Here is a 106,643-nt window from a genome sequence, read left to right as displayed (position 1 = left end):
ATTTCCAGAATTCCAGCGTGTGTAAACGTGGTCAAAAGAAAAAGCTACTGAAAGGTTTTGATGTTTGTTGACTAATCCAGTAAGTGTTTCTAAATATTGCAAACAAATCAGATCGATGGATCGACTTCAAACACGACGTGTCTTGTTTTCTTTGGTGTAATTTCTAATCCTTTGATGTACTTTTACTGTTTTAATTTTCTACTCTTTCAACCAACGAGAACAACAAACGCAATTCCGACACTTGTTGAAATAAAACCTTTTTAACATGACCTCTGTCTGGCCGCCGTCGACTCTCTTTTTACACGCACGCACGCACACACACACACACACACACACACACAATGTGTTGTTTCATGAGGTTCTGAGCTTCTTTCCCAACAAATTTGCATTATGAACACACACACACACACACACAGCACATAGAGCAGCATTCAGGTGGTATAGTGGCGCTCACAGCACATAGAGCAGTGTGTAGTGTATAGTGGCGCTCACATGCCCACTTACATTCACATGTGCACAAAGCATCTGGCAACGTCACACACTCCTTTCAAAACATTCAATGACACACACACAAGCACACAGACACACATTAGTAGTCAGTCTACATCACACCACGCTTAATACATTGGCGTGTACACATGTGCACACATTCAAGGCCGACATTCTTTGTGCATGGTCTCTTGTGCACGCCTGGGAAATGAAAGCGTTAAAACACGCTATTGTCACCACTGCTTCCCAGGGTGCTGCTAGTGGGGGTTGAAGGGAGCTAGCTGGCGGCCAGCTTTGGGGGGGCTGGTGACTGGCGGGCGAGGTGCCCTTGTGTCCCCTCAAATAAATAAAGAAGGCGATGGGGGGGGGGGGGGGGGGGGGGGTGCGTAAGGAACACTTTAGTCTGAAGACCAAGAAAAGACTTTTGTAACGTGTAGAAAACAAACACCACCATTATTCACACACACACACAGTAGAGGATGTGAGTTGAAAGAAGTGAAGCAAAGTAGTCGTGCTGCCATGGCAACAATTGGGCATCACATGACCAACAGAGCACAAACAGCCAGGGTGGGGGGCAGTCTGCACGCACGCACACACTACAATGTACTAATTATTATTTTGGATCCGTATGATGGATGGATGTTTGAGAACCCAACAGCGCTTCCTGCTGACTCTACATCACATTACACAAGGATGACATTTTGCTCTCCTTTATCATGTCTGTCATCTGAAATCTTACATAATTACGAAGAAAAAAAAGGCTAAATAATAAATAATGTCGGTTTCCAAACACTTCAAAGATCCTCTCTGAATACAGACGCGACGCAAAAGCTTGTATGTTTAATTGTGTGATTTTATGTAAGTAGCAAGAGTGAGCCATCCTCCTTTTGGGAATCTATCTTTGGTCACACCCTGCTACCCGGGTTAGCGCTAACGTTAGCATCGTGACGCTTCTGCTAATGAAATCCATGATAATGTCGACTCTTTCTATTAATGAATGAATCCAAATGAAGCCTGACGCTTAATAGTATTGAGCATTGTGCCAGCGTGAGGTTTAAGCAAGCATTTGGCTAGTTTTTGTGTTTATGACACGTAGCTAGTGATGACTAGTTAGTTGCTAGTTTGGCTAACGATGTTTGCAGAGCTCAACAGCATCTTGAACGTCAGCCCGGAGCACTTCAGCAGAGTAAGAGGCTAAAGTGGAAGTAAGTCACATATATTTCTGAGAGATATTTAAAACTTTTTTTTTTTTTTTTGTCAGGGAGAGTTTGTGCTGCTGTCTGACAGGCAGAGTGATGCCTCTTTCCTTATTCATCACTTCCTTGGATTCTACCTCAGAGGTCAACAGAAACACGTGATGATGCAACATGACAGCACCGAGTACAAACACGAATAAGAAGCCTTGCAACATTGCTAAGTTACTTAAGTGTCATGTTTTATTTCAGCGGGCTGTCAAGTGTGCTTCGTGGCCCTGGCGCAGTCGTTGAGTCACTACAGTGCGGTTAGCCAAAGACTGGTAATTCACACACCACTTGTTTTGTGTTAAATAACATTTACTGAAAACATGATCTATACATCACTCCAAGGAGTATTGACTTACTAATTATATTCATCAATATGTTAATTACTGTGCTACATTTCGTAAACTGGCCAAAATATAAAGAGCGTGTGATGCAGAAGGGATGCTAATATTTTGTATTTTGTCTGTTGAGGGTGTGAGTCTGTCTCAGGCAAAGGAGAAAGGTCAGCTGGTGTTCCTTGAAGGCCTCAATGAATCCTTGTCCATCCTCAATCCGCATGATGCTAGAAAAGGAAGTGAGGCCATGGATTTCTTAAGGTGAAACCTCCTTCTCTGTCTTTAAAAATCAGGTTTGAATCACAGTCACGATGTAGGTGTAGATGCAAGAGGGGTCTGGAAAGTTGTCAACACTATTATTTTTAATTCAATTTTCTCTGCTCAAAAATGTCCTGAGCAATAAACTGCCTTCTATTCTGTCTCACCTCTTCTTCAGGAATCCCAGTGCAGGCTTGCAAAGTCTCGTCCAGTTTGTTTCCTCCAGTTTCAGTCATGCCAGGAGCGCAGTGGAGGGAGCGAACGATGGGCACGGCCCCCCCGTGCTGCTAGTGGACGACGTGAGCTTGCTGCTAAGTCTCGGTGCCACCGTGGACGCCGTGCTGGACTTCAGCCATTACTGCCGCGCCGCCGTCTGCTCACGACTGAAGGTGGGTCCGTTTCCGAGATGAAGCTTCCAAATGGGACCGTGACTCGTCTTTGGCGGCAGGGCAACGTGGTGATGCTGCTGCGCTGCGACGGAGAAGACGACGTAGAAAGTGATGACGGCTCGGAGAGGCTGCTGAGGGGTTTGACTCACCAGTGTAGCCTCGCGCTTCATGTACGAAGTCTTCCGACGGGATATTGCAGGGACATTCACGGTCAGGTGAGTTATCAAAGCAACACATGGCTTCATATGCAAAAGAGCTACTCCACTATCTCGTCAATGAAAGTGCTTTATTGGACAATGTGTTAAGGTGGAGGTGTTCGACAGGAGGAGACAAGCTGGCAGTCAACAGAAGAAAAAGACTTTTCAGTATAAAGTCCACGACAGAGGAGCCTCATTCTTCGCTCCGGGGACATCCAGCGCTGTTCTCTAGCCACCTCTGCTAATTTATACATTCAAAATCATACTTCTTATTTTCTTAGATGATGATAAATTTGAGCTTTTTGTTTACTGTAAGGTACAATTATGTGTGTACTGAAAAATTGTATTAAAATTTAAATACAACTGAACTCTTTTCAGGCAGTAACAACTCACTAGTTGTTTTAGTACCACACATATCAAAAACACTGTTTTAAAAATGTCTTTTACAATTGTAGTGACACCGGTTCGCCACAGCACGGCGCTGTGGGCGTCAACGGTCTGAGGTTGATTCAGGGAAGAAATGTGCAGAGCTTTAACAAGCTTGCATCAAGCTTTTGTGGACTGGACTCTCAGGTTGTGCAGGTCAGCCTTGTGGACCACGCCAACAAAAAAAAAAAAAGGAAAAAAAACATGCCAGGCAACACTTAGCTGCTTTTATCGACCACCCGACACTATTCCAGGCATTGGCTGTGGTGAAACCGTGACATTTGTCCAGGCAAGTGTTGACGCTTCAAGCCGTTCGCTGCTTGGTGACGAGTGTGTTGTTCTTAAGAGGAAGCAAAAATAATTCATTTAAATTGACGCTTTAGTCGCGCATGTCCACAAAGTATCGCTCCAATGTTTTCATTTAAGATTTTTGCAGCTAGTGGTGCCAATACCGACATGTATTTAACGAGAAATATTTTCCACGTACTTGTCTATTTAGTTGTTTTTTTAAATAAATGTGCAAACATATAGAGCAAATTTACGGGCGCCTCAAAATTATAGTAAGATGTAATGTGAATCAGTCAAATATGAGCTTTTTATTGACTATTTTATTTCATCATAATTATTGACTTTTTCTGTGAAAGGTGGTAGTAAATATACTCAACGTATTCTATGTGATGAGTTGATGCTAAGGATGCTAACAGCTTACTAGCCTAAACATGCTAACAAAGCTGGCAGGTAGACAGACAGACAACCCTGCAATCATTGTGGATTGAATTGACCTGTCAGGTAACGCTACTTAATGTCACTTCGAAGGATATTATAGTGTAACCTGAGAGGAGCTAACAGACTAATGCTAACCCACTTGACAAACTTTCCCACCTGAGACGCAGTCTTTCCTACATGTTTACTTTCCTTCTGATATTTATTTTTATCGTTTTAGCACGAAAAGTGACATCGTATCATGACCGCATTTCACGAGTTACGACTTGGGATAGGTTGTAAAGTAAACATTATTCGGTCGTAACGTTAGCATTAGCGTAAATTGCACGCTGGCAGCCTCCTGCGTTTGGTGTGCGTATTCTTCATCCATCGGTTCCTTTCGAGCTTCTTGTAACTCAAGAATTCAGCTACTTTCTGCTTAAGATACGGCCAGATCATTTGAATACATGATGTCACAGTAATAACCTGGTTGACATTCATTGTGCACGGTTTAAAATGGGGTTAGCTTTACGGTGCCCATTTAAAACGCTCATTAAAAAAGTATTCATGCATATATTTAGAAATACAAATTGTGTGTGTGTGTGTGTGTGTGTGTGTGTGTGTGTGTGTGTGTGTGTGTGTGTGTGTGTGTGTGTGTGTGTGTGTGTGTGTGTGTGTGCACGTGCACGCGCGTGCATTTGTTAGTATATAGATGAATACATAATGTTACACGTGAAGTTGGAGTGCTTAATGATTGATAGATGGATGGAAGGAAGGAAGCATGTCACTATGACAGTCGCACTCGCATGCACAACGCCCTTGAATGACTTGAATGACTCAATGAATTGTCATGCTGCTGAGACCTGGCAATTCCTCCAGGGCTGCGGTTTTAGGCAACGTTTTTGAAAAGAGGTGAGAGGGTTTTTCCGTGCACATCTTTATTGTTCATATGTTGTCAGTCATGCTTGCTGATTGATTGATTTGGATAGGTTATTAAGGTAGAAGGATTGTGTAAAAATAATATTAGTATTTGTTTTTATCAATATTTCGATTGGGATTAAATGTGAGATTTTTTTTAAGGTCCTCTTCCCAAGCATTTGAAAAGAGAAACAAATGGAGAAATTCAAATCGTTTTTGTTGATAGAACTTTACCCATGAGTATTGTTATGGTGTTTGTGCGACATTGTTGGTTGTGTTTATTATTCTTGCTGTCTTGTGCTAAAAAGATTTCAACACAATGGCTGCTCACTCACTTAGAAGGGGGTCACGGGATGCAAACTGGACTCCGTTGGAGGGGCTCTACAAACGTTTGTTCTGCCAGCATTAATTGGCAACAACATCTCCAAAAATAATAATTAAAAAATATCCAAATGTAAGCAAAATATGGAAGCGGGGATGCAATTTGAACTATGATAAAGTCCAGCAGGCTAGTAAAAACAATGGCTAAAGTGCGTTCTCATGGTCTTTTGTTTAATCAGGAATGCGGACACGAGCACGCCGGCTTGCACGTGCGCGCCAAGCAAACACACCTTTAAAGTAGCAACACAGTGTGTTCAAGCCAGCCAGGCAAGTTTATAACACCAGTTTTAATTTTCACGTCTCACTCTACGGTCGTTTGACGTGCCACTGGCACAACATAAATAGCAAGTGACAATTAAGCAAATGTTGCCGGCTCACATTTTTGCTTCATAAATCACAACAACACAACACGCACGGCTCGAGCTAGCTGAGTACTCGACCTTGGCGATAAATCGATTTGTGGAATAGTTGAACGGACCCATGTAAGTGTGTGTGTGAGAGAGACGAATATTATTTGTGGTTTTATATGTATATTCACACAAATGTTATTATTCTGCTCAGCAGGAACCTGAATGTCTCGCGGCGTCTGCTGTTTGGGCGCCCCGCTCTCCTCCATGGCTGGGAGTTGACGCCGACCGTCGCGATGATGCTGCGCGAGCAGCTGAGGGAGAAGATCGCGGCGGCCTTCTACCGCCACGGGCTGTTGTGCGCCACCTACCCGGTGCTCATCATCCTCTTCACCTCAGTCAGCATCCTCGCCTGCTGGTGTGTACACCGCCATCTTGGAGATTTTGCAATGTGCGACACTACTTTGTCTCTTTCTGGCCAGCTATCCATTACTGAGGCTCCCCATCCCCGGCACGGGCCCTGTGGAGTTCAGCACGAGCGTGCGGGACTACAGCGTTCCTTCCCACGAGCCTCAAGGAGACCTCGGTGAACAACCTGACTGGGTATCCACGCTTTTTACATCTAAGTCGATATTTGACGTCAATGGGAGCGAACGGCACAGCTGATGGCTTTTGACATTTTTTTGGACAAAGAAGACGCGTTTGGCTTCTCACGGCGGCTATGTTGATGTTGACACAGTACCAGGGACCTCCGGTGGCCTACATCCAGCAAGTGTTGCTGAAGGCGGCGGTGTCGCCATGGGACAACAGCCTGGTGCCGGTGGACGTCTTTCGCTCGCCGCTGGGGCGAGTCTTCGGCCTGTTGGACGAGATCCGCAACCACGTGCACGTCGACAGGTTGGCGATCCTTTTGGAACACTTGAACTTCCTGTCTTAACAAAACGTGTGTTGTTTTGCTTCCGGTCATCAGCTCGGGCGTTCGCAGCCTGGAGTCGCTTTGCCTACAGGTGAGCGACCTGCTGCCGGGTTTGCGGCGGATGCGCCCGGTGCTGCCGGAGCACGGCTGCCTGCTGGTCTCGCCCGCCAATTACTGGCAGAACCAACGCGAACTCTTCGACGCCGACCCCGACCCCTTGAAGACCATCCAGAAGCACGAGCCCAAAGGCCTGCACACCTCGGCCACGCTCAGAGGTGGCCGTCGCAAAACCGGAGGCTCGCGGCGCGTGTTTGGGTGCGCTTGATTTTCACGTACGAACGTGCGTTCCAGACCTTCTGTTCGGCGTTCCCGGGAAGCTCACAGGTGTCGGTCAATACAACAAGAAGCGAGTGGTGACGTACACCATCAGCATGGTGCTGGCCACCTATGACGCAAGGTGATGTTTGTCACACTACATCCACCAAAATGCTCCTTAGGTGGCTTCTGCGTTAGCGACAAATTTCCCGTAGGTTGCCTCTGTAAACTCAAGACTCCTATTTTGCGTGTTTAGGTTCCTGAGCAGCCTTCGCGCTCATTTGAAGCAGCTGCACCCGTCCACCAACTGCAGCCTGAAGAACGAGCGCATGGTCCACGTGCATTTCAAGGAGGAGATCGGCGTGGCCGAGCTCATCCCGCTGGTCACCACCTACATCATCCTCTTCGCCTACATCTACTTCTCCACCCGTCAGTTTTCTCTCTTCTTTGTCGCTTTTGGTGCACTGTTGTTGTTTGGAGAGCAACGTGAGGAACACAAAGGAGACTTATTATTATGTCGATTAAAGTCTTGGACCCGCTGGTCCTCTTCCTCCTTGCAGGTAAGATCGACATGGTCAAGTCCAAGTGGGGTCTGGCTCTGGCAGCTGTGGTTACCGTGCTGAGCTCGCTGCTCATGTCGGTTGGCCTGTGTACGCTCTTTGGCCTCACGCCCACTCTCAACGGAGGGTACGACGCACGCACGCACGCACACACACGCTCAAAGGCTTATCAGTGGCCTACTTCCAGTGATTTGTGTCAATGTTTACAATCTATCCTGACATGGACGGTGCGCAATCCGTCCAATGGTGAGAATGCCTGAAAAGCAGATGACGTGGCGTGACGAGCGTCGTCCACCAATCCAAGCAAACGGCCTCACTTGGCGCAAATGCACGCACGCGCCACTGCGGACTGTTGTTTTTCCCGCTAAATCGTAGGCATCATGACAGAACAGATCATGTGATCTGAGCCTTGTTGCTTTATATTTATGGCCCAAACCAGGAACTGAATTGTAATCAATTTGTTTTTTGAATTTTCTGCTCTGACAATTTGGCATGGTGTCATGTTTTTGAATCAAGGGATGGAAAATATTATGGATAAATTTAAATAAAATTTTTATTTTATATTATAAAAATATAATCATTTAATAATATAATAAATAACATAATATAAGAATATAATATAAAAATAAAATAAAAAATAATTGATGGATTATTAAAAAGATGTCTAGTTGCAGCCCTTGTCTAAATGTGCCTAGCTTTTAAACGGATGTGCCCTTTTAGAGAGATCTTTCCATACCTGGTGGTGGTGATTGGTGTGGAGAACGTCTTGGTCCTCACCCAATCTGTGGTGTCCACACCGGTTGATCTGGAGGTCAAGCTGCGCATCGCTCAGGGTACGTAGGGCCCGGCAATGTTGCCGCCGTAGCTACGCTTGGACTTTTGAAACTTGTCTCTTTAGGCCTGAGTAACGAGAGCTGGTCCATCATGAAGAACATGGCTACCGAGCTGTGCATCATCCTTATTGGATACTTCACGCTGGTGCCAGCCATCCAGGTTTGCAAGCCGTTACGGAATTGAACACCTCAAATATGGCGGAAGCGTGTTGAGTGACCTCACACGGATGCTCGTAGGAGTTCTGCCTGTTTGCCGTGGTGGGTCTTGTGTCCGACTTCTTCCTGCAGATGTTCTTCTTCACCACCGTGTTGTCCATAGACATCCGCCGCATGGAGGTACGCACACCGCCGACGTAAGAAGCTTGCGGGAATCGATAATCCATAAAAGTATCTTTGCAGCTGGCGGACCTGCATGGGCACATGCGGACCATGGAGAGCCTGCCGGCGCCCAAGCCCTCCCCTCTGCGATCACGGTCGGCGCCGTCTCCGCCGAGGCCGCCTCCTCACACCGTCACCCTGCAGACCTCCGCCAAGAACCTGCGTGCTCCCAAGAGGCTGCGACTGGTCTACTTCCTGGCACGTACGCACCTGGCTCATCGCATCATTATGGTAAGTTGGTCACATCCAACTGGTCCTGGGACAAACTCTCAACTCCAGCGTCCCTTCTGCAGGTCAGCACGGTGATCTGGATCGGCATCCTGGTCTATACCGACCCGGCCGGAGTGCGCACCTACCTGGCCGCGCAAGTGTCGGAGCAAAGTCCCCTGGGAGACGACGACGGCGGCGGCGGTCTGAACCCCTACCTGGAGGTGGCGCCCATTTTCCGCGGAGGAATCCCGACCGGCACCCTCACTGACCGCCTGACGCCGGACCCGACGCCCTTGCCTGACAGTCAAGTGCAGGACCTGGCGGGCTCCAAGGCGGAACCCGTCCCACAGTCTGCTGCGGCCGCACCCCAGATCACCTGGGGGACTGAAGACGAGGAAGGATGGAGGAGACTCTCCTTCAGGCACTGGCCTTCACTCTTCAGCTACTACAACATCACTTTAGCCAAGAGGTGAGTTCACCACCAGCGCTGATTGCAAAGCCTGAGGGGAGTCTTAACTTGTGGCCACCTTTCAGGTATATCAGCATCTTGCCTGTCATCCCCGTTGCCATTCACCTGAGCCCTCAGGAAGCCATCGAGGGGCGCCACCCTCAGGACACGCAACACCCTATGCCGCCCATTCCCAAGGTGGCGGCCGACCTCCAGACGGACCTGACGCTCTACAAGTCAGTCCGAAGACTCCCGCATGCACACACTGAACAGTTTTTTTTTGTTGAAGTTTTTGAATCCCTAAGCCTGTTTTTAAACCCTAGTTTGAAATTTTTTTTTTTTTCTTTCGTCACATAGCACTTTGTTGGCTTGTTGGAGCGCCTGTAAAATTCTGTTCTTCCATGCAGGGTGGCGGCGCTGGGCCTGGCGGCCGGCGTCCTACTGGTTCTTCTCCTTCTCTGTCTCTACCGGCTTCTCTGCCCGCGAAACTACGGCCAGAACGGCGGGCGCCGGCGCCGAGGGGACCGGCCTTGCGACGGCTATGGATACTGGCCGCCCGTCAGCGAGATCTCGCCGCTCCTGTTGCGGGGTCACAGCATGGTGCGAAACAAGAGAATTTCTATGCTGGCGAATTTGGATCATTCAGCTTTGACATCTTGCAGGACATTGAGTGTCTGGCCAGTGACGGGATGCTGCTGGCCAGCTGCTGCTTGGCTGGACAGATTCGTGTTTGGGATGCTCAGACAGGAGACTGCCTGACCGTCATCCCCAAGCACGGGTAAGTCTTTTGTTTGTTAGACGGAAACTTGCAGATGCCACTGCCATGTTAGCTGGCTGCCTTTTTTTTGCCACCGTCGATGCCACTTGAGTGACCATACACGATGCCATCTTAGCTTTAACGATATTTGATGCCAACTTTGACTTTGCCAGCTAAACACGCGGTTTGCGTACCATCCAGGTTGAGGCGGAACAGCAGTCGGGAGTGCATCCTAAACTTTAGCTCCGAAGAACCCGACCCCTCCCTGAGCGGCGACAGCATGTCTGAGGACGAGGGCTACCAAGTGAGGCACCGCATCACGCCAAGCCGGCCGCCACTCTTCAAAGACCAGCCGGACCTGACACCGCTCATCGAAACCAACTTCACCTCCACGCCGGCTTGCCCCCCCACGTCGTGGCCCCTCAGGGACGGTTTTGACTACGGTGACCTTGTGGCGGACGCCTACACGGCGCACAAGCCGCCCTCGCCGTCTAGCTTCTTCTGCCCCTCCTCATCCTCGCCGTCCTCCTCCAGCGCGCCTCCTCGCAGCCGCACAAAGCCGAGCTTCGGGGACGCCTACGACATGACGGCCCCGGACTTGGGCGGTGGCGGCGGCGGCTCCGTGTGGGCGCTGGAGCTTAGGGGGAATCTCATCGCCGCTGGGCGGAGCAATGGAAAACTGGAGGTGTGTACAAGATGGTGCGCATGTGTGAGACCTGAGAGTTGTGTAACGCTGTCACGTTTGTAGCTGTGGGACACTGCTGATGGCCGCCTGCGGTGCACCAGTGAGGGCACCTCCGGCATTACGGCGCTGGCCTTCCTCAACAACAGGTACGCTGCACTGCACCACCATTTTTCACTTGAAAACACCAAGTGACGCACGCGTTTGTCGCTCTGATCAGAATTGTGGCGGCGCGTCTGAACGGCTCTCTGGACTTCTTCAGCCTGGACGTCAACAAACCTCTCGCTCTGCTTCAGTATCGAGGTGAGACCACTTTGAAGAATGCGTGCGTGTCACACTCGAAATGCTGACCTTTTTGTTTTAGGCCCTCCCTGCCTGGCCGGCGTCCCCACGTCGCCCTGCTACAGCAGCGAGGACGCCATAAGCTGTCAGCTGACGCGCTCGGTGCAGTGCGCCCACCAGAAGCCCATCACGGTGCTGAGGGCCGCCGCCGGCAGGGTGGTCACCGGCAGCCACGACCATACTGTGCGAGTAAGGATTTGTTTTTTTGTGGAGGGGGTTGGGTTATATGCGAATGTGCTGAATGTTTGTATGTGCTCAGGTTTATCGTCTGGACGACTCATGCTGCCTCTTCACACTGCAGGGCCACTCGGCAGGCATCACCTCTGTCTACATCGATGAGGTCACTTCCCGCTTGCGTGATTTCATAGCCGTGTGTGCCCGCACACGCACGTCTGACCAGTGCAAATCCTTAGCGGTTGTCGTCCATGTTTGTTGTTCTGGTATTTCCTCAGACAATGGTCTTGGCGAGCGGAGGCCAGGACGGCGCCATCTGCCTGTGGGACGTCCTGACGGGAAACCGCGTCAGCCATGTTTACGGTCATCGTGGCGACGTCACCTCCCTGGTGTGCGCGCCGTTTTGCATTATCAGCTCGGGTTTGGATGACCTGATCTGTGTATGGGATCGGAGTACTGGCAGCAAACTGTACTGTATACAGCAGGTGTGTGTTTGTGTGCGCACGCACGCACGCACGCACGCACGCTGTCCTTTGTTTAGTTCCTTTGACCAGTGCACGTGTTGTCCTTCGCAGGAGGCCGGCTGCGGTTCCAGCCTGGGTCTGATCTCGGACTCTCTCCTGGTGACTGGCGGTCTGGGCTGTGTCTCCTTCTGGGACTTGAACTACGGAGACTTGATCCAGACAGTCTACTTAGGTCCCAGTAGTGACGGTCAGGGCGTGAGGCAGCTACTTGTCCTCAACAACGCTGCCATCGTTTGCGACTTTGGCAGCGAGCTCAGTCTGGTCTTCGTACCGTCGGTTTTGGAGAAACTGGACTGAGATCTGATCTTTGACGCCCTGTATGCTGCTTGACCTGGGAAAAATCAGCCCATCCTCACAGAAAGACAGAACTGTTTTTTGAGAAACCTCGCTGCCTCGTTCACGTCATGTGCAAACATGTGACCTGCTGCCAACTATGTTCACCTCCAAGGGGTGCTGTTTGTTATGTATAACAACTATTTATTAGCGGTACTTGAGCTCTTATGGAACTTGGGAGACAACCTGACTCATCATTTTTCATTTAGCGTTGTGTTTACAAGCTATAACAGACTTGTTTGTGCGATGCATACGTTACACGCACAACTTGGTAAGCTGCATGAGATGCGCAAAAGGACCTTTCACACTGGATTTGGCAATGCACTGTCAGCAGCGGGAAAAACTTCCAGAGTTGAACGCGGCGCAGGTTTGGTTTACATTTCTAACATCTAACTTACTAAGTTGCGCATGTGAGATAAGAAAGTAACGTACTGAGTTGTGTGTGAGAGATACAAATACTGCTTCTTCGTCCTTTTAGCGCAGGAGTGGGCAAAGTATGGCTCGCTCGCTTTTATTGGGTCCACCCAGCACTCAAGTATGCATTTGATGCATGTACTGTTCGTTCTAAAAAAATATATATTCATGTGCGAGCCATCCTCTGTGCTTTTTAAAAATGAAATGCCTACCCCTGCGTTAAAGTTTTGCTACTGAACTCTCTGGACCAAAGCAAATGTAGAATAAGAATGTATTTTCACACACTAATCTATGGCTCTTTAGGCACTTTTATGTTAGTGTTTTGATTTCCTCCATGTGACGTCAGACAACTTCCGGGTGTTCACCCCAAGAGGAAACTATTCCGTCGAGGCAGAAAACCTTGTACCCGTGTCCCTCATTGGGTGGCTGTGTGTGCTAAAGTAGTGGCATAACTTATTGATATGTTTTGTAACACAGGACTTTGTACTAATTTTCCAAAATAAAGACACTGATTAGTGTTGGCTAGTGAGTGAACGATTAGTTCAAAGGAACGAATCTTATCAGTGAACGGGAATGAACGAATCACTTGCTAAAGGGATTCGTGTTTTTGGTGCCACCTCGCCGAAAAACAAAACTAAGAAGAAAAGGACGTCACTTCCCGTTCACCAACTAAACGGCTCTGTGAGTGAACGAGTGAGTGATTTGCATTTCCAGTTCATCGCGAGAACGGATGAGTGAGTGATTTGCATTTCCAGTTCATCGCGAGAACGGATCAGTGAGGGAACGAATCCTGACTTCCCCGTTCGCGAACGAGTCAATGGGTCAACTGCCTTCCTTCCTTCCTTCCTTCCCGTGCGTGCATCAACGGATCAGTCAGTGAACGTGTTGCGTCTCCCTCCTGGCGTGGACTCTGTAAGCCAGAATGTCGATTTACGATGGAAAGAAAGAACCACTCACTGAAACACCACTTCTTTTATGCTCGTTTTCTCTAAGATAACGGCTAACTTTATTGCATGAAGAGATGCGCCTTTATGCAACAATGGGGAGATTATGCTTCTCTTTGGCTAATCTTTATTTTAACACTTATAGTAGTTTTTAAACAACGTGTATGCATATATACGCCTAAATATTCTTATCCAATATATCTACTGCAATTTCACATTAGATTGCTGTTTGGAAATGTACTTTTACTATTATTTTATTATTATTTTAATAAACATTTATGTTAAAACTTGTCTGGTGTTTTATTCCTTGTTTTTATATTCGCCAATTAAAACATAAAAATCGGACATTTGGTTGTTATATGAGTGGGTGTCCCCCAAAATAACAAATGTCGGCATAAAGGATTTTTTTTCCAACCTTTTATTCAAACACAAACACTTTCGGTATAATAACACCATCAACTACAATCCAACAAATACAAAATTAAAACATCAATGTCGGCATAACGTGTGTATGCTGGCATAGCAGCAACGCTGTCTGTCACTCACTCGTGAATCTTCGCGAGCGAACCTGATGTGCCTAATGGAGTGTCCGAATGACGTCACAGATCAAACAGCCAATCAGAAAGTGGGGGTGAGGGCGGGTGTGGCACTTTTCACTTTCATTTAAGCTTTGACCATGATTTTTCCCTAATGAAGTGGCCTGTTATTAGGTACACTTGAAAATGGCGGTGTACCTAATGGAGTGTCTGAGTGACATCACAGATTAAACAGCCAATCAGAAAGTGGGGGTGAGGGCGGGTGTGGCACTTTTCACTTTAAGTTAAGCTTTGGCCATGAATTTTCCCTAATGAACTGGCCTGTTATTAGGTACACTTGAAAGTGGCGGTGTGCCTAATGGAGTGTCCGAGTGATGTCACAGATCAACCAGCCAATCAGAAAGTTACCCTCGTTAAGCGCACCTGCGGGAAAAGTTTTAGCCACTTTCACGTTCTGCAGGAGCTAAAACTTTTCACGCAGGTGCACTTAACGAGGGAATCACACGGACACTCCATTAGGTACACCGCCATTTTCAAGTGTACCTAATAACAGGCCACTTTATTAGGGAAATATCATGGTCAAAGGTCACAGGTGTCAAGCTCTAGTCCTCAGGGCCGCGTTCCAATATGTTTTCCAAGTTACCCTCGTTAAGCGCACCTGCGTGAAAAGTTTTAGCCACTTTCACGTTCTGCAGGAGCTAAAACTTTTCACGCAGGTGCACTTAACGAGGGAATCACACGGACACTCCATTAGGTACACTGACATTTTAGACTAGAGCTTGACACCTGTGACCTTTGACCATGATATTTCCCTAATAAAGTAGCCTGTTATTAGGTACACTTGAAAATGGCGGTGTACCTAATGGAGTGTCCGTGTGATTCCCTCGTTAAGTGCACCTGCGTGAAAAGTTTTAGCTCCTACAGAACGTGAAAGTGGCTAAAACTTTTCCCGCAGGTGCGCTTAACGAGAGTAACTTGGAAAACATATTGGAACGCGGCCCTGAGGACTAGCGCTTGACACCTGTGACCTTTGACCATGATATTTCCCTAATAAAGTGGCCTGTTATTAGGTACACTTGAAAATGGCGGTGTACCTAATGGAGTGTCCGTGTGATTCCCTCGTTAAGTGCACCTGCGTGAAAAGTTTTAGCTCCTACAGAACGTGAAAGTGGCTAAAACTTTTCCCGCAGGTGCGCTTAACGAGAGTAACTTGGAAAACATATTGGAACGCGGCCCTGAGGACTAGCGCTTGACACCTGTGACCTTTGACCATGATATTTCCCTAATAAAGTGGCCTGTTATTAGGTACACTTGAAAATGGCGGTGTACCTAATGGAGTGTCCGTGTGATTCCCTCGTTAAGTGCACCTGCGTGAAAAGTTTTAGCTCCTACAGAACGTGAAAGTGGCTAAAACTTTTCCCGCAGGTGCGCTTAACGAGAGTAACTTGGAAAACATATTGGAACGCGGCCCTGAGGACTAGCGCTTGACACCTGTGACCTTTGACCATGATATTTCCCTAATAAAGTGGCCTGTTATTAGGTACACTTGAAAATGGCGGTGTACCTAATGGAGTGTCCGTGTGATTCCCTCGTTAAGTGCACCTGCGTGAAAAGTTTTAGCTCCTGCAGAACGTGAAAGTGGCTAAAACTTTTCCCGCAGGTGCGCTTAACGAGGGTAACTTGGAAAACATATTGGAACGCGGCCCTGAGGACTAGAGCTTGACACCTGTGACCTTTGACCATGATATTTCCCTAATAAAGTGGCCTGTTATTAGGTACACTTGAAAATGGCGGTGTACCTAATGGAGTGTCCGTGTGATTCCCTCGTTAAGTGCACCTGCGTGAAAAGTTTTAGCTCCTGCAGAACGTGAAAGTGGCTAAAACTTTTCACGCAGGTGCGCTTAACGAGGGTAACTTTCTGATTGGCTGGTTGGTCTGTGACATCACTCGGACACTCCATTAGGCACACCGCCACTTTCAAGTGTACCTAATAACAGGCCAGTTCATTAGGGAAAATTCATGGCCAAAGCTTAACTGAAAGTGAAACGTGCCACACCCGCCCTCACCCCCACTTTCTGATTGGCTGTTTGATCTGTGACGTCAGTCAGACACTCCATTAGGTACACCGCCATTTTCAAGTGTACCTAATAACAGGCCACTTCATTAGGGAAAAATCATAGTCAAAGCTTAAATGAAAGTGAAAAGTGCCACACCCGCCCTCACCCCCACTTTCTGATTGGCTGTTTGATCTGTGACGTCATTCGGACACTCCATTAGGCACATCAGGTTCGCTCGCGAAGATTCACGAGTGAGTGACAGACAGCGTTGCTGCTATGCCAGCATACACACGTTATGCCGACATTGATGTTTTAATTTTGTATTTGTTGGATTGTAGTTGATGGTGTTATTATACCGAATGTGTTTGTGTTTGAATAAAAGGTTGGAAAAAAAATCCTTTATGCCGACATTTGTTATTTTGGGGGACACCCACTCATATAACAACCAAATGTCAGATTTTTATGTTTTAATTGGCGAATATAAAAACAAGGAATAAAACACCAGACAAGTTTTAACATAAATGTTTATTAAAATAATAATAAAATAATAATAAAAGTACATTTCCAAACAGCAATCTAATGTGAAATTGCAGTAGATATATTGGATAAGAATATTTAGGCGTATATATGCATACACGTTATTTAAAAACTACTATTTAAAATAAAGATTAGCCAAAGAGAAGCATAGTCTCCCCGTTGTTGCATAACGGCGCATCTCTTCATGCAATAAAGTTAGCCGTTATCTTAGAGAAAACGAGCATAAAAGAAGTAGTGTTTCAGTGAGTGGTTCTTTCTTTCCATCGTAAATCGACATTCTGGCTTACAGAGTCCACGCCAGGAGGGAGACGCAACACGTTCACTGACTGATTCGTTGATGCACGGGAAGGAAGGAAGGCAGTTGACCCATTGACTCGTTCGCGAACGGGAAAGTCAGGATTCGTTTCCTCACTGATCCGTTCTCGCGATGAACTGGAAATGCAAATCACTCACTCATCCGTTCTCGCGATGAACTGGAAATGCAAATCACTCACTCGTTCACTCACAGAGCCGTTGAGTTGGTGAACGGGAAGTGACGTCAATTTCTTCTTCGTTTTGTTTTTCGGCGAGGTGGCACCAGCTTCAATGCGCATTACCGACACCTACTGGTTGAAGTCATATGAACTGGAAAAAAACCCGAATCCCTTTAGCAAGAGATTCGTTCACTCTCGTTCACTGAAAAGATCCGTTCCTTTGAACGAATCGTTCACTCACGAGCTAACACTAGGGAGACTGTTGCCAACGAATCAGTGTGTACTTTGTAACCCTAACCTTGATTTAAAAACCTAGTCGGAAACCCTAACCCTAGCTTGAAACCCTAATTAGCAATGGCAAAACTCCTTGGAAACCCTGGTCGGAAACCCTAACCCTAGTTTTGAAAGCCTAGTTAGAAACCCTAATCTTAGAAACCCTAAAAGTAGTTTGAAACCCTCGTTGGAAACCCTAACAGCTTTAAAACCTAGTTTGTAACCCTAAACTTGGTTTAAAACCCTAGTCGGAAACCCTACCCCTTGTTTGAAACTTTAATTAGCGATGGCAAAACTCCTTGGAAACCCTGGTCGGAAACCCTAACCCTAGTTTTGAAAGCCTAGTTAGAAACCCTGATCTTAGAAACCATAAAAGTAGTTTGAAACCCTCGTTGGAAACCCTAACCCTAGCTTTAAAACCTAGTTTGAAACCCTAACCTTGGTTTAAAACCCTAGTCGGAAACCCTGAGCCTAGTTTGAAACCCTAATTAGTGATGGCAAAACTCCTTGGAAAAACCTAGTCGGAAACCCTAACCCTAGTTTTGAAAGCCTAGTTAGAAACCCTAACCCTAACCCTAACTCTAGTTTTGAAAGCCTAGTTAGTAACCCTAACCCTAACCCTAGTTTTGAAAGCCTAGTTAGAAACCCTAACCCCAACCCTAATCCTAACCCTAACTTTGGAAACCCTAGTCGAAAACCCTGACCCTAGTTTTGAAAGCCTAGTTAGAAGCCCCAATCTTAGAAACCCTAAAAGTAGTTTGAAACCCTCGTTGGAAACCCTAACCCTAGCTTTAAAACCTAGTTTGAAACCCTAACTTTGGTTTAAAACCCTAGTCGGAAACCCTGAGCCTAGTTTGAAACCCTAATGAGCGATGGCAAAACTCCTTGGAAACCCTAGTCTGAAACCCTAACCCTAGTTTTGAAAGCCTAGTTAGAAACCCTAACCCTAACTCTAGTTTTGAAAGCCTAGTTAGTAACCCTAACCCTAACCCTAACCCTAACCCTAACCCTAACCTTAACTCTAACTCTAACCCTAACTCTAAGTCTAACCCTAACCCTAGTTTTGAAAGCCTAGTTAGAAACCCTAACCCCAACCCTAATCCTAACCCTAACCCTAATTTTGGAAACCCTAGTCGAAAACCCTAACCCTAGTTTTGAAAGCCTAGTTAGAAACCCTAATCTTAGAAACCCTAAAAGTAGTTTGAAAGCCTCGTTGGAAACCTTAAGCCTAGCTTTAAAACCTAGTTTGTAACCCTAACCTTGGTTTAAAACCCTAGTCGGAAACCCTAACCCTAGTTTGAAACCCTAATTAGCAATGGCAAAACTCCTTGGAAACCCTGGTCGGAAACCCTAACCCTAGTTTTGAAAGCCTAGTTAGAAACCCTAATCTTAGAAACCCTAAAAGTAGTTTGAAACCCTCGTTGGAAACCCTAACCCTAGCTTTAAAACCTAGTTTGAAACCCTAACCTTGGTTTAAAACCCTAGTCGGAAACCCTGAGCCTAGTTTGAAACCCTAATTAGCGATGGCAAAACTCCTTGGAAACCCTAGTCGGAAACCCTAACCCTAGTTTTGAAAGCCTAGTTAGAAACCCTAACCCTAACCCTAACTCTAGTTTTGAAAGCCTAGTTAGTAACCCTAACCCTAACTCTAACCCTAACCCTAGTTTTGAAAGCCTAGTTAGAAACCCTAACCCCAACCCTAATCCTAACCCTAATTTTGGAAACCCTAGTCGAAAACCCTAACCCTCGTTTTGAAAGCCTAGTTAGAAACCCTAATCTTAGAAACCCTAAAAGTAGTTTGAAACCCTCGTTGGAAACCCTAACCCTAGCTTTAAAACCTAGTTTGAAACCCTAACCTTGGTTTAAAACCCTAGTCGGAAACCCTGAGCCTAGTTTGAAACCCTAATTAGCGATGGCAAAACTCCTTGGAAACCCTAGTCGGAAACCCTAACCCTAGTTTTGAAAGCCTAGTTAGAAACCCTAACCCTAACTCTAGTTTTGAAAGCCTAGTTAGTAACCCTAACCCTAACCCTAACCCTAGTTTTGAAAGCCTAGTTAGAAACCCTAACCCCAACCCTAATCCTAACCCTAATTTTGGAAACCCTAGTCGAAAACCCTAACCCTAGTTTTGAAAGCCTAGTTAGAAACCCCAATCTTAGAAACCCTAAAAGTAGTTTGAAACCCTCGTTGGAAACCCTAACCCTAGCTTTAAAACCTAGTTTGAAACCCTAACTTTGGTTTAAAACCCTAGTCGGAAACCCTAACCCTAGTTTGAAACCCTAATTAGCAATGGCAAAACTCCTTGGAAACCCTGGTCGGAAACCCTAACCCTAGTTTTGAAAGCCTAGTTAGAAACCCTAATCTTAGATACCCTAAAAGTAGTTTGAAACCCTCGTTGGAAACCCTAACCCTAGCATTAAAACCTAGTTTGTAACCCTAACCTTTGTTTAAAACCCTAGTCGGAAACCCTAACCCTAGTTTGAAACCCTAAATAGCAATGGCAAAACTCCTTGGAAACCCTGGTCGGAAACCCTAACCCTCGTTTTGAAAGCCTAGTTAGAAATCCTAATCTTAGAAACCCTAAAAGTAGTTTGAAACCCTCGTTGGAAACCCTAACCCTAGCTTTAAAACCTAGTTTGAAACCCTAACCTTGGTTTAAAACCCTAGTCGGAAACCCTGAGCCTAGTTTGAAACCCTAATTAGCGATGGCAAAACTCCTTGGAAACCCTAGTCGGAAACCCTAACCCTAGTTTTGAAAGCCTAGTTAGAAACCCTAACCCTAACTCTAGTTTTGAAAGCCTAGTTAGTAACCCTAACCCTAACCCTAACTCGAACTCTAACCCTAACCCTAGTTTTGAAAGCCTAGTTAGAAACCCTAACCCCAACCCTAATCCTAACCCTAACTTTGGAAACCCTAGTCGAAAACCCTAACCCTCGTTTTGAAAGCCTAGTTAGAAACCCTAATCTTAGAAACCCTAAAAGTAGTTTGAAACCCTCGTTGGAAACCCTAACCCTAGCTTTAAAACCTAGTTTGAAACCCTAACCTTGGTTTAAAACCCTAGTCGGAAACCCTGAGCCTAGTTTGAAACCCTAATTAGCGATGGCAAAACTCCTTGGAAACCCTAGTCGGAAACCCTAACCCTAGTTTTGAAAGCCTAGTTAGAAACCCTAACCCTAACCCTAGTTTTGAAAGCCTAGTTAGTAACCCTAACCCTAACCCTAACCCTAGTTTTGAAAGCCTAGTTAGAAACCCTAACCCCAACCCTAATCCTAACCCTAATTTTGGAAACCCTAGTCGAAAACCCTAACCCTAGTTTTGAAAGCCTAGTTAGAAACCCCAATCTTAGAAACCCTAAAAGTAGTTTGAAACCCTCGTTGGAAACCCTAACCCTAGCTTTAAAACCTAGTTTGAAACCCTAACTTTGGTTTAAAACCCTAGTCGGAAACCCTGAGCCTAGTTTGAAACCCTAATTAGCGATGGCAAAACTCCTTGGAAACCCTAGTCGGAAACCCTAACCCTAGTTTTGAAAGCCTAGTTAGAAACCCTAACCCTAACTCTAGTTTTGAAAGCCTAGTTAGTAACCCTAACCCTAACTCTAACCTTAACTCTAACTCTACCCCTAACTCTAAGTCTAACCCTAACCCTAGTTTTGAAAGCCTAGTTAGAAACCCTAACCCCAACCCTAATCCTAACCCTAACCCTAATTTTGGAAACCCTAGTCGAAAACCCTAACCCTAGTTTTGAAAGCCTAGTTAGAAACCCTAATCTTAGAAACCCTAAAAGTAGTTTGAAAGCCTCGTTGGAAACCTTAAGCCTAGCTTTAAAACCTAGTTTGTAACCCTAACCTTGGTTTAAAACCCTAGTCGGAAACCCTAACCCTAGTTTGAAACCCTAATTAGCAATGGCAAAACTCCTTGGAAACCATGGTCGGAAACCCTAACCCTAGTTTTGAAAGCCTAGTTAGATACCCTATTCTTAGAAACCCTAAAAGTAGTTTGAAACTAGGGGTGTAACGATTCATCGATACACATCGATTAATCGATATAATGCTCTACGATTTGTTGGCATCGATGCTAAACGTAAACATCGATCTATATCGCCCGTTTTTGACCTCGGACATTAGCCGCGACTTTATTTTGAAATCCAGTTCATTGTTGCTTGCTTCCTCTTTCCGGGAGCAGTGCGCGGCGTGTTGTGTTGTGAGCAGAGCAGGCACGTGAAAGGGGAGCCGACAACTACGCGGCTCCTGGGCTGGTGCTATGGCTAGTGTCTGTCCAAGAAGACGAGGAAATTCGCTCCCCTTTGGGCTTCAAGTCATTCGTTTGGAAGCACTTTGTAATTTCCTAAATAAAGAGTTTGCAGTACCTTGTTGATTTTGCATATGAATTGTTATAAATCAGGATATTGTTCTATATCGATCGTAGAGCTCTATATCGTGATGTATCGTGAATGAATCACAGCAGGCTTTATGATATCGGCAAATATCGTATCGTGGCTCTTTGTATCGATATATCGTATCGTTACAAAACCCGCGATTTACACCCCTAGTGTGTAGTTGTATTGTCTCATGTATATGGGTTATTTCCACGGGATGTTGTAATATAGAGAAAAATGCGTGCGTTGCCATTGTCGACATTACCGTGTGTTTACTTGATTATTTTTTGGTCTGGTGTATTGTGAGGTGTATTGCTTAGTTGTGTGTGTTATTAGAAAAAACCCAAAAAAAAAACGGATCAGTGTGTATGTGGGGGGGGACGATTCGTTGATCGATTCGTTTGAACGAATCTTTTGAGTGAACTGATTCTAAAGATTCAGTAAACTTAAAAGAACAGGAATGCACATCACTAACACTGATAATACAATGCGATTTCTTTATTTACTTGCTCAAGTGCAACTTAAATAGCGCTAGCGAGATCCAAGAGTGCAACAAAGTCGTACTCAGATCAAAAGCACAGGTGTGTTTACTGTGTTATACTTGCAAAATACAAAAGCTATACGTGCGCCCTGCTTAGTTGTGCTCAAAAATTGCTTCAAAAAACAAGCGGCCGAAACTCCGCCCACCTCATCCCTCTGGTCTGACATAAATTATTATCTCATAAGACTTGGTACGCAATTTTTAAGTAGGTTTGATGCGGCATGATGTCTAACTCAGTTTGTTTAATTGTTGACAATTAGTGAAACATTAAAATATTTACAAACATAAATTGGATGATTGGTCACCTTAACAAAGTGCCACCAAGTGGATAGTGATGCATGCTGAGATGTTTTTAGTTATTTGCTTTCGGTTTTGTTGAGGCTCCAGAGGGGGTCTAAACCGCTGAGGGGGTCGGTGCTTTCGACGCTCCTGGTACCATGGAGCCCCTGGCCTTCCACTGGCTGCAGGAAGCTCTGCTTGGTCACACGTTTGGTCCCCCCACCGCCGCCACCCTCCATGGAGAAGGCCTCAGGGGCCAGTGAGGCCAGCAGCTCCAAAGAAGAGGTTGGCGGCGGGGTGGCCGGCGTCTCGGGTGGCGGTGATGCCGCAACCAGGCCGTTCGGCGCCGTAGGGGAGAGAGCGGCAGGGGGCGACTCTGAGCAGGCAGAGGGTGACCCCGGGAAAGTAAGTTCCAGAGAGGGGCTGGGGTCATTTGGTAAGTGGATGGGTGGCGAAAGAGAGAGGGGTGGATCATCATCATCATCATCTAGGATCAGGTCCCCTGAGACCAGGTCACCCGGGGGTGGTACACTGAGCTTGGCGATGGTGGCCTGGATGGAGCTGATAGACATGTCAGCACCCAGAACCAAGTCCTGCTGGGACTCCTGGCGGGAATACGACTGCAAACAAGACCAGGAAGTGACGGTAGCAACTATTGCAGTTGGACCAGAGCGTACCCTGACGACTAGAGTCTTCTCGCTTGACTATAACCTTCTTTTGAAAAAGAACTTCTTCATGGCAATAGTGCTTTCCCTTGAGACTGTTACAGTTCTCTTGGGACTATAGCCTTATCTAAGGACTCGTATTTTCTCCCTGGACTGAAACATTTTTTACAATAGAACGCTCCCTTGGGACTAGATCATTGTATTGGCACTTAACTCTCTCTCTCTCTCTCTCTCTCTCTTGACTGAGACCCTTCCCCAGGATTACAACTTTCCACACAGGAGTAAACCAATCTTTGGTATTTACAACCTTCCCTCTGGATTACAGCCTTCTCTTAGGATGAAAATATTCTCTCTAAATTAGCACCTAGAATAGTAGCTTCTTTCAGAACTAGGACCTTCCCTTGGGACTTGAGTACTTTCTCTCGGGTGTAGAATCTTCTCTCTGTGGTCAAGAACTACCTCAGCGCTCGAACCTTCATTTGGGACAAGATTATTCTCTTACGACTAGAACCTTCACTCGGGACAAGTACCTTCTCTTCGGACTAGAAACTTCTCTGTGGAATAGACCCAAACAAACATCTCTGTGTAAACTGCATGCGTTGGCTTGTTTGAATGTGTAAGTGCGATTACCTTGGAATTGGTCGCGGCGGCGTTCTTGCTGAAGTTGACCACGGAGACACCGTGCTGTAGCAAGATCTGCTCCGCGTGCCACGATACAGCCTCGTAGCAGAACTTGAGGTGCAGCTGCGCGGGACGACACGAATGAGTCGTGTGAAGTACACCGGCGGCGGCGGCAACCTTTTTGGGATGACGTCAAACCTTCTCCTGCAGCATGTTCTTTCTCTGCTGCCGCATCTTCATGACGAGGGTCCGCAGGTCGGCAATGCCGTTCCCCGCCTCCAGTTCCTTCAGCGCCGCATACAGCAGACAGAAGGCCCCAGTGCGACCCACGCCAGAGCTATGGCACAGAGCAAGTTCTATTTAAGATCTCCACCAAGGAGTGTTGCAATACCAGCACTACCCTACTCATCATGCATTATTACATTGTATTTTAGTAATAGTGGTTTTGTTATCTATGACAACCTTACTCACGACTCATCTGTAATGGATTTGTAGTCTTACCTACAGTGGACCACCACGGGCATGTGCATGGGTCTCTGGTGCAGGTAGTGTCCATGGACCTCCCGAACAAAGTGCAGCAGATTGCTCATGCTTTCAGGAAGCCCCCTGGTGGACACAAAAGGAACACGTCATAGGAATATAAAGATCAAACAAGGCAGGAATGGAAGCGAGCGCTCGTACAGCTCTGGCCATGAAGTAAACTGCAGGTGGACCACGGTGCGCTTCAGGCTCTGCTCATTGTACTGCAGGCTGATCATGCGCTCCACATGAGTGGCCGTGGTCTTGTGTGTGGTCAGGCTGAGCTTGATGGGACCATGAGACATCTGCTGGCCGCGCTCCGTCGGAAAGTAGCGCACCACTTTTCCCTAGCGGGGCAGAAATAACTCCATCACAAACCAAGCTGACAGTTTTTCTTGTAGTTTACAAAAGACTCTCAACTTTTCACTCAACCTTCACATCAACATAGTTTCTTGGAATCCACAAGATGGTCAATGCAATCGCCGTACCTTGTCCACTTCCTGCTCCGACACCAGCATGACCACCAAGGAGACCTTCTGCTCGTAGACCATTAACCAGAAGTCGGCGGCGGTGCCGGTGAGTGGCGCCTGTGTGGCAATGATTTGGGGGCAAAATGGCGACAAGTCTTTGATGTAGCTGGCGTTGATGTAATCGTCTTTGCCCGACTTGAGCAGCACACGGTTGAGATCGTAGGGCATGACATCCTGGTGCCGGTTCTTCATGGTGTAGCAGCGGGCGATGGCGATGGACAGCTGCCGGGCGTCCCTCTCCTGCTGCTCCTGGAGATCTTTCCAGTACACGTCCAGCACTGACATCCCCTTCTCACCGCTCGAAGGCTCCTCCAGTGACTCGGCCTGTGCTCGGAAATCGTCCAATTCAGTGTTGAGGCGGGCGACGAGCTCTGGAGATTCGTACGGATCGCCTTGGATCAGAAGAACTCCCTGGAAGTCTTTCTTGCGACGCTCCCCTTCTTGTGGGTCTGCTTTAGTGGGCTGGAGGACATTGGTGGGGGATTTTGTGCCTCCCAGTTGGCTCTCAGGACTGGAGGAAAGGAGGTCGTGGCTGCTGGAGTTCTGAAGCTGGAACAGAGCAGCAGATGGAGGAGAGAGAGCCGAGGGAGCCGGAAGAGTTGGCGGAAGTGTGCTCCCCATATTGGGGGAAACACTGGGTCTCTGCTGGGGTGTCAGAACCACAGGAGGTGTGGGGGATGTAGCTTGTGCAGGCGATTGGGAGGGAGTATGAGCTGGTTGTCCAATGGGAGGACCTCCAGGAGAGGGGTGGAGTATGTGCTGGGGGGCCATGTGAGGATGGAGACCATGTGGGCCAAGAGCAGGTGATGTCAGTGGGGCACTTGTGGGCACGTTAGCTCCTGGACCTGATGGGTACATAGAAGGCTGTGAGTGGGCCACGCCAAGAGAGGGCTGAGGCTGTTGGGGGCCGACGGACTGCATTGCCAGAGGCTGTTGAGGGATCATGGGGGCCCCTCCGGGAAAGCAAACACTCCCAGTTTGGTGGCCTTGGACATGGGTGTGATTGGGCATGGTCATGGGCGGCTGAGGCATGTTTGGAATGGGAGGATGTCCGGGGTGGGGGTGCTGCTGCTGCTGCTGCGGGGCAATAGAGACGGGGGACATGTGGCCTATGGGAGCCCTAGGATGGTGGACCTGAGCACCAGGAAGCAGATGAGGTTGTGAAGCAGAAGGCATCTGTGGGTGATGTTGGGGATGGACTGTCTGGCTGCTAGGAGGCATCGGCCCCGCGGGGCCACTTGTCATTTGTGGATGGGGTCCAAGTTGCTGGGCGCCGCCGGGATGCATTGGGAGGTGTTGGTGCGGAAGGTAAGCTTGAGAAACAGGCGGTACAGTCTGAGATGTTGGGGGGAGTTGGAGAGGAGCATTTTGCGCAGGCATGGGGCCCCGAGTTGGCATGGGGCCTGGTATCAGCTGAGGGTGCTGCTGGGGGGCGTAGTTCTGAGGGGCTTGGTAGCCTTGGGGCATCTGTGGGGGAGCCGAGTAGCCGTTTTGCTGCCTCGGACCTGGGAACACTTGTGGGTACTGTGGTGAGGCGGCAGGATGCAGAGGAGTGGCAGGCCTCAGAGGGGCGCCAAGCTGTGGAGGGGGGCCAGGCTGCGGAGGGCCGCCAAACTGTGGTGGGCGGACAAGCTGCGGACGGTGGCCAAGCTGCGAAAGAGCCACCGACTGTGGTGGGGCCCCAAACTGTGCTCCCGGCTGGGAAGGGGGGCCAAGGTGAGGAGGGGCTCCCGCCTGCATGTATCCATGGGGGTAGGCCTGCAGTTGAGGGTGAGGGGTAGGGAGTGATCTCGGTCCAGTTTGGTAGCCTGAGGGCAAGGGTTGGCCCATGGGGAGTGGGTACTGATTCGGAAACTGCTTCTGTTGTGTCATTTGAGGCCCACATTGGGGGTAGGCAGTTGCACCCATCTGTGGGGCAACTGAGGGTGGGATGGGGGAGGCCGTGTAGCCAGTAGAAACTGAAGGTGGGATAGGGGACCCCGTGTAAGCAGGAGAAACTGAGGGTGGGACAGGGTAGTGAGGCGTCGGAGCGTAGCTGGGTATGGGTGTCTGAATGGTGTCCACAGTTGTGGTTGAAGGGCGGACTGGGGCATGACCAACTTGAGGCCTGTAAGCCGCCTGTTGTGGGGGCATCTGGGGGGCCATGTGAGGAATAGGTCTGCATGCCAAAGGTCCTGGTACTGGCAAGGTGCCAGATGTTGGAAAATGCGCGATCCGAGCCAGAAGTTCCGGTGACGGGAGATGGGCCGGGAATCGAGGATGCCCGGCAGCTGAGGGACCGGGCCAAGGCAATGAGCCGCTGCTGGCACCCGGAGGGAGGAACGCTTCTGGACGCGGCTGATGAAGCGCAGAGGTGGGAAGAGAAGGAATGTCTGGTGGGAGGCTGCGAAGCTCCCCTGGCTTGTCTTCTGATAAGGCCAAGATAGCGGCGTTAATTTGGGCTAACTCTGGATCCTCCAGACTGGAGGAGTCTTCGTCTTGAGATTTTGGCTTCAAGGAAGGCTTTGCTGCTGTAGGTCTCGCTGGAGGCTTCTTGTGGCTTGTGGTGACAAGGAGAGCAGAGGTAAGGCTATGCTGACGGACGGAAGTTGAAAACTTCAAGAAAACCTACCGGTCAAGGAAGTGCTGCCTTTCCTCCATCCTGCTCTGACACAAAGTCTTTACTCTCTCCAACAGACGTGACGCTTTGGCTTCCAAGTCGTCGTAGAACTCCTTTCCCTCCTGCGACTTCTTCATCAGGTCCTCGTAGGCCTCGTAGGAGCCCACCAGGCCCTGGACCGTGCCGGTCAACTGCTGCTCCGTCTCGCTCAGGCTCTTGCGGACCGATGCGTACTGAACGTAGGTCTCGGTCAGAGCCTTCAGGATGTTCTCTTGGGCTGCCAGATTCTGCTCAATGTAGACCTTCACCGGCTCGTACTTCTTCAGCTGCTCCTCAAACACGTCCTGAAAGTACAAAGTGTGGACAGCGTTTCTGAGGTCTGGAGCTCTGGTTCGAGTTCAGACATTCCCCCTAAAACGACATACCCTAGTGTCGGCTTTCTCAGTGGTGACCAGGGTGGAAGTGATGTCATCCTGTTCAATGAGCTCCCGTAGTTGTTTCTCCAAATTGACTCTCTGGTCCTTCATTTCCTGAACCTTCCCCAAGATGCGCTTCATGCACTGCAGCCCGGCCATGTCCTCTGCTCAACACAGCACCATGTCTGTCAGACAGAATTTCAAACAGTCCCTCATGCCGATTTTTACCTTCGCTAAGTTGTGGGCGGGGCAGGGTGTCTCTCAGGGTCTCCAGTGGTCCGCCCAGCAGACGTAGGTTGCTGATGTGCAGATTCATGGCCCGGTGGAGCTCAGTGTTGGTGAAGCTGGCCTTCTCGTGGGCCTCCATGTATTTCTCCAGGTCCCTTTGGAACTCTGCCAGAACCTGAGCGTGGTCCGTCGGGTGGACCTCGCCAGGGGCAACGGATTCGGGCAGAGTCCGTTCGCCGGCCTCATCGGATTCCAGAACGTCTCGGATCTCTCGCAGGGACGATTCGACTTCGGTGAAGATGCCCGAGAGGACTGAAGCGTAGAACAGAGGTTCGGCTTTTACGGCAAAGGTTTGCAAACACTCGGGTTCCCCTGGAGCCCAGATTGAGAGCCGCGCCACGGACCTTGCATGGACTGGACAAGACTCTTGACGGTGTCAGGTCGCACACTAAGAGCTGCGCACTTCTCCATCAGGACGGGCGGAATGTGGCTGTACATGTCCAGGTTGTCTACAGACTCAGCCTCCACCCCCAAGGAGTCCATGAACTGCCTGTAGGGACGGGAGAAGAGCTGTTAACTTAGCAATTAGCGTTCTCCCCCTTTTTTACATGTGCACTCGGCTCACTCCAGTGTGTCACTCTTGCTTTCGATCTTGGCCATGATGTCTCTCAGCATTTTGGCTTTCTCCTCGCTGTAAACACAAACATTGAGTGGCAGCTAATGTGCTAACAGGCTAAGAGCACAGGTGCACACCTGTAGAGGGAGGCGGCTTCATGGGCTGCCATCGGCACCAGCTTGGCGAAGAGGTCCGGTCCGGTGACACTCGGGTCCGTGGGGTTGACAGGTAGAGCTTTGACCAGAGGGGCGCCTGCACACATCAGGGCACAATATCTTCTTAAACGACCCAGAAAAATCATTCTGATTTTAAGAAGCTTCCTTGATACCTTTGACGATTGTCAACGATTCATGAGAAGGAACGATCTCGTGATAGATGAAGTCATTGTCCTTTTTGGCAGAGTTGTATCTACAAATAGGCCATTCAATTCAAGTCAACTGTGGTGGGGGACTCGAGAAGTTTGGGGGGGGGAAAAAAAGTCTTCCTTACTTGCCACCAATGACATCCATGGTGAAATGCAAGGCCTCCTGCACACTGTCAGGCTGACCCTGGATACAAAAACATGCTTTGTAAGGTAAGACCACCACCATCACCAGTGTGATGCTGCGCGGAGAAATTCTGTACCTTGGCCAACTTGATTGCCTCAGACAGTTTGTCCAAAGCGCATTGAAGGTAGGCCAGCTGCACACAAACACAAAGGCGCACGCACTCAAACACCACGCAGTCATGGCTAGCAACCTCTTGTACGTGCATACCTGCTCGCCAAACTTTTGCTGCTCCTCCGATTGTTTGCCCATGTGGAACTGTTGAGGAGAAAGTGTGGTGCGGGTGAAGATCGGGGTGTCGCACGCACACACAGAAGTGAACGTTTCACACTCACGTGAGCGATTGAGGCAAAGTAGTAGATCTTCATCTGGACCAACTTCTTCCAGTCCTTCTGAATCTTTCCCAGCATGGAGGCCGTCTCAGAGTTCTCCAGAGCTCTGCAGGCCTCTTTATAGTAATCCACCACCTGGGTAGGCGTCGCAGCGTACGCGCTTAGTAGCGCCGTGATGTCATAACTGGAATGATTGATGGGAGAGAGAAACGCCCACCTGAGCACTGATGCGAGCCACCAGAAAGCTCTTCCTGTTGTCCAGCATGGACTTCTCCAGAAGACACTCCTGAGCCTGACCCTGAAACACACGCATACAGGTCAGTCTCTGTGACCTGCGTGCGTGTGCATGCTTGTGTCCTACCAGCATGAGATTGATGTTGAGGTTAAGGATCTGGTGGCTCATGTCTACGCTGAAGTTGTGACTGAAATGGTCACTCAGGTAGGAGAAAGCTCCTGCTGCACACTGGAAGTGTGTGCATGACACCTTCATCCCCTGGAAGCACAAAGTGTGAGAAGTTGTGTGTGTGTTGTTTGAGGTGTGTTTATTTGCATCATACCTCCTCAGACACGCGGTTGTCCATGGCCCCCAACATGGAATGCAGAGCGCCTACAAGTCAACACAGGTGAGATTTGTTTTTCTAATATTTCAATTGACTTGGCTTAATGGCTCTTGGGATTTTTGTGATGTCCTGAATGTAGTTAAAAAAAAAAAGTGACATTTTTCATCTCACCAAGATTGTAGAGAATACACGCTTGCTCATAGCTGATATCGTCATGGGTCACTGTTTTACCAGAGAAGATCTCAGTCCTGCACACACACAAATTCTTTATCAGTGACTCAACTATTGTTGTATTGACTTTGCAGACTCAGTTGTCTCAAGGGGGAAAAAAAAAAAAGACATCATGTGACACACATACCATGAAACGGCCACAGCTGCCTCCTGTCCTGTTGCCATGGGAACGCGACTCTGGAGGTAATGAAGCTGACCAAAGTACTTCCTCAACGTGCTGCATCCCTCAAAGTCTCTGGTCACGTTCACGGCGCTCTGACGAACCAACGCATGAACGCATTTCAGGTGGTCCATCCAGTTATGGTCACATCATGTGACTTGCACCCCACCTGCCGCAGCGACTCCAGTTTCTTCAGCTGCTCGTTGTAGTTGTCGGGATTCTCGTTGTAGTTCTTCAAGATGTACTGGAAGATGGCAGACAAATGCCAGCTCTTCAATACGCGATTAGCACTTTTTGAAATCTTCGCACTTTATTTTCTTATGATCCATCCCAATCTTTGCTGCAAAGCTTTGAGACAAACCTCAAACACATCACAAATCATTCTGGCACACACCATACAAGGCTGGAACATTTCAACATGTTAAAAGCAATTGAGAACAGCACGCATCATGTATGTCAGACATTTGACAACACATTATAGAACGTTTCACAAAGGGCTAAGGCATACAGTGTTTCCTAACCTTTATAGCACAAAGTCACATATTAGGTTATATTTCATATTGTGGAAGTTTTTTTATTCTTATTAAAATGCCTTTCAACAAATAGCATTGGCAATGATTGAAGAAAAAAGATGAATCATTTTCAAATGACATTCGGGAAGTTTCTTGTGCTCAGCGAATGAGCTCTGACGTCACACGAGTAGGACTCATTAGATTTATGGTTTTGTGATGATAACGTCTTTGACCTGTTTATGAAAAACGAGGAAGCAATCAAAGTTAAAGACCTATCGAGGGAGACAAAAGACATAAAAGTTTTCCTACGCTGGAGCCCATGGCGGCCCACTCGTTGTTTACGAGAGGGACTTTTTGAGCAGGTCCAATAACCGATAGACTTCATATCACAGTGACCCAAGTCGGCCAGCTCGAGACGGTCCAGCTGGGCCCGGTTCTGGTCCACTTGTGTCTTATCAGCCATCTTAGCTTTTTCGTTAGCTGCCAGCTATTTACACCAACGGCTTAGTTAGCGAGCGCTTAGCTAACACGGAGCTAACGATTGCAAACAAAAAAGGCAGGCTGAACAGTTGGGCCTTCTGGTAACTTCTCCTGGATGTTTAGCAGGACAAACTCCGCCTCGGATCCGGTCAAAGCTGTTTTGTTTACGGCCACTTTGAGGGCACTTGCTCCCCCACCCCACCCCAATCGTCGCTCCACGTCCCCGCCCAGCTCACCTGCCTGACGGCCGAGTTGAACTGGAAGTCTCCCGCTTCCTTCAGATCGAGCCATATCATTGGCATGCGGGGAACCGCCTCCATGGCGGCGGTTAGCGATGCCCTCTAGCCCGCGAGGATGTCACTCGATGTCGGCTTGTAGTGGCGGAGGCAGGAGGCTCACGAAGACGCACTCGGTTGGTTCCTTTCCCCAAACAACTGTGTCATGGAGCTGTCCACGCTTGAACGGGAAGTGCGACGACGTCACGGAGACAGCCGAAGAGCTTGGAATTGTGGGAAATGTAGTCGATATCGCCACTGGCGTTTTCTCACGTTTTGGACCTTGACCTTAGCAATGTTGACGTTTCAACAATCTTGCTTCCTGGTTCTATGAGGGAAATAAACGTTCACATTTGTGGGAGTAAAACGTTTGTAACCATTTTACAAGGAAAAAATTGATGTCACCATAAAATGTAGCCTCCCAAGAATGAAGTAGGTTTATTTTGTTGCGATATCATGGTTTAATATACCAGAATAAACTTTTATTTTTCCAAGTTGAAACATTATGATTTTTAATCTGTGACCAAAGTCATATTCTAGCAAATTTCCCCAAATACTACTTATTTTCGTAATATTGCACCTTTTGCACATTGTCTTCTTTTTCTCCCCAGCAGAGGGCGCTGTGTGCTCGTGCAAACACGAGGCCAACTCAGTGGCGAACGTCTCCAGACACGTCACCATGGCGACCACGGCTCAGGATGCTGATGCAGCCACAGGTAGGCGCGCGTAACACACACACACACACACACACACACACACACACACACACACACACACACACACACACACACACACACACACACACACACACACGAACACGAACTGAGGAGGAGGAAGAAGGCAGGATGACAGCGAACAAGATGGAGGGAGAAAGAAAAACATGACAGAGGAAAGTTAGACTCACCAAATGACTTTTCATAATGAGCCAACTTATCAGACTGAAGATGAGGAGGAGAGGAAGACAGTAGAGTCACTGCAGTGATGTTTCTGAGGGCTGTTGCCATGGTTACTTCATCTTCTTGCTGTCACGCTGACGTTTATGTATTCACCTCACAGTAACATCGCAAACAAACAGCACGTTTGTCACATCCCTCTCATACTGCAATATTTAATTTATAGTTCATTTATAATGTATTCATGTTTCATTTATATTAGTAAGGCATTTTTTCAACACACATTTTTTAAACAAAAAAAATGACCTATATATAAGGCTTATAATCTATATATATATTTTTTTAAATCACCATGTATAGTAAGGCATTTTTTATAATGATAATGTATAGTAAGGCTTTTTTAATCCAACTAGCGTTGGTGAAAAACTCATGCGGATGTTCATGTGTGGGTTTTATGAGAACAAACGATATTAGTGCAACGTGAGTGTTGCAAGGCAGCACAAGTGTGGTTGGTTGCCATGGATACACAACCATCAGAGGAACATGTTGCTCTTCTGTGGGAGGTTGAGCTTACATCATTTTTCATCTCATGATGTAAACTACCTTCTTATTTATCTTATTATATAAGCACATTTGCGTGTATGTGTGTGTTGTCAGCTGTTTGCGAAACATCTCACCATCAGCTTGGCTCCGGTCCAAGGTGACCTGCTCGTGCAGATGTGACGTCCTGATCATCGCCGTCCTTTCTCGCTTTGCCTTCCTGGTAATCAATGGCACATGTCGATTGTAACAGGAAATAGAAGACGATGTGGTCATGTGCTTCTTCCTGCCTGCGTGTGGAATCGTCTCACGGCTTGTGATGATATCGCTGACTCCTTATTCCCTAATCACTGTGCATTTTTGTTTTTCTGATATGTGGCAACAACAGTATTGGGAGTTTTTAGCGTCAAATAAGATTGTCATTAGCATATCAAAGCGCACCGAGCGTCGGCACGAGGATGGAGGCCATGACAGGTCCGTCGTCAAGCGGCTTATTTTCCCTTCTTCAAAGTTTATGTTACGTAAGAAGATGAACGCTTGTGTCAAATTCTGTGATCCGCTTCCCTGCGGTGGCACGTCGGCATGCGCACGCACGCTCACATCATGCCCGAGCGAATGTTCTTGTGATTCTGTGTGATGCTCTGCTGGACCGCAAAAAAACAGCCTATGGCCACTTTGTGTATGTGTGTGCTTATATTTGAGTATGTTTGTTTGCGTATGTGTCCATGGCTGTGTGTGCGCATGAGAATGTGTGTGTGTGTGTACGAAAATGTGTCTGGCTTCACAAAAGAAGCAATCGAGCCCTCAGCGGGTGCGCGCTGGCGGCAGCTGATAAGGTGAAATTGAAATGTTTTCAGGTCTCCCAGAAGGCCGCCGCTGCCGCCGCCGCCTCCTCCTCGGAGCCTGCCGGATGGCTCCAAGGAATCCATTTTTCATTTGGCTCTAACGAAGTACATGACGCCTCAGCTGTCTTGGTAGCCAAACAGCATCAAAGAAATGAGAGAAAAAAGGACGCAGAGTAATCTGACCTTTTAATCCCCTCCCCAAAAAAAGGCTCCTTCAGGAGCACGAAGGCTTTTTAAGGAGCGCAAAGGCTCCGATATTGACAGAAAACATGCACGGAGAGGCCAGAGACATGCACACCACCAAGCCAAAGAGAGAAGCTTGTGTGACTTCTGGTTTCAAGCAACAGCATCACGAGAACGGCACCAGAAAGGCTCAAGCGGTCCACTTCCTGTGGCAGCAGGAAGTGAGAAGAGGGAGGAGGGGGTGGGTGCAAGGGCAGTGTCTCTCTTTTAATGACATCAGCGGGAAGGAAAGTCTGTAAACAAACTACACTAGAAGGCAGAGGTGGGAGGAAGTCACATCTGTGCGGGTCTAAAGTCTTGAACGTTCAAGTTTCAAGCGAGTCTCAAGTCCAGATGAGTCATGTCAAGTCATGAATCTTGTTTAGTCACAAGGTACAGACACAGGCGGAGCTAAAGGGGGCGCCGTAGGGGCACAGATTATCCCCAATCACACTGAAGAACAATTTAGAGTCTTGAATAAAGCTGAAAACGCCACACAGCAAGGCCTGAGGCGAGATTCAAACCAGGAACCTCAGAACCAGGAGACAGACTTGCGAACCAATTTAAGAAAATTGAGATTTTCAAATGTAAACAGGCAATCATCCATTTTAGCCAAACAAGCACCAAGTCCCAAAAATGGGCGATTTTTAGTCTGACTCGAGTCAAGTCGATCAGTCAGCTAAACTGTCAGAGAACCTAGCTTACTTTTACAGCGGTCGATGAAGTAAGATGTCTTTTTGTTTTTGTCTCGTACCTTTTGCTTTTTCACAATCGCCAAATGTAAAAAATTCCAATAATAATCCAAATAATCCAAAATCCCTCAACTGAACTCAACAGTTCCAATCCAACCCAAGTCAAGTCTCATGAATGGCAAGTTTTAGCCGAGTCGTAAAACTCGACTGGAGTCAAGTCATGTGACTGGAGTCCCCCACCTCTGCTGTAAGGCGCACAGATGACGGAGAGGCCATGGCGTCATTTGGCGAAGGCTTTGGCGGGAGGACGGAGACAACCGACATTGCCGCCGTCCACCTACCAAGTGCCGGCAGTGACCCTGCTTGAGGAACACGCACGTCACGTGACGAAAACCACACGGGACAACATGTGGAGGCACACGGTACAGCACTCACTCTCAACTTTGGGTCCAACATGGCCACCGCCAATGTTCAAAGGGTTTACGTTAAAGGGAGCGCTCCAAGAAGAAGAAGAAGGCGTGAAGAAGCCTTGGAGGAGGTCGACTACTCGGGTGGGCGGAACAACACTGATTGTCTAAATCTAGCAAAGACGCTGGCATGTAAACTCTGTTTGACCCTGTTAAGACGTCCACACACAAGAAGGCGGAACGAGGTAGTCCACAAATGGAGGACGAGGGAGGAGGAAAGGGGGGGTGTCCACTCAGGGAAGCCATTTTCAAGGCGATACCAGTGGTTCTCAAACTGGGGGGGTCCAGAAGCAATAGATTTTTTGAATATGTTATTTTCAGAAGGTGAATTTGAGCCTCGCTGTGAATAGTGACGAGTAATTGACGGTCTCTCAGAGAGCTTTGTAATGACGGGAATAAAGTTTTTCTGGAATTTAGAGTATAGTCTTGTTAAAGGTGAGTTTCACAGCATAAAATACATATAGAAAAATCAATAAAATGTGTATCTTTGAAATTCACTGGCTGAAAATCATTAAACTTGGACTAATCTAATATTATAATGTTACATTGGAAAAAAATAGTTTCATTTTTGAAAGATTATTTTTTTATGCCCATAAAGTCAGACTCATTTAAAATTTTAAACTTTGAATCCTGAAGAAATAATTAGATTTAAGGATTTTTTTTTTCCTGGGCTTCAATGTAATTCGCACGTCATTTCGTAGGGCGCTAAGATTTGGAGTCAAATCTCTCTCTCGGCTGGACCCCGAAAGTTTGAGAACCCCCGGCTTAGACAATGCGATAGTCGAAGGTGTCCTTCTCAGTGTGGTCGGTCCAGTTGGACGAGGGCATGCTGCGGTAGGGGTCCAGCAGGATGCGGAAGCAGCGCACGATGAGGAGCGCCAGGAAGATGAAGAGTAGCAACACGAAGATGAAGGCCACCTTCTGCTCCAGTGACAGGTAGGACGCCGCCTGGTGGCCGCCGCCGGACGACGACAGCGTGCTACTGAATAGGCCCTCGGCCATCCTGGGCACGTCCATGCTGGAGCGTCGCGGCTCCAGCGCTGTGGCCGGCGCTCGGTAACCACGCACGGAACACGGAGAGGAGGGGAGGGGAGGGGGGGTGGGCACACACAGGGGTGGCGGCCAGACGCCTGCAAAACACACATCTTTTCGGTCAATCAATTAAAGGTCACTAACGACTGACGAGACTTTTTGACTGTCATGTAGTGTTAGCGTGAAGTGAATTCTTTGAGATGGAATCATTCTGGCAATTCCGGATGGCAGCAGCATCCTAAACGTACATGTGAACAAAACACAATAATGGAATAAACATATTAGATCATAGGAAAAAAAAGAGTTAATATCCATATATATACGGAATTTAAAAATTAATCAAAATATGATTCATACAATAATGCAATTATTAGGGTTTAAAACAATGGAACTAGAATAAACGCATGCAATTATTAGGATCAAAAATAATGGGACGAGAACAAACATTTCAGATAAAATGGAAAATATGATGAAAATAGAGCAAATATAAACATACAGAAATATAAGAAAAATCGAATACATCTTAAAATACAATTCAAGTTGAATCCAAATAATATAAATAAATAAAAAATACAGATAATGGAAATCTAATTGAATTAACACAAAAAGCATAACATGTATCTCATCAAACGGTCATAAAGCTGCTGGAGAAAATGTGCTAAAGTGGAGAAATTTTGCTCATGATCAATTAAAACAATCATAAAAAACATATATAAAGCTAAGGAAAAACAAATACCCTTCCTTGTCCTCATGTCACTCCCACATCAAGAGTCAAGTGTGCGTGTCACTGACCTTGTTTTCTTGTTTGTTGTCGTCACGTCAGCCCGCCATCATGCCGGCGCCACCACGGCTGCTGCCGGTTCGATCCCCGAGTCCGCGCGAGCTGCGCTCCGCTGTCTCCACCGTGTCTGAGTGTCTTCGCACGCGGACCTCACCCTGGCGCGCGCGTATCACTTTGCGCGCGCCCGACGCGAGTGCCGGTTGTCTGGCGGCAATGGAGCGGTACCCCGTCGCTATGGGCAACCTGTTGCCATGGCGATCCTCCAGCAAGGTGATGTGGCGCAAGTCAATGAGGGAGGGGTGCGGCCCTTGCGCAACGCACGCAAAATTATTTGTGCGTTTTTCCTTTGAATAATTTGTCTTGCATTGGCAGGATCAGTTAAATAAATGAGGTCAAAGACACGTTGTCTTCGAAATGTCACAATGTATTTGGATGTATTTGACATTTTGGGATATTGGGAGAATCAGCTCCATAACTAATGACACCCTGGCGAGACAGGACGCAATCCAGGACATGGTAGATTGTTTTTTTTTAATAATTTGTCATTGATGTGTTTGAGATGTCCTTGACATCTAAGACACCTCAAACAGTCTGCCTTTTGTTCGTCTTCAATGTGTCGTTGAAGTTTGGAATGTATAATGGACACAATACGTGTTGCGTATGTGTGTGGGGTTCCCCTGAAGTGAGTACGCCCGTGGAAGTTTGGTACTGTGTCTCCCTCTGGTGGCCTCAGGGAGGACTGCAGGGTCTTTTTCAGCCCTTCAAAATGGGACACATTTCTCACTTTTGGGGGTCATACAAAAATAAAGGCTCTTAAGACAATGGAAGTTTTCGCCAATTTAAATGCATTTATGTCAACTTTTATATTGTACCATAAATTGATATTTTTTCATTTTTTTCTCCGTTCTTTTTCCTTTTCAGTATTTGTTGGTTGTCAAATTGATTAATTATTTTTGTATTATATTTGTATTTAATAGAGGTGATCGTTATAGTTGCAAAATTTGTAAAAACAGTTTCTTTCCAAGTTGTTGACGACCCTGAAGTGGATATGGGGCGTTGAAAATGGATGGATGGGCGTGTTTGTCCAAGTAAAAAAATAAAAAGGGACCTCTTGCACTACAACCATACAACCATAAGGTGTCAGTATACACCCAACAATCAATTTGTATGGGAAAAAAAAATCATTGAAGAAAAGAATATGAATCCATTATCCTCTAATGATCCGTGCTGCCATGAGTATATAATAAGGCAGGCACGTTTGTGTCGTCAGTATGATTTTATTTACAAGCATTAGCCACAAAGTGTGTCAATAAGAAGTTCAGCTCTCCCCATTGTTGTTGTTGCAGTTTGTACGGGAATGTCGGCCTCAGGCGGTCCAAAATGTTCCCACTGGAGAAATGTCCACATGAACAACAATCAAACGTTAAAGAAGAAGAAAAAAAGGCGCCAGTGAGTCATCCGCTTCAGCAGACTGGTCTTGCTGTGGCCCTAAAAAGGTGGGCTTCCAAAAAATTGAATCTTGATGCAAAAACAGAAAAACAAAAAACTGTGGCCAAACGACAATCAAGTCAAGATTCTGTGATGCAGTGAAGTCATTTCAGGAAACATTGAGTAAAATCCCCAAATGTATTTGTTGACAGTTTTTGGCTGTGGTTTAGTTTCTTGGAGTGGGGACGGGGACGGGGGGGCTTTAGGGGTAGTTCGAGTATAATAAGGCAAAAGACAAAAGTTACTTTCTTGCTAATTTGTCATCACAACTTGACACACATTTATATATATATATATTATTTATATATACTGCAGATAGTATATACTGTATGTGGCTCTACACACACATACAGTATACACATGCTCGCTCGCACGCACGCACACGCACACGCACACACACACATGCATAATATAAACACATTCTGGTTATCAAACACAATGACATCGCAAAGAAAACGAGAACCAAGCATCGCAGCGCTTCAAGTCTTTACCGCGACTTTGTGCAACCTTTGCGTCACTGTCAATGTTGTGTTGCCGTGTATTTGCTCATGTCGACGCGGACAGTCGAGCTGTTGATATAGTTAGTAAATTGAGTCAATGTCGTCGTTGTCATTCATTTCGAGGTGGATGTCATTGTCGATGATGTAGTTGCGGCGTCACTGTCGCACACAGAGGAGGCCTTCAGCTGCTCCGCTCTGCGCTGCGTAGCGATGAAAGGTCGGTCAATGTAGCATCGAAGAGAACAATACCAATATGGTACAAAGATAATTTCCCACGTCAACTTGAGGCATCGGTCCGTGTCCCAAACAGTGTCAGTAGTTGAAGTTGGCGTGCGGGCTGACGGGCGAGGAGGCGGGAATAAAGAGCGGCTTGGGCGGGGCGTCGGGTTTTAGGGGGGCCCCCCTTCGAATGTCGCCGTTGCCGCCCCTGAGAGGGCCGTCCTGCTGGGCGGCGTTGTAGCGCGCCAAGTACCCGGGAGGCAGGAGGGGGAAGTGACCCTCGCAGCTTCCTGTGGAGTTCATGCGCGCCAGGAGGGGGTGGCGGCTGGTGGCCGGCGGCGGCGCTCATGCGCTGGCTGAAGCTGTGATGGCGCGGGAGAGCTGCCCCGCCAGCGCTCATGAAGGAATGCCTTTGGGACGAGGACTGGCGACGCTCCAGCGTAGACGTGTGCGGTGGAGGCGGCGGGTCCGGAGGGACGTCCATGCGGCGGGTCAGGCTGTCGCGGGGCAGCGTGGACGAGCTATAGTATGGCGCCGACTCCGTTTCTGGGATATGGGGCTGGACGCGGCCAGCGTAGGCCAGGTGCCCCGCCGCCGGCCCACCGATATGATGTCCCGCCGCCGGGCTGACGAGCTGCGGCGTCTTGGCGCCACCCCCATCGTGGATGTGTTTGAGCAGCTCGTCCAATGAGGTGACTTTCCATCACCTTGTGGGACGTAGCCAGGGTGTTGCGGCAGGAGTCCGCTCGGCGTTGTAGACTTTCCGCTCGTCGGGGAGACGCGACGCCGCGTAAGGGAACACGTGGGCCGAAGGCGAGCGCGAAGCGTTGTTGCAGTTGTGGTTCTTCTCCCACTGGTTCCGGAAGGCCTTCATGCTCTTGATGGGCAGCTCGGGCGTGGAGTCCGGCGTGGGCAAACCGGAGAGCTCCGAGGACGAGCGCAGGTGGTGGTGATGGTGGTGGTGGGGCGGCACCAGGTCCCCCACGGACATGCCGTGGTGGGCGCTCCTCCTGGGCGCCTCCTTGGAGAACAAAGAACTGTAGATCTTCGGGGAGGACGTGTCCAGCTTGTCCTCCTTGCCGGCGCCGCCCTCCAGGAGGCCGTTGAGCTTGGCCAGGCTGCGGAGGGACAGCGCGTGCGGGATCTGAACCTCGGGGTCCTTGGGGAGCTTCCGGGTCTTGTGCCCGGCCCGGTTGCAATAGCAGGACACCAAAAAGCCTGACAGGAAGGCGCCCAGCACGAAGGCCACCAGGACGCAGGCGTATCAGCAGCGTGTATGTGGACGCTTGTGGTTGCTCTTGTCCACTTCGGAAGGTCGGCGAACGCTCTGAAAAACAACAATTGTTGACATCAAATGATATTTTTGGGCTTCACATTGGTAACATTCGTTCAATTTCTTATGACTGGATGGCTTGATTGACACACTTGTCCCTAAATGGGTTTCAGCCTAAACTCAACACTTGAACATTCTATTCTGGTTTAGACCGCATGACATCATTAATCAATTATTGCACAAGGAAGCAATTTCATGCAATTCTCTTTTTTTTTTTACTTTAATGGTTTGCTGCGCTGCCATGGAGCAAATGGATGACTCCATTTCAATATGCTGGCTGTAAAATGCATTGTGGAAATCTCCAAACAATTCCTCTTTTCGATGACTTTGCAACCTGTACATTTGCGGCTGAATCTGGAATAAAACCAAACATGGCCCGAGAGAGAAAACCTAAGAAGGCATCCATGGACACCCAAAACATCAAGAAATATTGAAGGAGTTCAGCACAGAGAGATACAGAGTGTACATGAGCCTTAATGGTGGGGGGGTGTGAAAAAAGAGAGTGAGGGAAGAAGTACAATTGAGTCGTCAGGAGCTGTCAATCATTTTTGTTTGCCACCCGGCGCTCCAGCAGCGTACAAAATGGCCGCCACTCAAAAGGCTCAAAATGGACTTAATTGACACAGTGTGTGTATAAACGACCTTGGTCCACACTGCCGACCATCTGGGGTGTCACGCCTCCTCTACGCTGGCGCCCGCAAGACACATTGGTGTGCGTGTGCTTCCCTCATTAGCATATGCATGTGCGTATGTGCGAACATGCAGGTCGGCAACAGAATTGCGGCAGAAAATCTTTGCTGAAAAAGACCAAACGATGTTAACGAGACGATGATCGTTAAGATGATGACTCATCACGCTGACTGATCAATAATTAACTAACAATATGCAGTCGAGTAGCACTTTCATCTTTTTCAGGCTGGAATTAACCTTGACGCTCACGTGTTCCTTGTCTTTCTTATTTAGTGTCAGTTGAAGGGCAAATTCAAATCAACGAGTGACAAAATGTGAACACGCACGCTCAGCTCTGCTGATCGATACTGATCGCAGCCTTGGTGATCTATGGCTCGCTCCTAAGAGGAGACGTTGAGATGCAGATGAGTTGAGCTGTGTCCCAATATTTTTGCTCAAATAGTGAGCCGGACAAAGAAAGTAGTCGCGGAATCAAGATGATTTTCCATAAGTGCGCAGACAAAAAGTGTGAAAGTCGTGCAACGTGTGAGGAGAAAGGGGGGGTCGTCATGGCAACCGTGGCAGACAACAACGTCGACTCCCAAGAGGCTTTGCGGGCCTGAAAGTGTCAGACGTCTGCTGACAGATAAAGACGACGCAAGGAAGAGCAACATCCAAGCAAAGTCTTTTTTTTTGCTTTCTTCATCCGACTATTGTTTGAACGCACGACAACTTGGGCGAATTAATTGGTCACATGACGGCACGTTTACATTTCATCTTCCCTTCCTTAGACGGGTGTGATGCATTTATGTCCCAGTATGGATGAGCAAACTATGTCTTTATGTTGGAAGAGGAGGGGGGGGGGGGGGGGGGGGGAATAAAAAGAGCAAGATGTGATTGACAGGATGCCACTTGGGAAAACGTTTTGAAAGGCAAACATCAGCACACGTCGTCGCCGTGTCATGGGAGGACAAACACCAAGCGCTGGAATGAAAACAGACAGAGCGCCGTCTTTCTGCTTTCCCATCAACAAAGTGTCTCAGCGAGGCTTTCCTTACGCTTCAGTGACGGAAAGTCCTTGAGACGACACAACCGGTTGGCCACAAAACGGCGGGGACGACAATCGTGTTTCTGGATGCTTACGTAGGCAGTGATCCATATTCAAATGGAATTTGGAAGCATGCAAGCTTACTAAATTAAAAAAATAAAAATCAAGAAACTTAACTATTTGCTGTTTTTGTACTCTGACCAAAGCGGTGCAAGTGGGCAAGATTTTCAAACAGAAGTCCAAAAACAAATACCCAAAGTCACCGGAAATGAGCTTATGAACACGTCCAAAAAGAAAAAAAAAATCTCACGTTGAGAGGCGGGTGATGTCATGTGAAGTCCATTGGAGGAAAAAAAAAATAGAGCTGAAGTTCTAGTCAAGACTTGCTCTTTTAATAAAGTCAAAAGAGTTCAGTAATTAGTGGGAGTGAGTGTGAGCTCAAGAGGGCGTGTAATTGTTCCTTAATGACTTCTTCATCCTGACAGCGCCGCCGCCTCAGGCTTTGTTTACGAGCTCATGCAATCGCGGCGCAACACCGCCAAGCTAACAGCAAATCCAAACCTTTTCATTCCCCAACACGCACGCACGCACAATTAGCAACTGAATTCAGGTGGGAGATAATCGATGAGCTCCTTCAATATTTTTTTTACAAAAGCATTTGTTCATGTTTGATGCAAAAAAAAAAAAGAACAACAATGACGGATCGAATGTGAGCGCTGGACTCTGATTGGCCGCTGCTCGTCGTGTTAGCAGTCAGTTCCATTCGTCGGTGCTGTTAGCATGGTTGTGTTAGCCACCTGCGTACTGCGAATCAGTTTTGTTAGCGTTGATTTGTGTTTGCGGTCAGTCACGTCGGTCCTAGTCACAAATCTGAGAGATTGCGCTGCCTTCACTGCCGAGTCAGCGTCCTCCAACTGAATGCGCCGTATGTGTGTTTGACGCCTTTAGATGGAGAGCACTGACAACTCATGCACGAACTGCATGCAGAGAACTTTTTGAGCAAACTTCCCAGTGACTCGAGCGGGAATACGACGCCACGCGGGAAGTTTTCTTTGCTCCAGCATCCAAACGTAAAGACAGAGGAAGTCACTTTGGATGTTGACTGCAGCTTTGAGGTGGGGAGCTCATGGTGGGGTACATTTTGGTGGGTTAGATGCTGGGTGGGGAAGCAGGCAGGTCACGGCAGGAAAGACTACAGAGGGTGGGATGAGGGGTAGCAGGGGACGGACAGCACTGTGGGCCCAGTCGGTATCGTCAAAAAAACAAAACTCTAAGTGCACTTACTGCATGTATTTATGTAACAGGTTTGCGTATTAGCAGCTCCTTCTACTGAATCTTGGTCACATGACCCACAGGCAACCCAATCAGCCGCAGTGTTTCTTAAAGTCAAAGCTTGTGAAAAAAAATTCGTATCAGTCACCTTTTATACATTTTCCAATATTCCGTGTGGTTTTGGCAACATGACCGGTTCCGTCACTGCTGATTGGTCAGGTTTTTCATATTTTAATGAACGTCTGGTCCATACGGAGTTTGCATATTAAAGACTGGAGTCAGCGCTTTCTGTGCAGACCACGTTTGTGACCCGCGAAACTTATTAATATTTATATGAAAAAAAGATGAAATATTCTTAGGAATTCGTTTTGAGGCATCTGCTGGGCACAACCTCCTATCCTTTGGGTTGTTGTGCTGTTGTAATGGTTAGCAAGCTAACATTAGCCCGACTTTTCACTGCAGTGTTCAAGTCAGCAATCTGCACCCGGTCGGCTCCCGCTTGTCAAATGGTCAAGACGACTGCGGGTCATGGTTATGTTAAGTTATCGTCAATTGTGTTAGCAGTGATGGCAGTCGTGTTAAGTAGTCAGTCGCATTAGTTAGTAATGCGGGTCACTGGTTGTTAGTCAGCCGTAGGGGGGCCCAGCAGCGCAAACCCCTCGTGGATATAAGCCCCTCCCCTTTACCCTCCATCTCCACAATGATTGGCTCCGAGTCAGGTGACCTTGCCCCCCCTCGTAGGGAGGGCCTGTCCGGACCTGGACCTCTTCAGGGTCACCTGCCTCCCTTATGATTGGACGGGCCGGTGCTTGTGGGTGGTGCCTTCCCTGTGGGTCGCAGCGAAGGGATAGGAACAGGAGGGGGAGGGGCAACACAGTGATTGATTAGTTGACTCGTCAATCAACTTCCTGATTCGGGAGAAAAATTCGTTCAGATACACGCTCCGGTGAGTACACTAATCTGTCAATCAATCTATAACAGATTGACAGGATGTTTAGAAGTTAGCATGGCGACCACAGTTGGTGGCCAGCTCACATGTTGTGCGATGCCGCTAGCTGTTAGCTAAAGCCGTTTTAGCGCTCCTAGTTGTGTCAGACATGTGAGCTACCACTTAAATTAGCAGTCAGCCACGTTAGCCATCAGTTGCGTTCGTCCCGGGAGCAGCCAGTCACATGGGATTTCCATTTTCTGTTTGAAAGAAAGTTTCAACTATAACGGGGTGGAATCTTTGTCAAATGTCAGACATATTGTCTGCTGACACGCTGCATGCTTGATAGCTCATTAGCGCCCTCCTGTTAGCAGCGTGCTAAATGGCTCTTAAGGGGAGAAAAAAGGCCTCGGTTTGTCATCTTGCTGGTGGCGTGCCAGACGACGGCATCCCCGCCACGTCACCATCTGCGCTTCCCTTTGATTATTGTGAAGGTTTTTGTTTCTATGGCCACGACGCACACAATGGAGGATTATCTGATTGGATATGCTGGTGGGTGTTTATCTTCCGCCTTTCTCTCTGCGGGCGGCCATTGTTGAGATGACGGGAAGTGGAAGAAAGATGGCGTCAGGCGCTTCGCCGAGTGGAGGCCTCACGCCATCCATCGGCTTTGTTAGCGCGATAAATCTTTCAGGAGACAAAAGAGCGGCGAGCATCAGGGTGCATACGGCGGGTATCAAACACTGCGCCGCAGCATCAAAGCTACAGCGTAGCGCAAACTCCGCCTCCAGGAAGTGAAAGTATGGAAGTCCGCAGGCAAAGATTTCATTACAATACACGATGAAAACAGCACTACAACTTCGTAAACTCACGACAGAGGGCCCAGGTAGCGGATTATGGAAGGATTCCAAACACAGCCTTGGTTGGATTAGCGGGTAGTTGGTTAGCATGTTAATAATCCGTCTGTCGTGTTAGCCGTCCATCAGTCGTGTAGCGGTCAGTCCCATCTTGTTAGTCGTTAGCCACGCTGTGTGGCCAGTCAGTCAGCTGTGTTCTAGAGGTCAGTGGTGTTGGCGGCCATTCAGTGCTGTTGGCGGTCAGTCAAGAGAAACAAAATGGCCCTTGACCCACAATGTGGCTTTGCGTCTGCCAAGACAGGGGCTCGTGACAAACGTTAACAATTTTTTCCTTCGGGGCCTCTCGGGTCGTATCGGTGCGCCGGCCGGCCAGCTCGGCCGCGTCCCGATACTCCATTCTGAGTACGCCGCGGGCGCCGGTGAGCCAAATGAGACATGACGGGGATGGCGTTCCCCGGGGATAAAGGCCATTAAGGACAATGGCCGCCATGTTTAAGCTGTCACCGAGCAGTCCGAATGAAAGATTCCGGAAGCTTCCGGGCGGCGTTCGGAAAATGGAGGAACAAATGGCCATTTGCGGAGAGGAAGTAAGGGAACGTGTGAACTAACCGTAAGCCGAGTCCAGAGGCGTGTTATGCTTACGAGTGGTCGCCAGGACATCTGAAGATGGGGAAACAAAAAAAAACACTTACAATTAGTTTTCCCCGTCAAGAATTCCCGCTCTTCGCCGTGACTCATCTCTTTGTCGTCGCCTTTGTCGTTTTGTGTTATTGTTGTCGGCTTGACGCATAGAAGCGCTCGAAACGACACTTGAGACAAACGCGTCACCCAAGCGGGAAGATTAAAGCACTTTTGGAGATGGGATCACAGGAGGAGCTGGAAAAAGAAATGTTAAGCACGCCCACGGCACGACTGGGACATGCTAATGCTTCATGCAAATGGTTGTGGAGGGGGTAACGGCTGGGGGTCTAAACCTGACATGATTGACATTTGTTTTTCCTTTCAGCTGCCAAAAGACGCCGACGTTGTTGAACGTGTGTAATGCGTCTCTGCGCCGGACGGAAAAAACAAGCCTCTCGCCCGGAACGTTCTTCACGGCCGACTGACGACAAACTGACTCTGTCAGCTTCACGCAATTAAAAAGACAAACTCCGGGATTGGATGAGGAGGCGAGCGAGTACATGCTAACTAGCGAGCCGCGAGATGACACCTGTGACGGTGCGTTCAATAGGCCTTATGTTGATGTCTTGAGGAAACAATATGGCCGACTCACCGTGACAGGTGTTAGGATGGAGAAGAGCGGCGTTCTCTACGTCCTGTTCAAAGGCGCCTCTGAGTGGACACACAAAACACAAACGTCAGCTACCGAAAAAAAGAAAAAAAAAACCCCACCTTCTTGACATAATTAAATTGGTCATTATTCGCACAATTAAATGTATTGAATTATATATTCTAATTATAAATATTATGTATACATTTATATTTATTTATTATTCACATAATGACAAATTTAATTTTGGAATATGACCATGGGTGACGCTCCTATAATCCATGTTTAAGTGCAATATGATGACATCACATCCTGTAACATGGTCAGTCTTTTGTCTTTAACCTGACTGGTGATTTTTTTTTTTTTTTTTTTTTTTGCAGTTCGCTTCTGTACAAAAACAAAATCACCGGTGATGATGTTTTGCCGGCTGAGACAGCCAGGTGGGCAATCAAGACAAAAAGTTCCGACACCAGAACCAGCTGTCATTTTCTGTTCAGACTTCCTGCTGTGACTTGTAAAAGTTTCTGGACAAAACTTTTTTTGTTTGTTTATACACTGTGAAGGAGAGCAGCGTTTGCAGAGCACCACAAAGAGGGAGGGAAAAAAAAAAAAAAAGAAGAGTTGTCGTCACACTCAACTTGAAAAATAAAGGTTGAGCTTCCAGCATCCGTGTGACAGCTTTGTCACAGAAATAAAAGCAGAGGTGAAATAATAGTTGAAGATGTCATCAAGCTTGCGCGGCAACCACGAGCGCAACCTTTCAGGAGACTGACTCCAACTTATGTCACCTGTGTCACATGTGTTTCCATTGTCAGCGCTTGGCTTGCTCGCTCTTTTGGATCCTCACAAGTCCCAAAAAAGACGACAAGAAGATCCAAAGCAGATGTTGGGATCAAATCCACGTCTTCTTCTTTGCTGACATTCCAAAAATGTCACCTCCTTTGTTATGACTCCGTCTGGATAGTTGAACGTGCAGCGGATGTTCTGGCCCGCTTCTACCGCTCTCCAAAGTGCTCGTAAATCAAAAACCTCAGCGAGTCGCTGGTGGGACCGTCGTTTCTTTCCATCACTAAAGTGGCCTTCCGGGAAACGGCGCTCACAACGTGGAGTGGAAAAATCAGCCGGTTGCCACGCACATCCGAGCCTTGACCGTCAATCGACAGCCTGACCTTTATCCAGCTGTCTGTCGGCTATTTCTGTCTATTTGATGATGTCACTGTGATGTCATAATGCTGCCAACAGATTGGAGAGACTTACTTGGATCCGGGTGTGGCGGCGACACACTTTCCAGCCTTCAGCCACACGCAGTATGGGTCCCGAGAGGACAGGCAGCGTCTGCGGGGCACCCAAGACAGAGCAGCGGAAAAATACCTTTTAATTACAAATGTGTGTACAGTGTTGCTCCGCTATGTCCCCCCCAACACTGGCGCCTAGTCAATCAGCTGGATCCAATCTGGCAGTGAAAGTGCGCGTGCTGCTGAGACGTTAGCGTGCGATGGGACTTCAATTCCGGAAGGAGGCGAAATCAAAACGAGGGGGGGGGGCTTCGAGGGGTTGACTGAGTTAAGCATTCCTCGCCCAAAAATAGAAAGTGATGCATACAAAAACAAGCATACGTGTCATTCAAACTTTTTTCTTTCCACTTGTCTTCCATTCAATGTTGTTGTCCGCCATTTTGTTTTCACTCTATTCCGGCTTCTGATTGGCTACAGGCGGCCGGCCACTCACGTCTTGCAGTCGTAGTCGTCGCAGCGGCTGAGCGGCACGCGGATGACGCAGCCTGAGAAGGCCACGAAGAGGGCGCGGTGGTCTCGGTCAAGCTCCATCCCCAACACCTGACGCTCCTCCCCCCTCACGTTGCATCTGGGAGAGAACAAGTGGAACAAGCTTTGATGCACTGTCGTCAGAAAACAAAACGGCCGCCGGCTAAAGTAAACAAAAAATAAGTGAAGCGAATTTAGGAGACAGGCGGAATATTCCGTTCTTACTTGTTGGGGTTGTAGACCGTGATGTCCTCCAGGATTGTGGTGCTGAGCGTCTGGTTGTTTCCATCCGTGCTGGTGAGAACTTTGAGGACTCGGCCGTCCTCGGAACCCAAGAAAATCACTGTGAAGTTCCTGTTGGGGCCCGCCGATGTGTCCACTGCGATCTGAGTCAACTTGAACCTGTGACGACGCAAACATCACAATCGGGTTGCTGTCTAGATTTCATCTTGAAATGAGTTTATTCCACTTTGGAAGGTTCTTGGGAAACGCTCTTCTTGTACTTTTCTCGATATGGGTCTTTATTCCCACGCCAAGAAATCAATCATCAGATCTTCAAGCCTCACCATCTCGCTCTCATTCCCCTTCACCTGTTAATCCTCCCTTCCGAGACCCCACATCGATCCTGCTTGCTGGTCTTTTCAATAAAAGCTTCTGCACATTGGCAAGTTCTCATGGAGCGGCTAAAGTGAAAGACTGAAGGGCACCTTGAGCCTTTTCATGCGCTGCTGTTTTTCGAGAAGCTTCCACAACTCTAAACCCATCATCACATGGCAGAGACATTTAAGAACTTGTGCTCCTGGCCGTACCTGCTGGTGGTCCTGGTGAAGAGTGGCCTGTTATTGGCGGCCGGCACCGCTTCATCCATAAGCGGGTAGGACTTGATGAAGGTCAACGTGTCGTCGGGGAAGGCGGTGGACGACTTGAGGTCAGCAGCTGAGCCTTCGCCGGCACAGCAGCCGGGCCTGGGGAACAAACACCATAGCGCGGTCATGGGAAGCTAAGCTAACAGGATACTTTGCCAAAAAAGAGGCTACGGAGAATTTAAGGAGGAAATGCTAAGCTAATAAGGAGCTCAACTAAGGAGAGGCTAAGCTAAGGAAGCATCATCACCTTGGTATGGGAACCTGCTCGTCAGGGACGGGCGTCCAGGCCGCCTCGCTGTTCTTCTGCTCCTTGAACTTCCCGCTGAAGGCCTTCTCGATGTCGTCCATATAAAAGGCGCACACGGCCGAGCCGGTGATGCTGCGGGAAGATCGGTGAGAGACCAAACAAACTTGTACATTCCAGGTCACAGGTGAGCTGGAGTCAACCCAAAACCACTTTTGGCTAAAGAACCGGCGGGCACGCCTGGACCGGCTCGCCGTGATACCGACCTGTTGGCCTGCGTGGTGAAGACGCCGAGTACGGCGGGCCGGCGGTTGATCTGAAGCACGTTAGTGAGGGACTGCAGCACGTCGAAGTAGAAGAAGGAGTCGCCCGGCACGGAGCAGTTGAGGCGGGCCTTTAGAAAGGACGTCCAGTAGCGCTCCAGAACTCGAGGAGAACCGCCATTGTCGTTCTTACACACGCGCGCCACTCTGGAGAAAACCACCTAGAGGGCGCCAGAGAGCCAGGATCCAATACGGAAAGGAAAAAAATAAGAGGCCAGTGCCGAGCGACCATGTGTACGAGGGTCTCACCTTGCCCAGCGACGTGTACTCCACCGCGATCTCGCTGAAGAAGAAGTACACAAAGTTTCCGTACTCGATGGCGTGCAGGAAGTGAGGCTCTGGTGTCGAGGGGAGGACGGACATGTGTGACTTTGTATATCGGGGCGGCAACAACAGGGACAACGGCGACACCACGCGCTCACCTCGCAGCCATTTTGAATCGTACTTGACAGTCCGTAACACGGGGCGACTCTCGCCCAGGCTGCGGTAGATGACGGCATCGCTCGCCAAGAAGTCGGTCATAGTTGCCGAGTAGAAGTCGCCTCCTGTGGTGCAAAGCCAGACATTTGCACAAATACAGTGCGGCGCCGCCGCCGCCATTTTGTGATGTCCACTTACCTGCAAAAAGCCCAACGTTGGACTGATGCGACTCGAAGGGACAACGAGCCTGACCGACCATCTCCTCACCGTCCTGCTCCAAAGTCGACATCTGATGACACAACGTGACAAAAACATGACCGCCGACACTCGACAATTTGACGTCAAATGACGTGTTGGTACCTTGTAGTTACGGCATGTTGGGTTGAAGGCGTTGGTACCGCACGCAAACAACGTCTCATCGTTGCGGGGCACCAAAACTTTGATGTAATTGTAACATTCGTCCTGGCACGCAGAGGGGGAGAAAACAATCAAATCTGCCGTTAATGCATGTAAGCCAGGGTGCCAGACTGTGCATGAGATCCTTACGCTGTTTTTCCCTCGCACGGTGCACTTATCCACGTCCTTGGTCTTCCACGTCAGCTTCTGGGAAAACAGACAAAACCTGTTAGGAAATGCCAAGATGCTAAACTGAGAAGACGTCAAGCTAAGGTGAGGCTAAGCTAAAAAACAAACAAATCAGGAGATGGATTAGCTCTGCCTATTGTTAGGCATGCGCGCACATGCGACCAGGCGAACTAATCGGCGGCGGCGGCATCCATCTTGGCCGCTCATCTCAATACAAAAGAGGCGGCGGCAGCGGTGGGCCGCTCGCCGCGTTTTATTTAAGTCCAATCGTGTTTGACAAATGAGGGAGGTTTCCCGGGCGACGCATGGGGCTCTGAGCCGGCGGATTCCATGATTGGAAAACACTTGAACGCTCCCGTGGCGGAATAACGAGACGCCGACGTTTGCGCCTGATTGAGAAAACAAGCGCGGCGAGATCCGGTGACGACGCGGCGGCCAACGCTCCCACCTGCTGCGGGAGGATTTGCTCCGTGGAGGCCGCCAAATTGATGGCAAAAACGTGATCCCTGAAACAGAAGCACGTGTTAGCCTAGCATGTCGCTACGTTTTCATAAACATGAGAAAATTCACTGTTGCTGCAGTAAACACAATGAAAAAAAAAAATCACAAATTAGCAAATGGAAATAGGTTCACTGCACCAAAAGAAAACTGAAAACACATGTTCAGCTCTCGTAACCATCTATCAGGAGAAAAGTGGAATTATTAGCCAACACCCGGGAACAATTAGCTTAGCGCTGGGAATCCTAGCAGATAAAGAGACTTTGCCCATGACGAGAGTTAACCTCGCGGCCTGGACTGACCGTGCGGCGATGTAGAGCATGTGGTTGATCCTCAGCATTCTCTGGAAGTCCAGACCCAGACGCTCCGTGTCATTGTCCTCTGTCAAGCCTTGGAAACTGGGGAACAAGTAGGAAGCTGGAGGGAGAGAGAAAAAAAAAACCACTCTAAATTAATAATCTGATTTATTGTCAAATCAACATCATCATCAAATGCAGGAAATAATAATCAAGTGGAATTGAGGAACGGGAGGACAGAATCTGCACTCCTTTGTGTAAGGTGAAGGTAGATGAAGAGAAAGAAGAGGAGAACATTTGGATATTCCAAGGGCATTTATTATTATTATTATTATTTATTACAATTAAGATGAGGATAAAAGGAGAAAGACTAAAAAGCTGATGAAGACAAGTTTGCTAAGACGGCAATGAAGAAAATGATTTTTGTTTTTTATTTAAAAAAAAAAGGTCCATTCTGCAGACAAAAAAGATGAGGAAAAACAAAGAACAGGATGAAGATGAAGACTGAATTTGCAGAAGACAAAGACGATGACAAAAAAGTTAAATCTTTAAGGAAATATACATAAGAGGAAGCCAAACGAAAAAAAAAGCTTGCACGGGAAACAAAAAAATGGAGCAAGACAAAGAAGACTAAGGCAAAAGAGGACAAAAAAAAAAGGACTAACAAAGACAAGGAAGAGAAAAAAAAAAAAAGATGAAGGCGTTGAACAGGACACAAGTGACACAGGCTGTTTTGCATCCTGGAAGTTGTGCACACATTGTTCAAAGCAGGGAAGAGGAAGAGCCCAAAGTTCCGGAAGCTCCCATCGGAGCCATAAAAGGCAGCACCATTGAATGAACACAAATGATTCTCCCAGCGGGGGTTCCCTTCCCAAACTCGTCTGGAATCGACCGCCTATAAAGATTGAAGTGGTTCCAAGGCCCGGACCTTCACCTGAACCGGCCGGCGCTTTTGGATTTTAATCCATCTCGGGTTCTGAACCGGCATTGCTGCTCCGACTGATCAAAGAACAACAAGATGAGAAGCGTAACTTTACTTCTTCACTTTCATGGCAGCTTGGACCTGAATTAAAATTGGACAAACAAAAACAAAACTAACTCAAATTGCTCAATAGAATCAATTCATCAGCCATATTTGTAGTTTTTTTCTCATTCGATTCTGTAGTTCGGCTTCAATTCTTTCCCTCCCAAGTCGACAAATCTACCGAGCGGTCCAAACGTGGACTCTGCGACTCCCAAGTGACTCCGTGATTATTTTTATGGACTCCATATCGGAGGGGACCGATGTGGAGGCGTCACCTGCGGACCCTCAGCTGACAAATGGCTCTCATTACGCGGCTGCCCCTATTAGCCCGACAGCGCTACTTCCGCTAATGGTTCAGCCCGCGCCTCCACCGAGATCCATTAGAGCGCTCGCACACGACATCGCTCGCCCATCCATTAGGCCCCGTCCGTCACTTCCGAGCGCCGTGAGTCGGGTCCGAAGACCAAGGTCTTGAGGGACTGTCACACACGTTCTTCCTCCTTTTGGTTTAACCAGGACTGCACAAGCGGTCCAAATTAATCATTATTTAAATATATATAAAAAAATGTTTTAAAGTATATTTAATATATATATGTATTAAATATTATATATATTATTAAATATTTCATGGTTAAAAAAAAAAAAAACAAAGTGAGGTTCACTCAAATGGCTAGCTCAGAGCTCAGCAGGTCACGGAGGTCAGCGGCGGTTTTTGTGTACGCTTGACTGTGATGCTCTGTGGTTTTTGTGCTGTCAGTTGCCAAACGCAATACTTGCGAATTTAAAGTCTTCAGTGCAATGTGAGCTTAAATCTTACTCATTAGTCACACCGTGACGTGCGCCGCACACACACAAACAATCTGATTTTCAGTTGTTTTTTTTAAAATTATTAGTCAATGTTTATTATGACTTGAGGTTATAAAAGGTCACTCGTGTGCGTTTTTTTTCTTAGATGCAACTGACAGGATAACAAGCTATTACATATAGCTTGTTATCCTGTCCTGTCCTGCTTGTTGTGTTTGTTGCTGCAGGCTCGCTGCTGCTGTTGTGCACATCAGACAAAATCTTTAACTTTGTGTTCATGTCATGCACGTGCCTCTCAGTACACACGTGTTGTGCGCACACGTGTGCCCTTGTACATGTGTGAGGTCTTGTGAGTGTGTGTCGCATCTTGTGTGTTTCTCTACAAAGATGACGCCCCGTGGTGTACGACTCGGGCTGTCTAAGATAAAAGCAGTGATTAGGCGCCATCCTATGGTATCTCGGTGTTAAGGAAATACGGTACGTTGAAGGGGGGGAAAAGGTTCAATTGAGACGGACCAAGAGGCGTTTCCCTGGCAACTAGCGAGCGGTACTCACCGTCTCGTCCGACCACGCTGATGGGCTCCAGGTCCTGCGGGAAAGGGGCGGCGGCACCGGTGGGAGGCGGCAAGGAGGCGGCGGTCTCCAGCAGCAACAGCAGGAGCAGGAAGGGGAGGGGCGAGGGTAGCAAACTGGGTGAGTGGGGTGAGGCGGCGTCCGCCTCATGGTGACCCCAAAGTGACGACTCAGCAGGAACACATGACGCCAACCTGACAAGAGAAAAAAAACTATTTATTAGCTGCGACCAGTTGTGGGTGGCCCCGCCTCTCGCCCCAAAGGGATGAAGAATAGCTTTGCGGGTGCCATGAATGACATCAAACGCGTTGCATAATTACAATGCAGCACAGCAATGTCAGCTGGTCCACCTGCTCTCATCAATATTGAACAATTAGCATTCCACAGCGGTGCTTACAAAAAAAGAATAATAAGAAATAATCGCTATTGTCACAAATGTTCATCTCGTGTCGAGCTCGGCTCTGTAACAACTCCGTTCGCTGCCCGCGAGACACAAAACATTGCATCAGCTTCAGAGCACAAAAAGAGATTCTTCACTTGGATTTATCTTGCTTTGTCGACTTCAGGCCAAAAAACAGACATCGTAGCTCAGCCCAGGAAAAAAAAAAAAGAGTCGATGAGTAACGTCAAGACAGCACAGGCGTTGTTGTTTTGTTTTTTTGCATCGTCAAGACATAATCACTCCCACTAAACCTTCAAATTTTCCATCCCAGATTGTGAGGCAGACATGTTGACCACTACCCCACCGCGCCAAAATCCTTCATTGAATTAGTAGGCACAAATTTAATGTCTGCTTAACGAGCTCACAAACCTAATTAACGTTACGGCTACATTAGGTAGATGTTTTATTGATCTGTCTGCGAGGATATTTGGCTTTTCCAGTCAGCTCGTGTCGTCAAGTCCGGGAAGATCTCGCACGGGAGCCCAAGTCTAAGATGGAGGCTTCGGGGACCTCGGCGTAAGATCGATGACGCCGGCCGACTCGGAGACGGGACCGACTGTCAACGCGGCGGCTGGAGGTTAAGCGAGGTTCCCGCGAGAGCCGGCAGAGTGGCACTGATGATGTGCAGGGTCCCGACCCCTCCCTTGTCATCTGGCCACAGCTCCTCACTCTTTCATTAAAGCAGGATGATTTTTTTTTGTGTGCAATCCCTGAACCTAATGAATACAAGTGGCAGAAAAAAACGAATGGATGACTGGGCGTCAGTTGTCTTTGGGAACGTTAATGTAGCTTTGAGAACGGAAAGCCACTGCTGTGCTTTTTGTTTTCTTCTTTCTTCTTTTTCTTCAGGCAGGTGAGCGACTCCCTGGCGGGGCTCGGGTGCTTGAAAGGCCTGGACGCTCTCAACGTTTTCCCAGTCTGCAGGTGTGGATATGCGGCAGGCGCCTTCAAAGTCGGGTAATTGGAGCTTGACTAGAAGCGTGACACTCCGTCTGACACCCTTCGCTCCGCCGTCGTGGCCCGCGAGGGATTTGTGCTCCCAATTATTGGCCGGCGCTCCCTGATCCCCACTTCCAATTTGCTGCGAGGACCTCAGCGTGGTCAACCTCTGGAAATCTAATTAGCAAACTTTCTCCTGTCGCAGGTGCAACGGCCAAGCTAACAGATGCTAGCGGCCGGCGAGCGGCTGAGACAAATGAGCGGAGGCGCCGCGGCCGGTGCCGAACTCACAATGGAGAGTCTCTCCTGCCGCCGTCCACGTTCCTGTCACGGGTTGTTTTCCTGCTCTGGCGTTGAGCTTGCACCCCCTCAGGCAACTTTTTACTTTCTGCTCTCCAGGTCACCAGTTAGCATTTAACTTTTTGACAACTTTGTGACAGCCTCTACATGCCAAACTTAATATGTGGAGATTTGTTGTATTTCTTTACAATCTTTATTACCGTGTTTTTCCATGCATAATGCGCAAAATTTAACTAATTTATTGTCCTAAAATCTGGGGTGCGCATTATGCATGAGTACAACAATTTTTGAAGAAAATCTCCCTCGAAATAAAACTTGAAATCACACATTTCTTCTTGTTTGTTGTCAATCGCGCATCGCATTCAGCCATCCTGCCCAACACACTTAGTCAGTAAAATTCATAATTGACGACACATCGTTTGATGCGATGGTGCAATCCTTGATGGTGTGTTATTGTCAAATATTGTTTGTTTTTTAATCTCCATCGCAGACCGGATATCATACGGAGGCCGCCATGACAGTATGCGCAGAACGGATGCGCAAGACACGTCAGCTATATAAAGAGCGAGAGTTCAGTTCTCTACCTATTAGTTCCAATTCACAGTTTAATTAGCAGTTTCAATCAGCAAATAACAAAATGCGTATTACAGGTAATATTTTATTTCACAACACTTTGCCTTGTTCCTTTCTTCTCTGCTGTTCACTTCAAACACGCTCCATACGAACACAATGCTCTCGTATCAGACGCTTGCTCGATCACCTGCTCGGTTGCTGTCACAATGTACCCTACACAAATCCGAAAAAAAATTTCGCTATCGAGTTTGCTAGCGCATGCGCAGTGATACTGACCGGCAGAATAACATCCGGTTGTTCCCAAAGATGATCTTTTTTCTGAAATAATTTTACGTTTACGGACTTAAGTAAGAGTCAAAATTTGGGTGCGTATTATACATGGGTACATGCTTTTTTCCAGCATCGACATGCCATTTTTAGGGTGCGTATTATGCACGGGGGCGCATTTTGCATGGAAAAACACGGTATTATGATATTATATTATGATGAAACAGACTTGCAAACTGGTGAGTCAAGGCACCGCTGCACTTCATTTAGACAACAAGCAGTTCATAAACGCAAGGGTCTAAAATGCTCAGGGTCCAACATAATGTGCTGATGTAATGCAGCAGGAAGTAGCCACGTCCCGGGTGCACCGGTTCATTGCTGGCCGCAGCTGATCGAAGATAAAAGAGATGAAATGTGCTTCTGATCGCACTCTTAATGGCCGCGTCGTCCCGGCCAAGAGTGGAAGATAAAATTGACTGCAGACTTATTATTTTTATTGCCAAGCACACATTCATACGGCAGACCTTCAGGTCGTTATCACGCCGAGATGCTTTGTCGTGCCATCGCCTCGTTAGCACGTCTGCCTCTGTCCAAAGGTTACGCGTTTGAGTCTCGCTTCACGCCTTTCCGATGGAGTCTGGAGACTAAAACTCAAAATGACATCCTTATGCGATCGTCTCCCCTGATTGGTCGCATAATCCCGAGCATCAATAAGCAGGCGCCGCGGCTAGCATAGCGTAGCACGCGGCTCTCGGAACATGACAGATTTGCTATGGAGCGGAGGACGTCGTCCATCATTTTGGTGTACGTGTCAGGAGGGTGGGGAAAAGAAGTTCAGCGACTTGCGACGGGGGATGGATGAAGACTTTCAATCTTATTCATCCCGCCATCGCACGTTAATTATTTAGTTTCCCAAAGGGACGAGCCGTCACCGCGCTTGCCGTCACTCCTAATCCACACTGGCCCGTCGGTAACGCTCAGACTTTAAAATATTCAGGGCGCCGTCCGGTGACCATCCAGCCCCCTTTTATTAATAATTCAGATTGCGAGTGAAAAGCACCACCTGATACTTCTTGTATCTTCATCCACCACCAGAGTCTCAACAGCGTCGTTCCCGATCGATATTTTCTCATATCGGCCGAGTTTCTATTTGTGTCCGGGCCGACGGTCGAACGGAGTTCAGGGCGGCCCCGGGTGGGATCCTGTGTCGTCGTCATGAGCTAAAGCGTCTCTGTGATGTTTTGGAAAGTTGACAAAACATGTGCGTCACCAAATGGTGGCTGCATATTTTGGATCTGTGGTTTTTAAAGGGGAAAAAGGACGTCAGCCAGATCATTGGTAGGAGGGAAAATGTTGAAATTGTCGGATTGTTTTGACCACAATTTGTGTTTTTCGAGCATATCATTTTTCGACACGTGCCAAATATTGCTGCCAGATTATCGTGATGCTTTTAAGTAAGCGGTAGCAATTTGCTAAAAGTCGTTTGAATCCTAAGCCGTCTTAAAGCCATGACGTCCTTTTCACTGTTGCCACCTAGGCGCAGCTTTGTTGTCACGACAACGCCACCGATGCTTTTGGACTAAATTGCTCTTACATACAAACAATTTGAAGACGAGTACACGCTAAGAGCACTATTTGGCAGGAAAGAGGCCTCGTTAAGATAACGGCGGCGGCGTGACGAGCGCCCGCTCCCCTGCTCAGATGAAACACTTCATCATTGTCTGAGGGCCACGCCGCGACTGCCGACCCCGCCCGCCACCGCCGCCGCGACACACCGCAAAAGCTTCCAATTATGCTAGCGCATCACGCGGTGTTCCGGGAGGAAGGAGAAAGGCGTCTAACGGGGACAGATCTTCCTCGCGGGACACTCGGCAGCGGACGATGACCTTCTCGCGGCTGATGACATCATCGGGCAGCAGAGCGGATAAATGAGGACGGGAAAGAGACGCAGAGGAGGGACCGGACCGCCAATCATCAAAGGATGCAGTGAGCGAGGAGTCGGCCATTTTAATTAAGTCCGAAAATAAGATGAGACTTGATGAAGCTTTTCTACACACCCACTTTGAAGACCCGCTGCTTCCTGACGCACTAATCAAGTCACTCGTTAACACCGGCAGTTAACGAGCGTCTGTCACATGCTAACGAGATTGCGACTGCGGGAGACGGTCATTTTTGTTCGACTTTTCTTTTAAAAATGTTCTGATCGGCACTCTACATGGAAAAAGCGAGTTAATACCGATGAAAACAAACGTTAGCATGTAGCATTTGAAGCTAACTTCTTAGCCAACTACATTTTACAAACAAATGACAAACATTTAGTCATCACACACACTTATGAGGTCAAGCTAACCCTGGAAGACAGACAAAGAGCAGACTAAACAGAATCAAAGCATATTGGACTAGGCCAGGACAAAAGTAGGACGAGATTGCCGGGCCACCCCGGTTCTAGTCGCCCGAACCCTGGAGCAGATCAATTGTGATCAATACGGTGACACGAGCCACTGTTGTCTCCCGTTACCCTCAAGCCTGGCGCACAACAGTCCCGTCTCCTCACAGAACTATTTTGGACTCTTTTGTGTCCTTCGGAAGGACCTTGGAGAATCTCATTAAGAAGATGCCTCTGGTGGGAGGAGCTTGAGTGACAGCAGAGAAAACGATGGTTTCTTGCAATTCGCCGAAGAAGGTGACAAGTGATTTTGAGGAAAAGAAAGATTATTTTTCCAAAAAGCCAGTCCGAAAGCCGACTGCCTAAAGTCCGGATGTGTGTTTACTTCTGTGTCAAGTAACCCACGTAACGAGAGTGTAAAGAGCGTTTTAACCACAAGAATTGTTCATCGCGAAGAAGCCGAACGGACATCTCCAAACCTTTGGCCATGCGATGCGAGGCCGGCCGGCCGCAGATGTCTCGGCCCTCCAGCTGAGACGCGGGACGTTTAATTGGACCTCTCAATGACGAGCCGCGCTCGCTAATTAAAACGCCAGACGAGGCTGGCGGTCTTGCCAAAGTCAACACAGTCTGAAAAATATTTGGATGTGAAGACGGCGACCTGGAAGCCTTCTCAAAGGCTTGAGGTTCTGCTCACAATGTCCTCCAAAAAAACCAAACATGTCTGTCCACAACTTAATTTGAAGAAGTAAAAAGATTTGTCACCCTAAACAGGGTTGCAGCAGACTGAAATCTCTTTACACATTGACGGCATCCAAGGATGTTTTCTTGTCTTATTTACGTGATGTTTGGCAAGAAGAAGTCCCAGCTGCTGCTGCACAAAATGTCAAAGCACCCTGGGAACGTAACCCCCACACACATTCCATAGTCCAGATTCGCAGCGACTCGCGCAACTTACAATATCATGGGAAAAGAAAGAAAAAAAAAAGACAACAACTCAAACATCTGTTCATTATCCAAGTGAATATGAACATAAACAAAACAAAGTGTGCAAGGTTACTGTTCAATAAGGGCCCGTGTTTACAAGATGCAATTAAGCGGGGTGCACGCTTATTGATTTGCACCATCATGATTTTTATTTTTTTTATGCGAGTGAGTCAGGGAAATAAAATTGCGTTATTGCTCTTCTAGTGCGTTTGCTGACTTAAAAAAAAAAATCTGTCTCAAACTTTCCGTGCATTAACGCGCCTTTCCTCAGGAGGCAACAGTGCAGAGTGTCATTTTCAAAAACGTAAACAAGATTTCGGAAGGAGCTTGTTTACATTCTGAGGACGCGTCCTAACGAGCTGAGCTGTCAAAGGTTCGAGCTAGCGTAGCGTCGTGTTTGACGTGCGGACACGCTGGGTGATGTCGGCGTGAGGTTCATGCCGATGCGGGGCGGCGTGTGCGTGTCTCTGGTGTGTCGGCACGTGCCAGGAGGGGGAGGAAGAAGAATTTATGACACGTGTTGCCACCGCCGCGCAAAAACACTTTGACAAGCCGTCTCCTCGCCGTCGCCATCTGCCTCTTCGCCACCGCCAATTTGTTCGAGCAGACGCCGGCACAAGCGGCCGAGGGTGGGGATGGCGGGGTCAAAGGGGGGCAAGCGCCAAGGCGGTCAGGCAGGTTAACAAAAGTTCATCAGATGTAAAGGCATGGAAACACTAGCTCGGATGCTAAAAACAAAAACACAGCGGTGGGGAAAGTATGGCCGCCATATGTAGCCGTTAAATAACGTCATTGAATGCTGACAAACATTAGCAATGGTGAGGAAGCGACATGTCAAGTGTACATTCTTAATGAGAGCAAACAATGTCCCTGCAGGAAAAAGGCGACCTAGCGAGCCTCCTCGAGGGTTTACACTCAGGCTTGAACAAACAATAGGCGTCTTTTGGCCCACTCGTGTTCACGCTCAGCACCCGGTTTGACCCGTTTTCATTGTGCGCCCTGAACTCTGCCACGCACATGCCAAGCCTACGCTGCGCATTCCAGCCATGGCTTACACGCTTTCATTCACTTTGAGTGACACGGGGGGAGGAGGAGGAGGAGGGGGGGGCGCCACTACGGAGAAAGAGGGGAACTGTACCACAGCGTGGAGCGGGCTGGCGCCGCTGGTTTCGGTGAATAGTCCGGCGTGACAGCTAAAAAGGCGCTTTCATCCTACTTTTGCTGAAATCGACTTTTCAGCCTTCATTCCATCACACATGGGTTGTACTCGTGGCTCCTTACAACATTGCGCCTGTTGCTTAAACGGGCTTTTCTCCCTTGCTTTCATTCCATTCTTCCTTCCATTCTTCCTCACCACAATGTTGTTTTCCTCCAAGTTTTACGCTCGGAAAAACTCCGCAAACTAATCGTATTTCCTGGCATGTAAAATGCAAACGAAATCAATCACCGATTGCCATCTGTTGAGGATAATGGACATTTCTTGTGTTCTCAATCAAAAGGTGAAAAAGTGAGAATTTGTTTTCCCGGCTGCTGTGCTGCCAGGTGGAAAATTGATTATTGATTAGCGTTTGGAACGCGGCCAGGAAGGCTCAGCTCGCGTTGTTGACATTCCGCCGTCTGTCGGGCAACACTGCTGGCAGAGCTCCGCCGTCCATTGATCTATGCATCAATCAATCGACTGATGCTCAATACGGCAGTGATGGCGTTATCTTACACGCTAATCAAAGAGGTTTGACGGCAACTTATTGGCGGGATCAATGGAGTTGAACATCTGACTTTTAACGTGGTCTTGCAATCAGGTGACCATTTTTTTCTTATTGAGGACTCCATTGAACAGGTAAATGTTTCCGAGCAAAAAGTCGGGCTCAAAGAAGCTAAGCATCAAAGAGGTGCAAAAAGTGACTTACTGTCAGGTTCTGCTGGACTCAATGACGCCGACGCCGTCAATACCCCGCTTTCCCGCTGTCTTGAAAGTGCCTGAGAAGGAAGAACAACAAAGTGTGAGGATCTGAACATGACCCATTTGCAGCAATGACCCCGCCCCCAAAGACCCCCCCCCCACGGGACCTCAGCTGTCACAACATGCCCCAAAAATACAAACAAACAAAATTGTGTAAAACAAAAGCAGTGATCAAAGTACTGCACTTAAAAGGAAACATTATGCTTAGTCGGGTCTGAACTTGCGCCCACACACAATTTGGGCTCGCACAGCGCACACACCAGATGTCCGCCATCTTTTTAGCGAGCATACGCATACGCCGCCACGCTGCGCCCACGCTCGCAACAACCAACCAACTAACCCAACTTTTAGTTTTAGAGTAGAAATTTTACAGCACGCATTTTGTCTGATATCTTATGTTTGTCCCGAGATGGACATTTTATTAAACCGCAGGAAATGACACCGTTATGTTCATCGATTGACAACTGATTGATTAAGATCCGGCTGCGGGTTGATTTAACGAGGTGATGAAATGCTGCGTTAGCTGACAAGCAGATCGGCTAACGTGGCGATAAAAAATGAATCTAGTAAAACCGCAACGAGGGCACCCCCCCCCCCTTCCCGCCGCAAACACGTTTTACAGAACTTCTCGATTCGTGACCTCCGAGCCATCTACAAGATCCACACCACTTTCCCATCTGCACTCCCACCGCTGGAGATTTCCCATGAGGCCTTGCAGCGCTAGCTGATCGATGGACCCTGGCCGCCGGCATTCTGGGGGGTGGGGTGGTGGGGGGCACCGTCTCCAGGAATTGAGGTATTAATAATGCAGGGTCTGCGCCTGTCATAGCCTCCATTAGCACGGATACGGCGGGAGGTCCACGGCTGATGATTAACTGATTAGATTAATTAGAGTCTTTTAGTTGGGGGAGGTTAGCCGGTCTGAAAGAGGGGAGAAGGGTGACGGCTAGCGAGATTAACGCAACTTGTTTAAAGGCACACTTTTTTACGACGGCTGGGCTATTCATTTGACTTTATCGATCAGAGCGTTCCCCCCCGCCCTTTCCACAGCTATAAGCTGCTGACACTAACAACACCGCAAACAGATCATTTAGTTCTCAGCAAGGTTTCCGACCGATTGTTGAGGTTTTTTATGTTTTGGTTTAAATCAAGGAGTTGGAAATGGTCAATTCAGCCAAATGTTGAATAGAGTGCCATCTTGAGGAGTCAAAAAGTACAACTGTTTCATGAAGCAAATTCGAAGCTTCATTTTCTCATCACTCTGAACCCCAACCTATGCTTGAAACCCCTCATTTCAAAAATAATGCTTGAAACCTTTACCTAACTCTAATCCTGGTTTGTAATTTGACTTAGAAATTGCAAACTTTGTATTTTATACATAGTCAACACAGGACATTAAAAAAAAAAGCAAGAAATAAACATCACATTTGGGAGATTATTCACCAAATTGATTCGTATCATTTGGTGTAATCACGATAAGTGATTTTTTATTTTTTTTTGGATGGCTCCACTTAGACGAGAAATGTTTGGTGAGCTCATTTCTATTGAAATCAAAGATAAATAACTTTTATGCTCCAGACGTGACTCAGAGTGGCCCGGTGCCCCATTTGAGGATGATGATTAGCTTCTTTGGGTTTGAGAATCAATTAGCAAGCATTAGAGTCATGCTTTGTGATGAATGTCAAGCAAGAACATGAAAAGGGGTGCAAAGAAAATATTGATTGCGACCGTGGTCTCATTTGGCCCGTAACAAATCATGCAACGGCAACAAGAACTACAGAACGTTCCCGCTGTGTCCTTGATTAGGTCCAAATTGAAGATAAGTGGCGAGGCGAGCGGGCGGCCGGGCGGTCCGGGAGGTAGGTGGGCGAGGCGAGGCGTGGAAGGCGAGGCGGCGCACGCGTAAGCGCTCGCAAACGCCCACATGGGCACACAAATAGACTGGCGCTCGGAACAGGAAGCCGCTGCACTTTCGTTGTTTGCCGTCATGAAAGCGCTCTGGAACGCTCCCAAAGTGGGTCAGAACGCACAAACACACACACACAGGGACACACTCAATCTCCCACATCCGCCGCAAACACAAACAAAAAAGGAACTTGCGGATGCGTTGAAACACACTCCCAAATTTTCTTTGTGATAATATGCTCTGTGAAGCCCAAGTCGTTGAATACATTGTTATGATTACGGTTTGTTTGTGGAATATGAATTAAAGACGCCACGCACACCTGTTTTCTCGGGGGGCAGCCATTTTGCCACTTACTGTCGACGAGAAAATGTTGTCTCAAGTCACAACTAATCACAGCTCACCGGTTTTGTGAAGCTGGGCCGTGATTGGTTGTGGCCTGAGACTGGCAACTGTCATGTTATTTTTTTGTTTGAAAGCTGCTTAACTCATATTCTACAAAAAGCGATATTAATCAAATTAGTGTAAAGAAAATGTTGGGGTTAACTTCCTCTTTAAACATATTGTGGCCACTTTTGGCCAATTAAAATCCTCCATGAATTGTTTTTTTTTCTCCTCCAAATTCTGTTACGGCTTTCATTCTAGAGTATTTTTTTTTAATTGAATTTTTTAATTAATTAGCCGTTTCATATCATATTTTTGGACAAGGGAGCCGTTTCATATCATATTTGTTTCAAAGGAGGCATTCAATGACTCACTGCACTCCAATGTTGCAAATCACACCATTTGATTTCAATGGATGCTAAAACGGTAGCAAAATACACAACTTTATTATTAGTATATTATGCATACTGTGTACCAATGCAATGTTCCTCTTATACAATTCTGAGCAACACATTCTTTAGATTGTTGTTGGAATGTGAGGAAGAGGAGTCTGGACAAAGACATGGGCCGGAGCTTGGCCTTCATCTCTGTGACTCCTCCGTGCACCGGGGAGGATGAACGTTCACAAACAAATCCGGCTTTTGTTGGAGAGGCATTCCCGGGAACGCGTTGGCAAAAACAATGCGAGGTTCGGAGTTGGAGTGAAAGGCCCTGACGGGAAGGAAGCTCGGCAAATTCTTTCGAGGACGATCCAACGCAGCAAGGACAATCACAGGTCATCTTTAAAACATGGCCAATCTGCTCAGAAAATGTCAACATTGGACCTGTTTAACGCTTATAATGACAAATCCGCTTCCGCCATTACAACTGCACGCGTTCCACTCGGGCGGCTTCCAACACAAACAATTCATTTGGCCTTTTGGTGACACGTGAGGTCCAATCAAGGCTGGTGGCAAAACACGCGCACATGCACACACGCCATGTCTGTTCCCCTAATAGCGAAAGTGCAGCACTTTGGCCCACAATGTTCAGACCTGAACAAAGCTCATAAATCATTGAAAACACACACAACCTGAAACCATTATCATACTCACAGTGTGTGTGTGTCTCAAATATTGAGCTCTGTATTCTCGCTGGTCGCTTCATTAGGAACACTTGAAAAAGGCTGCAATAGTATTCATTTAGGCTACAACGACAAGCCCAGCGTTCACGGGTGGAAAATTTCTCACAGACGCATGGAAAAGGAAAAAAAAACAAAAAAAACATTGACATTGAGAAAGAACAATGGCTGCCGCAATGATACGAGACAAGAAAGTCACATGATGTCTCGGCAGGGCAGGCAGGGTGACGGGGGGGGGGGTCTCTAGAGGCACCTGCGTGACATTTGTATCCTGACAAATCAAAGTCTGCAGGCGAGACCTCGTCGTGGCACGCTTTGCCGTGCGCCGCCATCCGTGCGACAGACGCAGGAGAGCGAGGACACGCGGGTAATCCAAGATTACCGCGCCGACGTGTCATTTCCCGTTCAACCTGCCTCTGCCGGCGGCGGCATAATTGGAATCCGTTGCCGTGTCAACGCCCGACACTGTGATTGGTGCTGTGGACGTCATGACTATGTAGAAATGACTAGGTAACGCATTTATTCTGTCGTAACTCACAAATTTATTAATGGCAATTTTTTTTATTCACTCGTACTATTATTTCTTTTACTGTGAAAGTCTTTTGCTTCCGACTGCGGCGCTCACTGGAAACGGAAAAGTGTAGTGGCATTTATGTACATTAAAAGAAGTATGCTATACACTACTTTTGAATTTTTGCCGATTGTGCGTACAACGCGATTAATCGTGATTAGCCACAAAGGCCTCAAGCGATTCGTCAAAAATGTTAATCATTGCCAAGCCCTAATTTGAACAGAGCGGACAAGGAATGATTGTAAACACGATGTACTTGCGGCATTGGCGACAAGCAAGCCGGCTGAAATTTTTCATCTTTTACCCAGAGATGACAAATGTGTTTTTCTGCGTAGAGGTTATTTTTTTGACACCTATCGTGAGCAGCCGTAGAACTTTTTGACCCTGGAGCAAGGAAGATATACTTTTCAAAAATATATACGTATCCATGTACATGTGGACATGGCCCAAGGCTGCGTACACAGCGGTAGTTTGCTTTTTGATTTGCTATTCTGGGCCAGCCCCAAATCTTATTTCAAAAGAGGAGTTATGTAGGAGTGAACTTCAGGCTCTTCACAGTTGCACTGAAGTGAACAAAAACAACATCTAACTAGTCTTTGGCACAATTATTGCTTGGGATAACTTTTACATTATTATTAAACATTATTTGTATTATTTATTTGTATGATTTATTATATTATTATTTATTTATCATTGTTATTATTATCTCAAGATATCGTATATTTCCTCATTGGCCCATCTGTTTCTTAAAAAATTAAAAATAAATAAATTGGTCGATTGATTTCTTTAAAAAATATTTAATCCAGCCACTGGTCGATTGTAAACTAAATTAGCAAACAACTTGTACATTGATTAGAAATAAATTGTAAATAAAATAAAAGAGCATGTATGAGTCAGATGGCATTGAACGTCAGCCATGCGCACTCGCACGCAACGCACTTTGTTTACAATGGCGCCATCTTAAGTGAGGTGATTTGTCTCGTCGCTTTCAGACAGCCATCAGTTTTCCGAAAAGAAGGTCGACCTGCGTCACCGATACTCTCAGTACGCACACAAACTGGCCTTGTAAACAGACACGCATTCAAGGCCAGTGAGCAAACGACCAATAAATCAGTAGGACATCTTAAATGACAGCGACGCAAGCGTGCGAGGTTAACAGCCTATTAGCCGACTAATATGTGTGATCATATGTGTGCAGGTCACATTTGGCACACACCCACACACACACACACACACACAAAATGTTGACTTGGTAAGGAGGGCAACTGTGCACAAACTAATTTATTATCCTCTTTGTTCCACATAACAGCGAAAAAGCATTATGTGGGCGACTGCTGTGAGATATTTTGACTGGGATCATGATTTAAACACACATTATTGCGCCTTTTAAAATATAATTTCCGACACGATATGACAGGTAGGTGTTTGATGAGCTCATTTTTGTTTTCTACGTCTGGCTGCTCTATTTAGAAGCACAGCAGAATTGGTTTTTGTTGTTGTTTTTTTTCATAATGGAACTACAAATCTTGCATGGAGGTTCAGGCACAGAATATAGCTTTGTTTTCCCGTCCGTCTGAGTGATTCCTTACAAGAATTAGAAATACACATTCTATTGTTTATTTTTGGGTCATCGAAGAAATTGAATTTCCAGGCCAATGGGGGTTGCAGAAGAGGACACTAAAGCAGATGTTGAAGAGCAGGAAATAAAATATGGTTAGTTGTTATTGCCGATTGTTTGTTTTTAACCAGACCATGCTAACTGCTATACTTTGATTCGCTTGCCTGTTCCTATTTCCTCTTAGGATTGAATATTTTTTCTGCCATTTTCCTGCTATGTGTGGATGTGCATTTCGTCTTTGGATCAGAATTATTTATATTTTCTCTTTTTTTTTTTTCCGCAACGTGAGCATCATTCTAATGCTAATGCTAAAAGAACCCGAAAGAGCCCGATGCCAAGGGAGGGTAAGTAGGCCTGCCCAACCTGGCGTGAGTTAGCCACCTGGCAGCAAGCTTTCTTTTTGGGAAAGAAGCGGCCACTGCTAATGGTTGTGCGCGTCGTTTGTCTGCCTGATTGATGCCAGTGCCATTAGCCTCAAACTCTCTTTGTCATCCATCTTTTCAGGCAGGGTGAACTCAAATAAGACAAATGGGGGAGAAAAAAAAAAAAAAAAAAGCCACGGCACAGGACTCGCTTGCGGTCGCCGCCGCTTCGTGACGCCACATCACAATGACAGTAAACATTGCTAATCCACACGCTCCTCAACATTCAAGACTGCATCTGTTCTTGTTTCGTTTTACGGATGAAAATAAAAAGCTGAAGAGTCTGCGGTGTTGATTGCTCTACTGTTTTCTGCCGTTTGGAAAAAAAAACTTGCCTTCTTGCTAATTAGCCCCCAGACCACATACTAGACAATTAACATGATGACACTCAACTTAGCTTGAGGCTAAAACTTTTTTTTCCCAACTGAAAGAAATATAAGACCCATCGGCTGGTTGCTGCGGTCTGCTCTTTGTAATTGACATCAAAAGTTACGTATGATGATATAAATAAGGATATAAATGCGTTTTGGGATCATAGTTTGTGGTATATTTACAGTATCAGTAATTGTGTTTTCACACAACCAGTCAAACCTGAGGAAATTGGGAGAAAAAAAAAAAAAAGTCATGATGCTCGGGGGCAAAAAAAGATGTTACTCTAGTTGGTGAAGCTGTTGCAGTGTTGATGGGTTAAGTCCCGGAGGGCAAGGCCAGATGGAGAAAAGGTGAGCGCGAGGTGAGGCAGGCGGTGGGCTTGTCCAAAAGGCCTGGAGGCGAAGAAGCAGTGGATGGGTCGGCAGCTAGGAGGACCCCCACTAGCACCACCCACCAACTGCATAACTCATACAAACAACACGCGCGGTTCTTTGTTCACTTTCAACACTGACACATTGTGCGTACTATGACGTCAATGTTTTTCGAGGTGCTCCGTGGCTAATTAGAAAAGTCAAGTATGCATAAGGAAGGAAGGGAGCAGCGAAATGATGGACGCGACAGGACGGGAATAGAAATACATACATACGCTTCTAATATATGACTTTGATGATCATAATCTTTTTCAAAACTCCACCCTGGCAGTATTTCTGATTTGAGTCACACACACACTTTAAAAAGAGAGCTTAAAGTGTGTCGCAACAGAAGCGTGCGTGCGTGCGCTTGATCAGCAGAATAACAAGCACCGCCAGCAAACACGTCTTTATTTACCTCGCCTGCCCGCCCTTGGCACCGTGATGCCCCCTGGCATCATTGACATGCAAACACCGGCGGCCAAGCTCGCACCTGCACAACGGCGCCGCTGTGCCCAGCGACTTTCGGGCAAGCCAGGGCAACGCCGTCGGTCCGGCCGTGTAAATGCCAGGCGGCTGACGTGTACGGATGATTTTTTCCCCTCATATGAACCAAGACTGCGGGGATATAAAAATGTCCCGGCCCTCGATTAAAATTCCAATGTTGCTAACAGCTAAATGAAACTATTAAAAAAACTGAGCACATTTTCTGCTTCCTGTGCTGGTTTAGTCATAAGCAGCATATGCAAGCGTACCTGCAGGCTGAACAAAGACGTTTAAGGACACTCTTATCATGCTCAGTAAAGGTTGCGAAACAGAAAGTTTGCCAATTCGTTATATAATTGATAAAGATTCTTAATTAACTCGCCAGCCTGGTTCAAATGCGTCAGTCGTCTATAGCCGTCGACAGCGGCGAACGGGTTTACAGAAAACGTAGCAATGCTGTTCATTTTTGTCTGCCTGCAGGATTAAGAGCCATTTAAAGGATGAGTCATGCCTTCAAGACCTTGCCAAGACCTCTTGTGTGATGGCGAAAACATGACTCAGAAGCAGAGGCGGAGCTTGTTGAGTCCATGTCGACGGACTGTATATAGATTTCTTTCCCTCTCTCTCTTCAAAGACATTTCTTCAATCTGCTAGCTGAGATGAACAGCTCTTGAAGATGCTACACAATTTCAATGCCGCAATCATTATTTGGTCTTTTTTGCCATGATATTGTAGAGATGTCTTCCAAACGTCATGTTGCAAAATGAAACTAAATGACAGACTTGCTGTGCCTTGTCGGACATGAGTTCTGAGACGTTTTATATTTGTCTAATCATGGTACACATGCCAACAAAATTTCATGTTGCTAAAGGAAACTGGCCTTAGGGGGTATATATATATAATAAAAAAAAAAATCATATTGAAGGTCTTAGAGAGCCAAATGTCTCTTCAGAAACAAAACGGACGACTGTCCTTTCAGGCACAGCTTATCGGAAATTTTTGTGCGAGTCTAATTACGATTCACAAGCCTGCCAAATTTCATGTTGCTGAGCGAAACAGTCTTTGGGGGTGAAGGTTTCTCCGGTGCGCATCAGGAACGAGCGGGCGGCAAACCGCTGATGAAGGTGATCGCTCGGTGGCGTGGGCGTGCGGGTCAAGACGGGCGTGACATCATCATCCGCCTCAACGTCCACATGGGAGGATGAGGAAGGTTGGCGTAAGCTGAGCTGATCTCAGCTCCTCGTTAAGGAGGAAGAGGAGGAGGACGAGGAGTGATGATGAACCCTCCCTCCCGGCAGCGCAGATCAGAAAGCTCGGCAGAGAGTAAGGATTTTTTTTGGGGCTGAGGCGGGAACATCATCAGGAGCATCAAAGAGGAGCAAATGTCATCGGAATTTACCGCCGGCGGGAGGAAGGATCACCGACACTGCCATGATTCGACTTTAGATCAGAAGAATCCCCCCCAGCCCTAAACTCCCTCCGCCTTGCTGCCGCTTCATCTACTAACTCCTGGCAAAGTGCTGAGTCAGCTTTTGACAAAAAAAAACGTGAGGAGCACAGAAATCACCACGGCAGGAACAACCATCAAACCCTTAAATACGCTTCTTGCTTGGATCTGTGTCGATGTTGCTCAGACGATTTTTTGTTTTGCTTTGAATGAGCAATTCTTTTTTTAAATTGTGTCAGCAAAGTCACAACAGGCCACAAATTGTGAACAATTCTTCTTCTTCAAAAACAAAACAACAATTACTGTACTGTCACTTAGATGTGAAACTTTTCTATGTGCTATGTCTGCTATATCGTCCCCTGGTGGACAAGGCACACACACACACCACATAAAAGGGCATTGAGTAAAAATCAATGCCATCTTGACGGTTGTCATTCAACACCGATAACGTTCTTACTTGAGCGCGAGAATGAAAACCATGAGTGGGAGTAAGGGCGACGGGGGGAAATTAACTTCTTGGACCTTTCAGCACAATTACCTTGAAGTCAGATAGCAATAATAGTGCAAGAATCAATGAGAAAATATGAAAGGGCAGCCCGGGAGATGCATTGCCGTTGCCGTGTAAGTCATTTGTTTTTGGCTAGTGTTTTCTCATCTCTCCCGTGAGTTTGGCCTGTGATGAATGACTCCACTTTGTCTTTTTTATGCGTTTCAGCTGGAACACATCAAAACAAACTGCAATATGTTGGAGGGTGGTGGGGGCTGATGTAGGAAGGAGGAGAAAAGAGAGGAAAAAAGGATAGACGGCTGCTTTCTCTTTTGGGCTGTTTTGTGATGACAGAGTGGAAGTGGTGTCATTTTTAAAATGGCTGCCTGACTTACAATTTAGAATATTTCCCTTTTGTCTGTCTATACCACTGGTACTTCTGTTTACGTTTTTATTTTCTTTTGTTTTGAGCAACACGAGCCACAAATATCGAAAAATCTAATATTACTGCATCATATTTAGTCGTTTTGTGTAAATCTTTGGACATGTGTCTGTTGTACTGCCCCCTGGAGGCCAATGTGTGCATTCAAGAAGGAACCCGTGTCAATGCGGCTGCATTTCCCAAATGCATGAATTATTTTCACCATTTTTATTTCGCCATTCATTTGACGTTATTACTTTTCACACAAATTTCAGGCTTTACTTATTCAATTTATTTTGCGCAAATCTTCTGACTTTTTCGACAAAGCTGACATTTTGTGGACTTTTTAAATGTTTGCAAATTTGAAGATTTCCCAAGTGCATTTTCTCAAATTGCTACTTTTAGCAAAAATTGGACTCTTTCTAGCTTTTTACTTTTTTTATTTTCACTCTTTTTATGTGAATCGTGTAAAGGGTAAACTTTTAAAACTTTTTGCCTCAACTTTTTTGATTCATTAAATTTTCTTACTTGATATGAAGTAATGAAAATTTAATGTGCATTTTCAAAAAGATTTCCCCACAATTTCTAGGCTTTTATTCAATTTTCCCATTACCCCGAAGAGAATTGTATCTATTTTCAGGCTTTTTTTCCCTTTGAAAATGACAATAAAGAGAGATGGCGTGCAAGATTCAAGGGAAGGCAGTCAAGTGGCTTTCACGCCGCTGTAACGTTGTCGTGTTCTCCCCCGTGAAAGAGGATCCCCCCTCGCCGGTCGCTCGGCATTATTCAACGCAGCGGGGAGGCCGGCGAGACGCCTTCCAAAAGACAGAAAAAGAAGTGTCGAGAGCCGTGAAAGAAAGCAGATAAGCGACAGGAAGCGCATGCTAATCCCGCTCCGAGCGGGAGGGAAGTGTCGAGAGATTGGACACGTCAGGTTCAGGACGTAAAGCGAGAAAGAAATGGCCAGGGAGAAGCCATCTTACTGACCAGAGCGTGGGAACCGGTCGGAGAGCTAAGTCGACTTCCAGGAGAAGTAAGGTCGCCATGTTCTTAAAGACTGTTCGCTTGTGGTTGGAATATTTTTTCCGTTATTGTTCAACATTTTTTTAATATTCATTTCATTAACGACAATTCTTCTATTTACTGTAAATGGGTGTGTTTATGTTTTGTATAATGATTTAAAGCACTTTGTGAGCCTTCTCTGGGCAAATTGCTGTCTTAATAAAAAAAAAAGATGAACAGAAATATTATGGGGATCATAGTACTATTTTACTTTTTTATTTTATGTATTTATTTTACTGGGTACTTAGGGGGGTGTACCTAATTAAATGGGCTTTGCGTGTGACCCCAGTGGAGCGTCACTCAGGTTGATTGACAAGTTGAGTACGAGACGGCGTAAACGGCGATTAGAAGCCAATTAGAGTGAGCCAGGATGACGAGTCAATTAGACCTGGTGAAGGTGGTGAGGGAAGGAAAAGATGAAAAGACGGACGGACGGGGCTTGGAGATTTCCGTCGGAATTATTCACCAGCTCCGAGGCAACGTTCACGCCAGGGTCACATTGGGGGTGCACCTAAAAGCTGACAAAGCTGGAATGAGGAAATCTTGCTCGGAGCTTGAAGATGTTTGGACTGTACAAGTTCTGTCAGTTTGGGTTTGCGCATAAAACAAGTGGGAGGGGTAAATCTGTATCATAATAAAAAAAACAGGTTTTATAACGCCGATTTTCACCAATGGGTGTTGACTGTATAAGCAGATTGTGTGTGTGTGTGTGTGTGTGTGTGTCTACAAATCAACATGCACGCTGAAGTGTGCAGCTGCGCTAATCAACCCGTTGTGTCGCGTACCCTTGTCGGATGATTACTTTGCGCACTCGTCACACGCACGTGCACATTTACTAACATACACACACAGGTGCATCGTATTACATCGGAGTATCGTACAAAACGTCGAATCCGATAGTTCGATTTGAAAAGTGAACGTATAGCATACCGATTGATTCGAAACACCAACGCTAATTCCGACAGAGTGGATTATTACTGATGTCTGTGTTAAAGTGTAGCACTGGTAAATACTTAATACTCAAGATACACTCAAGTCGTAAGAAAGGTGAAATGAAAGAGCATTGCAACACATCTTTGATATCTTCATCAAGTGGTGAAACGCATCCAAAGCTATTTCCACACACACGCACACACAAATCTTGTTCGAACAGGCCTTAGCTGTTTTTTTTTCATTGGAATGTTAAAGCAAAAAATAAAAAGTAGTTCAGGTCGCCAAGACGCATCGCCGCTGCTGCCAAAAAGAAACTTTTTGTTTTCGCTAAGCGGCCGGGAGACAAAAATGGATTAGGCGGTGCGGTGCGAACGTGTGTCACACCACTTTGATGAATGTTCAAGACGGCGTGATCCAACTTGAACGCCAAATGGACCGACCGCACACGCGCGCAAATGAGCACGCTCACATTGGAAGGGAATATTTGTGGTTCTCAGACAAGAACGTACGTGTCGCCAGTTGCTGTATTTTCATCGTTATTATGATTAAGAAGACGTTTTGGACGTTGTGCACATATTGGATATTGTTCCAGCATGTGTTCCAGAAGCGAACCGCAAGGACGCGAGCGCGTCCCCGCTGTGCCAAAGCCTCCGACGCCACGTGAGCTTCCATAAATTGTCCTTGCAGAGACGAGAGTTCACCTACGGATCACAAGCTCCGACAGCAGCAGCTACCTTCTGCTGCATTAGCATTTGGAAAAGGGGAGGGAGGGAGAGAGAGAGGGGCAACTGATTTGTTCAAGTGCATTTGGCGTCAAAGCACGGAAGTTACTTTACGTTTTTCACCTTGGAGATAACACTGGGCTGCTACACACACACACAAACACAGCAGTCAATAATAAACACCTGCTGTGGCGCAAGTTTTTTTTTTTTTTTAATGGGTTCGACAGCTATTTCATTCCCAGGCTGATGTCGATTTTGATATTTAGCTGAATATATATTTCTGATAACCGATTAATTGTCAGATTATTAAAAAAAAACATTGAATAAATAAAACTTCTTACAACTAAAGATATGCAGGCCGAACATTGGACTGTTCTTGTCCTTAAGAATTTAACTTAATTTAAATTTTAATTTAAGTAATTGAAAAAAATATTTATTTCTGAATTATTTTCTTTCATTATTATGAGTGATCTATTTTCTGAATTCTCATCTTATTTCTGAACGTCGTGTTTGGACTCATGAAACTCCGCAAAGAAAATGTTTTACTGAGCAAAATCAATCAAACTTATTTATATAGCTTCATAGATTTAGATTAGCTCCTTTCCCCCAAAAAAACATTGGCGTGGGATGCCGACAGCATGAGCTAAAGAGTGCGGACGGCTGGACGTGAAGGGCGGAAAGGAAGCTGTCGGACATCAGCTTTGATTTCACGCGGCGTCACAAACGCCGGCTGGTGAAAAGCCTCCAATTTGCACGCCACTCTTCTCCTCTGACATCTCCTCCTCCTCCCCCACCAATCATAGCGGCTTAGCCACGGCGGCAGGATTGTCAGTAATGACGCTTCCGCCCACCGTGGCAGCGCTGACCAAACTTCCCGGAGCGTCTCGTTTCGCCGGTAATTACCAGGACGCCGGCGTGAGTGCCCGCAAAGAGCCGAGCAAAGAGCCGAGCGAGCCTTCCTCTTACGGCGACCTTTTCGCGGGAAGGACACCTCCGACTGGAGCCGAGATGAACAAAGACGATGAGGTGGAATGGCGAGGAGCCGTCGTGAGACGTGGGCAAGGTGAAGAGAGCGCAAGGAGAGGACAAAAGAGACCACCACTGATGAGCTCTGAGAACAATTTACAATTTGTCATCTTCCTTCTGTCTAGCAATCACAAGTCATCAAAGTTGTTATAGGAAGGACAAAGGCAAAATGGACAAAATGAGCCTCAAAATGGCAGATTCAAAATTGGGAAACCTTTCTGTGGGCCTACCAAATATCAGCCTCAAGTTATTTTGGGCCGTGGCTTGATTTTTTTAGTGGGTCTACTCACGACTAAATTTCCTTTTGCTAGATCAAATTGGTTTGGCAGCTAATTGACCACAAAAATCCATATTTTGCAACCGAGTCATCAAACTCTGTTACCATATTTTATCCACACACACACACACACACACACACACCACACACACACACACACACACACACACACACACACACACACACACACACACACACACACACACACACACACACACACACACACACACACACACACACACACACACACACCACACACACACACACACACACACACACACACACACACACACACACACACACACACACACACACACACACACACACACACACACACACACACACCCACACACACACACACACACACACACACACACACACACACACACCACACACACACACACACACACACACACACACACACCACACACACACACACACACACACACACACACACACACACACACACACACACACACACCACACACACACACACACACACACACACACACACACACACACACACACACACACACACACACACACACACACACACACACACACACACACACACACACACACACACACACACACACACACACACCCACACACACACACACACACACACACACACACACACACACACACACACACACACACACACACACACACACACACACACACACACACACACACACACACACACACACACACACACAACACACCACACACACACACACACACACACACACACACACACACACACACACACACACACACACACACACACACACACACACTAGTTGTGCAATCTAGAAAAGTCAGCAAAAGAAAGCACAGACCTCATTGAAACAGCAGTTTGGAAGAAGAAGAAAAAAACCCCAATAAAGGCTGAATTTGTGCTTAAATGACGACGGTTACATGTTGCTAAGGTTTGGTTTGTTGTTGCAATAAAACAAAGAGAGCACATTTCATCATCAGTCTGCTACGAGCTGAACTTTAGCGAGTCCAAATGGACAATTATTGCCGCAATCTGCTTTAATGCTTCGCCTGGGGAACCAGTAAACACCGCTTATGATCGCTCGCAATCATTGATGAAGGGGAATGTGTGTGTGTGTGTGGGGGGGGTCATCGCCGGGGCAACCATCCAATCGTGGAGATGCTAACATCAATAGCAACCGACGGGCAGCTTTGTGCAAGTGTGCCGCTTTTTACATGAACGTGATCGACATTTTGGGAAGCGCGGTGGCTGGGAATTATTATTATTATTTTTTAATGATTTAAAAGTCAGTCTAGCACTACTAGCACAAAACTAGCATTTACAATATAATTTGTTATAGCATAGATGCTAAGGTCTCACGGTTCCAAAGTTTTTATTTTATTGATTTGGTAACAGTAAGTTAAAAATTACGATAATAGGCTCACAAATTGTTTGGAGCCAACATCAATCATTGATTTGGAAAAAAAAAACCAAAAAAAAAACCAGGCTTAGCTCCCGCCTCCACACTGTCCACACAGCTCTGCCTGCCTGCCTGCCTGCCAACCTTTTGCCTCTTTTCATATTTGAAGCAACAAAAATAGTTGTTGCGCGCCCACAAAAAGCATCTCGAGTTAGCGCTAATGAACGCAAAGCGTCGCAGCTGTTAGCTGACATGGCGCAGGTTGTCCACACAGCTGCTGCTACTGCCGCTTCATTCGACTCTTGTGAAAGTTAAATAGGAGTCACCTAGTGCGACAACAACAAGCTAATGTGGCTAACATTTGCACGTCTAGCGAAGGGAAGGCCGTGTTTTGGGAACAGTCGCAGGCATCCTTCCCATCCATCAATCCTTGTTTCCGCCCTTCAAAAAGTCCATTCCAAACGTGAACCTAAGACCTCATAGATGGTGTGATAACTCAAAAGTCTTCTCAAAACGGTTTGAGATGAACGACGCTGCCTCGGCACTCTGTGCAGTCAATAAAGCTTAAGAGAGCAACAAAGGCTCACCTCCGAAAAAGAGGAAGAGTGAGGTGAACGGCGCCGTGGCGTTTCCAGGCCTCATTAGCATCCAGCTCACAAAGACGCGCTCGTCCTTGGCGTCACTTTGAAGTGGTCCCGGCGAGGAGCTCTGAGTGCGCCGCAATATCGCCGCCGTGGGATTAGCCCGGCTAGCCCGCCGCCACCCCTCCCGAGAGGACCACGGCGGCGGGCGCCATTTGCGTGAGGTTTTTGTGTGTGTCAGCAGTCGTGTTGCGGTCACGAACGCGGCGGATTAACAAGAACACTCGCTTTTCTTCCCCCCATCGCTCCACCACAGAAGAAGATTTACTGCACCTTGCTGACAACACACACAAAAAAAAAAAAAAAAGCTCACCAGGGAAGGAGCTCGCGTTTGACATAACACTTCTGTTTTGGAATAAAAGAGAATCTTTTTCTTTCCCAATTTTTATCATTTTGGACTAAACCAAGTGTCATACACAATCTGGTTCGATGTTGATGTGCTTCACACGCCATTAGTTTGATGTATTTTTGAGATTTCATCTGACGCCATATTGGGTCAGGCCCTTCGGCCCCACCAATAAATATCCCAGACGTTTTTGCGTCTTTAAACCTGCGCTGAGCAGGCATGACTCGGATCCAAACCTCAAGGGGGAGGACTTTGAGGAGGCTCACGTGGCAGGCAGCACACGAGCCAGCTGTTCTACATAACGCTACTCGTCTCACCCCAATTGCACATCTGACACCTCCTTCTGTGTCATAACCACATCAGCAGCCTCCTTCCAGCTGTCCACTTCCCCCACTCCCGTCATCATCTCAACAACATCTCCGTGCGTCACTGTGTCACAATAATTAATGGATTCATTAATCGCTGTCTATCAATCAAAAGTGAGCGTGATCATCTTTGAGCAGGGTGTCCACCGATCTTCCGCCCAGAAACTCATTTTGTTTCCTGCTGTACGAGCAGAAGCTTTGATTGGCCGTGATGTACATAACGAGGGTGAGCATTCTGGCTCCGATGATGATCTCTTCTTCGCAGCGTTGAAGGTCACAGCGGGCGGCATCCAGCCCACCATCTGCTTTCCATCATCCCGCGGGGCGACCCGTCATCGGCGCTCACTGACCCGTCAACGAGCGAGGACCGGTGGTACGAGCGCGCGATGGGAAGCCGTCCACGGTTTTACATTAAAATGTCACAAAATGGATTACGGCACCAAGGCGTCGTTCGCCCGTCTGAGACGAGCAGTTGGCGACTCTCGATTGCCGACTACAGTCACACAAACTCAACTAATCTAATTTTCAACACAATCATATGAGCTTAACCACTAATCCTTTGCGTCATCGTTTTGCGAACATGAGCGCCTGATGACTCGGCATATTTATCGCGGTGTGCGATCGAATCTCTGGAACACAGTTGCCTCGAGCGATAACGGCAATAATTTCATTTTGTGAATGACTTCATGACACGTGTTTGTCAACTGGCAACAGCGCTCCCTCCGCCTTGTTAAAATGCCACGTATTGTAATCCTAAAAAAATAAATCAAATATGCATAAATTTGCAACGTAAATATTTTTTTTCAGGGAAATATTATGAAATTTTTCAAATAAAATAGGCTTATTTTTCCAACGTAAATATTTTTTTTCCAGGGAAAATTATGACATTTTTAGGATTTAGACTTTAATATGGTAGGAAGTTTTTTTTTCAGTATAATGCAAGGAGATTTATTTAGTTATTTATTTAAAAACTCATAAGAAGGTGTGCTAACCCTCTCTAAAAAAAATGTCCCCACTGCTACGTTTCCTATATTCCAACATGATAGAGTAATCACACGTCTCCAAAGCAGCGTAAGCATTTCTCTTTGTTGTTGTATGCATCTTAGTTAGCGAACACAAAGAGGATCAGTGTAGCGCACCAAAACGGCGCTCAGCGAATCAAACATTCCACCGGCACTAATTACACAAAATCGGCTTTTCAAATGCCTACCTTAGCTCAGCTCAGCATCTGAATCCATCCATGCGCACACATGCCCTGAGCGGGTCGCAACACGGTGGGGGTCCACGACAAAGAGGTCCTGTGGAGGAAGAAAAATTTTAGGTGAGCAAGTTTTCAACGCAGAATGTGTCAAACACTCTGATGAAGGCGGAAGTACACGCCGAAACATGTCAGGTAATTCAACCTAAATAACTTGTCTGTGATAAAAGAACCAGTAAAATAATCTTCAAATCAAGTTCATGAACCAAAGAGCGACTGTAATTTTTTTGACATTGGGAGGTGGGGTTAAATTTGACAAATTCCGTGCAGCGGCCGTAGCGTAGCCAAATACGTGCGACAAACTTCCATTAACCATTTTCCATTATCCATTTGCGGGGAGACGCTGTCGGGAGCATGGAGTCACTTGGATCGCCAGCTCAATGATGGAGGTTCTGACCCCGGCGGGAGGCAATTTCAAGCCGCGCCGGCCGGAAGAACGCCATTGTCCCGATTAGCCGACCCGCGGTGCAGCGCTTCAGGTTATTAAAAGAAAATAATCTGGGAATCTCAACTACATTTGGATGGGTAAATAATTCAAATAATTAGCTGGAAAATAAATCAAGTCTAAAAAATAAATCAACTTTATTTTCAAAAATGTTACAATTATTTTCCATTTTCAATTTCGCTGACCATCTGCAATACCGCCACAGACCACTAAAGGTCCGCGGACCACCGGTTGACAGTCACTGGTGTAAAATATAACGACAAGGCGAGAACGGGACGGGACACGATCGGCTTGACTTTCAAATGACAAGAAGCTTCTGGACGTGGCGACTTGACTTTCCACACACACGGAGCCGATTTTGTACAACAGAGCTTTGTAGCGGAACCAAGAAGCGCTTCGCCGACTCGGACCCGCCGGGATTCGCTCTCGCTCGTCATCCATCACGGCCCGCTCTGTGTCATCTCGACATCCCTGCCAAAAAGCTTCCAAACCGCAAGTTGGAATTGGAGCGGGGATGTGCTCGATTGGATCCGGATGTTTTACTTGTGGGGCGCGTGGTCACGTGACCTCGCCTCCCCTCGCCGGCTGACTTTTGCCATTGCTCGCTTGTGATGGACTCGCTAGTGTCCCTAAAAAAAGTGCATTTTCCATGACATCCTCTTAGACGCTATTAGCGGAAGCTTAGCAAGCCGCTTGGACGACGTGGCGATCCCTTGCAGGAAGATTTAGACAATCACGTGAGATCAAGCCTGCGGGCGGTGTGATGGTGAAGCTTAAGACAATTCTATTATTCCACTCTGTTGCTTTTTGCTGGTGTCAGCAGAATAGTGTGAATCCTATTAATTGCAATACATAGCTTTAAAACTCACTGTTGAGTCGTGAAAATCTGAAATATAAAAGGATTATACATACGGATTTACTTATATAATTTGACTCCTCCTACGTGCCTTTTTTTTTTTTACAGCACTTTGATCTAAGCATCCCCATATTGTATTCTGAATATTCCGTTTGTAGAAAATGAGCTGAGCAGCAAAAATACACCCAATTTTATCCACGACAAAGGGCGGCCATTTTGTAATTTGCTGTCGGTTGACTCCCGTTGTTGTAAACCTATAAAACATCAATTTCCCTGAATCTTCAGTGATGTTTCCGGTCCAAACCGAGAGCAAAGTGTTGCGCAATCCTTACTTATTGCGCATGTTCCTTCCACTTAGCAAAAACGTCAGTCGGCGGAATTCGCGGAACCGTTGGCTCAAACAAAAAACATGGCAGAAAAGCATGTGTGGCGTGAAGCCAACCGACCATGTGATCACCTGGCGATGTCCAGGAAACGTCCAAACAAAGTGCACATTCCTCGGATTCTACCTAAACTAGCAGCCATCCTCTTTGTGTCGCTCACAATAACAAAGTTTCCATTTTGAGGGTTTCCAGGTGGCCCGATCCTTTGCCACCTCGCGGGAAGTCTCTCCAGCTGTACCTCGCCCTCCCGACAGCAGTCTCCCTCCTTCCTTCCTCACCCCCTCCCCTCCCCTTCCTTCCTTCCAGCAGCTCTCCGCTAACCCATTTATTCATTTCCCCTTCAGTCGACTGACACGAGAGGCGTCGGGAAGCCTTGTTCCCACCTCGGAAAGTGTAAAAGGAGGAGTTGGGAGGGGGGGGGCGGTGAATTAGCATAGCATAATTACAAGACGCGGCCCGTCATCTGGCTTCCCCGCTGCCGTTGAAGGCCACTCCATGATAGCCGAGATGAATGTCGGAATTCAGGCTGTTAGTTTAACTGATGGTGCATTCGGGGACGTAATAAGCGCGAGCGGCTCTTTCCAGAGAGCATTATCATGCTAATGTCAGTGAGGACCAGATATAGCACAAAGTAACAAAAAAAAATAGATCATTCAATAAGGAGTGGAGACAAAGAGGCTAGCACATCCCCCCCCATCGCTAGTCCACCGCTGCCCCCGCAGGCGGGGAGCCAAATGGACTCGGACACTTGGTTCATTAAGAAAACAGGGTCTAATTAAAAAGGGCTCGGCGGCGAACGAGCGACCTGTGCCTCTTCGCTCTTGTCATTTGATTAAAAGAGCAGCTCGGACGGGTCGTACTATCGTTCCTGCCGTTTGAATGAGAAAAAACATTCGGGAAGTCTATTATGAAACGATATGAGATGAGTCGATCCAATCGGGGTGAGCCGGTTCAAGTCGGTCGGGATACAACGTCTCTGATGACATCATCGCTGATAACCATGGCGCTGATCATCTGGTTTGACTTTGACTTTAAAGATGATTTCATATTCTTTCAAGATGGAGGAAAAGAAAACCGCAATTATTATTTTTCCAAAATGGTCCAGCTCTAATCATTCGAGACATTCGACAATTGGGCCGAGGCTTTCTTTCTTTCAATGGAAGGGAGGAATTAGGTTCTTGGCAGATTCTGTTTAGACATCAAATTCATCGAGCAACAACAAAGCAAACACGATTAGCAAAAACAATGAAGCGCTCTTTTAAATCAGATTGTAGGCAATCAAGCGCTGATTAGACAAAGAAGTAGGACAAAGCCACGATATTATCATTTTTATGATTGCAGTCAGTAGTGGCGACGGCAAACAACAACGTTTAAGGTATTATGGGAAAAAAAAATGAGGCATACAGGTCACCCACATAATTGATAGACAATCAATCGCAGCAAGATGATGCGATTCCAATGTTGACAGCAAACATTTGATGTGTGCCAACGTGTGATTGGAAAAGAGCCACAGATGAGTCGAGCAGATTAGATTGACTTTAATTAAAGTAAAAGACGCCCATGCAACGTGTCCCGCGTGTCAATGACTCAACTCCGATTGTCTCGTCAACACAATGAAAGCTCGTTCCCGCAGTGGGATCGACAACATTTACGCAACGCGGCAAACCGAGGGTACGTCGGGTTTCCATGAAGCGGATCGCTTCGGTTCTGATCGGGTTCAAGCCTGCAACGTGAACGGCGGGACGTCATATACCAGCGAGAGAACATGAAATCCATGCAAATAAATACAGCTAGCATTAGCGCTAATTAGCTTGTATTAGCTACGCCTCGTTGTGAATTCCTATGAAGCGACGAGAATACAAATTCAATATATTATTGCGATGAAATAATAGATTAACTCAATCTTGGTTACCGACCCCATCGTTCATAAATATTTGGTCAGAACCTGTTTAACTTTAATTCCCTGTGGATTAATTAAAAAAAAACAGCAAATTGTTAAGATCCAAAAGCTCACCAAAAAACTTGTTCCAGTCTTTTAAACCACCCTTCATGTCGGCGCCATTTATACGGAACGGCGATAGGGAAATGTCAGGTCACCCTGACAGTTTTCAGATGGTTAAATTATAGATCTTCTGTTCCAGCTCTGATGTGTTAATTGTGGTTGGACATATGTCCCGTTGCGACCAAGCAATCAGTGTTGACGGCTTTTGTGTAGCTCTTTAAAATAAAATGTGAACTGTACCAAAGCGAACTGAACTCTACTCAGTCGATGGAAGTTTTCCTACAAACACAACCAGAACCACATTCGAATCTGGAAAATGTAATTTGCTATCTTTTGTGTTCTCTCGGAAAATATTTTCGGGGGCCTCACTTGGGATCACAAAAGAAACAAATCATACAATATGGACCAAGACTATGGAATGGAACCAAAATGAAACACATTTGGATCCCAATGAAGTAATTACAAGACAAAAGTAAAAGGTGTGAAATCAAAAGTCTGTTATTCTTATAAGTATTAATTTGACACTTTAGTCAGAGGTGCGTGAGTTGTTTTTGCATCGTTGGACGTCTGCCTGCTGGAATTCATGTCACAGAGAGCGAAGCCCCCCCCCCCCAACCCATAACAGCCCTTCTCCCTCCCTTCAAATATCCGTTTAAAAATAGACCAAGACGTATGGAAAGCAGCCCGGAGTTCTGAGAAGGAGCGCGCTGGCTTCCAAGGCAAATATTGCGCACATATGGCCGGCGTTAAAGAAATACGGCCATAAAAAGAAATATTACACAACGCGCACACGCGCTCAACACCTTCCACGCTTAATCGGGGACGCTCGTCTTAGAAGGGGGACGGACGATAAAATGGATTTTACTACGGATAGCCGTGCCTGTGAAATGAAAGCGCCACGTAAATCTTTGCTTATCTGATTAGATCGGAAAATGCGCGCGGGCCTTCTCGACCTCGACCGATCGCAACGTCACGATTCGGCAAAATTGAAATTTCTCATTCTCGAGCACAGTTTCAAATGAGTGACAATTAATGTCTTTGTTAAGGCGCAATAAGAAGATGAATGGCGGTCAAGGTCAAAGGTTAAAGCTCGCAAAGGCACCTCTGGATGACAAATGACACGAAATACGTGACGAACGAGGCGCTGGCGGGGCTGGCGGGGGTGTGCGGAGAAGAGAAAAGTCATTTTGGACTTTTAATTTCTTGCTTGGTTTCACATCTGCGGGCCATAAAAAGCTTCATTTTGTGAGACGGCGCCGGGACTCCTCCCCTTCACGCTGTTATGCTAATTGCTTTCGCAGAGACGTGACGACCGCTTTTGTCTTCATCAAACCCTCAAAGTTTCTTTTCCGACCGGGTTTTTCACACAAATCCGCGATCCCTCGTGACACGACTCGTCAGTCAATCAAGCGAGTCAATCTATCCGAGCCAAAGACGACTTGTGTCGTCTGTGACCTTTGTGGCCGTCGTTTTCCTGAAAGCACCACTTTGACATTTGATGTCATCGAAGCACTAATGAGATAACATCACACCGCGTCTTGTTAGGAGTTGACATTTAATCTGGGAAACTAAACATCGGTGCGATTATGCTAACGGGCTAACGATTTGTGTGTTTAATAAACAAGTGAAAGGAAAATTACGTACAAGACATCTCAGTTTAAAGCATCAAATGAGCTCCTTATAAAAAAAAAAAAAAACTGAAAAACGTAAAAATGCGACTTGAAAGCTGAACAGCGCTTTCAAGATGATCCGCCTTCACGCTAAGTCGCGGCATTAGAAAGCAAATCATCAAAACCTCCATTTTGTTTTTTTCTTTTTGCATTTAGCATGTGATCAAAGCAGCGGGAGCTGGAAAAGTTGACGCGGCGCAACAAAGCAAATCAATAAGCGTGAGTGTATGGCCGCCAGCTATTTCCTCGCATGCTGGCTTTCACTTTTCCACGCCGCGTCTCCGTTAGGCGAGCGAGCGCGTTGACGTATTCTTGTCCGGGTTTTAAATAAACGTGGCGGAGGTGCATTGTGGGTAGAGCACTTAGCAAGTAATCACGCCGACAAGGCGGCACATACAGGCGGTCCACTCGCACGCGCTGAAGGCGCTTCTGACAGATGGCGTTGAGGCTGCGGTGGCCTGGCGAGGATACCGTGGTTACCCCCTCAGCTAAGTCTGACCCTGGCGCATCACCTCACTTGTCCTCACACTGACAAAGATGTCAGAGTTGGGACAAGAGGGAACGTTTCATTGACATTGCTCTCCTATTTATTTATTTTTTTCTTTAGTTCGTTTTTACAAAGTTTCCCAAAACACAGATTTGTTTTTAAAAATGTGCGCGGCCACTAATGAGCCGTTTCGCCAGGTGAGCAAGCGGTTGCTATGCAAAGCGCTCATCCGGCAGCCCCGCCTGGCAACCCGATTGAGACGAGCCCCATGGGACAATAGGGAGACTCGACTATCTTCAAGAAGAGTCCAGTTGCCCCGATTCATCCCATGCGGATTATAAAACGAGTCGTCAAGCGGCACCACTCGGTTGGTCCAAACGTACCGCCACACCACCGCAAGCGCTCGGAAAAATAATTGATCGGCGGGGCCATGACGCCGACGAGGGGTTAAAGCTTCCCCGCCGCAGAAAGCGAGCCCCCCTGGATTGGACTGGCCGACACCTGACACTCAGCCAGCTTTTGCGGTCCAGAGCCGACCGCCATTTTTTCCCGCTCGGCCTCGGACTGAACCCCGAGCGGGCGCTAACCACCGAGCGGTCGGAAGAGGGGAAGCCGCTACCGCTGCCGTGCGAGGAAAGCAGGGCGGGGGTTAAATTCCAAAATGGACGCCGGCGACAGCCTCTGATAGGAACAGGGGGTTCTAACTTCTTGTGACATCGGCCTAGGCCATAGGTGTCAAAATCGAGGGCCGGGGGCCCAGATACGGCCCACCAAATCATTTTATGTGGCCCGCAAAGACAAATTGTGCATGTGTCAACACTGAAATTACAAATTGTCGTCACTTATAAAAAAATAGAAAATTTGCTAGGAATGTTTATTAGCATTTATCTTTTTAAAATATTTAATGACAAAAATGAGTTGGACACCACTGGCCTAGGCACTCACAATGTATCGATATTTAGAGAGTAACGCGCTCCGATTGGCCACGTCGTTGCTGGGGGCGACGAGGGGCCGTTTCCTCGCCCCCTCAACGACGTCCCGTTTTACTGAGCTTGAAATGCTTCCATGTTTGAGGCCCACTTGGAAGGCACTTCATCCGACTCCATGTTCCCCAAGGGCCTCCCCGGCCCGCCCTCCCCTCCCGGGTCGTCCTCCCTGCTAAGAAGCCTAATTTCAACCGCCATTACCCCGAGGGCCGTTAAGGAGGTGCCATCTGCAACCGAGGACGCCCGAAACGAAAAACCCAACGTCGGGGATGGGAACTAAAATTACACAAAGGGATTAACGCTCCATTAGCTGTGCCGCCTGGGACGTCGACCAATCAGAACCAGAGGAAGTCACGTGACGTCAACATCAGAAGAGCTCACAAAATGTGAACACACTTGCAACATGATGAACCAAAAGATCATTTTTACAAATATGTGAGGGGTGTGCTCACTTTTGTGAGTTACTGCAAGCCATGTGAGCAAATGCTTAGTCGACCATACAGTCAAGTGAACGACTTGATGCTAAAAACAAAACCTGAAGATCAGGTTGAAACCATTTTCAAATTTGTCCTCACGGGGCCAGAGTGCCGGCCCTCAATTATATCAACCTTTGCCTGTCCTCTGTTTTTGCCACATTAGATAAACATTGCAAAGTGCTCCAGATGAACCACACAGCACATTTACGTCCCGCAAAATTGCGTTTATATGGAGTATCGATCGCTTCTGTAACTGCGACATGATAGTGGCATTCTTCAAAGGTGGATTAAATCAGCTCAATCCCCACCGGAGGTCAAAGTGGCAACTTCACGTCTCGCCACTGTGTCTGCACAATCCAAAAAGACCAACTTGATGGACTGCTAAATGGGATGAAACCCAAATGGAAGAAAACAAAAGTGGACGCTCGCTCGGAGCGGAACCCGAGCTGGCCACCGCCGCCGTGATGTCACTGCTGCAGCAGCAGACGGAGAAGCCAGGTCGGGCGAATTCTCCGTGGAATGAGGTGACAACTTGAACGTCTGCCACACAGCAGCAGCGGTGACTTGACGTGCACGCGCACAGACGTCTGCCTGCTCGTGCACAATAACAAGCTAACCTGTTCTCAGCATCTTCTTCCATCGCACAAGTGGAAGCTCGCTTGCTCTTTTGTGCGGCAGCAGAACAATGCTGTGAAAACAATGAGCTCACCCAGCCGCTTGGACCGGGCAGGTCCAGGGGAGCGAGCGAGAGAGCGAGCGAGAGAGACACGAAAACATTCAGAACCGAGAGCAAAAACAAGCGATTGCTCATTAGACAGTGCTGAGTGGACACATTGTATAGTCAGATGCTTTTCATTAGCGTCACAGTCGGTGCGCAAAGTTGCGGAGCGCGGACGCCACCAGGCTCACAAGAACAGAGGCACCCCCAACAGCCCCCCCAAAAAGAGAGTTGAACCAAAGCTGGAAAATGAAGCGAACATGAAATGGGGGTTCGTCTTACCTTCTTTCTTGACGGTCGCGTACGTAGCTCACGGTAGGCTCGCGACAAACACGCGCACAAAATTTGCCAACTGTTCGCTAGCTCCTCACTTGGTAGCTGTTACATGCCGTGACGTGACGTTCAACTGATAATGGCTTGTTATTAATCTTTCGGCGAGTTAGTGCTCCACGCGTACTTGCGTATCCCGTAAAGTGTCCGTCCGTCCTCGCGCTCTGACAGACCCGAGCGAACTAGACTGAGACAAGACCAGAAGCACTGGCAGCGGCTGAGACCACGCCTTTTATTGAGTGACGGATAATACGGCCAATCACAGGCAGGTTGAGCGAACTTGTCTCCTTTTCCGATTGGTCTAATTGGTTTCGGTCCCGCCCTTCTTCTTAGCGCCGCTCACTTCTCGTCCAGATGTTAATTGTCTGACGCGCGCGGCCTGTTTGGACTGACGCCAGCCAATCCGAGCGCAAAGAAAGACAGATTTCAATTCAGACAGAACACCTACCGAGCTCGGTTAACGCGATTAAATTTGTTTGATTGATTTTAAGAGATCATTTCTCTGTCTGACCATCATCCATTTATCCATTTTTTTGGTTCAAAAAATTGAAAGGTATATCAGATTTGTTTGTGCTTATTTGATGTTTATCCTACTCTGCTGCACAATGAAAACACTGTTCCCAACAAACAAAGCCAGTCATTATTCTTGTCGCTGAATTGCATTTGCAGTGAGCGTAATTATGTATGCAAGCTGTTAAAACAATAGCAATTGTGGTCTACAAAGACCTCCACCAAGGCCAAACATCCGTTGCTACAAACACATCCCACGTGCAATGTCTAACATTTATCTTTTATTCACAGAGTTATGTTTTGGGTTTGCAGCAAATTGGATCGAGGCCCCTGACCCAGCACTCGACAAAATCATTTTCATGTGTAAACCCCGTTTGGTTATGAGCAAGGTAATTGGGCTGGGCATTTTGCGCTGAATTGTATCGAAAGGCTTGTTTGTGAATTTTAACTGGACATCAAAGATATCAAATAAAAAGGGCTAGTCGTGGCGAGACACGTGGCTAGAAAAACGCACAACTTGCCCATAATTCATGCACGTAAATCACATTTTCCACGTTGTTTTGTTGCAGTTTGCCTTTTGTGTTCACGCCATTGGGTGGCACATTGCGGATAAACGGCGGGCAAGGCGCGTCTGTCGTTACGTAAGGACTGCACGAAGCTGCAGAGAAGCTCCGCTCGCAGCTACTTTCTGCGGGCACAATCATGTGAGCGAGCCTGAGAGGGCAGCTTATCTCCGTCCGTCACCGGATGACACAAACACAAGGGGGGGAGGAAAAGTAATGGAGTTCTTGGAGAAAACACGGCGCAACACGAGTTGATCCTAAACAACGTGATAAAAGGTTTTCTACTGATCATATTTAATCAACACTTCATTAAAGTCCATCGCAGCTGCTCGATCCCATTAGAATGAAACCACTTTTATTCCTTCAATGTATTCATAGCGGCACTTTGCCAGGCTTGTCTGGAGAACAGCGGGCACCGTGGGGATGTTATTATGGGATGCCGCTACAAACAATATTGGTGTTACAAGAGGAGAAGGAGCGCGCACTTAGAAATATTGCCACGCCGGGAGTCATTTGTGCTTGTAGCTTTTTTCCACATCAAAAAAGGTGCACCGCATTCACTGTGTACAAAAAACAAACACAATCCCAATTTTCCGAACTTCATGTTCTCCGTCTGTCAAGGACATATGATTTAAATTTGGTATCAATAAAGAAATGGATCAATCAGTTCTCTTTTGCAAAATGTACCTAAAAATGGCTGCTTTGAACCAAGATTTGGTGGCATGGCTTCACAAAACCTTTGAATCATGATGACCAAATTTCATCTTTTTTGTATATACGCTTACAAAATGTCATGTTGCTAGTTCCTGCCTTTTCATTATTGTGTTTGACCTATCATGACAAAAACTCCAAATTTTCTTAATTGAATGTTTTTGCCTATCCGGGGAAGGTGGGAAGGTTTAGAATGCATCCTCCGTGTGTACTTCGGTTGACAAAAACACTCCTTTCACTCAATAAATCTCCCGTTACGCTTTAACATTTGGTGTTTTTGTGGGCTATTGATCACCATGACGATGATAACGGATGCCGCGGCTAATGTAGCTTCGAGTGGAGGTTTAAAAAAACAAACAGGCTGGATAAATTCGGTCTGTGGCCTCATTTGGACACTGACTAATATCTGGATGCAACAAATGACAAACATTCAATTAGTCTAATGTCTTGGCTCCATTAGAGCAACACACACAGCCCATCGGCCTTCATGAGTTATGGTCGTCTACACACGTCAGCCTCGCCGGCGGAGATGATCACCGAGACGGCCTCCCCGCGACAATCCGACCTGACGGAATCTCCGTGATGGAACATCGACGTTGACAAGGAGGAGGTGACGGGAAGTTAATGGAGAGGAGGAACTGATTCAATATTGGAAGGGGGGCTTCCTCGCTTAAAATGAAGGTCAACTCCGGGACGGCGGTCGGACAGATCGATGTCGGAGGACGGATGGGTCACGCCGCAAAGTGAAAGGTCAGACCGGTGTACTCATAAGATGCATTTCGGAGACGCCAACATGAAACATCGAGGGAGAAAGGCGGCGACGTGGACGCGTATTGGAAAACAGGAAACAATTTGGTACCTCGACTTATGACTTTAATTTTCTTTCCCTCGCCAAGCTTGTTACACGATTTATGCCAATTAAATTTATGGCATCTCCCATATCCATTATTATGACATTTCTACCAACTACTGAGGTGTTGGGAACATCACATGTTGAGGTTTTAGCAGAGCTGGGAGGAGCGAGAAAGTCATGTGTGCAAGTCATGAGTCGTCCGAAGATTTGACCGTCAAGTTAAAAACATGACCCAAGTTACTGTGATGAAAAGAAAAATAACAATACTCAAGTTTACATTTATATGTATATATTTATATACTATCTGTTGGTTATTGAGCAGTTGCCACCGTCTTCTTTGTGTATATATACGACGTATGAATGTAGAATACTGCCCTCCGGTGGCCAAAGTGCGCACACTATTAGGAGCAGCACAGTGAATGCAGTAGTGCTTTAATTTATTTATTTATTTTACATTTTATGGAATTAGGTTATTTCTATACATTCTTATAGTACTTTAAATTACGGCTTTTCTTATGAAGAATGTTTTTGTCGCTATTTTATGAAAGGCTGGAGTGGATTAATGGCATTTGCATTCATGTCAATTAGCAAAGATGATTTGAAATCCAATGTAGGCAAGTCTTTCCTAATCTTAGGCCAAGCAAGTCACAAATCCGAAATTTGAAAACTTTGACTTAGTCATGTGACCCGAGTCCCCTTTTTTCTGCTTACCATGTCTTCCACACCTCATGACTGGCCAGGTGGAGGAGGAGGAGAAGAAGGTGAACGTGGAGCAAGATGTTAAAGTGCGCTAATCGGCATCCTGAGTGTTCTCCAAAAGCTCTCTGTGAAAAGAAGGCCGGCGTCCAAATGACAAGTGAGGCGATTACCGCAGCAGATTGTTGGAGGGGCTCGGCACAAGCGACACTTGTTTGGGCGCGAGAGCGCCACATTATACACTCATGCATAGGCATACAATACACACACAAAGACACAAGTATGCTAATAAGCTAGCGGCGGAGTGCTCAGCTGGGACCAGAAGCTCCAGTGAGTCACACTTTGACTTAGTGAGTGTCTGTGCTCAGCAGACCAAGCCTGTAGAATTTTAAGTTCAGCTCAGCTGGGAGAAACAACGCTACGGGACACGTCCACATAAACACGCATATTTTTAGGTGGTTTTGGTCCGCATAGACGGACATCAATAAAGCTTTCAAAATGGCCAAAGAAAGTCTTTCTTTTAGTCACAAGCCGAGTGATATGTTTACAAATAGAGGTTCAAAAAGTGTGGCTACTTAGTTTGAAATTATAATCAAATTAAAAAAAAAAAAAAGACATCATTTACATATTTTTCCGTGAAATGGTGGGTGGGATGGAAGAGTTGAAGAATGTCCTGAAAGTAAAGGACGCTCCCTCCCTGTGCTTAGCAACAAAAACATCATCTGATGATGACAACGATGAAAGCAAAACTAAAACAAAGACGCTCCTTCACGGCCAGTTTGCTCATGTGCTCGTCAGCTGTCGTTGGCCTGGCTGCCCACTCACGTCGCGCTTAATTGACTTTTTAGCACTGCGAGCAAATCTGCTGAGTTTTCACATTCGTACTGAAATAATCTGTCTGCTTCGCAGGTGAATGGATTTTATGAATGTAGTCACTGCTTGCCAAAAAGTGAGCCCACATGCAAACATTGACACGTAAAGATAAGACAAGCAAGAGTTAGCTGACACTTATCAAAATGTGAGCTCGCACGCAACGACAAAAAAAGTTCGTTCGTGCCGAATAGTGAGTATAGCAACAAAGGAAGGGAAAAGCTCACCCTCAAAGGAAATTAAAAAAAAAACGTGAATAGCTCCTGCTTGCTAAATAATGAACCTGCACAAAGATAAGAGCTACCCGCCACTTGCCAGGTCTTTAAGAACAGATTCGAAGACAAGCGAGAGTTCTCGCCAAATCCCTCTTCAAAGTCAGCCTTGTACGTCAAAGCGAGGAGTCCTCACCTTGCGTCTGGCACGCTCGCAGGTAGTCGATGCCATGTGTGTGTGTGCGTTTAGAGTAGTGTGTTTGTGTATGTGTGTGTAGGTGAAGGTGAATTGAGTGTCGGCGCTGCGCCCACGCCGGCGCTACGGGCCGCGTTGACAACAAAAGCTACAGCGCGAGATTTTTGGCTAGTCTATTTTTGCCAAAGCAACCTGACTAAACGGTCCCTCAGCCCCTTGCCTGCGTGTTGTTTTTTTTTTTAAGCACCAGTTTCCGTTGGGATGACCTTGGATTTCCTCGGCTGTAACTCCAAGCTGCTGCCGCTACTTGCGCATTAGCTCCTCTTAGTATTGGCTAACTCTTGCTTGTTCCATCGTTTTATGTTAGCTCACTATTTGGCAAGCAGGAGTTAAGGCTTGCGTGTCATAATGTTGCGTGTACGGGCTCACTATATGGCAAGCTGGGAATAAGACTCGCTTGTGTTGTTATTAAGTTTAGGATCATTATCTGGTAAGCGGTAAGTAAGGCTCACATATCCTCTACTTGAGTGTTTGTTCACTATTTGGCAAGCAGGAGCCAACTCATGCATGTTCTATTTTCGAGTCGATAAGATATAGCTCGCTTGGCATATCTTTGAGTGTGATCTCATTATTCGGTAAGCAGTAGATAACGTTTGCGTGTCATGTTGACAATGGGCTCACTATTTGGCAAACAGTAGCTATTTTTTTTTGTGCATGTCATAGGTAACTTATTCTGAGGGTTGGCTTACTATTTGGCAAACAGCATCTGTCGCTTAGTGTGATCTCACTATATGGCAATCAGTTAGTAACAACACTTCTATGCCTCTAATGTGGCAATTTAGCAAGATCTCTGCACCACAGAGACTCGAGTCAGTCAATCGCAAGGTGACACTGGAAGCACAGGTGGTGGAAGGAAGGAAGGAAGGAAGCTGTCATGAGGTGAGAGTGTGTGTGCGCCTGTGTGTGTGCGTGCACACGTGTATGTGAGTAGGAGGAAATGTGGTTCTGATTAGCAGCCTGAGAAGCCTTTAATGACCCATAACTCATCAGAGCATTTTAATCTGCCCCATTTGTGGCCCAATGTAACACGCCGCCCTTCATGCTACGTGCGCTTTTATGACACCCCCAAAACCTCACACACACACACACGCACACACACGTGCACTGAAAAGACTAATTAAGCTGCCACACAAGAGCGGGAGGTTCAGCCTCATGCTCCCTCCTGCAGGGAAGTGACATGGGTGCACGCACGTGATCGACAGCAGCTCGCAGTTTGTCTGCAGGTGCTAACGTTAGCCTGTCTGCTTCACGACAACCAAACAAACATGTCAACATGTCACGTGACCTTCAGGCTGACATCATGTCATTCAAGAGTTGCCTACTGCTTGCAAAATAGTGAGCCCACCGTCAAAATACGTGAAAGGCAAGCTTTAGCTGTAGCTTGCCAAATAGTGAGCCCTAAGAAAAGCCGTTTGAGCTTCTTAGACTTAGACTTAGACTTAGACAGAACTTTATTGTCATTTTGTCAACACTAGGTGTGTACAAAACGAAATTTCGTTGCATACGGCTTTCAGCAATGTAGAGGTATTTCGGCTGGTTAAAAAGAAAAGTGACCTTCTATATAAAAATATGAAATAAGATAATTATAAAGTACAAAGTGCAGCAGTAAAGTATGTGTTTACTAACTTTGGTGTTAGTGTTTCAAACTTGGGTTGCAAGCTAGGCTTGGCTTTAAAACTGTAGATGGAGGTCAAATTAGCGGTTCAAGCCGGATTTTATTTCAAACTACAATTCGGGTTTACAACAAGGGTTAGGGTTTCAAATTCAAGACAGAGGTTAAGGTGTCCAATTGTAATCCTCGCGAGAAAAGAAAATTCAGTGACACGAATATTACTCCAATGCACAAAAAAGGTGACGTAACTATTAGTTGTGCAAAATGTCTTTGTAAACACACAAAAGTATTTCATATAATACACTATTAATATAAAAAATATAGATACAATATGTATAAGAATAGACTATAATCATAACGTGTTGCTCGTAGAGAGAAAGTGAAGGTCACCTTGGCTAGAACAAGACACACGCGCACACGCACGCACACACACACACACACACACACACACACACACACACACACACACACACACACACACAGCTTTTGCTCAGGGGTCTTTTGTGCAAACATCTTCTCTTTGTAGGTTGGAGTGTTTTTTTCAACACATCCTCCATCACTATCCAACGCGCACACACCGCCACCCCCCCTCCCTCCTCCCCCAAACACTCCCATTAGTGAGGGAAGGGGGAGGCAAAAGGAGGCAAGAGATCGCCCTCCAACTCACCAGTGGGAGCCTCGGTGTAATGAACTCTGTGTGCGCGCGCGTGTGTGTGTGTATATAAGTTCCTCCGCTGCATACTTTCGGGGCGTGCGAATGTCGAAAGGCAGTGTGGGAGTCAAAGTTGTTCTCATCACGAAACTAAACGAGCCCGCGGACCCCCACTACCCCCCCCCCCCCCTTCATACTTTTAATTGAGCAGGGAAGGGAGAAACCTCGCGGGCGCTATCACATCACAACATGATGCCATCTCGGAAAAGTGCTGCATGGACACGAGAGCCATGAGGACAAACATCCGACTTGTGTCTCACACTCACATGACCAGTTCAACTTTCCCCGCAATGTGCCGAAGAAGCAGCAAACAATAAAGACGACGACAACAACAACAAAATACACTCTTGGGAAAGCGGTCAGCAGTCAAAGTCGGTTTTCAACCTTCTCTGCAATTGACTCTTATATTTGCTTTTTTATAGCCTCTTGCTTGTGTTTTGATCGAGTACAAAATGCTAATTGTGCCTCGCAAAGCGTTCTGCGTGTGTTATTGATCGATATTTGTTTGACTTGACAAAGAACATTCCCCAAGACAAAGGATGATTTGTTCGCAGCCGACATGACATTTAAGACTTCAAACATCTTCATCCTACTCTGACCTTCTTCTTCCTCGCATAAATCGTCTTCCTCCACCCGTTGCGCTTCATCTTTCGATTGCTCATCATCTTAGTCCTCCGCTCGTTCTTTCACTTCATCTTCCTCATTTTTCTATTCCTCCTCACTGCACTACTCTTCCTCCTTCTCTCTCTATTCCTCCTCCTCCTAACCATCGTCGTCCACCGTTTCTTCCTTCTCTTCTTCTACCGCCATCATCCTTTCATTCCTCTTCCATTCCTCTCTCTTCCCCCTTCCTTCTCATCCTGCTATAATTTTCTTTTCCCTCCTGCTTCTCCTCGGCAGCCAAGTACTTGAATATTCCATGTGGTCGCCTGCAGGTGTTAATATTTGCAGCAATAAAAAGTGAGCTATGATCTGATGTGATGTGATTATTCCGTCGGCGGTGGCTGTTTCGTATTCCGGCGGCGGCGGCGATGAAGACGCCGTCAGCCTGAGGAAGACTCTCCCGAGGAAGCGTCTTCATCATCAACACTAACAAATAATTAGCTGCTGAGTCTTCATATTTGTAAAAGTTCTCCCTGCAGGCCAAATTCCTCATCATGAAGATCCAAACACGTTTCAGATATCTGCTCATTCATTTCATAATGAGAAAAATGCCTCTACTAATAATATTTGGATACGCCCATGTTTCAATCTTCACTCAATTTTGATGTCATGAGCCAGTGTACCTAATCAAGTGTCTGAACAGCGCTGCCTTGAGATACAAGTTTGGCTTGTTCTCGGACCACATCCATAACTCAAAACAAAGCTCAAATCCATTTGTTTATTTCCACGCTAAACTTGAACCGGGATCGGCATTAAACATCTCAAGTATCCCGAAAGCTTTTGTAGGTCAACCCCACAAAACAGCAACCCAAAAACAAACCCAACAAAACAGAACAGCCGCTTGTTTTCTAAAACGAGGAAAAGACAATCAATGCCCTAATCGTCCTCCGGGGGGCGCCATCATTAGTCGTCTGCAGCTTTGCGCTGATGGCTAATTACAAGCAAAAGCTCATCAGCTTTCCTCACTAATGACTGAACAAATGTGCCGCTAATTGTTGTTAGCAATTAGCATGCCGGGGGGGAGGGGGGGAGCAGGTCACAAGTTGGTTCAACAGTGCGTTTAGTGCGGGGGACAGGTGAGAGAGAAAGTCTACTTTCATTTTTGTTTACTTTGCTCACTTTTATGCCGATGTGCCTGCATGAGAATCCGCTGACTCAACGAGAGATAAACGAACGGCGTTCGCACAAGAAGACAAACTTCGGGTCGCCCGGTAAGATGGGAAAAAAAATAAAAACTTCTCTTATTTGAGTCGAGTAATTAATGATCAAGCAAATCAAATCCACCGCTATTTGCCAAACGGCTCCTTATTGGAATCAAGTAACTGGTGTCCCAAGGCACCAGTGTACAGTCAAAAAACGTATTTAAACTTCATTACTTCCCACGAGCGTCGCCATGACGACATCAATACCGCTGCTCTCTCTCTCTCGGCATGAAGGACTCTCCGCCCATCGATCGCGTTGTTTTCAAGCGCCAATTTGCGTGATGTTCATTTAGTCTCCGTCGCCGAGCGCCGGCTTATTATGATCATTGGCTGGCGACTTCATCGCGTCTGGTTCGATCCGCGCCGCCGCTCAATAGCAACAAAGGGGATGTCATGTGACCAGACTGGCGAGATGGAGATGAAACAAATGTCATTGCCAAGACGTTTGGCTTCGCCCTCAACAAGTTGTTTGACTCAGGCCTTATTTGACTTCACACGTGGTAAATCTCAAAAGCCTCAATGCTACACGACGACGCAATATAACACGCAGCAGCAGTTCACAATTAATATTTAACTCATATTCAAAACCATGTGGAATGTGTCCCCCATGATAAATGGGGGTTTCACTCTATTCGTATTTTTACTTCAAAGGAAAAACCACAATGAACAAAAAGTGACCTGCATTAATTAAACTTCATTAAACTGTGAACACACAAACACACGAACGCACGCACACACACTCCGGCAGTGGGGCACATTAAAAAGCAATTAGGCTTTTTATTTTTTTGGATCAGTGACCTGCTGAGTGCAGCTGTTTCCCCCCACGGCCTCAGCGGGGCGCCGTGGAGCGAGTCAGCAGCTGAAAGCACAATTCAGCAAATTGCGGCGACAGTAGGCAACAATTAGCCGCGACAGTTACCCGCTCTCGGATGACAACGGGAAGACAACACAGCGGGAAAACCTTGGTTCAGTTTTTACGTGATGAGAAACAGGCTAAAATAATCACATGCTAAAATGCTAAGCGCTACATGTTCCAAATCCTTTGTTTGTCGCATCAGGTTTAGGCATGAGGTGACCAAACAAATACAAGAAAGGAAGGGCTGATATGCCAAAATCAATGTCAAGAAAGCAGAATATGGTGAATTTACCAAGTGGAGTTTTCCTCGGAACGCACTATTTTCGAAAAACAGTCATTGGTGAAAACTTACCAGCCCAAAATGCATCTTGGGACATCTTCCAAGGCAAGCCAACCAATCGGTGTGTTCAGCATTTGGGTAATGGTTCTTGGTTTATGTGTTTGGCCAGCTCATAAGGACCTAAGGAGAGACAAGAACGCAAATGAGAAAATGTTGCACTTCCTGTGGGTGTGGCCAACTTGGTCCAATAAGTCTTCATATTGGATTTTAAAGGCTTAAGCCACAACAAGAGGATGTTCTTTATGATCATTTTAGTGAGGATAACAAGCTCAATAACATGTTAACATGCTAGCATGTAGCCACCTAGCATGGCGTAGTAGCGGTAAGAATGGGGTCATGTGACTCAACCAGGAAGTAAAGCAAAATAATGTCTCCATTTTCCAAGGTGCATCTGAAATTATCGTCTCCACTTGATGTGTGTGCATTGTAGTGTGTGTGTGTGTGTGTGTGTGTGTGTGTGTGTGTGTGTGTGTGTGTGTGCGCCATTAATCAGCAAATGTTCATTAAAGCAAGATAAATTCATGGCCATTAAGATCACCATGTTAATTGCTCGTTACCGGTGTGCCCAAATTCATCGTTCTCGCTGCACTACGTGTGTGTGTGTGTGTGTGTGTGTGTGTCTGCTAATGTGTGTTTTGTGTACTAAGTAAAAGTGTGACCTTGTCGAGAAATGTCAAGTGCAAATGCACGTAGGAAAAGTGTAGGATACACTCTCCCTCACACAAACTCACACATAGATACACACACACACACACACACACACACACACACACACACACACACACACACACACAGACAGACACGTTAGCACGCACGCGCGCTCAGGAGGATCTTAAATCAACATTGTTATTGTTTGAGTCAAACTTCCTGTGCGGTGTTCTTAAACACTTTGTCAGGATGTAACAATAAATTATTGGATTTTTATGACATGACATCATATTTGTCAAAGAAAGAAGTGCTGGCTGGTATAAAGCTTTTCTTGTCGTTGTTTTTAACACATTTGACACACTGCCAGAGAGCTTCTGTCTTGTCTCATAAAATGTAAATAGAATAGAAATGTGATCTATGTCCTCACTTTGCCTCCTAGCATCGAATACTCACTTTTCTCGCTGTTAGCTCAATTCAGCAGCATATTAAAAACATAAAAATATGAGAATAACCGTCTAGGTGAACCATAAGCGTGAAATAATGCTTAAACCATGCGAGAACTTTGCCGGAAGACAAACAAATACGACGATAAACCTTTTAGGAAGTTCTCAAGCAGCTTCCACAACTAAAATGTCGACGCAGAAGTGAACTGCGAGAGTCGAGTCTCCCTCTCCGCTGACTTCGGGGGAGGTCAAGTGGACTTGCCCTCAATTGGTCACCAATTAGTGGCATTCACACCGATGGATAGTTCAGTGGTTCATTCCTCCCGCATTTCAAAAACGTGCGAGCATAAAACGTGCCATCGTATTTATGCTAGCACGTTTTTGAAATGCGGGAGGAATGAACCACGCAAAACCAGATTCAAACCCAGAACCTTGAGACTGTGAGGCGGTACACGATCTCACCGCTTATACACTTCAAATGACGTCATTCGAAAGACAAGAAGAAACGCCGGCGGAATGTTAACACGCGTCTTTGACCTTCCAAAGGACAGCTAGTTGTTAGCCGTTTTTGCTAACACGCCAAAACAGCGCTAATCGAGTATTCCCATCACGCTAACAGCACACGCGCGCGCACACAGATGATGGTGGATACAGGAAAACACTTTTCCAAGGAGCACTTCAAAATGTGCGAAATAGTAGCGCACTGTCGCAGTATGGCCACGCGTGTTACGGCACAAGCAAGGAAAAAAAAAAAAAGCTGATTAATGTAGATACATCACAGATATGATCTATTGTTCTATTAGTTGATGTTCAAGCAATCACGCGTTGAAAAAGACAAAAAGTGCTGACTGGGCAGATGTGCCCCTTCAATGGGAATAACGTGATGAATAATGTGTGCGATGAATAATGCGTGTTATGAATAATAATCTGCGATGAAGGATGTGTTTCATTTGACGGAAGCAAGTATCTGGTGCTTTTTGTAATTTCCCAAAAGACAAACATGACAATTGAGTGAGGCCGCGGCTGATATTAAAAACATGAATATTAGATTGAGGGCGCAGTAATCACTTGATGCAATATTCATGATGACAATTGAAAGATGAAGAAAGCTCAGAAAATATCCCGTTCACGACGTAGCACGCAATATTATCTAAAAAAAAACATATGTACATAGAATCACTTATGTGGATACGGGGAATAACATGATACAGGAATACATGCTCATGATTATGTGAAAATATGAAATATACGCTTTGTATGTATAATACATGATGTGATACGTGTAATATCCAGTTTTGCAATTATTAAAGCGCCATTGGGGCGACATTAAACAACAGCCGGACTGACTTTATTAGGTATTATGAAGGTATAAATAATGAAACTACAAATCACGGACGACTTTAATCATATTTCATAAAACTTCACACTGGAGCGTCACTTTCTGCTTCTCTGCAGATGTCAAATGTTCAGATTGAATCTTATTTGAATATGTCCTGCTTTGTGTCGTATACTTATTTAGGATTTGGGTCTTCGACTCAACTTTATTTATTTATTTTTGCCCTCAAGGTCACGTGTCCCCACCAAGTGGAAGAACATTTCCAAACTTGACATTTGTGTGATTATTCTGAATAGAATTATAATGAATGCAGAGCAAACAGCGTTCAGGCTGACAGCTAGTCTTCACTCCCACTCGCGCTTCGCCCGCCGTTACTTTTTCAGCTGAGTCAGGGAAAAAAAAAAAACATTTAAAAAGAAAGCTACCGCTGCCACCGCTAAGCAGATCTTCTTCAAAGGCAAATTAATTCGGGGCCTGTCGCTCAAGTGGCGGCCATGACGGTCGGCAACAAAACGGCCAATCAAAACGCACCGGAGTCATCCAGAGGTTATGGACGTCGTACATCACAATACACTAAGAATTAATAAATCAATGATTGAGTGAAAGACTGAAACATTGGATTGTGAACGAGTCTTGTGTTGCGCTAATCAGGTTATTATTATTCATGACTTTTTTTTTTGTCCCCCACAAGGCGTAACTCTTCTGTTGACAAGACATTTGGCGCACGGCCGCCAAGTCGACACAAATCATAACCACCACCACGGCTGCGGCCACACGAGTGCGCCTAGCGTGCCAGAAAATGTAACAACGGCGCTTTTAAGATAGTTAATGATAAGCGGGAAAAAAAACATGGACATGTTTTTTCCGGTTTGACAAATTTTTTTGATTTGTCAGAAGCTGGTGGTAAACAAGAAGTTCTCATTCTGTTGTGACGTTGATGAGCCTTGCAGACTTTAATTGCGGCGCACGGCTTTGGGGGAAAAAGAAAAAAAAGCACAAGCAGACGTCTTCCCTCTGAAGACGCCAAGGCCGAGACAAACTCTCATGGCGTCGGATCAAACCGGAACACCCGCGCCGGCTCGAGGCCACGGAGGCGAGCCGGAGCGTGAAGGGTCCGCTTCAAGGACGGCACTTGGAATGAAAAAAAAAAAAAAACACTTGCCGTGGGAATTAAGACGGAACGTCAGAGTCAAAAGTGTTCGCCGCAACGCTTTCTGGAATTAATGCCGGCGGTCATGCAAATGTTTTTTTTTTGTTCTGTTGCTTGACTTGTGAAACTTGACACATAAAGAACACCAGGACACGTTTTTGGGTCTGGCAGGATTTGAACAAGAGCAGCATGCGAATCGGTGAAAAGTAATCAAAATGTCACCTCAGGCGAAGCCAGGCTAACACTGGCTAAGCTGCTAACAATGACTCATCAAAAATATTCCACAATGTTGTTGTAAATTGAATTTTGACTAACGCCGTTTACAGTTAGCTTAGCATCAGGCTACTTATTGTTGTCTCACAGTTAACTGTAATGCAAGAACAGTCTGTGACAGAATATGACAAAATGGTGTCGCTAATTAGCTTCTACGAGTTGTTGTCTTTCAATTTTGTTCATGCTTTGTGGGCTTTGTGTCACCATAGCGACATGAGCATCCCATAATATCACCGGGATATGCTTCAGTGACCACTCTGGAGCCTCGACTTGTCTAAAAGCTTGTTCTGCGCTAATAGCATTTGGAAAATACGACATGAATCAAGCCTAATGCACAGCACTAACGCAGTGTGTGCACTTCACCTCGAGTGTTTTTCTTTTTGTGTGCATGTGTGACACACGCGCGCACATACAATTAATGAAGGTTACGTAAACAGAAAGAGATTTTTGTTTATCTACATTAACATCGACGTGAACTTTAATAGAGACATTTCGACATTAATATGAGCGTCATAAAGATACACGAGCACAGTTTGTAGTTTGTTGACACCCATTAGCATAAAAAACACCAACATGAACGTAAATGTCAGCGTCATTAAAAACAGCGCAAACACGCTGCTGCGAACTTGCACTTTAATCCATCTTTGGTAAATCGAGTTTAGTGCGTGCGCCACACACATAAAACATTGATGTACACTGTATGGTTGTTTACTGTGGCTATAAAAATCCTACACAAAGGTTTTTGTAACGTAAAAAAGAAAAAGAAAATGAAATAATTGCATTATTGTGACCATTAAGATGTATATCTCAATTGAAAAAAAGAAATCCTGTCGATATGAGATGTAAAAAAAAAAAAAACCTGGCGAAAAAAGTGGTTGCATAAGTGTACACACCCTTTTATAACAGGGGTGAAGCTGTTAAAAATTAGCCAATGACATTCAAGCACATTCTAGATAGCGGCCAGCATCCAACTGGTGGCATTTTAAGCGCCTCTGATTAATCCCTAACAAAGTTCAGATGTACCAGTAGGTACTTTATTATCAATTGCTTTGTAAAGGTTAGAGGTTGCATTGAGGGTGGGAAAAGTTTCAAAGGATTTATCTTGGTCATTTGAGCAGGAGTGTGTCAACTCCGAGTGTCTACGTTTATGTTTTAGTGTATTTTTGTGTTTATGTGCGTCCTGGTCTGCTCGATGCCCTCCAGGATCCTCGGCGGAACATTTGTTGCCTTTTCATCCTGGCCTGAATCTTCTTCCATATCAGTGAAGAGGATCACGGCGGCTCTATCAAAAACACAACCCCCTCCCACCCCATCGTTTCTCACCCATCATACCCCCCCACCCCTCCCCAATCCCTAAACCCCCACCAGGCAGATTTAGAAGACAAAAGCAGGAGGTCTGGTGCGGGGGAAGCGGCGTCTTCTTTTTCAGACGTCTAATGAGGATAAGAATAAAATATGGAGTCTTTTTCTGGGTGTTTCAGCTCCTTGGGAAGTCTGGTGCCGCTGATAAAAGTGTCGGGAGCTGATGGAGCAGCTTTGCACGGCCTGGATCAGGGACGGTGAGGAGGGGGGGGGTCCGGAAATAGACAAAGACACCTCTACAAGGATGGGGAACAACAGAGATGGAAAATGGCCATAAGGTGAACTTTGGAAATCTTCTAAAGTTTTTTTTCTTCTTCTAATCGCTTCCCCATTTGCACAGAAGACGACAAAGAAGGTGAAGTTACAAAGGTGAATCTCCAAACAAAACGCTGCGTTTAAGGACTCCACCAATCACGTCCGCTTGCGTTAAGTCTGATCAGGACATAAAAGGACACGACCGAGCCTGGAGGAGAGCGGTGGCGCTGATTGATGCCCTGTACACGCCTGTCCCCTTTTTGGACCTCACTGCTCCGCCCGCTCGTCACGGTAACCGAGGCAGCCACCGCGTCCCGCTCAACGGAGACGTTTCACAATGACAAACATCCTGGGAATGCGTTCGGGATAAAGTCACTTTGGGCCAGAGGAGGGGCGGGAGGGAGTGGGCGGTAAGGGGATGGGGAGGGGAGGGTCAGTGGGACTGCCGATGCCCTGTCACGTTCAATTAGACGGACGCCACCCTCGTTAGCCACGGGTCAAATTCAATTACCCTCACACGCGCTATGCAGCGGTTACGGCCCAGGAGGCAGTGCGAGCCCCAGTGTGTGTGTGTGTGCGTGTGTGTGCATGCGCGCAAATGGCCGCGCATTTACATTACGTGCGCGAGTGCAAGGGCAGATGGTGTTTACATTATGGATGATGCGAAGGGGCAGACAGGTGTTTGTTTACATTCAAGTGTCACAGGTGGAATAGCTTTTGGATTTTTCATTGGGGATTCCTTTCGTTTTGACTCGGAGGGGGGGGGGGCGGTATTCACTTTGTAATTTGTTGTAATTAGTTTGTTAAATTGTATCACAGCAAAAATCTTTACTCTCGAATGAATTGTGGCACAACTCTGTTTTTCAAAAGTACATTATTATATTATATTATCATTATATTATATTATGAACATTATTATCATTATGAGTACAGAGTCGAAGCAGTGCAAGATGAAACGAAGGCAATTGCCGCTGTGTTTAAAAAGACGTGTCGCGGCTCAGGTCCGTTTGGAAATCTATTAATTTTCCCAGAGCGCACACGACCAAGATGTCCCCGCTCCGTCCCGGCGGAGGACATTTATTCCACCTCCGCGCAGGCGGATTTTTCCTCCCGGCCAGTGATGGCGTTTCACAGCAGATTAGAGGACAAAAAAAAGAGAGTTGTGAAGCCGACAGCTGCACCGACGGGAGATACGGAGCCGGGCGGGAGGCCGGGAAATGGATTCCTGCTCCCGACTCGGCGGGTTAACAGCCTGTCGCCGGCCCGCCTTTCTTATCGTTCGGCTCAGATCAATGGTGCCGACACCCACAATGCACCTGCGGGGCACTGAAATAAAATCATTATCCCTCTTTGGCCTGCCAAGACTTCACACCTTCACTAAGCGCACCCGTGCAACCGCTCCGGAACTTTCCGTCATTGCCGCCAGAAAGTGAGTACAAACGCGCTACTTGGGTACAAATACAACACGCTTCATGATGCTCTTATTTGATTCCCCCCCCCCCCCCAAGTGTGTGTGCGTCCATGTGTTGACGGACAGACGGATGTTTGAAGTGTGCACTGCGTCGCTTAAAAGGAAAAGGTCACCTGCTTGATTGGACACCGGGACTTCCGACTGGTGGCCACCATGTTGCTTCATCAAATATTCACAATGTCCCTTTCATCCCCACGTCACCTTCAAGAGCCTCCTGCAAAAAAATAAAAAATAAAAATAAAAAAGACCGCATCCGTTGTTGAATGGGAAGCGCTCCACGGTGTCTCGAAATTGTCTTCGCAATGAGGTCAACATAATCATAATACTTGGAATCATAAGGTTGTTACAATATTTTCACCAGTCTCCATATTGATCAATCATTTCGTATCATGTCTCCATAATGCCTTCACATCATGTGTCCGCATCACAAAAATCATAATGTCCCCATTTAACGACTTCACTTTTTAAATAACGTCTCCATAATGCGCCTTTGCTGCTGTTGAGCTGACCCTTATTGCACGTTTTTTACGACGGTATCGATCCAAATGGGGGGGAGGCGTAAAGTTCACGGGAGTCGACGGCTGCTACCGTTTCTTTCGACAGCAGCAACGCCGTCATACATTAAAAGAGCAACAACAACAACAACAGTCGTCACTTTAAAACTAAAGTGTGACCTCAAAGATAGAAAGAGCCTTAAATGTTACATTTGAACAAAAACTATCGCTGCTTAAGTGGAATAAGACTAAAGTGGACTAAGTAAAAAAAAAAAAACACTCACAGCTGCTGCTTTGTGTTCATTTGTGGGAGAGGAAGTATCGCATTTGTGTTGTTGCCGCCACGCCATGACACTCCAATCTCGGCCCCTGAAACAGAAGCGACATCATGACGGCTTGATAAAAATAGAGTGCCTTGTTGCTGTGCCGTTGGAGTGTCCAAATGAGCACAATCATTCACAATTTACTAGTCGGCGGCACCTACTGTTGTTTATCATTGCAAGCGTTGTGTGTGTGTGCGTGCGTGGATGTGTGTGTTACACGCTATTAGATCATGATCCACTTCTCCATCAGCACTGAAGCATGAAAATGAATTCAATTTCAGTGTGTGCATTAATAAATAAGCGTGTTATTTTTCACTTCCTGCTCGTACACACAGTGGGAAAGGTGTTGTGCTTGTGTTTGATGGAGGAAAAAAAAAAAAAACATGCTGAAGGAGCTGGACCAGTCGCTACGCATTTTAAATCCATAAACACGCGTACAACGTGGTTCAGAACGTTTTGTGTGTTTGTGACTTTTTCCACAATGACATGTTGCGCGAATGCGCCAACAGGAGGCAGCGATATCAAACACGACAACGCTGCCAAGCTAAAGAGCGCTAACGTGAGCCGCCGTGTTTGGCACACAAAGAGCGTCTGGCGCGTCCCCGCCAAACTGCTGGCGCGACATTTTA

General features: G+C 46.7%; 6 protein-coding genes and 1 long non-coding RNA gene across 22 annotated transcripts in view; 4 read left to right on the top strand and 3 right to left on the bottom strand.

Moving 5' to 3' along the window:
- Positions 1-269, top strand: part of LOC119136380 (chondroitin sulfate proteoglycan 5-like) — a 10,397-nt gene extending 10,128 nt beyond the window's left edge. For all 4 annotated transcript variants that reach the window (XM_037274772.1, XM_037274778.1, XM_037274776.1 and 1 more), the window contains one exon: positions 1-269. This exon is cut by the window's left edge and continues 463 nt beyond it. The gene's annotated coding sequence lies outside the window, so the exon portion shown is untranslated.
- Positions 270-1,395: 1,126 nt separating this feature from the next.
- On the top strand, positions 1,396-3,277 carry elp6 (elongator acetyltransferase complex subunit 6). Of its 2 annotated transcripts, none has more exons than XM_037272987.1 (7): positions 1,396-1,675; positions 1,751-1,829; positions 1,935-2,005; positions 2,202-2,326; positions 2,502-2,622; positions 2,772-2,927; positions 3,019-3,277. In XM_037272987.1, the coding sequence occupies exons 1-7, from the start codon at positions 1,622-1,624 to the stop codon at positions 3,139-3,141; spliced, it is 729 nt and encodes a 242-aa protein (XP_037128882.1). In that variant the 5' UTR covers positions 1,396-1,621; the 3' UTR covers positions 3,142-3,277. The 2 variants fall into 2 exon arrangements, with proteins under 2 accessions (XP_037128882.1, XP_037128881.1); XM_037272986.1 differs by having other exon boundaries at positions 1,399-1,675; positions 2,502-2,712.
- Positions 3,278-3,361: 84 nt separating this feature from the next.
- Positions 3,362-13,090, top strand: LOC119136364 (SREBF chaperone). Of its 8 annotated transcripts, none has more exons than XM_037274722.1 (23): positions 3,362-3,491; positions 5,901-6,101; positions 6,166-6,286; positions 6,423-6,580; positions 6,654-6,874; positions 6,951-7,056; positions 7,171-7,343; positions 7,475-7,601; positions 8,195-8,307; positions 8,373-8,467; positions 8,545-8,643; positions 8,707-8,916; positions 8,979-9,364; positions 9,430-9,579; positions 9,751-9,943; positions 10,006-10,121; positions 10,302-10,785; positions 10,849-10,931; positions 11,003-11,085; positions 11,147-11,313; positions 11,384-11,464; positions 11,577-11,783; positions 11,874-12,728. In XM_037274722.1, the coding sequence occupies exons 1-23, from the start codon at positions 3,430-3,432 to the stop codon at positions 12,117-12,119; spliced, it is 3,882 nt and encodes a 1,293-aa protein (XP_037130617.1). In that variant the 5' UTR covers positions 3,362-3,429; the 3' UTR covers positions 12,120-12,728. The 8 variants fall into 8 exon arrangements, with proteins under 8 accessions (XP_037130617.1, XP_037130614.1, XP_037130619.1 ...); XM_037274719.1 differs by having other exon boundaries at positions 3,364-3,491; positions 5,898-6,101; XM_037274724.1 differs by having other exon boundaries at positions 3,386-3,624.
- Positions 13,091-22,241: 9,151 nt separating this feature from the next.
- ptpn23a (protein tyrosine phosphatase, non-receptor type 23, a) lies at positions 22,242-32,077 on the bottom strand. Of its 3 annotated transcripts, XM_037274712.1 has the most exons (25): positions 31,835-32,077; positions 30,776-30,850; positions 30,574-30,701; positions 30,387-30,463; positions 30,213-30,262; positions 30,017-30,148; positions 29,873-29,953; positions 29,659-29,790; positions 29,534-29,581; positions 29,403-29,459; positions 29,268-29,326; positions 29,107-29,186; positions 28,916-29,030; positions 28,788-28,853; positions 28,567-28,712; positions 28,163-28,474; positions 27,944-28,098; positions 27,531-27,862; positions 24,878-27,458; positions 24,552-24,736; positions 24,372-24,476; positions 24,069-24,207; positions 23,880-23,993; positions 23,780-23,803; positions 23,074-23,204 (listed from the first exon to the last, which is right to left on the bottom strand). In XM_037274712.1, the coding sequence occupies exons 1-24, from the start codon at positions 31,916-31,918 to the stop codon at positions 23,792-23,794; spliced, it is 5,265 nt and encodes a 1,754-aa protein (XP_037130607.1). In that variant the 5' UTR covers positions 31,919-32,077; the 3' UTR covers positions 23,074-23,204; positions 23,780-23,791. The 3 variants fall into 3 exon arrangements, with proteins under 3 accessions (XP_037130605.1, XP_037130607.1, XP_037130606.1); XM_037274710.1 differs by lacking the exon at positions 23,780-23,803 and having other exon boundaries at positions 22,242-23,204; XM_037274711.1 differs by lacking the exon at positions 23,074-23,204 and having other exon boundaries at positions 23,417-23,803.
- Positions 32,078-35,084: 3,007 nt separating this feature from the next.
- LOC119135441 (cortexin-3) lies at positions 35,085-37,008 on the bottom strand. Its single transcript, XM_037273016.1, has one exon. It carries the CDS (start codon positions 36,547-36,549, stop codon positions 36,298-36,300), a length of 252 nt encoding a protein of 83 aa, XP_037128911.1. The 5' UTR covers positions 36,550-37,008; the 3' UTR covers positions 35,085-36,297.
- Positions 37,009-40,741: 3,733 nt separating this feature from the next.
- Positions 40,742-106,271, bottom strand: sema6e (sema domain, transmembrane domain (TM), and cytoplasmic domain, (semaphorin) 6E). Of its 3 annotated transcripts, XM_037274770.1 has the most exons (23): positions 106,176-106,271; positions 105,976-106,060; positions 105,311-105,411; positions 98,272-98,379; positions 79,803-79,890; positions 62,127-62,196; positions 54,308-54,519; positions 51,931-52,045; positions 51,579-51,636; positions 51,092-51,148; positions 50,906-51,007; positions 50,744-50,834; positions 50,548-50,670; positions 50,375-50,463; positions 50,069-50,286; positions 49,806-49,937; positions 49,502-49,657; positions 48,918-49,094; positions 48,658-48,792; positions 48,187-48,264; positions 46,933-46,991; positions 46,268-46,319; positions 40,744-40,877 (listed from the first exon to the last, which is right to left on the bottom strand). In XM_037274770.1, exons 8-23 carry the CDS (start codon positions 51,966-51,968, stop codon positions 40,817-40,819), a joined length of 1,626 nt encoding a protein of 541 aa, XP_037130665.1. In that variant the 5' UTR covers positions 51,969-52,045; positions 54,308-54,519; positions 62,127-62,196; positions 79,803-79,890; positions 98,272-98,379; positions 105,311-105,411; positions 105,976-106,060; positions 106,176-106,271; the 3' UTR covers positions 40,744-40,816. The 3 variants fall into 3 exon arrangements, with proteins under 3 accessions (XP_037130666.1, XP_037130665.1, XP_037130664.1); XM_037274771.1 differs by lacking the exons at positions 98,272-98,379; positions 105,311-105,411; positions 105,976-106,060; positions 106,176-106,271 and adding exons at positions 44,561-44,701; positions 88,156-88,405 and having other exon boundaries at positions 40,742-40,878; positions 46,269-46,319; XM_037274769.1 differs by lacking the exons at positions 98,272-98,379; positions 105,311-105,411; positions 105,976-106,060; positions 106,176-106,271 and adding an exon at positions 88,156-88,405.
- Positions 45,392-47,024, top strand: LOC119135449. Its single transcript, XR_005100562.1, has 2 exons — positions 45,392-45,602; positions 46,666-47,024. It is a non-coding gene; the product is annotated as an uncharacterized LOC119135449 (long non-coding RNA).
- Positions 106,272-106,643: the final 372 nt, after the last annotated feature.

This window comes from Syngnathus acus, chromosome 16, assembly GCF_901709675.1.
Source record: "Syngnathus acus chromosome 16, fSynAcu1.2, whole genome shotgun sequence".
Lineage (NCBI taxonomy): Eukaryota > Metazoa > Chordata > Actinopteri > Syngnathiformes > Syngnathidae > Syngnathus > Syngnathus acus.
Note: the sequence above shows the minus strand (reverse complement) of the source record. Positions and strands in the feature narration are given on the sequence as shown.

What these genes read in the sequence shown, in the direction of transcription:
- sema6e (XM_037274770.1), bottom strand. Translation starts at nt 51,968, where the DNA reads ATGCTGAGGATCAACCACATGCTCTACATCGCCGCACG. An exon ending in CAACGTTGGGCTTTTTGCAG is followed by an intron (nt 50,671 to 50,743) that starts GTAAGTGGACAT and finishes TTTGCACCACAG; the next exon opens with GAGGCGACTTCTACTCGGCA. An exon ending in TTCACCACGCAGGCCAACAG is followed by an intron (nt 49,938 to 50,068) that starts GTCGGTATCACG and finishes ATCTTCCCGCAG; the next exon opens with CATCACCGGCTCGGCCGTGT.
- LOC119136364 (XM_037274720.1), top strand. Translation starts at nt 4,888, where the DNA reads ATGCTGCTGAGACCTGGCAATTCCTCCAGGGCTGCGGTTTTAGGCAAC. An exon ending in TCGGTGAACAACCTGACTGG is followed by an intron (nt 6,287 to 6,422) that starts GTATCCACGCTT and finishes ATGTTGACACAG; the next exon opens with TACCAGGGACCTCCGGTGGC. An exon ending in TGTTGCGGGGTCACAGCATG is followed by an intron (nt 9,944 to 10,005) that starts GTGCGAAACAAG and finishes GACATCTTGCAG; the next exon opens with GACATTGAGTGTCTGGCCAG.
- elp6 (XM_037272986.1), top strand. Translation starts at nt 1,622, where the DNA reads ATGTTTGCAGAGCTCAACAGCATCTTGAACGTCAGCCCGGAGCACTTC. An exon ending in CCGTCTGCTCACGACTGAAG is followed by an intron (nt 2,713 to 2,771) that starts GTGGGTCCGTTT and finishes CTTTGGCGGCAG; the next exon opens with GGCAACGTGGTGATGCTGCT. An exon ending in GCAGGGACATTCACGGTCAG is followed by an intron (nt 2,928 to 3,018) that starts GTGAGTTATCAA and finishes CAATGTGTTAAG; the next exon opens with GTGGAGGTGTTCGACAGGAG.
- ptpn23a (XM_037274710.1), bottom strand. Translation starts at nt 31,918, where the DNA reads ATGGAGGCGGTTCCCCGCATGCCAATGATATGGCTCGATCTGAAGGAA. An exon ending in GCAGCTGTGGCCGTTTCATG is followed by an intron (nt 30,464 to 30,573) that starts GTATGTGTGTCA and finishes GTGTGTGTGCAG; the next exon opens with GACTGAGATCTTCTCTGGTA. An exon ending in AGGCAGCACTTCCTTGACCG is followed by an intron (nt 27,459 to 27,530) that starts GTAGGTTTTCTT and finishes TGTCACCACAAG; the next exon opens with CCACAAGAAGCCTCCAGCGA.
- LOC119135441 (XM_037273016.1), bottom strand. Translation starts at nt 36,549, where the DNA reads ATGGACGTGCCCAGGATGGCCGAGGGCCTATTCAGTAGCACGCTGTCG.